The sequence below is a fragment of the Erythranthe guttata genome, chromosome 6 (genome assembly GCF_056151865.1).
Source record: "Erythranthe guttata isolate IM_541 chromosome 6, IM_541, whole genome shotgun sequence".
Lineage (NCBI taxonomy): Eukaryota > Viridiplantae > Streptophyta > Magnoliopsida > Lamiales > Phrymaceae > Erythranthe > Erythranthe guttata.
In genome coordinates, this window is record NC_142538.1 from 6725498 (window position 1) to 6865248 (window position 139751).

At 34.4% G+C, this 139751-nt stretch overlaps 17 protein-coding genes, 4 long non-coding RNA genes and 6 other non-coding genes across 34 annotated transcripts; 8 read left to right on the top strand and 19 right to left on the bottom strand.

Annotated features, from left to right (window-relative positions):
* Window positions 1-3933: 3933 nt before the first annotated feature.
* On the bottom strand, window positions 3934-4351 carry LOC148770000 (uncharacterized). The gene is made up of 2 exons (XR_016031529.1): window positions 4237-4351; window positions 3934-4141 (listed from the first exon to the last, which is right to left on the bottom strand). It is a non-coding gene; the product is annotated as an uncharacterized LOC148770000 (long non-coding RNA).
* A 2318-nt stretch (window positions 4352-6669) lies between these two features.
* Window positions 6670-8788, bottom strand: LOC148770001 (uncharacterized). Of its 2 annotated transcripts, XR_016031531.1 has the most exons (3): window positions 8087-8781; window positions 7835-7985; window positions 6670-6922 (listed from the first exon to the last, which is right to left on the bottom strand). It is a non-coding gene; the product is annotated as an uncharacterized LOC148770001 (long non-coding RNA). The 2 variants fall into 2 exon arrangements; XR_016031530.1 differs by having other exon boundaries at window positions 7835-8788.
* A 1022-nt stretch (window positions 8789-9810) lies between these two features.
* LOC105960321 (cytosolic sulfotransferase 13) lies at window positions 9811-10922 on the bottom strand. The gene has a single exon (XM_012984486.2). The coding sequence runs from the start codon at window positions 10920-10922 to the stop codon at window positions 9933-9935; it is 990 nt and encodes a 329-aa protein (XP_012839940.2). The 3' UTR covers window positions 9811-9932.
* On the bottom strand, window positions 9871-13132 carry LOC105960322 (cytosolic sulfotransferase 5). Its single transcript, XM_012984487.2, has one exon. It carries the CDS (start codon window positions 12968-12970, stop codon window positions 11966-11968), a length of 1005 nt encoding a protein of 334 aa, XP_012839941.2. The 5' UTR covers window positions 12971-13132; the 3' UTR covers window positions 9871-11965.
* Window positions 13133-16495: 3363 nt separating this feature from the next.
* Window positions 16496-27065, bottom strand: EMF2 (VEFS-Box of polycomb protein). 4 transcript variants are annotated; one of them, XR_016031777.1, is made up of 22 exons: window positions 26819-26958; window positions 26340-26456; window positions 25560-25728; window positions 25274-25329; window positions 24531-24645; window positions 24282-24441; window positions 24156-24197; window positions 23549-23688; window positions 22836-22895; window positions 22577-22698; window positions 21823-21887; window positions 20901-20953; window positions 20692-20745; window positions 20554-20613; window positions 20132-20178; window positions 19922-20043; window positions 19015-19195; window positions 18665-18713; window positions 17522-17751; window positions 17221-17471; window positions 16922-17011; window positions 16496-16799 (listed from the first exon to the last, which is right to left on the bottom strand). XR_016031777.1 is itself a non-coding variant. In XM_012984505.2 (22 exons), the coding sequence occupies exons 2-22, from the start codon at window positions 26372-26374 to the stop codon at window positions 16685-16687; spliced, it is 1899 nt and encodes a 632-aa protein (XP_012839959.2). In that variant the 5' UTR covers window positions 26375-26456; window positions 26819-27065; the 3' UTR covers window positions 16496-16684. The 4 variants fall into 4 exon arrangements, 3 of the variants coding, with proteins under 3 accessions (XP_012839959.2, XP_088675864.1, XP_088675866.1); XM_012984505.2 differs by having other exon boundaries at window positions 17221-17300; window positions 17668-17751; window positions 26819-27065; XM_088819738.1 differs by having other exon boundaries at window positions 17221-17300; window positions 17668-17751; window positions 26661-26901.
* Window positions 27066-30500: 3435 nt separating this feature from the next.
* On the bottom strand, window positions 30501-33885 carry LOC105960352 (ras-related protein RABD2a). Its single transcript, XM_012984507.2, has 8 exons — window positions 33611-33885; window positions 32721-32793; window positions 32054-32101; window positions 31920-31967; window positions 31457-31528; window positions 31214-31369; window positions 31005-31108; window positions 30501-30906 (listed from the first exon to the last, which is right to left on the bottom strand). The coding sequence occupies exons 1-8, from the start codon at window positions 33622-33624 to the stop codon at window positions 30810-30812; spliced, it is 612 nt and encodes a 203-aa protein (XP_012839961.1). The 5' UTR covers window positions 33625-33885; the 3' UTR covers window positions 30501-30809.
* A 12989-nt stretch (window positions 33886-46874) lies between these two features.
* On the bottom strand, window positions 46875-49674 carry KUOX1 (KAR-UP oxidoreductase 1). Its single transcript, XM_012984488.2, has 3 exons — window positions 49432-49674; window positions 48533-48783; window positions 46875-47628 (listed from the first exon to the last, which is right to left on the bottom strand). Exons 1-3 carry the CDS (start codon window positions 49672-49674, stop codon window positions 47052-47054), a joined length of 1071 nt encoding a protein of 356 aa, XP_012839942.2. The 3' UTR covers window positions 46875-47051.
* Window positions 49675-50720: 1046 nt separating this feature from the next.
* Window positions 50721-52356, top strand: LOC148770002 (uncharacterized). 2 transcript variants are annotated; one of them, XR_016031779.1, is made up of 4 exons: window positions 50721-51204; window positions 51719-51851; window positions 51983-52127; window positions 52192-52356. It is a non-coding gene; the product is annotated as an uncharacterized LOC148770002 (long non-coding RNA). The 2 variants fall into 2 exon arrangements; XR_016031778.1 differs by having other exon boundaries at window positions 50746-51204; window positions 51983-52356.
* Window positions 52357-53060: 704 nt separating this feature from the next.
* Window positions 53061-56144, top strand: LOC105963322 (uncharacterized). The gene is made up of 4 exons (XM_088818874.1): window positions 53061-53221; window positions 53688-55388; window positions 55564-55967; window positions 56073-56144. Exons 1-4 carry the CDS (start codon window positions 53155-53157, stop codon window positions 56142-56144), a joined length of 2244 nt encoding a protein of 747 aa, XP_088675000.1. The 5' UTR covers window positions 53061-53154.
* A 3554-nt stretch (window positions 56145-59698) lies between these two features.
* Window positions 59699-61740, top strand: LOC105960353 (peptide methionine sulfoxide reductase A3). The gene is made up of 2 exons (XM_012984508.2): window positions 59699-60301; window positions 61283-61740. The coding sequence occupies exons 1-2, from the start codon at window positions 59774-59776 to the stop codon at window positions 61532-61534; spliced, it is 780 nt and encodes a 259-aa protein (XP_012839962.2). The 5' UTR covers window positions 59699-59773; the 3' UTR covers window positions 61535-61740.
* A 1208-nt stretch (window positions 61741-62948) lies between these two features.
* Window positions 62949-63034, bottom strand: LOC148770003 (small nucleolar RNA snoR31/Z110/Z27). The gene has a single exon (XR_016031963.1). It is a non-coding gene; the product is annotated as a small nucleolar RNA snoR31/Z110/Z27 (small nucleolar RNA).
* A 49-nt stretch (window positions 63035-63083) lies between these two features.
* On the bottom strand, window positions 63084-63165 carry LOC148770004 (small nucleolar RNA snoR31). The gene has a single exon (XR_016031965.1). It is a non-coding gene; the product is annotated as a small nucleolar RNA snoR31 (small nucleolar RNA).
* Window positions 63166-63228: 63 nt separating this feature from the next.
* On the bottom strand, window positions 63229-63325 carry LOC148770005 (small nucleolar RNA R30/Z108). The gene has a single exon (XR_016031964.1). It is a non-coding gene; the product is annotated as a small nucleolar RNA R30/Z108 (small nucleolar RNA).
* Window positions 63326-63433: 108 nt separating this feature from the next.
* LOC148770006 (small nucleolar RNA Z107/R87) lies at window positions 63434-63549 on the bottom strand. Its single transcript, XR_016031967.1, has one exon. It is a non-coding gene; the product is annotated as a small nucleolar RNA Z107/R87 (small nucleolar RNA).
* A 2844-nt stretch (window positions 63550-66393) lies between these two features.
* On the top strand, window positions 66394-69203 carry LOC105960355 (protein ORANGE, chloroplastic). Its single transcript, XM_012984510.2, has 8 exons — window positions 66394-66781; window positions 66924-67038; window positions 67207-67323; window positions 67427-67513; window positions 67828-67904; window positions 68209-68336; window positions 68539-68675; window positions 68918-69203. The coding sequence occupies exons 1-8, from the start codon at window positions 66573-66575 to the stop codon at window positions 68993-68995; spliced, it is 948 nt and encodes a 315-aa protein (XP_012839964.2). The 5' UTR covers window positions 66394-66572; the 3' UTR covers window positions 68996-69203.
* Window positions 69147-77876, bottom strand: SRS2 (P-loop containing nucleoside triphosphate hydrolases superfamily protein). Its single transcript, XM_012984509.2, has 29 exons — window positions 77530-77876; window positions 76624-77383; window positions 76505-76546; window positions 76221-76384; window positions 75775-75970; window positions 75276-75332; window positions 75083-75188; window positions 74859-74992; window positions 74668-74742; window positions 74434-74559; window positions 74225-74356; window positions 74044-74127; window positions 73779-73892; window positions 73576-73676; window positions 73341-73407; window positions 72987-73037; window positions 72462-72539; window positions 72153-72359; window positions 72000-72038; window positions 71829-71900; window positions 71661-71747; window positions 71492-71548; window positions 70921-71117; window positions 70725-70818; window positions 70419-70469; window positions 70249-70311; window positions 70058-70117; window positions 69606-69668; window positions 69147-69410 (listed from the first exon to the last, which is right to left on the bottom strand). The coding sequence occupies exons 1-29, from the start codon at window positions 77649-77651 to the stop codon at window positions 69321-69323; spliced, it is 3489 nt and encodes a 1162-aa protein (XP_012839963.2). The 5' UTR covers window positions 77652-77876; the 3' UTR covers window positions 69147-69320.
* A 1038-nt stretch (window positions 77877-78914) lies between these two features.
* LOC148770007 (U5 spliceosomal RNA) lies at window positions 78915-79032 on the top strand. The gene has a single exon (XR_016031937.1). It is a non-coding gene; the product is annotated as a U5 spliceosomal RNA (small nuclear RNA).
* Window positions 79033-82791: 3759 nt separating this feature from the next.
* On the bottom strand, window positions 82792-87023 carry LOC105964566 (uncharacterized). The gene has a single exon (XM_088819741.1). It carries the CDS (start codon window positions 86397-86399, stop codon window positions 83883-83885), a length of 2517 nt encoding a protein of 838 aa, XP_088675867.1. The 5' UTR covers window positions 86400-87023; the 3' UTR covers window positions 82792-83882.
* On the bottom strand, window positions 83127-83690 carry LOC148770008 (uncharacterized). The gene has a single exon (XM_088818875.1). The coding sequence runs from the start codon at window positions 83688-83690 to the stop codon at window positions 83127-83129; it is 564 nt and encodes a 187-aa protein (XP_088675001.1).
* Window positions 87024-88606: 1583 nt separating the features above from the next.
* On the top strand, window positions 88607-88724 carry LOC148770009 (U5 spliceosomal RNA). The gene has a single exon (XR_016031939.1). It is a non-coding gene; the product is annotated as a U5 spliceosomal RNA (small nuclear RNA).
* A 296-nt stretch (window positions 88725-89020) lies between these two features.
* LOC105960356 (glutamate dehydrogenase A) lies at window positions 89021-92096 on the bottom strand. 2 transcript variants are annotated; one of them, XM_012984511.2, is made up of 10 exons: window positions 92039-92096; window positions 91663-91780; window positions 91363-91476; window positions 90834-91055; window positions 90615-90689; window positions 90408-90524; window positions 90033-90283; window positions 89719-89794; window positions 89522-89608; window positions 89021-89402 (listed from the first exon to the last, which is right to left on the bottom strand). In XM_012984511.2, exons 2-10 carry the CDS (start codon window positions 91768-91770, stop codon window positions 89217-89219), a joined length of 1236 nt encoding a protein of 411 aa, XP_012839965.2. In that variant the 5' UTR covers window positions 91771-91780; window positions 92039-92096; the 3' UTR covers window positions 89021-89216. The 2 variants fall into 2 exon arrangements, with proteins under 2 accessions (XP_012839965.2, XP_088675868.1); XM_088819742.1 differs by lacking the exon at window positions 92039-92096 and adding an exon at window positions 91905-91989 and having other exon boundaries at window positions 91663-91814.
* Window positions 92097-92484: 388 nt separating this feature from the next.
* MED31 (SOH1 family protein) lies at window positions 92485-94894 on the bottom strand. 2 transcript variants are annotated; one of them, XR_001173016.2, is made up of 7 exons: window positions 94722-94893; window positions 94511-94614; window positions 94039-94135; window positions 93842-93920; window positions 93470-93747; window positions 93258-93322; window positions 92485-92776 (listed from the first exon to the last, which is right to left on the bottom strand). XR_001173016.2 is itself a non-coding variant. In XM_088819744.1 (5 exons), exons 1-5 carry the CDS (start codon window positions 94772-94774, stop codon window positions 93466-93468), a joined length of 615 nt encoding a protein of 204 aa, XP_088675870.1. In that variant the 5' UTR covers window positions 94775-94894. The 2 variants fall into 2 exon arrangements, 1 of the variants encoding a protein (XP_088675870.1); XM_088819744.1 differs by lacking the exons at window positions 92485-92776; window positions 93258-93322 and having other exon boundaries at window positions 93466-93747; window positions 94722-94894.
* A 6866-nt stretch (window positions 94895-101760) lies between these two features.
* On the top strand, window positions 101761-103566 carry LOC148770010 (uncharacterized). The gene is made up of 4 exons (XR_016031780.1): window positions 101761-102136; window positions 102675-102763; window positions 103179-103216; window positions 103346-103566. It is a non-coding gene; the product is annotated as an uncharacterized LOC148770010 (long non-coding RNA).
* Window positions 103567-109884: 6318 nt separating this feature from the next.
* On the bottom strand, window positions 109885-113279 carry LOC105960359 (polyadenylate-binding protein 1). Its single transcript, XM_012984513.2, has 6 exons — window positions 112826-113279; window positions 112568-112670; window positions 111242-111315; window positions 110848-111039; window positions 110650-110759; window positions 109885-110215 (listed from the first exon to the last, which is right to left on the bottom strand). The coding sequence occupies exons 1-6, from the start codon at window positions 112979-112981 to the stop codon at window positions 110170-110172; spliced, it is 681 nt and encodes a 226-aa protein (XP_012839967.2). The 5' UTR covers window positions 112982-113279; the 3' UTR covers window positions 109885-110169.
* Window positions 113280-119746: 6467 nt separating this feature from the next.
* LOC105960360 (uncharacterized) lies at window positions 119747-123467 on the bottom strand. The gene is made up of 3 exons (XM_012984515.2): window positions 123225-123467; window positions 121816-123072; window positions 119747-120164 (listed from the first exon to the last, which is right to left on the bottom strand). Exons 2-3 carry the CDS (start codon window positions 123003-123005, stop codon window positions 120050-120052), a joined length of 1305 nt encoding a protein of 434 aa, XP_012839969.2. The 5' UTR covers window positions 123006-123072; window positions 123225-123467; the 3' UTR covers window positions 119747-120049.
* A 3049-nt stretch (window positions 123468-126516) lies between these two features.
* Window positions 126517-127128, top strand: LOC105960326 (uncharacterized). The gene has a single exon (XM_012984489.2). The coding sequence runs from the start codon at window positions 126532-126534 to the stop codon at window positions 127099-127101; it is 570 nt and encodes a 189-aa protein (XP_012839943.2). The 5' UTR covers window positions 126517-126531; the 3' UTR covers window positions 127102-127128.
* A 4840-nt stretch (window positions 127129-131968) lies between these two features.
* Window positions 131969-132919, bottom strand: LOC105960264 (putative BOI-related E3 ubiquitin-protein ligase 3). The gene is made up of 2 exons (XM_012984430.2): window positions 132537-132919; window positions 131969-132448 (listed from the first exon to the last, which is right to left on the bottom strand). Exons 1-2 carry the CDS (start codon window positions 132903-132905, stop codon window positions 131975-131977), a joined length of 843 nt encoding a protein of 280 aa, XP_012839884.2. The 5' UTR covers window positions 132906-132919; the 3' UTR covers window positions 131969-131974.
* Between the last annotated feature and the right edge of the window lie 6832 nt (window positions 132920-139751).

A 139751-nucleotide genomic window follows, 5' to 3' on the forward strand; every position in this document is an offset into this window, starting at 1 on the left:
AAGTGAATAGTGTAACCCAGGATTTATTCACTAAATGTGTCTAGGTACAAAGTCGAAATATATTTTAGAACAAATTAAAGTGAGAAACAAACATAATTACGTTTTTCAACGTACCTCAGATGTAAACTGCAACTATAATGATTTATCTTAAGATGTACTAGTCAAATTAGCACTTAGTCTTTTCTCCCTTAATTAGTTATTCTTCGTGTGAACGGTCAAAGTTTTATTCTTTATGTTTTACAACAAATCTTATATTGACCGTTCACAGAGAAAAATAAATTAAACCATATCCACTTTCAAGTCAGCAAAACCACACTAACTGAAGTGCTATAACTGAAAATGAGATTAGACTATTACTTAATGTGCTCATTTATGTTCCTTTTCTTTATACCTTATTTAAACAATAGATGTCAAAATCTAATTTGTTGCAACTTTATCGTTTTAAAGAAAACGTCTCCTTAGAGTCGTTAAGGAACCTTCTAGTACGTAGCCCCTAATTAAACCTTATGCCCAAAAAAAAAAACATTTAAAATAGATGCACCTAATGATCTTAAATTTTATAATTAGAACGATGATATACACTAGGTTCTTCTATTGTTCTATCCAAAATAAAAAATTAAGATCTATGCACCATAACAAATAATAATAATAAAAATATTTGTGCAACTAAGCACAAAAGCGTTATAGGCAGATAATGTGTAAGCAGGTAAATAAATTAAATAGAGAACGTAAATAAAATCAATATGCGCACATTATAATCCAAAGTTTGACTTTGAAAACTTTAAATGATCATGGAATACATCTCAAGATGCCTAGCACAACATTAATATCAAGCCGAGGGGACAATAATATTAACTGTAAGTGGCACTCTTGTTGTAGTAATCAAACATTGATAGTAAATCCTGTCAAATAATAAGTCCATCGAGGGATGCAACTATCATTCACATGGAGCCCAACAACCATCACATATTTATTACCACATATGCATATGTGGTTCCGCCAAATATCAACATACCGAGGGGTATAGTTAAATATTCGCATGAATTCACATACACACAATCATCTTGACAATCTCAATAAGCTAACCTACGCAGAGAGGTCACGAGGGTGGCTTCATGCTTCAATTAGTTATTTTAAGTGTCAGACAAACTTAATAACAAGTCATTAGATGTACCCAAAAAAATATTCAAAAATTTAAAGTCGTTGTTGAACGCTAAGGCTCTAAAGATATCACCTGAGCGCTAACAGGTTGTATCCAACTATAAGGTTGCCTCACTATATTGTTTTCGAATCAAACTCAGTAATATGGTTATTCATAAAAAATGAGTACGAATTGAAAACATCGAATCCATCTTTATTTTGAATTTGAGCTAAAGATAATGTGGGGCTCACAATTCAATCTTATTTAGATAGTGGCCAAAATAAATTTTAACCAATAAATCTAACTTTATATGGATTTGGACTATATCAGTAACTCAATTTAGACTTAAAACAAGGGTTTTGAGTCAAATGTCGAATGAGTCAAACCTTATTTGGTTAATTAATAACCGTATTCATAATTTGATTTGTTAATGTTTAAATTATACTTGGTCAGAAACGTATTGAATTAAAAAATTAATTCATATCCTTATTTCGACCCATTAATTAAAACATTTAAGCCTAATAAGGCATGAACTTTAAAAATCTGAAAATTCCCCAAATTAGCATTGGAAAACCGAATTTGAAATTCAAAATGAATTTCACTTTATTGACCAAACAAAACCTTAAATGAATATAAAAGAATTCACATATTAGTTCGGTCCCTCAAAATAATTGAAATGTTTCAAACGGCCCCAAAACCTTAAATCAACATTTTATTCCTTAAAAATTGCCTTTGTCCCAAAACCAGAAAATCTTTCAACTTAGAGGACTGAATTGAAATTTTGAAAGAAAAGCATTTGAGTGAAAAGGGGCCTAAGATTCAGAAATACTTAATTTAAGATATATAATATATTTTTGAAAAATATATGACTGTTTTGGGAGAAACTTTAAAAGTGGGGACTGAAATGCACTTTTTGGAAGCTTTGGTCCCAAAAATCAGGTTTTCATTTATTATAAATTGACCCCAGCCCAAAATCAGGAATTACCCAAACATGGGGTCAATTTGTAATTTCAGAAAACTTGATTGGAGTAAGTTGCAATTTGCTAGAACTTTATCAACCTAATTTTGCCTCTCTAGCAAATCAACCGCCGTCATACCTCAGCTAACTCCACCGCCACCACCAATACCACATCATCCACATACCACCGCCGGAAACACGCATCCCACAAATATCAACGCCGTCGGAATCCACCGTCGGCGCTCCGGCTTCCCTTTCGGCGAATCACGCCACTCAACAACAGTAATAATATGAGCGCACGCAATCCGCCCATATCACCTAATGGACGCCGGAAAAGAAGTGAGGGGGTGGTGGTTGGTGGTCGACGACGGCCGAAATTGATGGTACTGAAAAAACGGTGCAGCGGGCTTGACTTGATGGCCGCCGCCCCTTATTTCAGATTTGGAATTCTCAGATTTTATTCCTTTAACCTTAATTCTTATTCTTAATGAATGAATCCTTAAAACTTTAATCCAAAACTGAAATATTATTACGGAATTAGGACAACTGAATAATTCCATAATAATATTCAATTCAATACAAGATTCATGCTTTAGACTTAGTTATTCATCCGAAGGGTTTGAAGTTTGAACCGAAGAACCTAATTGAATTTTAGGTTGAATTGATCTTACATCGAACAATAAAATTAATTCAAAACAAAATCAATCAGATTATAGCCACTAATTTCACGATACTTAAATTTAATTCCTAATTGCAGATTTTCAATTAATCATACTTAACCGAAGAGAATTAAATAAAATATAAATTTCCGATGATCCAAAACACGGTGGCTCTGATACCACTTGTTAGAAATTTTCTCGTATATGCATACGAATTCCCAAGAACCAACATGCTTGAATCAACGAGAATTAAACATAAACATAAACACGGAAGCGTACCTTACATCATGAAATCGAATCTTCGAATCTTCACTGGATTTGGGACAGGTCTTCCAAAGAATCCACAGTTCCTTAATTATCTCTCTAACGATGGATTTTAGAAGAGACGGAATAATTGCGTTTCTTTGGGGACCACGACCCTTTATATAACTGTAAAGTCCAGTTATATTATAATTGTGATTCAGCCCCATCAATAAATCACAATTAAGCCCTAATTGTCTCTACACATTAGGCCCATAATTATAGTCTAATACCCATAAGTCCAACCCAATAATCTTTATTAGATCACAATTTATTTGGACTTTCTTTTAGATAGCCACACACATTTACGTTACATATGTGAACCCACATAATTATTGAAATAATTCCAACATATCTTTCTCATTCAATTTATGGACCATGATTCCTACAAAAAATCTAAATAAAATTGGACTTATCCCTGAATAATTGGCTCCGTGTTTAAATATTATATTAATTTCCATCCCACTTGTAAACCAAAATTTTAAAATAATTATCATATTTGAAGTACTTGGCGCAGAATGAAGCCATGTCAAGTAGGCAGTGTATGTTCATGCAAGTGTGACGAGTATGATATATTCCCTCTCTTCCACTACTTTTCAGGTCGACGTCGTTGTACATGATTTGTCCAGTTACATATTTTGTATAATATTCGGGGGGTTTTTTGCAAAAACCACCCCTGTGTAATCTCGAATTGCTGAAAACGACCTCATGTTAAAATAATTAGCAAATACCCCCCTATAAAAATTAGTCAAAGGCAATAAGGCCCTTAAGAGTTCACCGTGCACTTCACTCGCCATGGATGAGAGTGGGGGTTCGTTTTTTGACACAAAATACCAAAATGCAACCATTTTAATTTTATAAGTACCAAAATGAAGTTTTTAAAATTTTCAATTGAGTCCTTTATATTTTCAATTAAGCCATCTTCTTCAACCTCAACAGTAAACCTCCAATTTTTTCACCATGATTTTTTTCCAGCAAAAACCATCAACCAAATCCATATCTGAACATGAAGTTCATTTCTATTCGAAATCCAAGAGAACAAACAGGAAGAAAAACGGCGCCTCCAAATTTTTCGGCACATCCCTGCCCAAACAAAAAAATATACAAAAACCCTTCAAAGAACTTTCTTCCAATTTCCATAGCATTTTCTTTTAATTTGTGAAAATTATAATTCGTACCTTCAGGAAGAAGAAGAAGAATGTCAAACTCGAAGAATCATTTGCCGACTCTCCGATTCCACCACGCCGCCGCCACTGCCTTTCAATGCCACCACCGCTATTTTTTTAGTATTCAGAAGCAGCTGCAGAAAGATTAATTAAATCGTATACACACTTTTTTCTTCGGATTAGAAAAAAAATAAAAAATACAATCCCCACCCACCACAATCCCCACCCACCATTGTCAGCAACCATGCTTTTCCTTTTCCTAGCAATGAAGATGAGAGAAGGTGGTTTGCTCCGTTTTGTGTGATAATATTTTTTTCATTTCTTTTTTTTTTAAAATGAAAATTACTAAAAAAACATATTAGGGGTAGTTTAGTCATTTCATATAAGTCAACCATCAATTTTGAAGTAAGGGGCAGTGTGTTTCGTAAAACACAACATAGGGGGGTCCTTGCTAATATTTTTAACACGAGGACTTTTTCGGCAATTCGAAATTTCACAGGGGTTATGTGCAATTAGCTCAATATTCGGGATATTATACAAGATTTTTAGGCAATATTTGGAAGCGTTTTGGATCTTATTTTGATTTCATATTGAGGAAATATGTTTTGAGGGAATAATTTGAGAATGAAAGTAATGTTTGTTTGTATTTCGAAAGGAGATAAAATACACTGTAGCAGTCAAATCATGTTTAAAGGTGTTAGAAAAAGGTATTTTTTAAGAAAAAAATTGAAAGATGAAGTGATGTTTATTTGTTTTCTAGTGAAGATATTTTTTTACTGTAGCAGTCAAATCATTTTACTGTAGCAGTCACATCATGTCTGAAGGAGAGAGAAACTTTTGAATCTGTTTTGAGAAAATAATTTGAAAAGTGTAATAAATCCCATTTTGTTTTTGGGAAACAATGAAAACAAAATAGAAATGGTTCCAAACATTGCCTTATTCTACACAATATCTGACTTTTGTTGGTTTAACTCATTCATTTTAAAAAAATTGTATAAAATAAAAAGGGTAAATTCATTTTTCCCCTTTGTACTTTGGCTCAATACCACTTTACCACATTCTACTCTTGATTGCATCGATTTGCCTCCCTTGTACTTGAAAAATTGTCTCAATGTGGCCCTCGCCGTTAATTTTCAAACTTTTGACATTAACACCGTTTGATCTCAATCTGAAAATTACAAAAGAGAGCCGCCCCCTCCCAGTATAAATAATTATAAAAAAAATAAAAAAAAAAAAATTGTAGTTGCCGTAGTGGACTATGTTTTCTCGTTGTCTTCAATTTTTATTATTTTACTTTTTGTTTTTCTAATTTTTTTAATTTTTTTTTATAATAATTAAATTGGGAGAGGTAGCGTTTTTGTAATTTCAGAATTTAGATCAAACGGTGTTAAGGTTAAATGTCTGACAACTAGCAGCGAGGGCCACATTGAGACAAATTTTCAAGTACATGGGGCAAATCAATGCAATCGAAAGTAGAAGGGAGCAAAGTGATACCAATTATTGACATGACAAAGTTGTAAAATGATTGAATACCAACTCCACCCCACGTAGACTTCATTTGTCGGAAAGGAACATCGTATCATAATTAGAAACTACAAATTTAAATTATAAATCAATTACAAATAACTATGGAGAGAGATATGTGAGATAAAGAGATAGAGAGGAGAGGGGAAGAAAAAAACGTGACAAAAAGACGGTGGGAAAGAGAGAAAGAGTAGGCTTTAGAGAGAGAAACTTGAGAGGAATTAAGGAGATCGAAAAGAGCATGTGTGTGATTTGTTCTATTTTTATGTATATATATAATATTATTTTATTTTATTTGTATTAATTTTATTGGTCAAGTGACATATAAGATTTTTATTTATATCATATTATATTTGCGCCTGTAGAAATTTAAAATAAGAGATGTCAGCTAATTTATTCATCCATTTGTTTTATGTAGTAGAGACTAATATACATATTATATATATATGTCACTAGCTAGATATTTATAGCAAGAGCTCATTGGATGAAGTCCGGGATACACATCGTAACGAGGTAAAAAATTTCATCATTTTGTTCGAAAAATCTAGACAGAAAGGGCAAAAGCCCAACCCGGGCGCCCGAAGTTGTTTTATACGCCCAAGTTGGGCGTGTAAACCATCAATCCACGCCCAAATCAGGTGGCAAAACAGCTACTGGTGCCCGGCTTGGGCGTCCGCCCCCCCTCCCCTGTTTTTTTTTTGCTTTTTATTTTTTTATTAATTATTTTACGTTTTTTTCAGGGAAACCAACACAATGCGAGGTAGACGTCAAGCGTGAGATATTCTAAATAGTGTTTGATTTAGTTTAGTTTATCGGATTTAATGTATATAGTATTTTATTATGTCAAATTTAGTACTTTCGTATGTCAAACTTAATATTTTATTATGTCCAACTTAGTACTTTATTATGTCGAACTTAATATTTTATTATGTCGAACTTAGTATTTTTATTGGATTGACAAATCCAAATAAAAAAAAAGACCAACAATCATGAATCAAGAAAACAGAATAAAAAAGAAAACCAACAATCCAACATCAACAAGTGCTCGTGGTTGTATAAAAACCATCGTCCGTTCGCCACGCCGTGTAGAACTAGTAACCTTTCGATTATGTCTGGAATGAATCATAGGCCCCTTCCCTTTTCCATCTTCAATTTTTTAATCCAATTAGACATCCTACAAATATAAGAGATATTTAAATAAGTAAAATTTAAATTAAAAAAAAAAAAAAAAAAAACAACAACAACACTGCTGAACGCCCAGATCGGGCGTTCACCAGCATTTTGCACGCCCAAACCCGACATGAAAAATGCCGGTGAACGCCCGGTTTGGGCGTTAACCGAGCGCAGTTTTGACCAAAAACAACCCTATAATTCGTTTTTAGGGTTGTTTAACATGCAATTACAACCGAAATTTCCTACCCAATGCAATTAAAACGTTTAGGAGTTGAAAATACCTCAAAATTTCGATGAATTTGGCTTGATTTGGCTTCAATACGAATTTTTTGATTTTTTTTTTTTTTTTATTTTTTTTTTAGAGGGAGAAAACTTTTTGGGGTATGAGTTGCAAATAGCAATTTTCAGACCCCAAAAAGCGTTTCACTAAAATGAAGGGGAGATTAGTTGGAAGGCTCTACAAAACGCGCTCTTGATGGCTCGTTTATTAATTGCGACTTCTCCACAATATTATTGAGCGGTTTAGTGATTTGTAATTGGAGTAATTATTTGTGTAAGATATATCTAATATTTGAAATCATGTAAAGATCATAAAGGCATTCTAAGATCAAGGAAAAAAAATTAAATCAAAGTTAAAACAAATTTTCTAGCCTTCACTCAATGATAACATGTCTAAATCATGCAAACTTTCCTCTCATTTCAAGGACAATCTATTTATACTTGCGCCGAGACGCAAACTTTAATTTTTTATCTTCAAATTCAATATTCAATTATTTTAGTTTTAATATGAAAAGTAATAAGATTCAAGATTTCATCTATGATTTTATATTATTTGAAGCCGAAAATTTTAGAGGTTTTTATTTAATATTTAAATGTAGAGAGACTACGGGTGTGAGAAGAGATTAGGAATTACCTTCAAACAGCTGATCTACAACCGGTATCTCAGGCACCACGTCAAACGTCCTTAGATCAAATTCAAAGGATTTGGAAGGAGGTCAACCCTAGCCCTCGTATGCCTAAAGTTGTAACTTCGTCTAGAATTAGAAGCCATTACGAAAAATAGCCTAAAAAACAATCCAGGGAGAGTCAAAATCATTGGCTACAGATTAAAAAACGGAAGATGAATGAAGATTAAACTGAACTGAAAGAAGAAAAAAAAAAATACCTTCGATTGAAGTGGATTTCAGTGAGTACAAAGAATAAGAGTGAGACAGCTATACACTATTTACAGTACAAGGATAGGCATAAGGTATTAGTACAAAGAGTTAAATGGCAAAGAAGATGTAGTACAAATATTAATTGCTCCAATACCATAAATAGGCAAAAAATAGAACCAATCAAGACCAAAAAAAAGTACTGCAGCTAGCAGCAAGAAAACAGAGGTTAAGAGTCGTGATCAGGGCTAAAGCTTTTTTTTATTTTAATATTTAAATGTAGAGAGATTACGGGTGTGAGAAGAGATTGGGGATAACATACAAACATCTGATCTACAATCGGTATCTCAGGCTTCACGTAAACCTTCCTTTCAAAGGATTTTGGAAGGCGGTCAGCCCTAGCTCTCGTATGCCTCAAGTTTTAACTTCGTCTTGAACTGAAAGCCATTATGAAAAAATAGCCTAAAAAACAATCCAGAGAGAGAGTCAGAATTATTGGCTTCAGATTATGCAACGGAAGATGAATGAAAATTAAACTGAATTGAAAGAAGAAAAAAAATTCCTTAGATTGAAGTGGGTTTCAGTGAGCACAAAATAAGAGTTAGATGGTTGCACGCTGTAAGAACCATTGAAGAAGAGAGAGGAGAGATGAGAGAGAGTAATATAGCTTTTCCCCATACACCCCTTAGACAATTTACTACTGTACAAGGATAGGCATAAGATATTAATATGAAAGAGTTAAATGACAAAGAAAATGTAATACAAATATTAATTGCTCCAATACCATAAATAGGCAAAAGATAGAACCAAACAAGACAAAAAAAAAAAAAAAAAAAACCATACAACAGTTCTGCAGCAAGAATACTGAGGTTAAGAGGCGTGATCAGCGCTAAAGCTTTTTTTTTTCCTTTCTTTATCATCAAAATGTATCGTCAAGAAATATATTCCCCATTGCTATAAGAACATGCGGATATTGCATTTTTGCTAAAAGTTTTTGTGCGCTTTCTCGCTCTGGATCTGACGTTAGGCCTGAAGTCTCTCTAACGGAATTACTTAATTAGAAAAACTAACAGTAACATCGACGCGGTAATTTGCACAATTTAGTTATATTAATAAACAATAGAGTAATTATATTAATAAGCAACAAGTTAAAATAAGTTGACGAAAAAACTAAAACAAAAATAAATGCATCCACAACACATACACAAATTATACATTCAACTTAGAAAACTAATTTACAGAGCTTAGTTACATTAACGAGCAAAAGTTTAAAAATTACTCGATATATATGACCCAATGTATCATCTCAATAACATAGCACAATGACGGATACGAAAAATATTCTTAACATAAATCGGGCCGCGAAATAAGTAAAAAAAATATATATGGATTTGCATGCATGTTGAGCACAAATGAATAGTCAACGTCTCCTAATTAATAACTTAAAAATGATTTTCATAGATCGTGGTATCTTTAATTCTATATAGAGTATGTATATGGAAAATTAATTAGAAGCTACACTTGGTTCATTTACATTAGGAGGATTTGAACCATAGATCTACACATAATTACATACATTATGTGTATATGTGCTTAGTGGGTAGTTATTTAATCAAATCTACAGTTTAAATCCACTCAGATGTAAATAACCAAGTATAGCATCTAACATTCCGTATATTCGTATATTTAGACTTCTCAAAGTCAATCATGGATCGTAATGTAACCTCGAATGCTGTTAATTAATTTCAAACTGGTGATCGTATATTTCAAACTACTTACATTTAATGCAGTTGAATCAAGTAAAAAACACCTATTAATTAAAAGCATGCATGAGAAACACACACACACACACAAAAACTAAAGAAAGAGGCCAAAGGGCTCAAGCTTGATACGGCTTGTTTGGTCGATCATCTCTTCCATCTCAGCCGTCAAATAGTTTTTCCAACCACCGACCTCGCCCTTCCTAAAAAACGAACTATTCGGCACATTAAGCAAAACGGAACCATTCTTGTTTACCTCCAAATTCTTCAGTCTCTCCAAACAACACCTACTCAAAACCTCCTCAACTAATGCTCCTTCATCACCGTCTCCAAACGGCCTCCCCAAGAACTCGGCAATCTTCGAAACATGACTCTTCGGCTCGGTCTTCAATTCCTCGTACTTCACAAATAGTATCTTATCGGGCCTTTTCTTGCTCTCGACCCAGTACTCCCTCACATGGTCGAAGAACGAACCGTATTGATGGACCCCCGAGCAGAAGCAGTCGACCGCTTTCTCCATTGGAAACGGATCTTCCTCTTGTTGTAAGATGGAGTTAAAAAAATGCCACATCGAGATTACGGTGTCCTTAGGGTTACGGGCGATGTACACGATCTTGCACGGCCCGTTCTTGACGGAGTCGGGGAGGACGGAGTACGGGAGGTGGGTGTGGAGGAGGCGTGGATCCGATGAATCGTAGGGGTCGAATTGGAGGGGCTTGGTTGAATACATGGTGCTTTCGATTGTGGGTACGAGGTAATGTGGGTTCTCCGAGGTTAAAATGTCGGAGGTTGTGGTGGTTTGGCGGCGGTTGCGATTTTGGGTGATGATGGAGAGGGAGAGGGATTTGAGCCAAGTGGTCCCCGTTTTCATGGTGGATGCAAGGAGAACGTCGTCGTCTCGGGCGTGGAAGGTTGACCGGAAGGTCATGGCGGGACCTACGAGGCTCGGCTCGAACCAGAAGCCTTCCCATTGGCAGATGTCCATGGTTTCCCAAAAACGCGATCTTGGTAGCTCGTTTATTAATAGCGACTTCTCCACAATATTATTGAGGGGTTTTGTGATTTGGGAAGAAGATAAATCTGGCATGGTGCAAGATGTACAATTAGAGAGATATTATTGAGAATAAATATTTGAGATCGAGACTTTGGGAATCAATGAGGTATTTTATAGTCTCCATTATGAATATGGGATATGTACTATGTGTTAACATGCCTTCACATTATTATTGTAATGAAACCCTGAATTAAAAGTCAACCGTCGCTCATTGTGGAAATTAATAGTATGGTATATATTTTAATTATCCAAATAAAAATAAATAAAAATAGTATTTTATGTTGAGTCAGTTTGTGCATGAACAGTTATGCTAGCTATGGTCAAACATGCATTATTCTTCGCTTCGATAAGTGAGACGATACACCTGGTTATTGGTGGATTTGAATTCTTTGATTTAATTAAATAACTGTCCATTAAGAACACATACATAAATGTATATATCATTATTTGTAAATCCATAATTCAAATCGACCCGGTATATAAATAACCAGGTATAACATCGAATTTTTCTTTCTGACTCCATATATAAATTGTTGACTTAATTCTCAACTTTTTAATTTCTATATATGTTTAGTATACGTTGAATGGCATAATTTGTGGTTCTTTTAATAAATTATTTTGTTGATCCAATAATATGTAAGAAACATGCATTTCTATCCTTACCCACTGTAACGTACGGATTGTCCTTTAATTTAACCACATGCATGCATGTTACGTTCTGCAACAAAACAATAAATACCCAACTCCCCCGGACCCCCACTACACTTTACAAAATACCACAAATTTATACCTAGCTATATATTTATTCCGCCAACCCAATTCTTATTATTTAGCCAATCAAATTATAAATTAATGCTACAAATGTCCTAAAACAATTTCTTTTAATTTCCTATTTTCTAACTTTTTTCAAAAAGAAAGTCTTATTTTGTTTTTTTTTTTTTGGACATTGTACAGTACAGTCCACCCAAATTTTATTATTTAGCACACCAAAAACTCAAATTAATGCAAAAAGTGTCATAATTATTTTTTCATCGAACCCATAAATTTAAGTCCACCCTGTAATAGCAACGAATTAGCTAAAGAAAGAGGCCGAAAGGCTCGAGCTTGAGGCGGCTAGTTTCGTCGATTCTTCGTTCCATCTCGGCCGTCAAATAGTTCTTCGAATCACCAACTTCACCTTTTCGAAAATAAGAACTATTAGGACAAGGGAAAACAACCGAACCAGTCTTGTTCACCTCCAAATTCTTTAGCCTCTCCAAACTGCACCTCCTCAAAACCTCGTTGACTCCAACTTCGTCCTCTTCTCCGAACGGCCTCCCCAAGAACTCCGCGATCTCCGAAACATATCTCTTCGGCTCAAACTTCAGATCCTCGTACTTCACAAACAGTATTTTCTCGGGCCTTTTCATGCTCTCGGCCCAGTACTCCGCCACGTGGTCGAAGAACGAGCCGTAGATGTGGACGCCCGAGCAGAAGCAGTCCACGGCATCCTCCAACGGAAACGGGCCGCCGCCGCCGCCGTCGGTCAGCGTCTCGAACTGCGAGTTTAAGAAGTGCCACATCGAGATCAGCGTGTCCTTTGGGTTTCGGGCGATGTACACGATTTTGCAGCCCTCCGATTCCTTGACGGAGTCCGGGAGGACTGCGTACGGCAGGTGGGTGTGGAGGAGGCGTGGGGCGGCGGCGGACGCCGCCGCCTCATAGATGGCGGCCCGCGGCGGCGCAGCCTCCTCGGTTGAGTAAACCGAGATTTCCACGGTGGGTACGTGGAAATGGGGGCTCCCTTTGGTTAGGATGTCGTCTTCTTCGTCTTCGTCTAGGGTTTGGAGGTTTCGGGTCATGATGCAGAGAGAAAGAGATTTGAGCCACGTGGTGCCGGTTTTGATGGGTGACGCAAGCAGAACGTCGTCGTTTCGGGCATGGAAGCTTGATCTGAAGGTTATGGCGGATTTCAATAGGCCGGGCTCGAACCAGTAGCCCTCCCACTGACGCAATTCAACTATGTTCCAGAAACGCGCTTTTGGTAGTGAGTTTAAAAGCGCATTCTCCTCGTCATCTTTGGAGGTTGAGGAAGATTGCATTGTTTGATATATGGTGAAATATAGTGGGAAGGTACATACATATATGATATAGAGTTTATTATGTTGTATTTATACTAGTTTTTTCAAGATTTGGATTGTTTAATTTGGTAAAATCATTTTAAATGATTCAATATATATAAATCATTTTATTAAATTTGCTAAAAAAAAGACTTCTAATATATATATATATAATTTTTTTTTTATATTCGGTACATATATTTTCAAAATAAATATTATTATCAACTATTAATTTGCATTTGATCATTATCATGTAAATAATTTGGAAAGCAATAAAAATATTTGGAAGAATTTGTTATTCTAACATGTTTTGAACTTTTCAAAATTTGTAAAATATCTCATAAGGTGTCTATCAAGTGTCATCGAGTGTCGGAATTAAAACGTGTCCGCAGTACAGGTACATTAACAAGTTATAGTTTTCGTGCCACATAAATTAACACATATAGTCAAGATATTTGTTATTCTTAGTTTGTAATATTCCATCTCGATAATATCTAAAGTTGACACACAAAAATAAGAAAAATTCGATGCTATACGTAGTATCTATTTATGTATGCTTACCATAGGTTGGGTGGATCTATGCTTAATATATAGGGTGGGATTCTTGCCTAATTTATTATTCCACTCTAATTTTAAAAGGTTTAAATACAGTTTACACCTCTAATGTATATCATCTGTAACACTTATAGAGTATTATTTGTAACACTTATTCCTCTTAAGCTCAATTTAATTTGTATTTTAAATTCTAATACCTTAAATTTTCTTTTTTATTTAAAATAATAACTAAAAGAATAATTAAACTATGCAACTAAAAATATCTTTTGAAAATGCAATATTAAAATTTTAAAATATTATCTTGTAGTGTTGGGTGCGTATTTAATAAATAACATCTAATTGTTATTGAACCAATTAATCGAATATATTCATATCGATTTTTTTTTTTTAAATCAATACATAAATAATAGTAATATTAAGTATTTAAATTTATTTTATTTCATTAATTTCTTAAAATATATTTTCACTCATTATTACTATATCCTTTTTCTTTTATTTTTTTCCAATAATTTAATTTTAGTTGCTTTTCAATTTTTATGATCCAATAATTATTAGATTGTTATGTTTATTATGTAAAAAAATTAAAATATAAAATATTTGATATTGAAGGGTAAGTATTACCAATGATATTTTAAGGGGGTAAGTTACATACGTTATATACTTATATTTCATGGGTGTAAGATGTATTTAGCCCATTTTAAAACTTATACAATTTAGAATTTATAGGGTAAACATGCAGGATTCAATTCCCCCTCCACAACTTTCTCTTGTATATTTTTTATTTTTAAATTATATGTATCTTATATTAATTATTTTAAATTTTTAGTTCAATTTTCGAATTTTTGTGCCTGTCTAATTAATTTAATTTTCGATTCTCTTTTTCCTATTTTTTTTCATATTGTTTGACAACGCTATCTCTTCGTATCCTTTCTTACTTCAAATTTTCAGATTATAATTATATTGCTGAGACTTAGAGGAAAGCTAGGACACCTTTTCCCTCCCATTTTAAAAGATATTGCATGTTTTACTTTCAATGTGATTTACATTTAAAATATTCTAATTTTGAAACCTTAATATATGATTTTAATTTTATTTTATTTTGCATTAATTTTATTCCAATACCATGCATCAAACTACTAGTTTTTCTTAAATGTGAGGGGGTTGTAGTATAATTAGACCTAACTCATAGGGGGTTGATGTTATTTCTAAAAACAAAAAAGAAAAAAAAAACATAAGTTATTCTATGTAATTACAAAATATATCATAAAGTTATATTGTATATTTCGGAAAACAACCAAAACATTCGGAAATTGGATTTCCGGTGATTCTATATACAATTCCGGTTATTCCAAATAAGTTTGAAACAATCGGGAATCGAAACTTCGAAAATCGGAGCGAAAAATACGGCTCCATACGGTTCCAAATTTGGATGTTTTTGGATCGAAATTGTCGAAAATTCTAGTGCGATTTCCACCCCTATAAACACTTGTTACCATAAGCCAAAAAGAGATTTAGTGAGATATTTTTTTTCATTACAAATGATTAGCAAAATAATATAACCTGAAGCTATTATTTATGTGACCAGTGTTGTTAGAACCGAACCGAACCGAACCGAACCAGCCGGTCGGACCGATTCGACCGTGACCCGAAGCTGAAGCGATCCGGTCTGACCTCTAAAATCGGGGTCAAATGACCAAAATCAGGTTCGATCGGATAAAATCTGCGAACCGTCGAGTCAGCCAAGAAATCCGGTTTTCGGCCAAAATGTCTCAACCACCACTTAGTTGGTTATTTGTGGTTAGATTAGAGCCAATTTCACGAAGATAGTAGTGGGTGACCGAATCTAGTCATGAGTGGTTGTCGTATATGGTCATGGGTGATTGAATAGAGGTGGTCGATTGCCGAAGAATAAAGAATGAGAAAATATAAAGTATAAGCCAAAGAAATACAGTAACAAGTGGGATGAGATAGAAAAAATTGAAAATGATAAGTGAGAGATTAAAAGTATAGAGAAAATAGTATTTTTAAAACATTAAAATTAATAAAATAATATATTAAAAAAAATAAAAAACTCGGTCGAACCAGTTCGATTCTGTAAAACCATGACATGATCGTCCGTGTTCATATCCAATCCGGTTCTGACGACATTGCAAGTGACCGCCTCTCGTCCATTCAAAAACCATCTCTTTATCATGTTTTTTGAGCATATATAATCATTTAAAAAAATAAGAATTTCAGAAACAAAGTTAACGAATATAAAATTTATGGTAAATTTCACTTTCTCCCTAGTACTTTGGTACGGTATCACTTTACTCCCTTCTACCCTCGATTGCATCGATTTGCCCCCTGTAGTCTGCACTTGAAAAATTGTCTCAATGTGGCCCTCGCTGTTAGTTGTCAGATATTTGATCTTAACACCGTTTAGTCTAAGCTCTAAAATTACAAAACGTTCACCCTTCGCAGTTTCAAAAAAAAAAAAAAAAAAAAACCGAAAAAAAAAATTAATAAACAACTCAAGACAACGAGAAATCATGGTCCACGATGGCTACCGCAATTTATTTTTTATTTATTTTTAATTTTTTTAATAATTATTTAAATTGGGAGGGGTGGCTTTTTTATAATTTTCAGACTTTGATTAAACAGTGTTGAGGTTAAAGATCTGATAACTACAAATCGATGCAATCGAGAGTAGAAGGGTGTAAAATAATATCGAGTCAAAGTTAAAAGGGGAAAAGTTGAATTTACCCTAAATTTTGATTTGACAGGAATATTCCAACTTTGAAAGTGGTACATTATTGGTATTTGTAATATAATTGAAAAATAACAATATTTTGGATATTAAATGTTTTGTTTTATGTTATCTTAATCAACATGTGCAAATATTTAATTATTTTTGTTTTCATTTTATGAATAAATTCCAAAAATTAAGTTTTGAAGTGTACCCAAACTACAGTGTTTGAATTTCAATACCTATTATAATCAACCATTTTTACATGTTCGAAAGCACTATCCAATAACAAAGTAAAATTACATAAATTAATAAAAGGATATAAAGATAAAATAAACAGTTAATTTAAGAATTTGCATGACTTCTCAAGCCTAAATATAAAACACCAAAGGTCCACAATCGCCACGTCGTTTTCATGGATCCGCGTCTTGGTTTTGGAATTGCTCGAGAATTATATTACAATTGTTCATGGTGCGAGCATCAAGAAGGCCGTGATTCCAGAGTTTAATCATCAATAATCTCCAACACCTAACAATAACGTCATAATTAATATACAATCAAAAACGAAACCTTAGTGCACGATAAAAGGAAACCAAACCAATTTGATAGAGAATTTGTAATAATATAGTAAAGATTTGGTGTGCGCTTACCAAAGTAATGCTGGTGTTCGAATAAGATCATGTCCGTGCAAGTTCGAGAAAGCCTCACAAGCCCAAGGAATATGCCCATCTGCTAGTACCCTGCAATAATTACAAAAATAACACCTTAACGAAAATAATAATAAATATACAAACGAAAAATAAAAACTCGGAAGAGTTCACTCATCACTTGATTAATGTGTTTCTAGAGCCAAACATGTGTCAGTATCTGACAAACCTCGCGAGAAGATCATCGAGAAATATTAGCATAAAATTCGAAATAGATGAAAAAAACCCAAAATTTTGCTGACCTTTGTTTACGAACAAAAGAATTCCAGAGATGCATCAACTGCTTCTCGTCTTTCGTGACATCCACAAAGTCATCAAGCATCTGCTCAACATCAGTTCAATACATTATTGGCAAATGCAACACGACGAAATATCGCTTGCCATATTTTTTAGGTAAGCATATATACTCAACTATGAAAACGTTTTTAGGTTGAAAAAAACTATATGTTAGCATCTCAGTAAGTCCAGATAGTAAATTGAAAAAATATGCAATCTCAGTAAGCAACAAGTTGAGTCGCTTTTGCTTCTTAAACATAAATATGCAATCTTTCAGTATTGCCTATTCCACATAATATAACAAAACCCTCGAATGAAAGCAAATAAACAAGTAGAAGCAGGTCATATGCACATCGTAGAGATAAGCAAGAAATTGAAAGCAATAATAGCATTAAAAGAAGAGACAGGCGCACCCTTCGATCTTCAAGATCTGCAACGTCATCATCGACTTCATCCTCACTGTCACGGTCTGAAAGGACTTGCTCCATGGCCATGGGCTGTATTGATTACAAAATATTTACATTTTAGATATCATATCGTTATGTCAAATCGTACGCAAGAAATTAAACGTAACATATAACTTCTCATGCGTTCAACAAATTTTGTTCAACAAAGCGAAAGATGGTGCAGTCAAAACTCAGCAAAAGGCAGGTATAACAATATAATGATACATCAAGAATGAGAATAGAAGTTTTAAAGCATATGCCGTTTCAACAACATCCATTCGCAATGTGGATCAAAAATAAATTTAAAATGTGAATTTGCATCAGAGACATTGGACACTTTAAAATGCCAAAATATATTTTATCTCCTTTATCTGTTGGATAACAAGCTTTTGACTGCATTGAGATATTAGGGTTTAGGGGAAAGATTACATAACGAGGGGTCGTCTTTGTTGCACGGACACTTCAACTTCTTAATGTTCATGTGACCTATTTTTTGTGATATGCCGTTTCGTCATTCGCGTCAGTGCAAATAGGGGATCGTGATTGTTTAACTATTGAATAAAGGTGTAGTACCATGGAAGTTACTCGGCAACCCAACCGATATGATTTTTAGGACATAAATAGCAAAGGAAGTTTTTTAGACCAACACCTTTTTTCTTTTCTAACCCAACCACTTATTCGATCACTAAGGCTTAGCCTAAGAGGTATTGGAGCTCTTCCACAATGGGGTTTGGTGAGAGGTCGGAGATTCAAATCCCTTTGGGTGCGTGTATTGTAAGGCCACATTATTAAATAAATTAAAATAAATAAAACCCAACCACTTATTCGTCACCCAGACTATATTAGAGTCGATTTAACAGAGATCAATGTCACAAACCAAATTGAACTGCACAAGTACGAACACGTTGGTCATGCATAACAGTTTACCTACTATAAGTAAAATAAATGATCGTTAAATACTCACTTGAGCTCTATGTGAGTGAAAGAACTGCCGCTTCTGCAAGAGGGCGCGACTGAAAGGAAAAAAAAAAAGGAAATTTCATTATTAGTTAGTGACAATCATTAGATCATTACCTTGCTTAACGACTGACACATGATTTCTTTGGAGCTGGCTCAAACTCAAATCCAAATTGGGTAACAGATAAACATAAGAGAAAATTAACTACGACCTCTAGTATCTTCGATATATGTCACTCAACAATAAGAATATCATCTAATTCTCAAAAAGTCGGCAGATCATGATCACCTTGCAATTAAATTAGCCAATTTACAGGATTCCAAATTCACGTAAATAAACACTGAGCAGAAACTTACTTTCTAGGGTCAGAACGCTCTATCGATAACTTCCTCGTCTTTGCAAACTGTAGTAAGGCTGGAGGTGTGAGGTTGCTTCCAGGCAATGACTGAATACATTCTGGGTCTGCTGCATATGAATGAGCTGTGGCCGACGAAACCCTGGGACTGGAGGCGTCACGTTCCCCACTCTCTCCTATACCTACGGAAAATCAGATATACTTCAAATCTATATATAACTATACATGCCTATCCATCTGCACACATGCGCACACACACACACACACACGTACACACACACACACACGTACACACACACGCACACACACACACACACACACACACACATATATATATATATATATATATATATATATATATATATATATATATATATATATATATATATATATATATATATATATATATATATATAGGTTGTAGGTTGTATTCATGTTTTCTAGGGTAATTGGTGTTTGACTACAACTGAGAAAAAAGCAGGTCGTAAACTCTTGACTGTCTCATGTACACCAGTTTTCACTTCATCTTGCAGGCTAGAGAAGGAACCCAAATGTCTAACAGATATAACCTAATGAATTAATAGATTTTTAGCGCGGAAAATAGTGATAGTAACTTTAGGTTTCAGACATTTTCTTTGATGAATGATGTTGCTCACAGAGCTGAACAGACGGTCTAAGTGTGCAAATCGGGATGTAGCATTCCCAACTAAGGAAGTCAGGAGTAACAGTAAGTGGTAGACAGCAGTTTGAAAGCAAAGCAAAAGACAAGCTTTATCTATGACTGAACTCCAAGGAAAGTTCCCAATGCTATGTTGAAGTTCAATTTGTCACTAGATGAATTAATACACAGGAAAGAGACCTTGTTAGCAAATAGTAGTCATAATCAATAGATCATATGTATAAATTACCATCAGTCTTTTCTCGAAGCTCAACAATTGATCCCGGCATTTCCGTGTCCATGACGAGGGGATGGACATGCTTTGAACTCTGAACTACGCTCCTAAGTTTTCTGCGACGTGATCCCCTAGAACTGCGTTGCACCCAGATGATTTCAATGCATTTAACATAAAAAGCACAAACAAGTAATTGTCGAAACATTTACTATATCCAAGGCGTACCAAAGGAAAAAAGTTTGCTGCTTAGGATCAACACCATCTGCAACAATCTGCACAAAATCATATTGGAAAGGTCAATCCAGTCCCCTAGCACAATGAAGAAACATTGTGTAACTACACTCGTAACTATGTTTACAGCATTGCTATCTACTTCTCGTACACGAAGCTGTCAGTCTAAATAGATCACTTTTTTCGCCTATTGTACTAAAAAAAATCTCCGTGTGAATTTCTCAAGACAATGTAGCCTTTAGTTGGAAATCATTGCACTTTTCATCAATGAAACATCGGATTCTCATCAACGTAGTTAAAAGTTATTTTCAAAAACTAAGATATAGTAGCCAATTTATTTTCATCCATTACATATCCTAAACATGGAAAAACAACAATCGAAACAGAACATGTGCAAAATAAACAGGCATTCTGACCTCAGACCTCCATGTATCCATCTTGACAGATACATTCACAGCTTGAAATTCCTCTGTTACCTAGACAGTGTCATGAGCAATAAGAAAAATTACTCAAACACAAAAGACTAGATTTTTTAAACAATCAAGTTTACCAACCCAAAATTCAAAGTTGAAGAGGTCGTGTGAGGAGGGCAAATGATATCTCAGACCCTGTTAGAGTTTGAAAAAAAAAAATTTAAAAGGACAAATAATAATAATAATAATAATAATAATAACAAATAACAATAATAAATTAAAAAAAAAAAATTGCATGGTCAGCATACATTTTTAGCAACAGGATATAAGAATGTTAAATTGGACAATACCTTAAAGCTTGCACATTTGACCAAACAGAAAGGGCATGCAAAGTCCTCCGTCACTGTGTATAGAGATGTTAAGTCAAGCTTCATATAAAACTTTGCAGCAAGATGTAAGGATAAAAGCTATCTCACACGAAGACTAAAAACTGGAATAAGAAAGTTGAACAAAAAACGAAAAAGATACACGTGGGGACAAAGTTAAGTCAACTTTAACTAGTGAAATACCTAGGAAATTGGTATAATTGATGGACTACCAAGTATCAACCAAAACAATCACAAGAATGAACTATCATAATGACAGGATTATAATGATGCAAAAGAACTAAGACGTCCCATCACGACCCATGACACAGTGCATCCACCTACCAAGACATATACTTGCACTGTTCACTCACTGCAAATTTTCTGGCACCTTTCTGGACATTTTACAGTCGCATAACTTAGACTATGGTCGTAATTAGTCATAGATATTTCACAAAACATTCGAGAATGAGTAGTTAATAAATTCTAAGGAGTCCTAGAACAACGTGGATTAATGAGTAGTCAACCTTTACCTTCAACAATTTTCTAGGCAGTTGAACCTTTAAAGCATAAAAGAATGAGCATTTATAACACATTTCTATATTTGTGGCATTCTTATGCCTCCGTCGAGAGAGGTTCTACTATAGAGAGAAATCAAGAAAGTAATGGCTCCATTCAGTTGTTTAAGATCCCACCCTAATCAAGATATCATGCACCTAACTATACTTGCAGCACACAACTTTTGATAATTGACAACTGAGATATTATGACCTCAACTTCCATCTAACCACTCCGAATCTCGACTGTGTCGCATACAATTAGAAATGCAAACAACATTTGAAGGTGAAAGAACAAGCTACCAGTCACAGACATAAATCATTTATCACAAAATTGGTAACCAACTTACCTTCAGTTCTCTGCAACTTGTTATTATAGTATTTGTAGTTGAAAACAACATTCCCAGTCCTCAACCTAGACAGCACCAACCAAGAAAAACAGTGAACTCCTGAACTGCTATGCAAGTGCACGATTTCTTAACAAATGAATTAAAGGTACGGAAGGGTGTAATTCCTTCCAAAGGGATGGGGAAAACAAAGATAGAAAAAGACAAGGAACAATTCTACTCCTGCCACACACAAAATCCATATATCTTTACAATCAGTCAAATGTTATGGTCCCTACTTTCTAAATATTAAATCTCCATTATAAGTCCTAAAGCAGCAAATTTCACATACTTGATAATATAATCTCATTGGACTATACCAAACACGGTTTTACTCAAGCTACGGCATTTTAATTAGGACAGATAAAACAATCTCATTCAGCTAAAGGTTGATAGTTAAGAAATATGAACTCACGGCATAATAAGATTAATTCTTCTAGTCAGAATAAAGAGATGAAAAAAGGAAAGAAAATAGAATGTGTAATAGCCCTTTTTGTTATTGCAGACACTAAAAACATTGAGCATGTGTTTCAATAAAGCATCCTCGTAGGAAGTGGATTCCCCATGAGCATCTTACAAATGATTTGACTAAGACTGATTTTGACATATTTTGATCCTTAAGATTGGTAACTCCATCAGTATATTTTTTTGCCTGAGAATGTAGTTTACGAATGTCATGCACATCAATATGCATGAGAGAGGTTGTGAGAGAGTTCACCTAATAATCTGAGGTAAAGTAGATGAAGGGACGTCGTTGTATGAGAAAAAATCATAAGGAGACCTCTCCTTGGCCCCAGCTTCTTCGGCTACAATGCTTACTTGCAGTTGTTGAGAAATAGCCTTCGGCAAAGAAGATAGCAAATAAACAACGAAGAAAAGCAATTCAATTGAAGAAAAAAACTTATCTAAGAATCAAATAGAAGTTAGATTTTTTTCTTTTCTTTTATCTCTTTTTTCTCAAAAAGGATGGGGTGTACCGTAACTCCTGCATGAGGGCTATGAAACGAAAAACATTTGTCTTCTCCGAAACAGCTCGTCTGCAAAAGAGAACTGATTTTAGAAAAAGGGGGGGGGGGGGGGGGGGGGGAAGGCAATACAAGATGATTCCAACGTCTGAAAAAGAATCTCAAACTGAATCAGAAGGCAACATATGAAACATTTCGGAGGGACAGACTGGAGAAATAAACTGATTATATATTAGCTTACTTTTAATATTGATAGGAGAACAGTTTTTCTTTGGGGCTCAGCGAGATCCCGCTGTTGTTAAGGACGAAGAGTTTATGAAACGAGTAAAATATTGTTTTAAGGGTTAAGCAGGATCCTTGGACTGTTTCTTTTTTATTATTCTCTCTTAGAATGAGGATAGTTATTGGTCCCTCAATTCCCCTCTGGAATCCGGATGACTCGATCCCATGACCAACTAGGTCATAGGAGCAAGGTGCTACCAACAAGCTACCTTGTCTTGTCACAGGATCCTGGGACTTTAAGGAGGAAATCGTGCTTGAAAAATATGGAAGTGAGTTTGGGAAATAGTAGCTGGATAAAAAACATGTTCAACAACAGACAGTAGGTCCAACATGTTCAGGATTCATTCTTCCATCAGAACAAGAAGTGTCCGTGTTTAGAATGTGAAGTAACATACTGAACAATGGCTGAACAATGGTATTCACAAATTATTTTGATTGAATACCTTCATGAAGCAGGAATGCAAGTCGACAGTCGACAGCATCTCAGCTCTCCCCCCACTACTCAATGTCAACGACTTCTCCCAAGATAATTGAAGTAATTCCATTGGGATTTTACCCAGTAAGCATTGGCCTCCAGCATTAGCTATGACAATAAAGTAATTATATTAGCAAGAAGCTGTAGATGTTCACAAGAAGCGAATGCAACAGAGGAAAAAAGAAAGCATATGCAAGGCAGAGCCTAGAACCCTATTAAATTGAAAATATTTCTATATATAAAAATAAGTACCATGGGTCACTTATTTACTGTTATTTTTTGTCTATCCCTGACTGACAGATTGCTACTCATACTAAGCGATATTTCAAGCACAAATTCCAAAAATATTGTGATTTCTGTCTTCTTGTTTGTTAGAAACAAAAGATTTGTACTACACACTCACCAAACCACCCACCTACTTAAAATTGAAACTATGTTACAGAAGAGTGAGTAGCCAACTGAACTTTACCTCAGTAAAGCAGGGAACTCCAAATATCAGTTTCTAAGATAGAATTATGCATATTCCTCTCTTAGCATTAAGCAGCAAATTTTAGTTGCAAAGAAAGGTCACGTACCTGGGAATGATGACCCTTCCACATGCTCCTTAAACAATTCAGCTGCAAATGGTGGAAAGCATGAAAATTTTTGCCAAAAGAAGTACCCGTTTGTGCAGGAACTAAGTAGAAACGGAGATAACCTACCACAACTGATAAACAAAATAGAAAGTGAACCAGATTTGACTTCTGCTGATAGTTTGTTGATCTCGGGGAGAATAAAATTCGCTTGATCTTGGTTCATTCTATCATCTCCAGTACATTTAGTCAATATACATTCTCGACTGTAATTATAAACTGCTGAATCCTGCATCAAGATATAGAATCAGAGGGAAAAGAACAAATGAAAGGATAACAGTGAAATATCCAATGAAGTGAAACGAGCTCATACACTACCTCTACAACCGCAGGACTATAAACTGGTCTTGCTAAAATTATACACAAAGGAAATAGATTTTGAATTCTAGATTCATCATTTACAATTGACGGTAGCGAGATTATCATTTGAATCCTGGGAATAAGAAAACACAGAAAAGTGCATCAGTCATGTCAAATCAGTGAGAAATATGCATCCCAAATCCAAATATCAAGCACGAACAAAGGGGGAGGGTAAGAGGAGAAAAATATTAAGGAAGTAAATCGAAGGAAGCTGGATTGCAGCTTCCAGCAAACATATCACAATTAATCCATTATGATGCATGAACTTCCTTTATTCTATAGATTTAGGCCCCTGGGAGCTATGAACAAAAAAAATGGTTGTTCTATCTATAATATCTATTTACGACCAGATCATTAGAAAATCAAATTATGCTATTTGAGTAAAAAGAAGACCAAAGATTGATGAAAATCATAAGATCGGAGCCAAAGAAAACCAGGAATGATTTTGTTATCCTTAAAAAATAAAAGGCATCAATAGTTTAAAAAAAAGTTTGGGTAGAGACATGGATAAATAAGAACTAAAGAAAACCAATAACCACAATATCTTAAGAAAAAGGTGACAGCTTTTTATGGGATTACATACAGAAAAAAAATAGTGCTTACTGCTTCAAAAGGTATCAGAATTCCTAATATCTGAGAGGCTGCAGACAGATCAGCAATTTGTTTGAATAATAAGACCAAGATACCTCAAAGAATTGTACCTTTTTTTGTGTTTTGCTTGTATTTTATATCGCAGACATCTTTGAAGGAACGATGGCTGCAAAAGAACCTGCCTTTAGTTAGAATGAACAAAAAATTCATCATGAAGAAAGCAATGAAATATACAGTTCCCAAGATTGTTGATAACCAGATTACAATTGACTTGGCCTTTCCAGAAATAGTATCGGACGATTCGACTATATATTAAAATTTTCAACTCTCAAGTACATAAATATATCAAAGAATGGTTAGGGAGGGTGAAAAGATAGAAAAAGGGAAGGAATTCACATTTCTGACAGCACGGCGCTGAAGAATATTGTACAATTCAACTGGCTTGCAGTAAATTGAAAGGCTCGCCTCAGCTGCAATCTGCTCTTCTGCAGACAAATGTGCACGGGGATCTTGGCGACACATGTGATCTGCACCTCTAGGGTAACTGCAATTGCAAACACAATTCCTGTTCCAAGAATCACAATGATGATCTCAGTTTATCTCTAACAATCACATTTCAGGTGCAGTCATCTTATTCGAAACCTAAGATACCAAAATCATAAGAGTATCGACCTCGACTCTGTCTGCCATTTGATAAATTACACACCGAGACGAAAAACGAAATACCAAATTTCAAATTTTCATGTCTTGAATTCGATATTCCTTAACATTCTCATGCGCCTTATATTTGTCGTATAGAGCATGGACACAATGAATAACAATAGTGGCACTGCTACGTTCGAAGACAAAATTATATTGTGCAATTGACTAAACAGTACCGCAATCACGCAATCCCTAATTCTCCAATATAATGTCCAATTTGTATTTTTTAACAAACGCATCAACACGAATCATCATGAATTATTTGCATTTTAGACTAAGCGACTAATGGAAACACCAAACCTTTAAGTTCAATCTAATGGTGTAGGGCATGCTATAATTTCCATAATCGCTTATACTGTATTATATCTAACCATTATCGTGAATAAGATCAATTGAAACCGAAGAATGAATAAACGCATTTATAACCTCGACAAAGTGTATATAATGTGCATAGGCCGTAAAATCGAGACTCACGCAGTTTCACGAGCCACGAGAGGAATGCCTGGCATCCTTGCTAGACGGAATTGATGAAGTTATACATAGCTCTCTAAGATTTCCTTCCAAATTGCCAAATAAATTAAAGCTCCAAACCTGAAATCAGGACCTTTGATTTTCAGATGATAGATAGATACAGTTCGAAATTGACAATAACAACAGATTGAATTGAAAATTATAACCCTAGATGTGTGAATTAAACGTTGCGATCTAAATTCGCAGCTGGAATAAATGAAGAATCGTCAAAACATAAGCACAAAAATACAAAATTTAGAGAGACCGATTATCAAAAGCCCTAACTTGGTATTCCTTCGACAACCTTCAACGGAAAACAAAACGAAAAAAGAAAAAGTTTTTTATGATTCGATATACTTATGCATTCCGTATAGGTATTATATACATTGAAAATTTTTGAGCCTGTAGAGAGAGAGAGGGGCGGGGGCGGGGGTCGAGTTTACCGAGTTGACTCGTTTTAGCTGAGAAAACAGTGTGTGCCTGATGATGGTGGGCGTTTGTCCGACGTTTGTGTTGCAGTTTTAATTGTCCGGGGCAAAAAAGTGATAAATAATTGTATTTATTTTATTATCAGTTCTTGATTATTTTTCCGAATATTAATGCCATACTTTTTCTAATATTTTTCTTTTTTTGGAGATGGATCGGAAAACATATATAATATATTTCCTGAATTAATTTCTATTGTGGTGTATTGAAAATTGAAATTTGAATTTCTATATTGATCAAGTTTTTCTTGGAAAATTAAATTATTTAATTAATTATTTGTGAGTGATCTTTTGTCTTTCATTAATATATAGGATAATTTGCTAAACACCTCTCAACATTGTTTATTTATTTTTTACTAAATTCAAGTCATTTATAAGGGAAAGTATGGATAACTCTCTCAACATTAATATGTTTTTTTTTTCAGATTAGAATAGAAGGATTTTTTCAATTTGCTAAAAGTCATTTGTTCCTTAGTTGCGTCTTCATTCCGTCTAACTAACTGCATTCCGTTGGATTCGTCCAACCTCGCTGCACTCTGTCAAATCTGCCATTCCGCCATTGTCATCGTCGAAGTTCTACCACACGAGCGCACACACATAAACACACACACACACACATACTGTTTTGGTTACACTATTTCTCTTTTATTGTAGGGGAATATGCAATACACCCCTCAAATGGAAAATATTTTGAACTAAACCCAATTGACTTGGAAAGACTTTTCCCTACACCCAAATTTCATTCTTAATTAGTGAGACCCCCCTAGACTAGTGTGAGAAGACAAACCTACCATCAACTACTACAACCCTAATTATTTGCTCACCTACCACTTTCATCTTCTTCTCCACCTCTCCACCTAAGGGTGAAAAGTCGGATGGATCGGATCGGAATTAGCCTTTTCGGAAAATTTCCAAAAAGTTTCGGAAGTACAAAATCAATTCCAATTCCAATTCCAAAATTTTCGGAATCTAAAAATTCATTCCAATTCCAAAAGGCCCGGAAATTTCGGAATTTCGGAAAAAAATCGGAAATCACATCAACTTTAAAATTTCAAAACTTAGCCGAAATTTTCTACAATGTTCATAATTTTTCGAGAATAAGAGCATCAACGTCGATAAAAGTAAAACTAATAACTACTAAATTTCAGTTCAAAAAAGTAAATAAAAATGAACACAACATAATATCCAATAAAACTTCTAACAACAGTTCGTTATGTCAAAATCCTAAAACAAAACTTATAGGTGTATTTTTCGGAAAATAAGTATTATATAATATATACTATTTATGGGTGTATTTTTCGAAAAAAAAATCGGATTTTTTCGGAATTAATTTCGGAATCAAATCGGATCGGAAATCGGAAATTCCAAATTTATTTTATATAATTTCAATTCCAATCCAAAAAAATCGGAAAATTTCGGAAATCGGATTTTCGGAAATCGGATTTTCGGAAGTCGGAATGAAAAAAGTTATTCCAAAATCGGAACTTTTCGGATCGGAACCGGCGGAAATTGGAAAATCCGTTCCAACTTGCACCCCTATCTCCACCTAAAACCTCAAAATACTCCTAAAATTTCAAGCTTCATTCACCGTCGTTGCCACCGCCGCTCATCGTCCACCGCCACCGCCGCTCATCGTCCGCCGCCACCACCGCTCATCGTCGGCGCTGCCGCTCATCGTCGACGCCGCCGCTTCCTCCTTCGTCTCCACATAAATAATATCTTTATCCCGTGGTCGTTCACTCTCGATTTCTCTCTTTACACCACCATCGTCTACACATTGATTTACATTTCACGACCATCGTGGTCGCTTGGGCCGCCGCCGCCTCCTTTGTTTCCACGTAAGGCTCCTTCTCTCTCTTTCGTTATCTTTCTCGATTTCTCAGTTTTTTTTTTTTTTTTTTCGAGATCTGCCCACTACCACCACCGTTCCTCCCTCTCTCACTCTATCTTTCGTTCACCACCACCGCCATCACCGTTGTCGTCGACTCTCCCTCCCTCTCTTTCGTTAATTTTCTACATTTATTTATGTATTTTTCGATTTTTCTCTCCCTCTCTCTCTCTCTATCTCTCTCTCTCTATTTTTTTTTTGTTTTTTCCTACAGATCTGGAAATACCGTTTCAAATATGTACAGTAGCAGTAACATGACTATAGTCATATTTATGTATTTAGTTAGATGAATTGAAGCGTACTCCCCCTCCATCTTTTTCGTTAATTTTCTCCCTTTATTTATGTACTTTCGATTTCTCTCTGTTTTTTTTTTCCTCTAGATCTGAAAATACAATTTCAGATCTATACAGTAGCAACAACATGACTATAGTCATATTCGAATACGACTATAGTCATATTTATGTATTTAGTTAGATGAATTGAAACCTACTCCCCCTCCATCTTTTTCGTTAATTTTCGCCCTTTATTTATGTACTTTCGATTTCTCTCTCTCTCTCTCTCTCTCTTTTTTTTCCTCCAGATCTGAAAATACAATTTCAGATCTGTACAGTAGCAGCAACATGACTATAGTCATATTCGAATATGACTATAGTCGTATTTATGTATTTTTTTTCGAATATGACTATAGTCATATTTGAATATGACTATTGTTGAATATGATTGTAGTCATATTCGAATATCTTCTATCTTCTCGTTTCAAGTTGACTTGAAATAACATGATTCAAATTGTGATTTTTTGTGATTTTTTGTGTGGATGTTGATTGTATTGTTTCCCTAAACAATAGGGAATCTTAGTTGGTTTATATAATTTGGTAAACATGACTGTACAACATTATATAATCGGAATTTTGAAGTTAAAAATGGAAAAAAGTGCAATATAAAGAAAGAATATGACTACAATTGATAGAGTCACATATAGTCATATTCAACTATAGTCATATTCGGCGTTGTAAACTGTCCAAAAAAAATTCAATTTTTTGTTTAAAAAAATATTAAAAAAAATTAAAAAATAAAAAATAAATAAAAAATGACTAAAAAAAATCCGAAAAATAATAAAAAATAAAAAATAAAAAAAATCATTTTTTTTAATTTGGTAGCAATTTTTAGGAATTTGGAAACATATTTTTAGGAATTAAACTATTATTATGGAAAGAGAGAAAAAAAGGAATAATTGGGAGAAATTATGCTAATTGATATAAGGGTAAAATTGGGAATACAATTTCTAGGGGTTTATCACAAAGAAAGATTTAAGGGGTGGACATATCACCATTTATTAACTATATGAGGGGTTTATTGCTAATGACCCATTTATTGTAAGTTTGTAACCTTATAATCATGGGAACAAAAAAGGAAAAAATATGAAAAATGGTATGGTGATGGCAGATGGTAATTGTCAAACTCCATAGTAAAATTACATGAAATACATATTTTTTGCTAAACATTTGCTCATTAATGTAACCAAGTTCTGTAAATAAGTTTTCTAAGTTGGTTGTGAAAGTCGTGTTAACTACTATTAGTTTTAATAAACAATTCCGTTAGAGCGACTTCATTCATATCTAGCATCAGATCCATAGCGAGGTAAGACACAAGAACTTCTAAAAACTATAGAGAATTTTCAAAAATGCCCCTTGCTGATAATTGAAATATAGCATATGACGCCCAAAAAATGATAGCATATGACACCAAAAGGACTAACGTAACATGATTATCCAATTCCAATGATTAAAATAAAATAAAAAAACGCAATACAACATAATTGTTCCAACGTGAGCCACATCTTTTCTAGCATGTGGACAGAAAAACTAAGGAAAATAAAAAGGCAAAACAAGAAAACAAATATGCTATTAGAATAAGCAGAGAGTCCTTTTTGTTCATTTGTACAGGACATTTAGGAATAAACATATACTTGAAAGAATGGAACTAATATAAAAGAGAAGCCTTCTTCATCATGTCGTCGTAATAAGTTTTCCCCCCGATTTGTAACTTCGCGAGAATAAAAATCTACGAAGAGCAGCAGCCGCTCTTCTGGGCAACTGGCTGCCCGCGGATCTGCACAGTAGGTGGCCTCACATTTCCCGATGAAGGCTGACTTGCCATCCTGCAATTTTTTGAAAAAAATTAGATTTTGAAAAAAATAAATAAATGGTTTCAAACTATGTAAAGGGAAAATAGAAAGCAAAGGGGATGGTTTCAAACCTATTCTTGATATCAGAAGCCATAGCCATGAAAGCCTGTTCAACATTAATGGCATTTTTGGCACTCGTCTCCAGGAACGGAATGCCAATTTCATCCGCAAATGCCTTTTTTTACGGCAGCAAATAGCGTATTTTAAGCGAAAACATTCACTAAAACGATAATATTAAGTCATTAACATCCATGTGAAAAAATAATAAAGTTTGTTATACCTTTGCTGTATCATACGACACAGCTCTGTTATCAGCAAGGTCGGACTTGTTTCCTACCAGAAGCTTGTTTACGTTCTCACTAGCATATCGATCAATTTCATTCAACCATTGCTTCACATTGTTAAAGCTCTCTTGGTCAGTTACATCATACACAATCTGGCAGGCATTACGAGTAAGTCAATGATATATTTGGATCAGCCAACAGATTGTGTATTGAAAGATAAATCAACGAAAGAAATTTACTATAATGCCATGTGCCCCGCGGTAGTAGCTACTAGTTATGGTTCTGAATCGTTCTTGTCCAGCAGTGTCCCACTGCAAACAAATAATATTAGTATAAGACGTACGAGTCAATTAACGGACCCCATAAGACTCGATCACATGGGAGGAGACTTTGCTAGAGCCGAAATGCACTTAATCACCCATATCATTCATAAAGTACAGATGAATAAGAGACATTATAATATTCAACACTTTATTTTTTCTCAAAATACCACATCCAGCTGATTTATCAATTGATAAAAGAAAGGATGAGCAGGTTTTAAATTATTAATTAAAAACTAACCATGCAACGGACCAAGTACCAAGAACTCTAATCGTGAGAAGTAACATAAATATCTCATAAGTTGATGATTATCACAAGTCCACTTGATTTTGAAATTTATTACTGGAAAAATATAGTAAAATCAAAACAAAGAAAACTTACAATCTGAAGTTTAATAGTCTTTCCATCTTGCTCCACTGTTCGAATTTTCTGTATATAAAAGAAATGTACAGAACTCATAACTCTGATCATGATTATGTCGGGTAAAACTTATAATATAATAACCAAAGTCTTACGAAGTCAACTCCAATTGTGCTGATGTAACTGTCAAGGTACGAATCATCCTGTATGAGAAAGGAAAATAAAAAAAAGGTCCATCACATCATTGCCACTATATTTCACCGAGAAACTTCAAGACTCGGGGATAAAATCATGCTCCACCACACATGCAAAAGCTTCTCATAGTTAACTTTTAAGTTTAATTGATCTTAGTAACTCTATTTTTAACAGTTCAGAAAACATTATCAATGATATATTAGTCAAACCAACATCACTCTCTGTTATTATTCTCATTGGGATACTTATTCAACTGTTGACAACTAAAATTACTATAATGCCAAAAAAAATGCAGTTGGCCAAAAATGGTTATGATCCAAGCACAATAGTCCAATAATATTCAATGGGACGGTCTTTAAACAGTTTTACTATTGCTTCAATGATATGATATTCTCGATTTTGATATACGCCTAACTTTTGGCATATTGTGTACAAATTGGCTACTACCAGTTCAGCCTTGTTTTATATGCACACAGTAGGATGCATTTTTTCTTTATTTTTGTGCGTGTGCGTAGGCAAAGATAGGAGGGAGGGGATTACCAACCATCTAAGCAAGAATAACTAAATGCCAATATGCAATGCAAAATTTAGTCCAACAACCACATTAAGAAAAATCAGTAGACTTACAGCAAATCTCAGGAGAAGGCATGACTTGCCAACACCTGAATCTCCAATTAAAAGAAGTTTGAACAAGTAGTCACTGAAAAACACGACATCAAACATAATGTAAGTAACAATAATATTATTCAAGGTACGAAAAAATGCATCATGATATAAATTTCAGCCACTGCTAAATACAAATCTTGTGATTTTCCTCTGCCACTCAGATATATACTATATAAAACTATAGTTGAAAGTAATAGAAACTTTAGTTGTTAGTTTCTTAGGTGATTATCCGGTGAACATATTTGTTAGTCCATCAAAGTGAAAGAAAGGGTTTCTTCTAGCAGAAAGTCGTAAAGAATTAGATTCCGTAAAATATTACAAGAGCAAAAGCAGCAGAAAACACATTGTATTTCATTAGCTACGCAGTAATTAAAGGAATACCAAATTTAATCACCTGCAAATCCGACCTAAAGCAAATTCTCTATAGCTGCACCGTTTACGCAGAGCATAATTCTTCGATTTACCCAAGATTATGAATAAGCACGTAGGAACAAATAGGAATCAAATTCAAATTGACGACTCAATATTATATAACGATGCCCAATAAGGAGTTAACTAGAATCCGATATCACGAAATCAACCTAGAAGCAGTTTGAATTCAGATCTCAAAATTGAAAATTTTATAACTTTAGAATAAAAATGGAGCAGCAAATTCATGGATCTAAATTCGAATAACATTGCATCATGGGTAAAAAATAAATTTAAAATTCACACCACTGGCGTGGATCTATCAAATCCGAAACTAAACGAAATGAAAAAAATATATTAAATTCCAATTGGAAAAAAAAAAAAAACATTAATTTTCAGTACGGATTTGATTTATCAGAATTGTAAAGGTACGAGAGAGTTACTATTCGGGTGTCATGATCGGATGCGATGGTTGGGAGGTGTGAGAGGCGGAATAATCCCCTTCCGGCAGACGGAGATCGTTCTCGGCGCGTAGACGACGGCGGCGGCGGAGGAGTTGACCGGGATTAACGTGGAGGGCGTTTAATTGAGAAGAAGAAAAGCTTTCCTAAAAAGAATGAATGCCGACAGCAGATGAGTGGTGAAGGGATCTACGAAACTGCCCTTGTAGTTTAAATAACTTTTTTTTTAGCCCAAAAGAAAAAAAGAAGAAAATATTGTTTTTTAATGCACTTTATTTGTAGTATTATTAGGGGTGCAAGTTGGAATGGATTTTTCAATTTCCGCAGGTTCCGATCCGAAAAGTTTCGATTTTGGAACAACTTTTTTCATTCTGACTTCCGAAATTCCGATTTCCGAAATTTTCCGATTTTTTTGGATTGGAATTGGAATTATATAAAATAAATTTGGAATTTCCGATTTCCGATCCGATTTAATTCAGAAATTAATTCCGAAAAATTCCGATTTTTTCCCGAAAAATACACCTATAAATAGTTTATATTATATAATACTTATATTCCGAAAAATACACCTATAAGTTTTGTTTTAGGATTTTGACATAATGAATTGTTGTTAGAAGTTTTATTGAATATTATGTTGTGTTTATTTTTATTTATTTTTTTGAACTTAAATTTAGTAGTTATTAGTTTTACTTTTATCGACGTGGATGCTCTTATTTTCGAAAAATTATGAACATTTTAGAAAATTTCGGCTACGTTTTGAAATTTTAAAGCTTATGTGATTTCCGATTTTTTTTTTCCAAAATTCCGAAATTTTCGGGCCTTTTGGAATGGGAATGAATTTTTAGATTCCGAAATTTTTGGAATTGGAATTGATTTTGTACTTCCGATTTTTTTTGGAAATTTTCCGAAAAGGCTAATTCCGATCCGATCCGTCCGACTTTCACCCCTAAGTATTATGTTAAAAATAGGGAAATTTTCATTTCACCCCCAATAAAATTTCAATGTTCGCACTTTACCCCCTAATATTTTAAAAAAGTGAATGCCCCCTCAAAATGTCATACTCGCACATGGCCCCAATACCAAAATTTGGATGGATTATTCATCGGAATTGAGTATATTTGTTGCACATTGCCACTTTAAATGTTATTTTTATTGCACGTTGCCCTTAAAAACATTATTTTTTTACACATTGCCCCTTTAAAATGTTATTTTTGTTGCACAATGCCTTCCAAAAATTGACTTATGGGACAAGGTGCAATAAATATAATACTTCGAAGGGGGAATATCCATTTTTTTATTTTTAGGGGGAAAGTGCAAAAAATAGAAATTTATAGGGGACAAAATGCATTTTTGTCCTAAAACAATTTATTGATTGTTAAGTTTTTTTTTTTTTTTCTTTTTTATAAGATGGTTAAGTTTTTAATTGCTTGAGAATGATATTCTTATTGTGCTATTTTTGTGTTTTATTTACATGGAGACAAGACCAGACATGACTAATTGATTATATATAAGAGCATTAACATGGATGGACTCAGGTTCTTGGGAGCAAGAATATGGGTGAGAATATATATTTTTTTTATAAACTAAATTGTATAAAATTAGAAGTTTAGAGGGTGAAAGTGCATTAACTAATACATAAATAACAAATAAAAAAATTGTTAAAAAAAAATTGGTAGGGGGGGCGGGAGGACACCCTAAACATACTCATAAGTATAGTCATTATATGAGAATATGAGAGTGTAGGTTTACCCAATACACTTACATTAGTTGGCTGCAGATTATTTCATTACCGAAGACTACACGTGACTATAATCAAAAGTATGGTAATTGCATTTCGCCCTCTCTACTATTTTCAAACTCTTCCCTCACCAATTAGAAATATGTCGGTAGTGTTTGGATTCGCTTTGAGAGATATTTTCATTTCATTTTGGAGAAATATAACGTTTGTTTATATTTTGAGACAAAACAAAATACATTGTACCAGTCAAATCATGTTTAAACGTGTTAGAAAATGGTATTTCAGAAGAAAATTTTGAGGAATAAAAGTGATTTTTTTGCTTTTCAGTGAAGACATTTTTTACTGGGGTAAAGTGCATAAACCCCCATGTGTTATGGAAAACATGCACCAAACTCCCATGTGTTAAGTTTATTGCTTAGAATCCCCTGTGTTTTATTTTACCTTGCATGAAATCCCCCATTCCGTTAACAATTGTTAACCGTCTAAGGAGTTCCGTGCAAGTTTTTCATAACACAAGGGGGTTTGGTGCATATTTTCTTCAATATATGGAGAATTTATGCAAAAATATTTTATTTATATAAAATTTGATTTTTTTTTAAATTAAGTCAAACACATATATTCAATTGCAATATAAAAAATTAAAGACTAATGGTAATGATGAAAATCCTAACAATTCTTTTTTTGTTTTTTGTAATTTTGCCGTTTCCAATACAATTTTTTATATTTTAGAACATTGTTTTTATCATTTGGATTTCCAAAATTTGATTCAATTTCTTTAAAAAACCAATTGCATCAAAGTTGAAACAAAAAAAAACTGGAAATTTCCAATTTGAATTAAAAAAAGTATTTTATCAATGTATTTTAAAAAAATCAAAATTATATACTTAAAATCAATATTTTTATATATTCGTATAATTTATCTTGGATGTATTATATGCCAAAGAATATAAATAATATGAAAATTCGAACATGGTTTTGATATAAATAATTACATTAATAATTTTGAAAATTCGACTTTCAAAAATTGAATAAATGTATTTGACTTAATTTCAAAAAAAAACAATTCAACATTTAAATAAATAAATAAATTTTACATAAATTCCACTTGTATTGTAAATAACATATGCACCAAACCCCCTTGTGTTATGAAAAACTTGCATGAAATCCCCTAAATAGTCAACGGTGATAATTGTTAACGGAATGGAGATTTCATGCAAGATAAAATAAAACACAGGGGATTCTATGCAATAAAATTAATACAGGGGGTTTGGTGCAGGTTTTCTATAACACGAGGGGTTTTATGCAGTTTACCCATTTTTACTGTAGCAATCAAATCTTTTTACTGTAGCAGTCAAATTATATATGTAGGAGATAAACTTTTGAAATTGTTATCGGAACTTTTTTGGAAAATCTTAACAAACATAAATACATTTACGGGAAAGCATAAAAAATGAGATGAAAACCGAACGAGACATTGTCATCGTGTTCTTGAGCTATAGACCTCGCCAAGTATTTAAATTCATCTTTACCACTAAATGAATTGTTTCAACCGAACAAATGTAGTATAATCGAATTCTTCAAATATCTCGAGATAGTCTTCATTAATAACAAGGTATAAAAAATGTTTTATATGTTAAAATAAGTTGATTACGTCTGGTTCATGCGCACATATAACCATTTCCGGTGCATGTATTTACTTTGAAATTCAAATTTTGATTTGAGTTATGCTCTGAAATAAATGTAGTATTTTGGCAAAAAAAAAAAAAAAATTGTCGCTTGAAAGTTGGACATAAATGAAATGAGACTATGAGAGCATAAAATGGAAGAGTGTCAATATATCTTCAAATATTTTATATTAAAGCGCTTGAATTTATCAAACGTCCTCCTGCATTTAGCAAGTCCAATTTTAAAATTATGTTACAAGTCCCATTATCAAATTATTCACAATTTTATCAAACTCTAAGAATTATTATTGATATATTTATATTTTTATATTTATTAAAAACAATTATTCACAATTTTTTTTTTACTCAAAAAAAAAAAACAATTAAAATAACCTATCTCACTTATAAACTTCTAATACAATTAAAAAGGAGCTCAGAAAAAAAATGAGATTCAACTCATGTTTATCATATATATATATATATATATATATATATATATATATATATATATATATATATATATATATATGTATGTATATGAAAATAACCTTAAAAAGAAAACTGTTGCATTTTGGTAAAGGCTTGATGTTTCCATAAAAGTATATCCAAGCATAAAAATTGCAGTAATAATTAATAATTAAATGAAAAAAAATTATGCAAGTAATACAGTAATTTAGAGAGTGAATTGTGTGGAACAAAATTAGATCCAAAAATAATGTTTAAAGACCATAAACACGATAAGTGTACATGTGCATGAGTGGATCGGGAATGATTTGAATTTGAGGAAGATCTAATAGAAAGAAAATTCAATATTTATATATATTCATCAGAAAAATTCTGTATAAAACAACATGGTATAAAAATAAAATTCAAATCCATCCGCCTAAATAAAACACGGAAGAGTGTAGTTTACCCGGCGGGGTAGAGAAAAACCAAAGAACGAAAACGCAAAAGAGGAGGACAAAAGGTATGATATGGACGGCGCCCTCTGCAAATCTAGCGCCGCCCTTTTCCTTCTTCGCGGCATCGGAGAAAGGATCGTACAACGGCAGTTCATCGGCATCCAATGAGGACAGTTTTGATGACGAGGCAGACGAATTATTATGATAGCTCAAATGGTGGCCTTCCCGCACCCGATTGCTGCTCGCAGATCGATGCATTTCTTTTTTTCTTTTTTTTTAATTTGCAATCTTGAAAACACTCTTAGAGTTATTCCTTATGAGTAGTCTATGTGATGAACACTTGTGTTTTATATTTGTTTGACAGAATTTGTGGATATTCATTAAATTTCTATAAATAGAAATTTGGAATAATCCATATATATATATATGAATTATGATGATGGTATTCACTTGTTTATAGCATCTAAGATCTAATTCATTTTCGTTTGTTTAATTTGTTTCCTTTGTTCAATAACTCAGGCCATTAGATTTTGAATTAGATAGTGATTACTGATTAGTGTTAAGAAAAAGAATGCTGCATCAAAAATTACATGTGAAAATGTGACACAATTAAATACCAATCATATAAATAATTCGAATTGATTTTTTTATTTTATTTTATAGTTATTGTGTATTAAGGGCATGTTCGGTTACCTATATTCGATTAGACTGAATTACATGAGATTGAATTAACTCTCTACTGACTAATTAATTATTTAGTTAGCAGCGTGTTCGGTTTCTTAGATTAGATTTTCTATTAAATTTGTTAAAATTAGTTAATATATACGAATTGTCTATAAAACCACTTAGTTTACAATAATAAAATATGATTTTAAGGATAAAATTGTATTTTTCCTTTTTAGTCACCCCTATAAAATTAATCTCATGGGGAGGGGTACTACTAATTTAGTGAAATAATAACATTTAATAGCGGACGTTGATTTTAGTATATGTTTGAAAAATACTTATTTGGCGGTCTTTGTAATTTTTTTTAGAAGTAGATTAGTAGTTGTCGGTGATTGTGCGTAAACATTGTGATTTTGTTTATTTCTAAAAGTTAGTGTGTTTGTAAAATGTCAATAAAAGTAGAAACCCGTCAATTTTAGAAGCTGTTGCGTTTGGAAATATATTTTAATTTTCAATTTGTTTTTGTAAAATATTTTAAATTTCCTAATGAAGTATATTTAGATAAAACAAAAATGTGTGCAAATATAAAATGTAACTTTCCATCATTTATAAAAGTGCTTTTCGGTACTAATAAAAAAATGTATTCATGAATAAATTTATAAATAAAGGTTAAAAAACTCATTTTATGTTGTGCAAAAAAATTAACAAACAAACAAAACTAATAAACATGCAAAAAAGAAAAACATTAAAAAAAATACACATATTTGACCATGCATAAAAATAGGGATAATTACAGTTTTGGTCCCTCAAGTTTGCACGTTTTTTACTTTTGGTCCTCCATTGACCGCCGTCAACAAAATACGCACTAATGTTTTCACATTTTAACACATTTAGTCCATCCGTCTGTTTGACCGTTAAGTAGTAACGGTCAACGGTTGAATTTGGGGTTTTTCTTTGAGAAAATTGCAATAAGACCCCTGTATTCTTTCAAAATATTTTAAAAACCTCTAAAATTTTATACAACCATAATTTAACCCCTATTTCATCAATTAACCAATTTTAACCAATGACCCCGATTTTTCAAAATTTGGTAATCCGACGTTGACTTTCTTTTTAACTCAGTTGACTCTTTTGTCGATTGATCTTTTTTTCCCGCTGTTGACCGATGTTGAATGTCTCCTTAACAGCGTTGACATTTTTTTTCTTGATTTTTATGTTACTTTTATTTAAATTGTTGAGTAATGGAAAAATATAATTAAATAAAAATCAAAGCAGATAATCGGCGAGAAAATAATATCATAAAAAAATCAAAATAAAGAAAAAAAGAAAAAGTCAACGCATCTCAATGACGGAAAAATTTTAAGATAAAAAGAAAAAGAAAAAAAATATAATAATTAACGGCCGGTGTTAGCCCCAAAAACCGTTGTACTAGAGTCGTTATCTCATTTCAAATTACTCCGCACATGCCTAATTTGACATTTTTTTTTTCTTGATTTTTATTTTATTTTTATTTAAATTGTTGAGGAATGGAAAAATATAATTAAAAAAAAAAATCAAAGCAGATAATCGGCGAAAAAATAATATCATAAAAAAATCAAAATAAAGAAAAAAGGAAAAAGTCAACGCATCTCAATGGCGGAAACAAATTAAGACAAAAGACAACGATTAAAAAAAAAAGATAAAATTAACGGCCGGTGTTAGCCCCAAAAACCATTGTACTAGAGTGGTTATCTCATATCAAATTACTCCGCACATGCCTAATTCATCTTCTTCATATTTTCTTAGGAATAAATTCGGGATGCACTCGTGGTTCCATGAAGAAAAAATTGAGGGGAAGAAATTATGGATTTTAAATTTTTTTTAAATTATATTTAAGCCCTAGAATTTTAGACAAAATATTTGTTAAAAGTTTGTAATTTTAATATTATGATACTAGATATTAATATAGTAGTATTATTATTGTGTTATACAATATTTGTGTTGATCGGAAAAAAAATCAAAGGAAAAAGTTCGTAAAAAATCAAGAAAAAAAAAAAAGTCAACATTGTTAACCGAGAATAGAATGTTGGTGAACGGCGTCAAAATTAATATTAAATAAAAAGGTCAATGCAAAAAGAAAAAGTAAAAAATAAAATCAACGGCGTTCAACGGTCAGCGGTAATGGTAGTAAAAATCGGGGTCGTTTGTCAAAATCGATTAAATGATGAAATTGGGGTTAAATTAGAGTTGAATAAAATTTTAGGGGGTTTTAGAATATGCAGGGGTCTGAGTGCAATTTTTATCTGTGAAAAACCCCAAATTCAGCCCTAATTCAATAGTTGACCGTTACTACTTAACGGTCAAACAGACGGAGGGACTAAATGTGTTAAAATGTGACAACATTAGTGTGTATTTTGTTGACGGCGGTAAATGTGGGACCAAAAGTGAAAAACGTGCAAACTTGGGGGATCAAAACTGTAATTATCCCCATTAAAATACTCGTGCAAAAGTTCACATGCAAAAATAATAATGAAAACACGAACAGTAATATTAGGTTACATGATTACTCATCAACAAACACGCATAATTCACTCGCGCAAAAAAACATGCACAAAAATGAACTTTTATCGAAACACACACATAATCGAAACAAATTTTATCGAACAACTTTGAGGCGCGGACTATCGCTTTCTTTAAGAAGATATTTGTCCCCACTCAATTGAGTTTGCTATATAGGTTGCTGGCAATTCCTCTCCAAGATACAACAAAGCTGGATAAATAATCAATTAGGAATAATGATTATTTATAATTCTCTCTATATGAAAACTACAAACTGATAGATAAAAGTTAGTACATATCTCAAAGAAATGTGATTTATTTATAGTTATTGCAGGGATGTGAATAGAGGGTTGTACACTTTCACTACAGTTGATTCTATTCAAATGGTTGCAATTGTTTTTAGTTGTTTCTAGTTGAATAGTTGCATCACGTCATAAAACGTGTTTATATTATCAAACTATCCAACAATCCCCCACTAGTTTAATAATATTAACTCACATATATCAGTTCTATAAATTTATGCATATATATCTCAAGGTATCTATCGATTTTAACCTTAAGTTAGTGTTTTAATATCTCAAAGTTTTAACTAAATATTTGGTGGCCTTAGCTTAAACCAATACCTCTATGTTACAACTGGAAAAATTACACACATAAACTTATTTATTTCCAAAATGAGAAACCTAAAATTCACCACCATTATGGCCATGTGCATCATCCTCGTTTCATAAACATTTATAAGAATAAACAGAAAATCTTATTTAGAAGCGACACCACTTCAATGTTTATATATGTGAAGTTTATTTAAGTATCATTTGCTACTATAATATATATCCTTTCAATATTAACTTCATTAAGAGTGTAAACTCAACCTCCTAATCGTAGCAAATAACACTGTTGTTTGGGTTAATTAATCAATGTTATTCAGTCACATAACAGCAACTTGTTATTACCCATTAAACCTTAAACTATTGATGTACTAATGAAGGTTGGGTGTCCATTACTGATGACTATTAAAAAATGGTTTTAGTCCCATTCCTATTGTTGTTGTCTTTATCATGTCTCTATTTAGACCTTTAGTCACATGATCAGCCAAGTTTTTACTTGACCTCACATAAACAATAAATTACTCCATCGAGAATTAATTCTCGAACATACTCATGTCTCAAACTTATATGTCTTGACTTTCCATTATAACCATGTTATAGGCTCTAGACATTGTCGCTTCACTATCGCAATACAAAGAAATGGCTGTCATTGGTTGTGGCCACAACTCTATATCTAACAACATGTTTCTTAACCATTCGGCTTCTTTGCTTGCGGCACCTAGTGCTTTAAATTCTGCTTCCATAGTAGAATGTGAAATGCACGTTTGTTTCTTTGAAGGCCAAGAAACGGCTTCCCCTCCTAGAGTAAAAATCTATCCAGATGTTGATTTGTTATTACTTACATTTGTAATCCAACTAGCAACGGTATAACCTTCCAATACTGATGGAAAACCACTGTAAAAATATCCCCAAGTCTTTGGTCCTTTTAAGATACCCCAATATCCTTCCAATAGCTTTCCAATGCTCAATGCTTGGATTATTAGTATATCTTGACATCATACATACTATAAATGCTATATCCGGCCTAGTGGAATGCATTGCATACATTAAGTTTCCTATTACACCAGCATATTCAATTTGCGCAATAGCTCTTCCGAAATTTTCAGCAAGTTTTGAACTAGGGTCGTATGGGTATTTGCTTCTTTAATACGAAGATGAGTATATGTAATAAGCATATTATCTAATGTGATTGACACAAAGCATAGCCATCACTGTATTTCTTACTTTAATTCCTAAGATTGTATCTACTTCATGCAGATCTTTCATCTTAAAATTTGCAGTAAGATATTTTTTGGTTTCTAATATCCCAATCATATTAGTACCAAAAATTAGTAAATCATCAACATAAAGACAAACCATTACACCATAATCCTTAGTGAATTTAGAATAAATACACTTGTCAGCACTATTATGTTTGAATCCACTAAAAAGAATTGTGGAATCAAAATTTTCATGCCATTGTTTTGGTGATTGTTTCAAACCATAAAGAGATTTTACTAATTTGCAAACCTTATTTTCATTTCCTTGTAAAATAAACCCTTCTGGTTGTTTCATATATACCTCTTCATCTAGGTCTCCATTTAGGAATGCAGTTTGTACATCCATCTGATGTATATGAAGGTGATAGATTGACGCAAGTGCCATTAAAACTCGTATTCAAGCTATTCTTGCCACGGGTGCATAAGTATCAAAATAATTGATGCCTTCTTTTTGTCTAAATCCTTGAGCTACTAATCGAGCTTTAAAAGATTGAATTATACCATTCGTATTATATTTTCTTCTAAATACCCATTCACACCCAATAGGTTTAGATCCTAATGGTAAGTCAACAAGAATCCAAGTTTTATTGGATAATATTGAATCCATTCCATCATTGATAGTTTCTTTCCAGAATGCAGAATCCCTCGATGACACAACTTCTGAATATGTTTTTGGATCTTCTTCTATATTTAATAATATAAGTATTTTCCTATAAACAGAGTTTCCATCACCTTCTATGAGTAAAACAAGAGCTTGAGAAGAGATAAAGTCAGGACCTATATTATTTTCTTTCCTTATTCTTTGACTTTTTCTAGTTGGAATGTCTGTATTGTTCCTCTTATTGCTAAGAGAACTACTGGAATGTATGTCAGAAGAAATAGGCCTTATATTTTCATTTGTTGAATCACTACAAAATTTTGTTTCAAGAAATTCAACATCTCGTGATTCAACTATGACTTTGGACTCCGAATCTAGAAGTCTATAGGCTTTAGAATTTTCTGCATATCCAACAAAAATACTTCTCATACCTCTAGGTCCCAATTTCATTATTTTTGGATCAGGGACTCTATAAAAGGCTAAACACCACCACACTTTGAAATACTTTAGATTTAGTATTCTGCCATTCCACATTTCATAAGGTGACACGTGAATTTTCTTTGACGTAATTCTATTATGAATATGACATGGTGTAAGCATAGCCTCTCCCCATAAATTGAGAGGAACTTTAGCATTCAAAATCATCGAATTTGTCATATCCACCAACGTCCTATTTTTCCTTTTAGCCAATCCATTTTGCTATGGAGTATAAGGTGCAGTTTGTTGATGAATTATTCCATGTTCTTCAGAGAACCTCGAAAATTCGGTGGGAAAATATTATCGTCCCCTATTAGTTCTCAATACTTTGATTTCCTTTTCCTTTTGATTTTCAATTTCTGTTTTGTATCTTTTAAACATATCAAAAGCCTCATCTTTTGTTCTCATTAAATATACATAAATATCTGGAGTAATCATCTATAAATGTTATAAAATATATTTTTTACCTCTAGTGAGCACTCCATTTAATTCACATATATCAAAATGTACAATATTTAATAATTCAGAATTTCTTTTAGCACTAGGAAAAGGTTTTCTAGTCATCTTTGCTTGAATGCAAATTTCACATTTAAATTTTTTATTATGAGCATAATCTATAAAACCATGTTTAGACATATATTTCAAATAACTAAAATTTAAATGCCCTAAACGTTCATGCCATAAATTATGCGAATCAACAATATAAGCAGAAGGAGAAATTTTATTAATGCTGAGTTTAAACATTCCGTTACAAGCATAGCATTTTCCAACAAAGACTCCACATTTAGACAATATCAAACTATTAGACTCTAGTACAACTTTTATGCCATTTTTGCATAAGAGATTTGCAGATACGAGATTTTTTCTAACCTCTGGAACATAGAAAACATTCATAAGAGTTAGTTTCTTTCCAGAAGTGAAATGAAGTGCAATTGTTCATTTTCCCAGAACTTTGGCTGAGTTGCTGTTTCCCATCAAAAATTGTCCTTCATTTGTCAAACTCTTGAAATGGCTTTTATCATTGCATACGTGAATTGTAGCGCCGGAATCGAACCACCAGTCAGTAGAAAGAGAGACATCAGTCATATTAATCTCGGTTATTATTCCAATCTGCATTTCTGATATCATGGCCACTAATACCATTTGCTTGTCTTCCACAATATTTGCAGCATTAGACCCATTCGCACCATTAAAACCACCACGAGCATTTTGATTTTTCAAAAACCTACAATCATGAATGTAATGGCCATTCTTACCACAATGGAAACAAGCTTTAGTTTTCTTGTCAAAATTGGAACCTTTAAAGCCAGATTTCTTGAAGTTTTTCCCTTTATTAATCTTTAGACTACTATGAGTCTGTTTGTTATTGTTGACGTGATCTATCACATGTACATTGGAATTGATTTGAAAACCATCACGAACACGATTTTCTTCTTCAATTCCTAAATGTTTACCAAGCTTTTCCAAGAAAATCTCTTCTGTCATATGCAAAAGTTTCTTTCTGTAATCATTCCAACTCGGAGGTAATTTAGCAATAATAGCTCCAACTTGAAACGGTTCAGGAATTTTCATGTTCAAATCACTCAACATATTATAACTAGAACATGCAAGTCGTGAATTTGATCTAGAACAAAAAGTGTATCAACCGTTTTAAATTCAAAGTATTTCATAATAGTGAACTTATCTGTGCCGATCTTTTCAATCTTGTACTTGAATTCAAGTGTTGTCCAAATCTCCCTTGGTGACTTGATTGGAGTATACAGATCGTACAACCTATCCGAGTATTAGTTGTTCCGTATCTTTTTCCGATGGTTCTGGAAATGGCTGCAAAGTTGGATCCAAAACGTAGAAAATCTTCAAGGTGGTAAGATAAAAGGTCATCTTGTCCCGCCAACACGTGAAATTTATTCCATTGAAACGATCCAACTTCACAAAGTCTTGATTCATCATAGCGAAAGTTGCCGTCGAACTTGATCCTGCATCCATTGCTAATATATTCTTAAATTTGTTAGAAACTTTGAATAGAAACATATTTTATCGAACAGCTTTGAGGCGCGGGATATCGCTTTCTTTGAGAAGATATTTGCCCCCACTCAATTGAGTTTGCTATATAGGCTGCTGGCAATTCCTCTCCAGGATACAACAAAGCTGAATAAATAATCAATTAGCAATAATGATTATTTATAATTCTCTCTATGTGAAAAATATAAACTGACAGATAAAAGTTAGTACATATCTCAAATAAATGTGATTTATTTATAGTTATTATTGCAGGGATGTGAATAGAGGGTTGTGCACTTTTACTAACAGTTGATTCTATTCAAGTGGTTGCAATTGTTTTTAGTTGTTTCTAGTTGAATAGTTGCATCACTTTATAAAACGTGTTTATATTATCAAACTATCCAACAAAAAATACACGTACAAACCATGTACAAATGTACTCGCGCAAAAGTGCATACACAAAAACCGGTAATGAAAACACGAACTACTAAACTAGGACATGATTATGCATCAACAAACATGCACACAAAAAACATTAGCACAAAAAAATATGCTAAAAAGTACACGTGCAAAAACACTCGCAACAAAAAACATTAACAAAAATACACGTAGATAGCCATGCATAAAAGTACTCAGCTCGCGCAAAAGTACATGCGCAAAAATACTATTAAAAAATACAAACTACAAAACTAAGACATAATTACAAATCAACAAACATGCAGAAAAACACCCGAAAAAAAAAACATTCACAATTTAACCAATTTCATAAGAAAGAGAGCTTAAAGGGCTTTAAAATGAACTAAAAATAATAATTCCAATCTCATTCAAATTCGAACATACATACCCAAGACAAACAATAATTAAGTCCACTATTTTTCATACAATCTTCAGATCAACACAAAGACAAATTGGAAGAACCTTAAAAGAAAAACATAGCCATAATTAACCAAAAAAATAAAATAAAAAAACACATCACTTAGGAATCTTGATTGTATCCATGAAGTTATTCCCTTGTCCAATATCATTCTTGGAAATAAAATCAAGAAAATCCCTAAAACAGCTCTCTTTGTAACAAACCAGATTCTCTTCATCAACCATCTCCTTAGCACTCTCCATTTTCACATCCATTCCCAAAGTATGAAGCCCGGCAACCGAAATCCTCGTCTTCTCGCTATTAAGCGTCACTCGATGAACCACGCTTTTGTACCTCCCATTACTCAACACCTCCAATTGATCCCCAATGTGGACCTGGATCGCCCCGTGGATCGCGGGTACGGATCTCCACGAATCATCGGCCGGGTCGAGGATTTGTAGGCCCGGCGATTCCTGGAGGATCGTTGTCAGGCAGCCGTAGTCGGAGTGCGGAGGCAGGCCCAGCGCGTGCTGCGGCTGCGGGCACGGTGGGTAGCAGTTGACGGCCATCACTTGCATTCCTTGGTCTAGTTTGGTGCTCAAGTATTTCGGGCCTAGCCCGAGGGATTCGGTTATCAGGCCCGTTATCGTCTGGGCTAGCTTTTGTGATGCTTCCACGTAATCTCCCATTTTTTGTCTAGAAAAATTCGACATATATAGGATCAAATAATATTTATAATTCATAAAATTAAACAATATACATTTAATTTGAAATCATACTCTTAAAACTTACATGTATCGGTGCAAGTAGTTCGATACACGAGATGATCGACACACCAAATAATAATAAATAATAAAAAAAAATCCAAAGCTATGTTTGGCCCTATTTAATTTGCAACATTTCCATTCCTTTATTTAAAGGGAAATATTTTTGGAGAACATTTTAGAAAGAAATTAAATGTTTGTTTGCAATTTGATAAACGAATCAAATCATGTTTAAAGTGTTGGAAGAAATATATTTTGAAAGAATTATATATTTTGAAAGAATAATTTAAAAAGTAAAGTGATATTTCTTTGTACTGTAATGAAGACATTTGTTACGGTAGAGAAAGATGAAATTTGAAAATAAATAAAAGAAATCTACCACAATTGAAGTATATATAAAAATAGTAACCGTGTCGTGTGTATTTTATAAAACAAAATTGTCTAAATATTTTATGATGATATATATATATATATAATTGAAGATTTCATGACGTGAACAACACATGCATAACAATTCAATGCAGCGGTCAATATATCTGAACCTGCATACATACAAAGTTTGATTACGTCATGTCTTAAGATTAATATTTCGAACAAATAATTAAGGATGACGTGAGGGATGACGACTACTCTCTATCGTCGGCGTCAAGCTGCTAATTAACTGGGCTGTACGTCGGCCGGAGTATTTAATTAATAATTTTATAATATTTGAATAATTGGGAAATTAACCCTAAAATACAACATCCTAGATATGCTGACAAAGACAGATAATATACACATTCATGCAAATGCAATAAATTATATATAATAGTGAGAAATATATAATAAATAATCACCTGTAATCAGGTGGATTATGAGGCCACAATCCAACCCAATCCTGGAGAGGGTGAGCATAGTGCTTAAGAAAAACCCTCCAAAATTGAACCTTATAAGCTTCTCCATCCTTTAAACTTGTACCATATCTCACCGGATTGTGGACATCGTTCGACATGTATTCCGCCTTATCTTTCGTCGGCATATTGAAGAAATCGGATGCTGCACTAATTGCTCCATCAACTATTTCCTCCGGGATCCCGTGATTTATAACCTGTCCCACATATATATTTTTTCTTTTTTTAAAACCATGCTAATTAATTATCATATTATAATAATATAATCAAGATTTGAAATTGAATAATTATAACTAGTAATTAAATTATTCATGTGTGAAATTGTTACGATATGTTATTTAATATAATATTTATTATGTTATTTAAGTATTGTTTTAGTTAATAGTTTATTATTATATATATTAATTAATTAGATAGTATATTTTAGTTTATATATAACGTGTGTTTAGGGTTAGGGTAGATATTAAGTATTTTATTAGTATAGCTAATTATGTCTCCTAGTTAGATTAGGATTCTAGGGTTTTATTATCTTTAAATAGTCGTTTTGTGCTATGGTTTTATTATGCAGAGAGAAATATCAAAGAATAGATCTTACATTTCGTAGGACATATTTATGATACTCAAGAGATCATATCGGAAATATATCATGTAACAGACCAAATATATATATACCCCCTAGTGTCGTGCATATCATGTGCATGCAGTGGAGGAGAAAGCATATATATATATATATATATAGTGTCACACCCGGTTAAATACTTTTATTAACTACGTATACGTACGTGTTTATTAATTTCAATTAAAATAAATCTATCTATTTACTACTTCTAATTGAAATAACTTACTTGGAAGAAACCACTATGGCGACAAGCCTTGGCGATTTCGTCTACTAGGATCGATCGTCTGGATGGATCGTTCATGCCTGACAAGTCGATTAGCGGAACATTCGCGACATTTATTGGGTGCGCACTAGGCATGTCTGAAGTTTGTACTTGGTAGCATTTTGGTACGTAAGTAAACCCTAGTTCTTGTGCGGTTTCGCCCATCGGAAACGAGCTAGAACTCTCGTCGGCGTTCTTCTTCTCCATACTTGGAAAAAAAATAGTATTTAGAGGAAAATATGTGCAAAAAAATTAAAGGAAAGAAACAACAAGTTGGATGTAATAAAAATAAATAATAATAGATGAATTAAAACCAATGCCAAAAGAGGTATATTTATAGATGGTGTGAAATATTACATGCATGCATGCATGATGTATATTATGCTCTGTATCAGGACTATATAGTAATTTTAAATAATTTTTTTTATGTTGGGAAAAGGTATTGGTTCACCTCTTTATGAGTTGTGGACTATTTTTGGATTTTCATGAAGTAAGCGGACTTAATTTAAGGAGAGAGCGCTTTTGTCTTTTCACAATTTAAAAAAAAAAAAAAAATAATTAGAACAATAAAAAAGGAACTCGATATTATTTGCAAATTTTGTCCCTTTTTTTCGATCAAGATGGAGGTCGATCGAAACTTCATTTCTTATATCGAACAAAAATTATACGTATGTTCAAATTTAGTTCATTGTGGTGGTATTGAATTGAGCTCAAACGAGCATTTGACTATCCATTTCAAATCCAATATTATTCGAATAATATTTAGTTGAATTTTCAAGACATTAACTATAATAATGACTTCATTTTTGGTGACATAACTTCAAATAAATGCTTTCAAGTTGTTGAGAGAAAAGGGGAAAATTTTAGAACCAACGATTGTTGTTCGGTCTAGATACCGTGCAACGACATTTATTTACACACGACAAATACAGCCTTTACATTATTCGGCAGACTTTTCGTCCCGAAACATAACAAACCGCGTGATGAATTACGGTGTAAATTAAATGAAGCACAGAATAACTAAATTAGAAATGGAAGGGGCTAAAATTAACATATGAAAAATGTATAATTAGACTTGAAAAGATTTCATCCCAAATTTAATCCTGTACATATGATACTAAGTGCCTGCCTATTGAGAAAAATTCCGATCTTATTCAGGCTAAAAATCATTTTGCACCCCAAAATATAACAATGGGATAATTAGCAATACCCCCCTCATCTAGGTAAATGAGTTAAGAAAACCCCCCCTCCCAAAAATAATTAGAGAAAACCCCCTTACCTAATATTCTACCCAAATATTATTTAATAATTCCCAAACCACCCTTATTACCCTAACCCATTGCCTGCCGTTCTCTCTTCTTCTTTTGTTCGTTCCTCTTCTCGTCTTCTCACTTTTCTCCTCTCTTGGCAATTACCTCCGCCATGGATTATCGGTTAGAGGAAGATGCCTTTGTATTCGTCACCCAACTGGCCATGGAGGTGGTGTTCTTCGGATCTGGCTACAAGCGGCGGCCGAAATCTTCAGATCTGAAATCTCCGGCGATCTGGTGGACGAAATCTGAGGAGGAGGAGGGGAAATCGTCTGTGGCGGAGTGCATATCGGTATGTTTTCGGGAACTTTGAGCTCCGTTTCTTCCGCCGCCGTGGAGAGGACCTCTACACATTTCTTTTCCGCTAATGGTTTTCACCCTGCTCTCCTCAATCATTCACGGAACTTCTTCTCTCCACCGTCCTCAGGTCTCTCTTTCTCTCTTTCCCAAATCGTGAAAATATCCCGATTTTCTTTCTAGGTTTTTGGCTTCTGACTTGTGTGAAATTTAGGTCGAATATTGAATTTTGAAAGTTAATTAGCAGTTGTAAGCATTTCTATTGAAAACTAAGATTTTCAATTTGTGGTTGAAATGATTCTATGCTGCTGAGTTCATATGTGAATCGAGAAGGTTCCTTTACTTTGATATTCACGAAAAGAATCAAAGACTATAGTTATTTAGTTTTCATGCCTTAGTGATTTTGTAACTTTGGGCTTACAGATTCGTCAAGTGTGCAAGTTCCAAGGTCTACTTGCTATAAAGATGCCTCTTTTTTACATTTTCTGCATCATTAACTTTTTTTTTTTACATGGCTGCTATGTTAAGTTTTTTTAGCATGATTCTCAATGCTTATAATATTTCATTTACACCGCCGCATCGACCACCACCGTCCCTTCGTCGTTCAGAATTGTCTCACCGTTTCTTCTTCTGCACACACACAGAAGCCCAAAATTAAATTATGGCAAAAATGTTGCTGGAACTCCCGCTGCTAACCAACTCTCTCCGGCTGCCTTTCGATGCCGATCAAGCCTATCTCAACCGGAAATCCTTCCTCCAAACCCTCAATTCCCGTAGGTATGTATCCATCAGTATTTGTGGATGCTGCTTAGATTCGAATAATCCATCGTATTTTTTTAGATATTTTTACAGTTTGAAAAATGATCTTGTTTTGTGTTAAATATGTATATATACTCTGTACTAATTAGAATATGGAAGTGGGGTGGTGATGGTGTGGTGTGGCGACGACATGGTGACGATGAAGAGCAGATCTAGGGTTTTTTGGTCGATTGTGGCGGAAGACGGCGCAGAAAAAGAAATTCGCGCAGGCAGGGCCCTTAATCGACTATGTGTGTTTAATCGACTATGTTCAATAGTCGATTAAGGCTTAATCGACTATGTTCAATAGTCGATTAAGGCTTAATCGACTATGTTCAGTAGTCGATTAAGGTTAACCGACTCCAGTTGTTATTTTTTTTTTTTTGTTTTCTGATTTTTTGTTTATTGATTCCAATGTATAAATCAATTACAATGTTTGTATATATTTTTTTTAAATATAGTTGATTTTGCATTTTTTTTGTAATTGTGATTTGTTATTTTTAATAGCTAAAATTTTAATCGACTATGCATTATAAACCTGATAGAGAAAAAAATTAAAAAAACCCAAAAACATTTAAAAACAAAATTAGAAAAAAAAATTAAAAAATTAAAGATTTTCCTTAATCGACTATGAAGCATAGTCGATTTAAGACTAATCGACTATGCGTCATAGTCGATTAAAAAATCGGAAAAAAAAAGAAAAAAAAAAATCGCGGAGCGCTGAGGTGGCGGGGCGGGGGTAAAGCTGGAAATACATAATGGCTGCAAATGGGTGTGGACTTTTCTCAAATGGACTAAAATATTTTGGGCCTCCCTCAATTAAAAAAAGTAGTGAGGGGGTTTTCTCAAAGAGCCCCTATAACAATAGCAACAATATGCACCCTCACAAATAAAAAAAGACAAGGTGCACCCTCAAATTAAGATTAATTTAACAAATTGCATCCTATAGGTAAAAAATTAACATTTCACATTTTTTACGACAAAATCCAGATTAGCAAGGAAGGGTATATCAGCCATTTCAGATTTAATTTCACTCACGTGCCAGACACGTGAATTTGAAATGGGTAAGAGTGTCATTGACTTCAACCCTATTTTACAATTCTATTTTCTTCTGTTAGTATTTTTGTACCCAAGCGGCCAAGCCACCACACTGCGGAAGATCATTCCTTCATATTAAGGTAAACAAATTTCATCCAACTCATTTTTTTCTACTAATTGTTTCTGAAATGATATTGAACCAGAACTATTATAACATATTTTCTGTTGTAGTATTCTAACAACAATGACAGAACAATTGCAAAATGGAGATGATCCGAGCGAACCGATGTGTGCCCAATCCCCAAACTACGGTGAGATGATAGTGCCATTTATATATCTAATGCAAACCTTTCCACAGACGCTAAATGTATATGACTATATGTAATAGTTATTATTTTGATTTATTTATCATTGGGTGGTGGATTATATTGCAGTAAGTTAGAGAAATACTTGTATTATTCACACATAAGTTACAGAGGGTAAAAGTTGTATTATCAATTATCAATGAAATAGTTGGGTATTGACCAAATCATATGATTTTTAAGTAGATTTATTTCTTATTTTCGCATTGGTCTCTGTTCCAAGCATTTGTTTATTTTGTCTACATCTTCTCATGCATACATAATAAGCATATTAAAGATATTGTAGTGGGAATTTAATGGAGCACGCATACAGTCTGAGTATATATATGAATTATTAATAATTGTAATGCAATGAAAATAGTGACTATTTTTATTTCGGGGTACTAAAAGTGAATCCTAATTTTTTTATTGACAGAAAAATCACACGTGCTTCATGCTGGGGAAGATAATATAGGTTATGATGCTGATATGGATTGTTTTATCAACGAGAGTCAAGATGATGCAGATGATACAATCAATATAGATTATGAGAATGACATGCACTACAAGGCTAGTGAATTTGATTTCTCAGGAATTATTGAGGTTGAAAATAAAACAAATTCAGAAATTAGTGTTGATGAGCAAACTGATGAGGATATCCAGGCAGATCCACTTTATTCGGATGGTTTTTATGACAGTGAATTTGAAGATGATGATGAATTATATGATGACAACATTGATAAAGAGGTTGAATGGAGTGGCATTAGAGAATCTGATATTGTTAGTGGAAGAGGCAATATTGGGGGAGGAAATATAGTTGAGCATACTAGACTAAACATAAACACATTATCAGTACCCCCGAGATCATGTGGCAGCAGAACACAATTTCCAGTGTATCATGGCGATGCAGAACATTCTGATTTTGAGTTTAGTGTGGGTTTATGCTTTAAATCTGCAGCTGAGTTTAGAGAGGCGATTAGAACTTATTCTACTAAACAAGCAAGGCCTTTGGTTTTTAGGAAGAACTGCAGTAACAAAGTTCAAGTAACTTGTGAATGCGGTTGGAAAATTTTTGCTTCTCATGTTTCTAAAGTAGATAAAACATTTCAAGTGAAGACAATTAATGGTGAACATACTTGCGTCAGGGCTTTATTCGCTAAGCATTGTAGCTCCAAGTATCTCGCTAACAAGTACGTAAGTCATTTGAGAAGTAATCCCGAGTGGCCTGTCAACTCAATGCTAGAAATAATGCAGATGGAATGCAAAACTAATCTGACAATTTCGAAGATGCACAGAACAAAAAAACAGGCATTGAAATTGAATGAGGGAACAGAGGCCCAACAATATGCCAAACTGTGGGATTACATTGAAGAAATGAAGACAAAAAATCCCGACACCACCATCAAGGTTAAATGTAAAAGTGCGATGGATTCTGAAACCGCAACTTTTAAAGCATTATACATTTGTTGGGGTGCTCTCAAGAAGGGTTTTTTAGCGGGATGCAGACCGATCATTGGCTTGGATGGGACTCACTTGAAAACTGCCAAAGGAGGTGTTTTGTTAACTGCAATTGGTGTTGATGGCAATAATTGCATGTACCCCTTTGCATATGCTATGGTTATCAAGGAAAATACCAAAACATGGGAATGGTTTGTAAGTTTACTTATTGATGACTTGGGAATTAAAAATAGTTTTGGGTATACGATAATTTCTGACAAGCAGAAGGGTCTGATTAAGGCGATTGAGAATTTATTACCCAATTCTGAACATAGATTCTGTTTGAGACACATGTACAACAACTTTAAGATGAAGCACAAAGGATTAGCTTTGAAAGACTTGTTGTGGAGGGCTGCTACATCGACTAGAGTGGCGGACTTTAACAGAGTGATGGAGGAATTTAAAAAAGTTGATTCTGCCGCATTTGATTGGTTGAAAGGGAAATCTCCTATGAATTGGTCTAGATCCCACTTTAGTACTTGGCCTAAGTGTGACATGCTATTGAACAACTTGTGCGAAAGTTTCAACAGGGTGATTATGAAAGCTAGGGATAAGCCAATAATTACAATGTGTGAGATAATCAGATTACTGTTGATGAAGAGAATTCATGTGCAAAGGGATAAAGTTTTGAAGTCTAAAGGTGAAATATGTCCTAATGTGCAAAAAATTTTAGAAAAAAAATAAGAAAAAAGCCCATGAATATATCTTAAGTTGGAACGGAAGCCATAAGTTTGAAGTTAAAAGTTGGCTTGGTGATCAATTTATTGTTGATGTAAAAAATAAAACCTGTAGTTGTAGAAGGTGGGATCTTACAGGTATTCCCTGTGTTCATGGCATTGCTTGTATATTCCACAATAGAGCTAAGGTGGAAGATTATGTAGATAAATGGTATACCAAAGATACATTTTTTAAGGCATATGAGCATGTGATGGAACCTGTAAGAGGTAGGGAGGAGTGGCCACATTCAAATTTAAAACCATTGGTACCATGGATTTTAGAGACCAAAAAGCTTGGAAGGCCATGCAAATATGCAAGGAAGAAAGAACTGGATGAGTTAATAATCCAGCAAGAGATTGGGAAAAAAATGAGAAAAGGAGGATCTAAGTACATGTGCTCGAAATGCGGAAGAGTAGGACACAATAAAAGAGCATGCAAGGAGCCACCACGATCTAGTTTACCAATTAATCACTGCAATCAAAGATCAAGAACTAAACTCCCTGTAAGTTACTATATTTTTTGTGTTTATTTATTTTTTATAATTAAGTTATGTCAAAATTTACATGCCTCTTGTATCTCTCAATATGATGAAATTTATAACCTGCAGGTTAAGAAGAAAGTTGCTACATCTAATCAGCCTCTTGATTCAAACATTAATGTTGGTGTAAATGTTTATTAATACTACAATAATTATGGTGGTGCTATACTGACACAATCAACAATTAATACACTTTTTTTTGTGTGGATCTTTTGTAGGGGTCTACCATTAATGTTGCATCTTCTATTAGGATACACGAATAGGAGGATGGTAGTTTTGCGGCTCAGTCAAGTACGGGAAATTCTACTGCAATGAAGACCAATAGCTGATATAATTTGTGAAAATTGTTTCGATACATTGATTTTAGGGTGTTGCATGTCTTGTTCTTTTTTATGAAAACTAGTAATTTGTTTTCATGGATGCCAAACTCTTATTCTGATGAGAATGGATACTTCACAATTTTTAGTTTGATAGATAATTTTCTTGCTCTAGAAGTCTCTGTTTAAGTTTTTTCTTTTTTAGCTCTCTCCTTTGGATAGCATGATACAGCAAAAATAAGGTTTACTCTGTGCAATGCAGAAACTAATTTCTCATTAAACGAGAACCAACAACTATCAATCGACAAATAATAGAAGTGCCCTAAAGCTCTCCAATACTTTAGTGGTTTTTTTATTAAAATTGGCATTTCTTAACTCCATAGACAGCTTGTATACAATCTCAATTCTATTTGAATTCATCCATTTTGCTATTAATTTTACAGTAAATGAAATTGATGGGAAAAACTGGTACGAATACATTCCTCAATATATATATAATATATTATGTATATGGTATAACCCATAATCCCTGCAATTTTTTTGTATTTGTCAAACCTATGGTCACTTGGGTAGAAGAAGAAAATAGAATTGTAAAATAGGTTTTCAGTCAATGACAGTCTTACCCCTTTCAAATTCATGTGTCTAGCACGTGAGTGAAAATAAATTTGAAATGGCTAATATACCCTTACTTACTAATTAGGATTTTGTCATAAAATATATGAAAACGTTAATTTTTAAGGGTGCACATTGTCTTTTTTCATTTGTGAGGGTGCATATTGCTACCATTGTTATATTTTAGGGTGCAAAATGATTTTTAGCCTCTTATTCATAATTATTCGGTGTGCAATGATTATAATAGCTCAACGGATACCCAACATAACTCAATAAAATGAAATTGAATCCTCTTACTTTACAAGTAGATATATTTTTTTTAGGGAAAAAAAAGACTTTTTATTAGGCAAAAATCGCCAAATTTGGAGGAAGGGTGAATCCTTCAATACAAGAGTTGTCATACGATTTCTCAATGGCATAAGCTAATCTATTACCAATGCGCTTAATAAAAGCAAATGAGATGAAGTGAAAAGTACGAGAAATATCAAAACAATCATCAAGAAGAGCACCAAACGAGGCAGAAGTGGATTCTCCTCTTGTTAGTTATCCAACCAGCCTTCTGCAATAACTTTCGATAATAATTGAATTCCATCCGATTTCTTTAGCACATGCTCACGTCTTCGAAAGGATGTTGCTGCCAAATCGATCTCGCTCCTCGGCACTCTGTAATGACATGAATGAAAGATTCGATCAGTTAATGTGTAGTCGGGAGAATGTTCAGAATCGAGCATCACAAAAAAATTCTAATCTTGGGAGGAATATTCAAATTCCAAAATTTTCGACAGATCGGAGACTCAACACCACTAGAGGCTTGCCCCTGGCTAGTGGCTAGTGTCATGCTTGCTCAGAGTTTGACGAAACGACTTTATAACAAGAATTAACAGTGAATTTACCATGCGGAGTATAATGCCAGACCATAAGATCTGCTGCTCGAAAGCTTCCGATGGGGACAGAGAAGATTTGATCCCTATCAATCGGCCAAAAAACGTGGTTGATGATGATTGCATTCCAAGTGCCGGAAGCCGGGTCGATGAGATCCGCAACCGAGTTAGGAAACGCATTATGAATCGGTCGCCTCGTAATGACTCGAAACCATCCATCTTCAGTGATCCAAGGGTTCCCCAAATCGAAGTTGTTGTTCCATTTCCAATCCTAATTCTGATCCCTGCATTTAACCATTGTCGTGCCGCCAAGATACCCCTCCACGTTGCCGAAGGTCGAGCCCTGTAGGGTATCAAACTGCCAAGTTCCATAAAACCTAATTTAGTATAAGTTCCCCTTGAGCAGTATTGGTTACTGCTAAGGAGAATATATACACTCAAGTACAACAGAAAGATAGAAATAAAGGTGAATAAAATTGAAAGATAAATAGATTAAGAATATCAGCTCAATCTTCCAATTTTTCACACCAGAGATTCACACTTTCCACTATACACCACCAGAGTACCTGAAGAAGAACATATCTTCTTTCTCTCTCAACACACAAACCCTAGTTTCACCCACAATACCACAAAGGAAAGAACAGATCAAGCACTCAAGCTTACCGGGTCCAAATTATTATTTAAATCATTATTTGGAGAAAATCGAATTTTAGTCTTGGCTGAATACTTAATCAACGCATAATAAAAACCGGGTCCAAATTTAGACCGGATGGTCTGTTTTAATAGGAAAACCGGATGCCATTGGATGATTGACACGTGGATAGTTTAAATAAAAATATAATTATGATTCTAATCCAGCATAACCCATAACTCCTCTAACCCTAATTATAATTAGCGTGATTTATTAAGAGTTAAAACTTAAGAGTGCCACATGTCAAAAAATTAGTGGAATCCGATTTATATTAAATATCGGCTGATCCGCTCAGAATTTAATCTCATAAAAATATCGAGAATAATATATCATAGGATAAATTACACCTACACATCTGAGTTGCGCTAAAATAACTTTAAGGTCCCTGTGGAATTGGTAATTACGGCCACACCCCTGGAACTATTACCATAGCCGAGATTTCATGTCTTGGGAACTAATATGCACTATATTTTTTTCGAGCACCGTTCATGCTACTATAGATGAAAATTTTGTAAACCTTATATATAATAATAAGAATTGAAGAAATATTAGTAGAGTCATGTCACCACCCTAGCTCTATGTTGTCTCCACCACTGCCTGAAAAATAGTCCGTCAGAACTTAGAACACTAACGAAATAACTTATCTAGTGCATTATTCCGTTAAGGGTTTCTAACAATGTTTCACGGGGTGATTGTAATTACCGATACTATAGGAACCTTAAATTTATTTTAGCATACCTCAGAGGTGCAGATGTAATTTACTCTGTATTATATATCTAATAAAGGGTAAATTACAACTACCTCCCTGAGGTATGGTCAAATTACAAAAATCCCCTTCCTGTTTGGGTATTTACAACCACCCCTCAACTATAAAATTTAGTGGAATCTTCTAGATTATATGGAATATTATTACTTTTGTACCCGTTTTATCCCATTCGAACTCCACATTTTGAAGTAAGATGATCGTAATATGTGTTTTTTGGCTTGTATGTGAAGTAAGATGCATCACAAATTAGAGCACATTCCACGAAATCCAGATGATTATGTTGAATTTGACACCATAATGGTGGAGGTGTAATAAAAAAATCATAATGGAGGGGTAGATGTAATTATCCAAACAAGAGGGGTTTTTTCGTAAATTGACCATATCTCAGGGGGTTGGTTGTAATTTACCCATCTAATAAATTATCCGCATCTTTGATCTTTCAAACACGACACCCCCACAAAAAGAGAAAAGAGAGAAGAGAAAAACGTGTCTCTCTGAGAGAAATGATGCTCAAAATCACCACAGCCACAACTTCCACCACCACCACCATTTCCTCCTCCTCCTCCCCACGCCTCCTCTCATCTCTCCCCAAATTATCCTTCCTTAAACCCTTCAATCCCCACCGTGCTCCTCCCATCAGACGCCCTACCATCTCCACCTCCTCTAAAATGAGTTGGCTCAACAAGTTCGGCCTCGCCGCCCGCTCCCCCACCGACTCCTCCTCCTCTTCCGCCGCCGTTTGCCAGGGCCCCGACGACGATTCACCTGCTCCGGGTCAGCAGTTCGCTCAAATCGGGGCGGGTTGTTTCTGGGGCGTCGAATTGGCGTTTCAGCGCGTCCCCGGTGTCACCAAGACGGAGGTCGGGTACACCCAAGGCTATCTGGATAACCCGACTTACGAGGATGTGTGCTCCGGTACCACCGGCCATTCGGAAGTGGTTCGGGTTCAGTATGACCCGAATGAGTGCAGATTCGAAACCCTGCTCGACGTTTTCTGGTCCCGCCATGACCCGACCACTCCCAATCGCTCGGTGATTTTTTTTTAATCCTTCTCTTTAATTTTGGGTTTTATGTGATTAGGGTTTGGTGATTGACTGTTAGGGTTTGATTTCTTTTTATATATTTTTGAAATGGCTGGTTACAGTACTATAGAAATTGGATTCAAAATATTCGTATTCAATCGCATAAAACTGTTCGATTGATTGCGCAAAATTGGTAGTGAATAAGAAACTAAGAAACGTCGAGGTTGTAATCTGAATTACAGTCTCTTTGGGCTTATTTGATGGGGGTTTTTTAATCGAGTTTGCTGTGAACTTAATTTGGTGTGCCTGGAAATTATCTCAAATGTGGGGTTTTTTAAATCGAGATGCGATGACTGCAGCTGTTCGAAATTCAGCTGTTGAAATTGGAGTTAGCTGCTATTTGAAATGTTCTTGTGAATCCTAGGTGATTGTCAAATGTTTCTTTGCTGCATATTGTTTCATTGTATGTGTCATCGCTTCAAAACTCTAAATTACAGTGTGAGGTTTTCATTCACCTTAGAATTAGTCTTTCGGTTGTTACCATTTTTGTCTTGAATACTTTTTCACTATCAAAACCTACTCGACAGATGGCTTATTTGGTTCCCGTTTGAGAGCTTAGCTTTCTTGTCGGTCCTCTATTTGGTTCCCGTTTGATCGTAAATTTTGTATCCAACTGCATATGCCTTGTAACATATCGTTCGCTCTCACTCTAAATCATATATAGGTCGAGAAGAGCCACTATTTTGCTTTATGTCGGTCGGTTTCGTGCAATTATTTTTTTTTTGTCGGAAAAACAAGAACCGTTTCAATTGCTATGTAGATAAACAATATAGTTCTAAATTCAATTTACAATCGTGCTAGGCAATGGCGTGAGTCAAACCTCTGATAAACAATAATCGTAATACTTGTTTTTTCTTAGTCCGATCATATCATAATTTGCGTGTGATGGAGAATTATAATGAAGTCGGTTTTTGGTCTTGTCCTGTACAGGGGAATGATGTAGGAACTCAGTACAGATCTGGGATATACTTCTACACACCCGAGCAAGAAAAAGCGGCATTGGAGTCGAAGGAAAGGCAACAAAAGCTAATGAGCAGGAAAATCGTTACTGAAATACTTCCGGCCAAGAAATATTACAGAGCGGAAGAATATCACCAGCAATATCTTTCGAAGGGCGGTCGACTCGGATCCAAGCAATCTGCCGAGAAAGGCTGCAACGATCCAATTAGGTGCTACGGCTAAAATTTCCAAAGGTAATAATAAGTAATAAGGGGATGGATGGATATATATGTGGTTTCTGAATAAATTATCCTTGGCACTTTTTTTTGTACCTTGTTGTTGCGGTGAGAAGTGTTGTATATCTTGCGAATGTTGTTTCTGGGCATGTAATATGTGTTTGAACTTATTTAACTAAAGCTCTGGTTTTTAATAAAAGTTCAGACAATAAATTTGTACCCTTGTTTTAGCTGTTCAAAGATTTTTAGAAAGTGTCTTGTGGAGGAGTACAAAGGTGCTGATACTGATAAAAACAAATGTGAAAAGATTATGAAGAAGCTTGAATTATCTTGCAATTTTTGCCATTTGCGGTGGGGTTTTTGTTTATTATTTGCAATTTTAATTATTATTAATTACATTTAAGGTATATTGTAATTTTAACACAAATAGAATTTCTTAAACCAAAGTTAATATTCAATTTCATTACTTTATTATAAACTCAAATTCTTTTGTTTTTAAAACACTCATTTTACAGAGTTCTAAAATAGTCTATTTGAATAGTCAACAATGTAGATATTAAAAATAAGGCTTAATTTCATTTTGCCTCAAAACACATAAATGATTCACAATGCACCATGAATTGAATAATAAAGACAATTTCATTTTTCGTTGGTTTTTTTTTAGGATGCAAAATCAAATAGAAAAATTGTTATTATCTTGAATCTCTAACCTAATTTGGAAGCTCTTATCACTAAATTATTCGATTGTTGGATCTTTTATTGTAAATGGTTGAAAATATTTAGAAGAAAATATAATTTTCAGATAACTTTATAACATAATAGATAAATGACTTTTTTCATAAAATATTGTATTTTGATAAAAAAAATATAATTTTTAAATACGTTTGTTTATGAAGTGTATTTTTATTTTTGCACTTTATATTTTCAAAAGAATTAATGAATAAAAAAAATATTTGAATTTTGGCATCTTAAAAAATATCACTAAAAATATTAAATTACATTATTTAATTTTAAAAAATTATTTGAAGTGCATTATACATGATAGTGGAAAATGCTATTAATTTATTTCGAGGCAGCAAGGATACAAAATGGTATAATTGAAATAATTCTAATATAGAAACCATGATTATGTATTTTTAAAGTCGAATAAATCATCAAAAAAGAAAAGTAACATTGAACATTTCTATTATATATAATCAAATCTGAGATATATTTTCAATAACAAAGTGTAGAATGTTGAAAACCAGAGTACAAATATTTCAAATTCAAAGTGTAGAAACTAGGCAATAAACTTTTAACATTAAAAACTTATATTTAAAACAAAATAAAAAACATAATAATCCTAATAAATTTGTTGAAAGAAATTATTTTTTAAATTACCAATCACAAATTAAAAAGAGGAAATTAAATAAGAGAATTAGGTCATCATCAGAATAAGATTCATTTTCATTCGCAACAGCGTCCAAAGGTGTCCTAAGATTAATTAAAATATTCATCACTTGATAACCAATTCCCCAAAATTAAAATAAAAAAAAATGACAGTTGAAAGTGAAGAACATGATTCAGCAGCAGATAGTATCATCACTATAGTTCAGTCCAAGTGTTGAATATTTTTAATATTTGCTTCATCCTCATCAATTCAATACCAAAATTAGAAAAAATAAATAAAATAAAATGAATTGGTAGATGGAAAATATATAGACTCAGTGGTGGCAATATTGTAATTGGTTCGATTCTGCCGCAGATCGTCCTCAGAATATTTCAGAAGAGGGAGCTTGTTATCCTCATCGCTATATATTTTCCCCATTCTCAATTCAAAAATATAAAATCAGAATTTTCAAAATATATATATATATATATATATATATATGTATATATGTATATACAAAAGAGAGAGAGAGAGAGTAAAGGCTCAGTTCAGCGGGTTTATCGACACGCAAGTAAACATCTCATCTCTAGAGAGAGAGAGAAACCTGCAATCCGGTCTGTTGAGCTTGAATTTTTTGAGTCGTCACTGCCATTTACTCTCTCTCTCTATCCATAAATCAATCAATCAATAAATTAATAAAAATTGAAATCAATACATTGAAAAAAGTACTTGAGAAGAAACTTCAGATCAGATGTAGGAATAGAAGATGTATATTTGTGAAGAAGAAGGGTGCTGCTGCTTGTGGTGAAATACATGTGTTAGTGTGCGGTATATAAAGGGTGGATTAGGGTTTACACATCCGAGAATGGAGGGGTTTCGTTTTTGCTTAATGGGCTGGGCTTATTCCACCAAGCGTCACAAACTCTGACTGCTGTTGACTGTGCAATTTTGCCTTCAATAAGGACTCACAAATCACAATTAATGGTTTTTATTATTATTATTATTATTATTATTATTTTCTTTTTTTAGAATAATGGTTTATCTTATTTATATATATATATATATATATATATATATATATATATATGTATTTATTGGATGGTAAATACAATAGTGATCTTTATGTTTTTCTCTTTAATTAATTTGAGTGTACGACCTAGAGCTTCAGCGAACTTTGCGAGTTCGTATCCTAGACCTATGTTTGGGTTGGGAAATTCGGTTCTCCATCAATAGTTAAGGCCCATTAACGAAAAAACGTCAACACAAACATCCTTAATTAAAATTCTCCTAATAGCACATGAGAAAAAGAAAAAAAAATGTTTATTGCCCTATATCGACTTTACAACATAAACAAAACAAAATTCCAATTATAAGTATATGATATCATCTACACAGCAATGCACGTTTTATTTTGCAAGTTAAATATAGCTCTGTAGCTTATGCTCTGCAACAGTTTTCCGACTTGAGCATTGAAAGACAATCATTTGGCATATTCACGTATCACCTAGTGTTTGTTATTTACTTGGTAAGTTAACGAGCGGAAATTCACTCATTGAACCACATCTGACACATGACATCATGACTCGTGGCATGCTCTACTTTCCTAAGCTGACATTCTCTACTCTTTTGAGTTCAATGACTCTTGGAATTGTCTAATCGGTATTGATCAACATCAATATTAATTAAGACTCCGACTAAAGAGAAAAATAGATCAAACTCAGCTAACATCAACTGAAGTTTGAATAAGTTTTTTTAGGACTGTACACCATATATATATATATGTGTGGGTATATATAGTCGATAAAAAATAACAATACATATATACAATGCATACAACATTATTTTTATAATTATAGTCTCGAAAACAAAAATCAGATGAATTATTTTCGGAAATAATTTTTTGTGGGAATTTTCCAAGATTCGAAACTTTTTGAAAAGAAAATCAAAAATTAGAATTTCATAAATCAAGAGGATTTTTTTTTTTATAAAATCAACACTATTCTGGTCGAATGCAATTAAGAAATTTCATTCTAATTTCCACGCATCTCAAACCACTCAAATTTAAGTACTAAGTAAGACCTAACATATCACCATATTATATGCAAGTACAATAATTTATGAATTTCAAGTCACTATACGATAGACTAATTTAATGTATTAATTAATCACATGGTAACAATCTTGAACAATTTTTCTCTCCAATTTAATAAATCCCGATTTCTATTTTTTTTTCATTATTCTCTTGAATGAAAGTGGAATTAGTTTTCGAGTTTGTTGCATTTAATACCCTATATTATGTTAAATTGGTAAAAGAATGCTCGTGATATTAAAATTTGCAAGACCCACCCCGCATCATATTTTTCATCACACAATCCCAAAGTGGTGAGTTTTTACGGTGCTTTGCCAAAATAAAAGTGTGCCAAAATAAAAGTGTATAAATAGTGGTCTTTTTGCTAACACATGGGTGCTTAATACAATAAATTCGTAGTTTTTCGCTACAAACTCTTATTTTCCCTCTTTCTTTGTAATTAGTTCTAGTGACGATCCAATCCATTCAATTTCTGTCGCATTTGTAGGTTCTTAGAGGAAAAGAAAGACATTGTATCTATTGGTTGAACTAGAAATAAATTTATCCAATATGTCAATTTCAAGGGGAGCAAAATACTATATATATATCTCGAATAATATTATCCATTCTTGATTCTTATGAAGCATTTCACATCTGAAATAACAATTATCAATTATTATTATGGGGCACAACAAATGTTGTCTTCATCAAACAATCCTCTATACATAAATGCAGGACCACTACATATATACTTCACACAAAGGGATGAAATTCATTGTCACTAGTAAACTACGGAGTACAAAGAACGTTATGAAAATAGGGTCCAATGACAATGCCACCTTTATTATTTATTTATTTATTTGTAACTATTGCAATTCAATATATATATATAATATATATATATATATATATATTAGACTAGGCTTGTCAATTTTGAAAGAACGAAAAGTGACATGGCAAAATTGTTTTGGATAAAAGAACCTGATTACTTTTACAGCGGTTGTACAATTGCACAGGTTTCCAAAGTCAAATTAATTAACAAAAAGACGGGAATAAATAAATTAGTTGTATAATTTTGAAATGAGGCAATTAATTATATAACAAAAATTGGAATTAGTTAGATTTCTTTATTTATTATTATATAATCAAATATATAAAGTATAATAGTAAAAAAATTATAATTATCATGTATTAAAAATTATGTTGAGGAATCAGTAGTGATGATAAAAATGATGTTTTAAAGCGATGCATTAAAATATAAATAACTGTCGTTTTAGTGCGTCAGAAAATATAGTGTGCCGAAACATTATTCAATATTTATAGCTTGAAAAAAAGTGTCACATTTTAAAAAAGATGATGGAGTTGCTCTCGGAAAAAAAATCAATTGAAAATAATAAAAAATAAAGTATGTATGCATATTTATTGAATTTATTCGATCAAAGAATATTTTGGCGGAATAATAAAAATTTAGTTGGAAAGAGAAGTGAACTTAATAACGAATCAAATTTTCCCACCAGATCCTTTCCTTTTTATATATTACAACGGCAAATAGAAAATGCTCCCCCTTTGAAACTCGCCGCTCACAGAACCCTCAACTCCGCCGTGAAGATGCTCTGTTCTGGCCGGATTCTAACCCTTTCTCACGCGCCGACGCCGTTCTATTCATCCCACTCCAGATTATATCTTCATGTAAAACTGAAAACAAACCTCAAAAAATGGCGATCCACGGCGTCAGACGCCGAAGCCGACCCCTCCTTTTCCGCTTCCGCCGATTCCGATTCCGATTCCGATTCTCCGGCCAAAATAAATTCCTCCACGTAACATATATATCTTCTCATTTATGATGTGTAGCATCTGTTTTTTTCCGAATTGATTCTGTAATTTATTTATTTATTTTTGGGTGGGCGAATTGTTTTAATTTCTGGGGTGACTGAGGTGATTCTGAACTTACGGATGCAGGTTTTGTATAATCGAAGGGCCGGAAACGGTCCAGGACTTTGCTACAATGGAATTACAGGAAATTCAGGATAATATTCGGAGTCGACGAAAAAAAATCTTTTTGCACATGGAGGAGGTTACTGTTTTCCCTTTCGTTTTCTTCTCCGTAAAAACCTAAAATAGCTTAAAATAATCATAGTTTTAAATTGTTTTTCTTTTTTTTTTATAAATTAAATTGAATTTTAATATTTTGATGTAGTTTGTGAACTGTACGGTTATTTTTCCTATCATGAAGTTTTTGTAGGTTCGTCGGCTTAGAGTACAGCAAAGAATAAAAAACACGGAGCTTGGGATTGTAAAGGAAGAGGAAGAAAACGAGCTTCCGAATTTCCCTTCGTTCATCCCATTTTTGCCTCCTCTGGTAAAACCTCTTTTTTAGGTGCTTGAAATGCGATCAATTGTTTGATTTATTTATTTCAATCTACAAACATTGAGTGTCGTCTCATAAATAAGTTTCCGTGCAGAATTCTACGAACCTCAAACAATACTATGCTTCGTGTTTTTCACTTATTGCCGGGATAATGCTATTTGGCGGACTTCTAGCACCTACCGTAAGTTCATCTGCACTTCCTAATGCCAATCCCCGTTGTATTTCATACTTGAAATAAATTACAAAAACTTTGATACGAATCGATTATATAGTTTGATTGTATGCTCTCTACCATCCCATTAGTAGGAAAAATATACAAACCTAAGAAAATTAAATATGAAAAATAGAAAGAAAACGTACATGATCGATAATGTACTGGTAATTAATTCTGTTTAAGAGGAAACGAGAATTAGAAGAATGAATTATTTTTGTCACAGTTCTTGTGAAGTCAACGATGATTCTTATCTCTGTATTGCCGTTTTGTTCTTTCACCAGCTGGAGCTGAAACTTGGAATCGGGGGTACATCATATGCTGATTTTATTCGCAATATGCATCTCCCGATGCAATTGAGGTATGCTTCTAGACTGTTCGCGTTACTGCATTTTTGCTTCTGGTGCATTCAGATTACGTAACGAGTTTATTCGTGGTTGGGAAACTATCACTGTACCTTTTACTGCTCAACTCGATATCATGTAGAATAGTAGAACAATACACACATGTTGTTTAAAAAAATTAGAGGATTATGAGTGTCAACTCCATCAGCTTGTCTATGCAAGTAGTTAAGAGTTCGAGAATGTACAGTAGTATTATACGATAAAATCGAGTAGTTGTCAGAGTGTTCTGGCTGAGAGAGTATGTTTTATTAATTTTTATAGTGAAGTTGATCCCATTGTGGCATCGTTCTCGGGAGGAGCGGTTGGAGTAATATCCGCCTTGATGGTGGTCGAGATGAACAATGTGAAGCAGCAGGAGCACAAGCGATGCAAGTACTGTCTTGGTACAGGTAAATTAGTACATGATGTGCTTCTCGTTACATTTAATTCTTTTAACCATGACGTAATGGCAGGAAATATTGAATTCCCTATAAAACCGTTTTCTGTATTTACAATATTAAAATGAAAAAGTTGGAACATTTTGCCATGCAAGATGGGATTGCATGTTGATACTTTAAACCGATTTTTATTTAATTTAATTTTTTATTACAGGATATCTTGCTTGTGCTCGCTGTTCAAACAGTGGATCACTTGTTCTTATCGAACCAGTCTCGACATTAGATGGCGGGGATCGGCCCCTCTCACTGCCTAAAACACAAAGGTGTTCTAACTGTTCAGGCTCCGGAAAGGTATATGCTCGATCTCACCATATTGTGGTTTACATTCATTTATCTTCACCTAGTAGTTGTTGCACGTATGACGTAACGCGTCTTGTGCCCAAGATCCTATTCTTTGCTTGGAGGCGTAATCAAATTCGGGCCGAATTTATTTATCTTGGTGTGGACTTTCTAGTTTTGTTTGTTTTTTGCATTTCTTTTTCTGATTTTCTTTTCAATAGCTGCCTAATAATCGTTTATTCGATGTTTTGCAGGTGATGTGCCCCACGTGCCTTTGCACAGGAATGGCTATGGCAAGTGAGCACGACCCACGCATCGACCCGTTTGACTGATCGTTACTGCTTCAAGATATGAAAACCGAAACCATAGTTTTTAGTTATACCCTTACGGTTAGAATGTAGCATGTTATGTGAGGGCAAGTATTGGCATCAACATCCAGATTTAGTCTTAGTGATATATAAATAATGCTGTTAGCATATAGTAAGGACATAATTTGAGTTTATTAATTATTGCAAATTTAAAGAATTCGATTTAATTTCACTAAGGATGAAGAACAGATTACTGTACTGACTACTGAAATACAGATTATGAGAATAAAACAAAGCCTTTATCTTTTATATAAATAAATATGACAGTAAGTAAGTCAAGTTGTGGAGGTCACAATGATTTATATTCCTCGATCAAACGAGAAGCATGGAGGCGGGAAGTAGGTACTATCGTGCATCCAAGGCTCTGTAAATATGAAATCTGTCATTTGCCCAAAAAAAAAAAGTCAGGTTTTTAACAGGTTTACGAAGAATACGGAAAGTGACTAATTGAAATATTTCATCAAATGATTACAATTGCATCAGAAAAGAAACCTCAAATATGAACTGTGGAGGTCAGCATATCTAGGCAACAAAAGACATTGTCAAACGATAAACAACAGGGAGGATAATTTACCTGTTTAGAAGTTGCTTCAGACGAACCCATCGAGTTCTCGATTCTTAATTTCTGAAAATGTTCCTGAACAATTGCAAATTGCAAATGGCTTTATAAACTAAAATTAAAAGGACCACGTGCGTGAGTCTATATTTGAACGAAAAGCAGCAAATACAGCGAAATAAAACAACGTAGTAACGCATGGTTCAGACAAAAAATATTGATCTAATTCAGTATGGATTATGTATGTATCAATATGGTACAAACTCATGGAGCTTAAATGTTTGATTTGGATGGTAATTTGAATGTCAAACAAAAGATGGAGACGAAACAGAAAATTTGACCGTTTATTTTCAACTGTGCTTTCACTTATTAACCCTCGCCCCACCCAAAAAAAGAAAAGGACAAAAGAACTCGTTTTGCTGTGCAAGAGGAATTTTAAGGCACTCTAAATTGAATTCGAAAGTACATACCTGTTTCTCTCTCAATAGATAAGCACGCTTTTCAGCAGGAATTTGCAGCCAGTTCAGAACCTTCATTGCAAAAACCAAGAAATCAATTTACTTAAACAAGAATATGCAACTCAGTCTGGTTCTCTTCCATTATGTGAAAAATTATTACTTCCATATTCAACATGCAGTATATTTAGAAAACATAAACTTACTGATACGGCAAAGTGATGAGCCTCATCAGATGTTAAGCAAGATTTCAGCTCTCGTAAAACATTCTGAGAAATGAAAAATGAAAATGAATCATGTCCCCCACAAATATTTTGTGATAGCAACACTTTGACTGGGAAAGAGGAAAAGATTTGAGTGTGGATAATAGTACAACCTTGTGTGTGCTTTTCTTGGCCCGCAGTCGTTCATCAATGACAAAAGAAACCTGCATCAAACTGAATAATTGAGCACCATATTTAACATAAATTACTTGTCTCGTTTTCCATCAAAACCAGTAAGTTTGTCGATATTACAAGAGACCAATGTGAGCTTTCGACCATAGTGACGGAAACAAGAAGAAGAAATCTTCGTCCTTTCTTCCTCAAGTTACAAGACGATCCAAATTAAAGGATGCAAGAGAATTTTCATGGATGGAAATTTGATTAACCAAATGAGGGACTGAAAGGTATTTATCATGTACCTTAGTTAGTAATCTCTTGGGGTCATGAAATGCAGGCTTCTTGGCCCATTGATGGAAGAGATGGGAAACTATAGCTCGATCCTCGGCATTGAACCTGTAAAATTGAATTAAAAATCCGGGAGGATTTAAAATTTAAATACACTAACTACTACTGGCAATATTAGTTCATCAGAGGTATGTGTTCGAAAAAAAAAACCTTTTCAAGAAGTAGTTGCTACTGTAGTTTTCAAGTTCACTAGACTCTTTGAATGCTTCGCTTAATAAATTGTCATCTGCATCGTGCTGTATTGTATCGTTTTCAGGAGATTCTGTTGCGAGACTAACAGAAACCGGTGGAGCTTCTTGCTTAGTTTGCGGGAAAGTCTTATTTGAACTCACTGAAACCAGCTCTTCCTGCAGAAAAAAATGGATAAGTAACGGTTATTGGACAATAAGCAAACTAATACGGCAATTTGTTTCTTGAAGTTAATGACAATTTCAATGGAAGGTCAACTCGAAACATCAACAGTTCATGAAGAGGTTGAGCATCAATTATCAAATGGTCAATCGCAATCTTAAGGTTATAAGTATGCACCAATTCATTGGTAGAAATAACAAATAGTTCATGACGACTAAGGTTTTATTACTGAAATTTTCGTAGTTGGTTTGATTGAAAAATAATATGATAAGTTGTGAGATAAATAAAAAAAGAAATGTATTCTTCACACATACCCAGCATAATTTTTACAATCAGAACAAATGATTTGATAATTGAAAGAAGTGTTCACCTGGGTCTCCATTAGGCTGCGTGGAATTTCTCTAAGAAACCGTGATGATTGAAGAACCTGAGAAGAAGTGCGTGGATGCTTAAATAAAAACCATAAATAGATACTAAAGAACTCAAAAGCAGATTTTTTTTAAGAATTAAAGAACTCAAAAGCAGTTTGTTGACTTTACCTGCCAATTAGAATCCATAAGCACATATAGCATAAAAAGTTTTTTACGCGCACGAGTCATCGCCACATACAACAAGCGCCTCTCTTCCTGACAGTGGTAAAGCAGGTCAGATTATACAGGATATGCTTTCAATTCATGTAGGAAGTTTTCATTCAAACATAAGCTTACCTCAACCGAGGTGCCATTTTCGTTCAGAGCGCCATTGTATTCATGCAACAAGGGAATCTCATTTTCATTTACCTGAGTAACGAAAAATTATAATTCATAATGCATGCAGCAGAATGAACATTTAATAGCCAAAGCTGAAAAATAAAGAAAAGCCAATATTCCAATTAGTACCTTCACAATGAAAACTGTGTCCCACTCCAAACCTTTTGACTGCAACACGTAAATAAGAGAAACAAAAGAGTTCGTGTTGGTAGAAAAGTTGATATTTGCAGTAGCACCAAACACAACTAAACCTGGAGTTTATGGCATTGATTGTGGTCGAACCTGATGGATAGTAGTAAGGGTAACGGAATCTTCATTCTCATGCTTTCTTAATTGAAAATTTTCTTTTTCCCGTCCAGAAATATAGTCAAGAAAATCCTTAAGTGTAGTCATGCAACCGTTCTTCTGTGCTACACTATCATTGGATTCTGCAACATTGTGTATGGTAGTCAAAAATAGGGACAAATCATCTAATAGATACTGCAGCACCTGCATAGTAAGGCAGTTTACGGTTTGTTATATGTATGTATGTACTCATAGTACCAAACGCATCATTGACAATGGATACAGAATAAAGAGATCCTTCCTTACAGATCGAATATCATTATCTTCATTCAGCAGCTTGCCTCCATCAACATCAAGAACTGCTCGTTGTTCAAGAAGATATTTCTACAGAAGCAAAGATCGGGAAGCACAACTTAAATTGTGGTAATTCAAGTACATAAAACTTCATTTGTGCCAGTTGTAATAAATAAATTTGAAAAGGTTACTACTGCAGAGCATTGCTCGTGAAGGATACAATTGCAATACAATTAAGAAACAAGAAAGTGAGGGAAAAAAGATTTAAACCACCGAGAAGATCATCAAGAACAAAAAATCCCTCCTAATATTTAAGATGTATTCAAGATAAAACTGAGGTTGGAAATAAAATATTCAAATACGATTTTGAAGACGAAAGAAATGCTGAAATGTGAATCGACAAAATTTAAGGTATCCAGCATTGTTCAATACCGATAGAGCGAAAATGTTTAACAACAAATAGCAAAAGGCAGCTATACATGATATAATTACATACATATATCTCTTTTGAATGGATGCGTTAAAGCAAAACCTAACCTGAGGTATCATGTTCGCCACAGAGGTGATAACAGCTGAAATTGATTGCTCCTGCAAGCACGAAATATGGTGGGATAACAATTTTATGAAGATATATGGGAAGCAGAGTATCGGAATAATGTTACAGAGTGCGTGCATATTATTTCCAGAAAATTGTATTGCATAGCATAGGCAAGGATCCATGAAAACGTAAAACAAGTCTCATTTTTTTAAAATGTTAACTGAAATTAACATCATAATCAATAAATAATCTGTGGCACTGATCGAAAATATTTCACAATAATGAACAAATTAAATTGGTGATCTTGCAAAAACTATTCACGCGCGCCACTCAAATTCATCAAGTTGACTTACCCTACAGACAAGTTTTGATATCATGTCTAGAGTGAGCAACACCTTTCTTCCTTGTGTCAGTTGAGTCCTATAATGAATTGTATAATCAAAATTAAGTACATCTTATAAGAGATTGGCAAGCTTCATAAGTCAATTTCAAACTGATAGATAACACCAAAACACATTAAAAAAAAAAAAAAAAGGGCTGTATGGATCACATATGAATCAAAATTATATAACAAATTATATAACCAACCTTTTAAATGTTCCAGATATTTTGGCACTAAATATATCAGATGCTGCGGAAATAAAACTGCATCTCCTCACAGTCGAAACCTTGTCAATGTGTTCAATTACCTGAAGAAGGGATGAACAAGTAATGAGACTGCAGTTTACTAGTCATTTAAAAGTTGTCACCTAAAAGTGAAACCTAAATAGATGGTAAAAGACTAGGGATACCTTCTTCTTTTCATCTTTATCAAAAGGAAGTAAAGCCTTGAATACTCGACGAAACGGGCCATCATCACAACCAGGCAATGTAGTACTCAGCAAGGAAATAATGGCTCGGACAACCTGTTAATGAACAAGACTTGCTCAATCAAAAAGATAAATGGGACTTCATGAAAAGACGTAGGGAAAAGGGTTACATTCCCCTTTCAAAGGTGTTATAAAAAGAAATCAATAGACAGTAATTTTCGCAAACAAAAACTGAAATGCCTGCTACCTTTTTGCGATAGAAAGCCACACCGTGAATGTTAAATGGAATTTTTCTATTGCGGAATGCGTTTTGGAATATTTTCCCTGTAACCTGATCCCAGGAGAATAGACAACATAAAGTAAGAGTGCACACAAAGTTTAACTTGTGCCAGTAATTAAATGAAAAGCATAACAAGAATTAACTTAACCTGCCTCCGGTAAAGAACAGCAATATTGCCATATGAGCACTTAGCAGACGAACCATCTGATGCAATTTCCAAAATTTTATCAACCACAAAAGCACACTGTGCATCTTCATTGCAACATTCCTTGATGGTTATCTGATAAATACGATAAAAAAAAATCTTATTAGTCATTACAGAAAGGGAAAAATCATATCTGTTAGAGAGATGTTTACCTTGGATCCAGAGGAATTATCGGTCAGAGCATCCTTTGTGTGGCATCGCTTTAAATTATTTCGTATAAGAGACGATGCAGCTTCGACGATACAGCGGGTGGACCGGTAATTTTGATTTAGTCTGACCTGAATAAATTATGAAAGCAGATATTATTAAAACACCCCCATATGAAAAAAATTGTAGCATTTTACAGATGGGCTGGATATTAAGAAACAAAAAGATATCAGCCGAACCTCTTTGTACATTGGAAAGTCTTTTCTAAACGAATCAAATCCACAAGCATTAGCACCATTGAAACTAAAAATTGACTGCAGGTTGATATGTTGGATTAATTATAAGAGACTCATGAAAGAAACATAGAGAGGTAAATACAGATGAAAGATCTCCAAAATTCCAGAATGAAGGGTATAAGGATGAAATCCACCTGATCTTCATCACCAACAATAGTTATGCGTTTATGGGAAGCAAGAGTCTGCAGTAAGCCATACTGCATGGCACTTGTGTCCTGAAACTCATCAACCACAATTGCTCTCCATGATTCTTGGCACTCAACAAACACTTCAGTAGAAAAATATGAATTAAACAAAAAAAAACTGTCAACAAATAATATTTTAAATTCGATTATTTTAAAGGTCGGATGGTAGGAACCTTCTGGAAAATCGGTTAGTAGCTTCACGGAACAGCTGATAAAGTCATGGTAGTCCAAAGCATTACAGGATTTTAGTATTTCGTTGTAGTTCTGAAGAATAATTGCCTGAAGTAGAAAAAAAAAGACAGAATGCTGAGATAAACAAAAAAGCTCAGAAAGAATTAATAGACATAAAACACTTTGAAAGCTTACTCCAGTCTCGTCACCGATTTTATGAAAATCTGCAGGTGATCTTCCCGCCGCTTTTGCCTGAATTACACCAAATTATGCACAAAATGTGACAAAACGATATCTGGTAATCTACTTGAAAAGGGCAACTCAATTTTATACCAGTATTTGACCATCGGCCTGTCCATGACCAACCTTTAACACATTACCATAAACCAACACAAGACACGTGAATGTAATAAATCCAAAAACTTATACCTCTAGCCCAAACAAAACATTATTTCACATTATTAACCTCAATCACGAGCTAGTTCAAATTCTTGAACACACTACTAATTGTATTCTAAGATTCTAGATAGGGGATTATTCACTCCTCAATTGTACTTTCATTGATACAGACAAATCTTGTTTAGCAATACAAAAAAATGATTTATTGGCACACTTCCAGATTAACAAACTTTAAAAGACCCACTAAAATTTTATTCAGTATATTAAATGGCATATGAAGGTAAATATATATTACCTTAGTTACGAACTTAAGCCATTTCTTGGCATTGTCTTTAAAATGTTTGGGAGAATTGACATCCGACAGCTCAGTGAGCTTGCAAAGCTCGGGATTGGCCCTTCTTTTTCCATCCTCCAACAGGCGGACAGACTCTATAATAGCTTTCCTCTGTTGCCCGTGCCCATATATTAAAAAATCAGGAGTGCGGTCTAACCTATTATTACATGAGTTAACATGTTGATATTTTGGTGGATATGGTCTTTATGAAAAACTTGAGCTAAAGTTATATGGCTCAGATATAAGAGACGAGTGGAAATACTAGAAAAGTAAAATCAAAACTCAAGTATGTCTTGTTTTAAGAGTAAATAGGATGCAAGAGTGAACTAATTCCTTCAGCCAAAAGCAAATTTCTCGAAAATAATGTAGAACAAATATTATCTTTGATGAATTGGACATATACATACTTCTCAGCATGCAAGCGACAAAGTTGCAACGAAAACGAGTGGAATGTGCTGATAGTGAGTTCTTTTGCAGCTGCCTTTCCAGCAACTTTCCCTATCCTCTCTCGCATTTCAGCTGCAGCAGCTGTAGTGAATGTCATTGCCAGAATATTGGATGGACTGATTCCCTGGAATTATTCAAGGACAAACATACAAGAAAACAGACCCAAGGGAGGAAGGCCAAGCAGACAGGTTAAGCTTCATTCAGTAAACATGATTAAAGCAAACATTCGATTACACAATCATACCTCACATAGAAGCATTAATACACGTCCAACCATGGTAGACGTCTGATACAAGAACCAGATAAATTGTCAACACAGAAATATAAGCAAGATGCAATTTAAGTTACTGGAGAAAAACGGACCTTTCCGCTTCCTGGTCCAGCAACAATCACCAAAGGAATTGAAATGTCACTACAAGCTGCTTCCTGTTGCTTATCGTTCAGGGACTTAATATACTTTGCATATTCCGCAGGCATATTATTTGTTAGTTTATTCTCCGAGTTAACCAACTCGTTGACTCCACATGCTCTTTCATTAGCAGAATGTAAAACTTCTTCCGATTTTATAGATTCGCCACTAACATCAATATTTGTGATGGTGATGATATTCTCCTTGCAACTTTGACCAACAATCTCACTTTCCGTTCTGTTATCGTCCCTTCTAAAGTTTCCGGACATTTTTTCTCCACATAAAGCATCGATTTGTTCTAATATTGACTCATCAAAATCATTGCTCAAAGCATCAGACATCAAAACAGAACCATTCAAATCAGGAAAGAGTAATGGTTCCATCGATTTCTTATTTAAACCTGACTCAGTTTTATCCGTGATCGATCCATCTTTCGAAGAAAGGCCTACTTCTTCCACACCAAGACCTTCACAATTCAATTCATTACTACGAGTGTCTCCTAAATACCGGGTGTTGCTGAATTCACCTTGCTTAACAGGAGTTATAAGTATTTCACTCTTCACCCCATTCTTTACATCATCACAATTCCTTCCGGACAACTTCTGATCTTTCGAGTTTACTATGGATGGTGTGTTTGTACAAATCTGGGAAAGGGGCAGCCTCTTAATCCCATCAGCGCGATTCAGACTATCGATTTCATTCTCATTCCCAGACCTGAACCAACCAAAATTATGATCTCATAAACCAAGTTCGAATAATTATGCACAAAGAAAAAGGATAAACAGAGGAAAATTAATTCGATTCAACACGAGGGAAAAAAAAAAAAAAAAGTAATAATGGAGGAAGTGCTAGAGTCGGACCTTGGCCGTTTGCGGGCGAGGAGTGCCTTGGCGGCTCTGAAACTTTGGGAAATTCGAGCCTTCTGCTCGGCCGATAGTTCACCTCCGGCGGGTGTAACCACCGCATTTTCCTTGTTGCTCATCTCCTCTGTATCTTCTTCATACAGAGAGAAACTGAGAAATGCTCGTGTTTGTTAAGAAAATTGGGAAATCAATGGAACCCTAGGAATCAGTTTAAATTTTTCCCTCCCATGTACGGGATAGTAGGATACAGTCTAATGGCGCAATTATTTATTCTTTTTGGCCTTTTGTGATATTTAAATCTTGGGTGAAAAAAATTGTTTTCCAAACACCATTTTTCTACTAAACATCATCATCTTGTGTGTAAGGGTATAAATGAGCCGGACGGCTCGACAAAAGCTCAAACTCGAACTTGAATTTTCCGAATTCGAGCTTTTTGACGAGTTGAACCCGAGCTCATTTTTGTTTGTTCATGAGCTCGCGAGCCGGCTCGCGATCTTTTTATTTTTTATTTTTTTATTTTTGTTTTAAATATGATTAATATAAAATATATAATAATTCATTTAAATAATTAAAAAAATATATTACATGTTATTTTTTTATTTTAATTTATAATAATAATATTAATATAAACAAAATGACTCATGTTCGAGCTCGACAAGCCCAACTCGCGCGAGCTTGAACTCAGAAAAAAATATTCGAAGAGCTCGAGCTCAAACTCACCAAAACAGAAGCTCGACTCGAGCTCGGCTCGTTTACACCCCTAGTCTAGTGTGGTTTACATTTCTCGTATGATTTACAAGTCATCATACGAGAGTGCAAGTTTACCCAGCGCACATATATAGTTGGTTATGGGTTCCTTCATTACAAAAGAAAAAAACTTACTAAATAGAATTTTTTAACTCTAATGAAGTTATAACCAAATGACGGTTTTATTTTGACAATTCATCTCTTTAAATGTAAATATACTTGCTGAAAATTGAGTTATAAAAAATGTAACAATCATTACAAGTAAAATCACCCATAAACTTCCAACTGATAATTAATTTGACAACCACAGTTAGAGTAGATGAATTATAAATCAATATTAAAATACTATCTCAATTATCAAATGAGTATTTAATAACTCAATTTTTATATCTACCATCGAAATTGCTCTAACCCAATTTTCACTATGATCAACAAAAAAGATATTTATTTCTTGTTTGTTTATTTATAATATATAAATCTATGTTTACAAATTTGGCACACAACACATCCAGCAGGAATTCAATTTGAAGTGCAAAATTGCATATAGGAGCCCGGCGTTATATCCCACATCGGAAAACCAGTGCAACGAGACCGAGAAGCCTCCTACATAAAGAAATCCTAACATAGTGGTTGAAATCTGCGCGTGAGCACATAGCGAACTATTCTTTCGTCTTTTACTAAAGAATATCGTGTGCTCGCTGCATTTAAGCAGCATACACCAATTTTTGGAGGGTTCCTCCATTTGTGGGGGTTCCCATCAACAATTAAGTTGAATATTTTATTTGTTAAATTATATATTTGCCCCCTCGATTATTTTAGTTGAATGAGAGTACCTTTCACTTGAATTGGGAAAGTTCATTTAAAATTATGCTTTGAAACTATTAATTATTTAATTATATGTTGGTTATTCATTAATCATTGTTATGTTCTAAGTTAAGTATATATTACTTATGGGTACATTGTATTTCACTATTCTTGTTATAAATATGCCCTAATTCCTTTTTTTTTTAAAACAAATTACCCCTAAAAATGCATCATATCAGTGTTCTTCTCGGTCACCATCGGAGGGTCCAATACTCTTGACCGTCTAATTTGGCACTACTCACCGAAAGGAAACTTCACCGTAAATCTTGCTACAAACTCAATTTGGCGATTTTAAATGCTAGAAACAGAAATGCGAATCGAGAAGGCCAGGTTTCAAACATGCATGAGTCCTCTCTTGAGTCCACGATTTGGCATAGTAAATTACCTCCGAAAGTGTGAGTATTTCTATGGCGCGCGAAACAAAATATAATTCCGACAGCTGCTGAACTTTTCCGGCGTAAGATAGGGACGTCCCCTTCTTGCTTGAGATGTGGATCGATCGAGACTTTCATGCATGCGATTATAGAATGCGAATATATTAAGAATGTATGGCAGAGCTATCCATTTCAGACTTTGTGTCGGATCCCTCTCAGAATTTTGAGTGCTGGCTAAATCATATGAAAAACACTCTACAAGAAGAGCAACTACTGTTGGGTCTCATTGTCTGTTGGAAGCTTTGGGATGTGCGTAATTAGACTTTGCATGGCGAAGAAACGACGGCCAAGGAAAACATAATGGAAGCACTTACAAAGCATGATCACAATCATGTATCATTTGATGCTTTGATAGAAGAAACTTTGAGTCTGGCTAATGTTTTTCGTCATGTTTCGTTGCAATTCATTAAACGTGCTGGAAATAGTCTAGCTCATACTTTAACTAAGTTGTATGATAACTCCTGCTTGGAAGGGACTGATCTTCCCCCAAAGTTGGCACAGTTTGCCTAATAATATGGTTATTTCATTTAAAAAAAAATGAAATAAACTCTATTACTTTGCACTTAGGGAGATGAAAAAAGATGAATTTCATAAATTAGTCTAACTGTGTATGATAATATTGATCAAGCATATCTAGTCTCTCCTTCAACAATTTATTTTTACACAATAGAAGTCGTTACTTGTAGAAAATGTGAATACCTAGTTGAGGTCGAATGGTGGGACTGTGGAATCACCGAATTAGGATCGATTGAAATCAGCATGCTTGGAAAATTCGACTTTCTTTTATGCTAGTGTAAAAACTAGTTCATTTGTAGTTGTTTTGGATTTATTTTTTAATCGGAATTAAAAACTCACTTCAAAATTAGATTTTCTTTAATTGAAAGTTGCAAAATTTGAAACCGTTGTTTCTTTATGTTTGATGCAAAATATAAATAGACTATATGTTTGATGTTGTAAATGTAAATTTCATAAGATTTTTTTTTTTAATTTTTGGAAATTGAAATCGGATTGAAAATCATAATCTAATATATAATTTCAATTTGAATCCAATGTTTCAAGAAGAAAAAATCATTTTGAATCGGACAAAAATTAGGCTAGAGAGGTTCTCACTAAGATAAGAAAACAAGCTCAAAAAACAACCCTAAGTAGAGCCTTGAATGTAGGAATTTATCACCAAGTTGTAAGGATTTCTAAGAGATCTCTAAAAATCTCTATATTTACTTACCTTCTAGAATGTAATTTGAATATAAAATGTTCGTTAGAACCACTCTCAACCGTAGTATTATATTAATCATGCCATCAATTAGAAACGTGAAATATTATATATAGGAATAAAATTTTATTTGTAAATCAATGAAGCAAACTTGTAGACACAATAGAGTCCATAGGCTCCTTATATCAAACAAAAAAAATGTGTTAAAAGGATCCTTGTTTTAAATATGCTAAAGGCATCCGGAATATCAAAACCGATCCTAAAAATGGTGGTTTTTTAACTATTTTCGTTTAGTTCAAGTCTATCTTATATTGATGATTAGGAAGATAAAATCTTCATTATGGTGGTTTTTTAATTATTTTGGTTTAGTTCAAGTCTATCTTATATTGATGATTAGGAAGATAAAATCTTGATTAATTAGTACATAGCAAAATGTGTATATAACAATAAACCATCACGCATAGAATTAAGATAGAACCAATAAAATATGCAACACGTCTAATGAGAAAAAAAATTATATAATCATCGTACTTATCTTGGATTCGTTGAATGGGCTATCAACGAACCTGTAAGGGTGGGTAGTTTTCTTTTCTTTTTTTCTTTCTTTTCTTTCTTTGTGATACATAACTTAATCCAATTACTAAGTGTATTATAATATCCTTTATACATTTATGAAGGAATTGTCATAGATTATATATATAAAAAATATAATTTCTTTAAATTAATAAATAATATTTTACATTGAGCTAATTTCAGATTAAAGTTATTCCATTCAACTAACACCAAGTTAAATCAAGTTTTAATAGAAAAAAGAGACACAAAGAAAAATAAAGAAAATAACATAGTAATAATAATTATTTAAGCCCAAATTAAATAAATGCACTCATGTGACTCCACCTACTAGACCACACTCATTAGTTAAATTATGGTTAATTAGTTGGCATTTTAAAAGTTGGTTACAACGTAATGAGAGCATAATAATACAATTTAATTTAAATATATACATGTGTCTTGTAGCTACTGAAATCTACGGGTGTGCACGGTTCGGTTCAACTTGATTTTAAGCTAAAATCGATTGTGAATCAACTATTTCGGTTTTCTAAAGATAAAACCAAATGTGTCGGATTTATAACTGATATGTCTATTGGGGTAATCCAATGGACATACGATTTATTTTTTTACTGGGCCATGAGCCCAGTTTAGAAATTATTACTACGAAGGTCCAATTACCTTCAAATAAAGTTTGAGCCCGATAAATTGATTTTGATTCAATCAAGAAAGTATAAATAGAACTTAAATCATTTAATCAAGGTACGTTTTATATATTCAAGCAATCCAACTATCACAATTATCTCGACTACTTTCACGATCCAAGTATCTGACTTAAGCATCGGAGGGGATTCCGCCGGATCAACCCCCGACTTAGTTCACGTTTACTTTTTATGCAGGAATCTCAAGGTCATCCAGCACGTAATCAGTGAACGATTCATTTCTTCGACTAATTTACTGTAGGTGGTTAATAAGCATCATCATAATGGCATTGTCTGTGGGAATCACCACTAGATCACGTAGCAGAGAGGATGTCGTTGGGACATCTGCACAGGGGGAGCATGACACAGCTACCAATCATCCGCCTCGTGAAGGTTCTGGCTTGCCGCTCCGCCCTCTTCCCCAAATTCAAGCTCCACCACAAAACCCTATAAAAGAGCCCCACCGGGAATTCAAGGGGAACAACATATTCTTGCTTGCCGGATAATTTAGATAACCAAAGAGGCCCTCTAACACATGATCGAGAAGGCTTCAGCTCGTGCTGCCACTGAAGTAGTGGCACGATACATCGCTGCAATGGGAGCTACTTGTCACGGACTTGTTCCCTTAACAAAGAACCGTGCGGCCTTAGCTCCTTCTCGCCCCTCGCGATAGCTAAGTCAGCCTCTCCCGAATTGTGTTGCGAATACTTAAGTGATGGAAACGAAGAAAGAAAGTAAGAAGACAAGAGAGTTGGTAGGAGAGTACTTTATTGCTAGAGTATTGTTGGATTTGTTGAATGATTACAAATGAGGACCCTACCTCTATTTATACAAGACCACCTCCTCAATGGACGGTGGAGATCGATATGATCTAATGGTTGGGAGTGAAACAATCCCTTAAATGTCTCTACCTACCACCACCTACCTCTACCTACCAAAAATGGCTCTACCTACCACTATACAATTGGGCCAACTTGGGCCTAACCCTACTTGGGCTACATCTTGGACTCTTTATAACCTCCCCAACCCAAGGGAAATCGGCAAGGGGTTGGGTCAAAACTCGCGGGCCGTGACATCCTCCCCCGCCTAATCCGGCGACGTCCTCGTTGCCTCGAACAAGTGGAGATGATCTTGAAATTGCCACAAGTCTTCCTTCGTCTCCCACGTTGCCTCATACTCGGGTAATCCCTTCCATTTGATGAGGTATTGAATACTCGGTGGAACTCCCCTTCGTCGCTTCAATTGTCGGCCGAGCACTTCCTCGATCTCCTTATCGTATGACTTAGTCATGATGGGTGGTGCTCGGTGCGACTCTCCTCGTCTCGGGTCTTCCTTGTCTTCGTGATAGGGCTTCAACATGCTCACATGGAAGACCGGATGGATTTTCAAAGAACTTGGAAGTTCTAGGCGATATGAAACTTTACCGACCTTGGCGATCACCGGGAATGGTCCTTCGTATCTTTGCACAAGTCCCTTGTGCATGCTCCGCAATGCCTTGAATTGTTGGGGTAATAGTTTCACCATCACTTGGGCCCCAACGTCGAACTCCCGTGGTCGCCGTTTGTCGTCCGCCCATTTCTTCATTCGTCGCCTAGCCTTCTCAAGGCATGCTCGGGCTAAATCGGCTTGTTCCTCCCACGACTTAGCCATCTTCAATGCTCCGGGACTCCGTCCGTCGGTTGCCGTAGCCAAAGCATGTGGCGTAAGTGGCTGTTGCCCCGTTGCAAGCTCGAATGGACTCCTCCCCGTGGCTTCACTCCGTTGCAAGTTGTAGGAAAATTGAGCCACGTCGAGGAGCTTCGCCCAATCTTTTTGATTGGCTCCCACGAAGTGCCGTAAGTATCACTCGAGTAGGGCGTTCACTCTCTCCGTTTGCCCGTCGGTTTGGGGGTGAAAACTCGTCGAGAAGCAAAGCTCGGACCCCAAAAGCTTGAAAAGCTCCGTCCACAATCGCCCCGTGAAGCGTGGGTCTCGGTCGCTTATGATGTTCCTCGGTAGTCCCCAATACTTGACGACGTTCTTGAAAAAGAACCGGGCTGCCTCCTCCGCGGTGCAATCCCTCGGGCAAGCTATGAACGTCCCATATTTTGAAAAACGATCTATCACCACCATGATAGATCCGGCCCCCTCGGACTTCGGCAATGCACTAATGAAATCCAATGAGATCGACTCCCATGGTCGCTCGGGGATTGGGAGTGGCTCAAGTAACCCTGCCGGTTGTTTATTCTCCACATTGTCTTGTTGGCACACAAGACAAGTCTTCACGTATACATCGACACTGTCCCGCATGTGAGGCCAAAAGTAGGCCGTCTCGAGCAACGCCATTGTCCTCCTTTGGCCCGGATGCCCCGCCCACTTGGTGTCGTGGCATTCCCTTATGAGGTCCTTCCTCAAGCTGCCCCACTTCGGAACGAAGAGTCGCTGCCCCTTCGTGTAGAGTAGGTCGTCCTCTACCCAAAATTGCCTCGTCTTGCCCTCCTTGACGAGTCGGATTAGCTCCTTGGCCATGGGATCATGTTCGAGCCCTTCTCGGATCATGTCGGCCAAGTTCCCCCTTGTCGAGCTAATGGCTGCGAGTAATGCGTCGGCCACAACATTCACCTTTCTCGGTTTGTACTCCTTTAAAGCGGCTAAGAATGTTGGCTCGCCCCGTCGAACTCCCTTGGCAACTTGCGTGGCCGACAGTTGCCTTGGTTGCGTGTTTTCTTCCTTAGTGGTGCCGTTGATGGCCGGCACCATGCAAGGTGTCCCCTTCTCTAAGATACATACGGAATTAAAACAAGGCATCGGGATAGCCATTACCTTGCGGAAGAAGTCCATGCCTAGCACCACCTTGAAGTCATCCATCGGTGCTACCGAAAAATCCACTTGGCCCTTCCAAGTGCCTAAGTGTAGCTCCGCGTCTCGTGCTACACCGTTGAGCGGTTGTGCCTTAGCGTTAACGGCCTTGAGCCAACCGTCTCGTCTGGTCCACCGTAGGCCAACCCTCTTGGCCTCGTCCTCGGTGATAAAGTTGTGGGTTGCTCCCGTGTCCACCATCACCTTTGCTGGGGTATCGTTGATGCGGGCCTCCACGTACATCAGCCCCTTGCTTGATGTTCCCGGCATCGGATTACCCTTTAAGGCGTTAAGAAGTTGGAGCGATCCCATGTTGCCTAGCTCCTCGTTTGTGTCTTGCTCGGCCTCTTGTTGTAAAAGTGCCGACAATGACCCCATCTTGGGACATTGGCTCATCGCGTGCGGCCCCTTGCACACGAAGCATCCTCCCTTAGGCACAAACGATTTCTTCTTCTCTTCAAGTTGTTGTCGTGAGGATGGCTTGTCTCCTCCCCTCGAGGTTGACGCTCGCCGTGGGTCTCGGTTATCTCGATGGTCCTGACCATGATTGTCCCGTCTCTCTCCTCCGCTTTTAATCGGGCTCCACTTCTTTTTTCGCAACGGCTCTCTCGGTTGATACTCGGTTAAAGACTCGGCGGCGGCAATAGCTTCATCGACGGATTTGATGTCTCGTCGGTGGAGTTCTTGCTTGGCCCAGCCTTGTAACCCATCGGTGAAGTGGAAAAGAAGGTCCTCCTCGGAGAGGTTGGGAATTTGAAGGGTGAGGGTGGTGAACTCCGTCACGTACTCGCGGATTGAACTTCGTTGCTTGAGTTCCCTCAACTTCCTTCGAGCCTCATAGACGACGTTCTCCGGGTAGAAGTGTCGCTTGAGTTCCCTCTTGAACTCTTCCCAAGTATCGATTCGGCAAATGCCTTTCTCGATATCGGCGTGCTTTCTACGCCACCATAACATTGCCGTATCGGAAAGGTAAAGGGAAGAAGTTCTTACCTTAGTCGTCTCGTCGACTAGACCGATACCCTCGAAATATTGCTCCATCATCCATAGGAAGTTCTCGACTTCCTTGGCGTCCCTTACGCCGTTGAATCCCGTTGGCTTCGGGCAGTCCACCCTTGGACTCGAAGTAGCACCAACGCTACCGTTAGCGGCGGCCTTTTTGCACAAGGCCAAGTCGTCGCGCATCCCCTCGATGCTTTCTTGGAGGGATTGGATGATGGCCTCAAATCGATCCAACCGTTCCTCCCGCAACGTCTCATTGTCCCTAAACAAATCGAGTTGCTCGGCGACGTGATTCTCCAACACTTCCGCATCGTGCTCGAGCTTCTCGAATCGTTCGCTAAGCTCCGCTATGGCGACGTTATTCTCGAGCCTCTCGAGTCTTTCGCCATGATCCGTTAGCACGGCCTCATTCACGGTACCCTCCCCACGAGCCTTACTGTGGTCCCTCTTCTTCTTGTTGTTTACGTGGGCCTCCCTGCCACGTCCCTCGGTCACGTACGAGATATCTTCAACGTTCGCCATCGTTGAGAATTCGATCAACACAAAGCCCTTAGCCGGGCTCTGATACCACTTGTCACGGACTTGTTCCCTTAACAAAGAACCGTGCGGCCTTAGCTCCTTCTCGCCCCTCGCGATAGCTAAGTCAGCCTCTCCCGAATTGTGTTGCGAATACTTAAGTGATGGAAACGAAGAAAGAAAGTAAGAAGACAAGAGAGTTGGTAGGAGAGTACTTTATTGCTAGAGTATTGTTGGATTTGTTGAATGATTACAAATGAGGACCCTACCTCTATTTATACAAGACCACCTCCTCAATGGACGGTGGAGATCGATATGATCTAATGGTTGGGAGTGAAACAATCCCTTAAATGTCTCTACCTACCACCACCTACCTCTACCTACCAAAAATGGCTCTACCTACCACTATACAATTGGGCCAACTTGGGCCTAACCCTACTTGGGCTACATCTTGGACTCTTTATAACCTCCCCAACCCAAGGGAAATCGGCAAGGGGTTGGGTCAAAACTCGCGGGCCGTGACATAATGCTCTTCCTGCAGCTCCATCTGGAGTATAACCATGAGCTAACATTCCTCCTGTAGCTCCACCCGTAGCACAACCACCCCCATCACCACATGATAATGAAATCCACCCAGTTTGGTCGTCGGCATTCGGCATTCACTTCAGACCCTAGGTCTCTAATGCAGGCCCGAACCAACCAACATCGTCAACGCGCACCTTCAAGAGGCAATGCCTCTCATCAGCAAGCTCCTCCACCTGATGCTGGAGAGAAAGAAATTAACAGTAGGATATCTCACCCGAATCCCCTTCCCCGAATAGCTAACCCTGTCGGTGGAGGAGTACCAGCTCTAGTGAGGCGCAGTCCATTCACTGTTGACATAATCAATGAGGTACTACCTCAAGCAATAAAGGTCTCGGGCTTGCTTCAGTTTGACGGAACAACTGATCCACATGAACATATTGAGAAGTTTCACGCCATGACAAATCTATATGGCCCGACAGATGCGGCTATATGCAAGATGTTTCGCACGACACTCTAAAAAATAGTCATGACCTGATTCAACTCATTGCCCACTGAATCAATTGAAACCTTGTCTCGATTATCTGAACATTTCGCCAACCAATTCACCATGAACAAACAATATGCTAAAACTCCAACAAACTTGTTCAGTGTTGTACGAAGAGACAATGAGTCCCTTTGCAGCTACATCAAACGATTTGTGGAAGTCGTTCATAAAGTTCCCAGTGTGGGAGAAGAGATGCTCTCAGGTATCATACATCATAATTTAAAAACAGATAGATTCAAGAAATTTATCGAAGAAAGGCCTCCAACCAGCTTGGAGGAACTCTTAAATCGCACTAAGAAATTCGTGCCCATAGAGGAAACATCCACACTTGCTCCTCCTAAGAGAAAGAGAGAGGATGATCGCCCCGACCCTCGACGTCGAGATCACCGACGTCCACCGCCACATCGCATGGTCAATCCTCATCTTCCCACTCTCGTTACACTCCACTCAATACCCGCCTTACCGAAATCCTCCATGTAATAGAACATAAGGGTTTGGCGAAGCCTCCACGCCCTATACATCCCAACGTAAACGACAAATGTCAGATCGATTTTGCCATTTCCACAAAGACAAAGGACACACCACTGAAGATAGTGAACAAATCAAGCTTGCAATCGAAAGGTTGATCAAATAGGGATACTTGAGCGAGTATATCGACAGGTCCCAAAATAAAAGACGTGAGGATCCCCCACGTCGATACAACAATCAAGATCAACATCAGCGTCGAAATGAGGGACCTCCTCGACACGATCGAGATGACGATGACAATCAACCCATTCGAGCCCAAACCTTATTTGAAGGTGATTGGGTTTTCGTAGTAATAACTTCTAAACTGGGTCTGTGGCCCAATAAATAAATAAATCGTAGGTCCATTGGACTGACCGAATAGGCATATCAATAACGGTTCGGTTAAATTCTGTTTTTGATTTTTCGGTTTGTATTCTTCTTTTTTTTTTCTCGGTTTCGCAAAAACAAACTCTTCAAAACTAATAAGAAGTAAAAGATCAGGTAACGAGTGCTTAGAAAGTGTAGAATTGCATACGGGGACCATCGATACGTTCCCACATCGGAAAACCAATGCAATGAGAGTGGAAAGCCTCCAGAACATAACTAGACATTAACACATTTTTTTGACAAAACAAACAGCTGTGCAGTGAGTACAAATCGAACTATTCTTTCGCCTTTTACTAAAGTACGGAGTGGTCGCTGCAAGTAAACAGCATACTCTAATTTTTGAAGGGTTCTTTCCATTTGTGGAAGCCCCCAACAACAACTAAGTTGAATATTTTTATCTATTAGCTATCAATTAGAAAATTAGGCTAATCATAAGATTAATCTTCATGTCAATCTTGAATATATATTTCATGGAATATATTCTCATTTTCTTCAAGCAACTTTCATTCATATTTGTGAGTGTAGCAAGTATTATAATTTTTTTTAATCTTTTTGCAAATTTATCCCCTCATAATGACTAATGTCACCAAATAAAGAGTTAATATATTGTTTTTCAATTTCTTTTTTTATAATGAAGGAACCCGTATCCGGAAAAAAAAAAAGATTGAATTCATCAAGACTATTCAACCACTAATTTTTTATTACCTTCATCGCGCAAGCTTAAACTCAAACTCGGTTTTTTAAAGTTAACACGAAGAAATAGTTGATTTTCAATAAACTAAAATTCAAAACACCGTAAAAAAACAGCGAGGACGATTCACTTGCTTCTCAAAGAGTACAAAACGGACCGTAAAAATAATTTAGGCTTCCCAACCCCTAAGCGAAGTGGCACGAGCAACGCGATTAACTCCCAAAGTAAAAGCACCCATTCGAAGGTTGCAGTTATGAGATTTACACATACTCTTGATATTATGGAATGCTTTCGTCATGTATCTCTTAAGCTCATGATTCACCTTCTCTTCTTCCCACATAAATCCTTGAATATTCTGCAACATGCAAAACAATACTTGTTACGTAAAGAAACCGACATATATTCGACGGAAAAAAAATATGAAGATCTGATTACGTGGCATGAGTGTTAAGTAAGGATATGATTGAATGTTACCTGAACCCACTCAAAGTAACTAACTGTCACTCCTCCCGCGTTTGCATAAATATCAGGCAGAATTACGACTCCTTTTTTGAACAAAATCTGCAAAATTGTTCAACACTATGTCGTGAAAAAAATAAATTACATCGTAATAGTCGAAACTGATTAAAGAAAAGAGTTACCAAAAAAAAAACTGAACAAAAGTCGGGTACCTCATCAGCATCGGGATCGGTAGGATGATTTGCAGCTTCTATGATGAACTTAGCTCTCACACTTTCAGCATTTTCTCTTCAATCAAGAAAACAACAACAAAAAGTTCGGTAGAGTTAAGTAAGCGATTTAGTAAACTTAATCATTTATATAAAGAATCGGGATTCAGTATACGCATCAAACTATTCACAATCCGAGCTTCAACTTCTAGTACAACACAAGAGTAATAATCGATGGTTTTAAATCAAACATTAAAAAGAATTAGCAAAAAAAAAAAAAAAAGTTAATATTTCTGTCCAAAATAAAAATATCGAACCTGTTCAAAACTCCACCGAGAGCACATGGTATAAGAACATCACATTCGTGAGTAAGCAACTCATCTGAGGTCATCGAATCTGCACCGATAAAATCGGCTAATTTTCCGGTGGCATCTTTATGCTGAAGCAAAGCCGGTATATCGATTCCGTTTGGATTCTTCACAGCTCCAGTTATATCACTCACTGCAACGATTTTGCCGCCTCTTTCGTGTATGATCTTTGCAGCCCACGATCCAACGTTTCCAAACCCCTATGTTAAATAATATCGTAAATACGTAAAACACAGTTATTTTATTTCCCAAAAAAAAAAACACGAAAAAGGGACAAAATTGTACAACAAAATTGGAAAAAAAAAAAAATAAATAAATAAATACCTGAATGGCGAATGTTAAGCCCTTTATCGACTTTCCATGTTCAGCAAGTACTGCTTCGGTAGCATATACGACACCTCGCCCCGTTGCAGCCTCCCTACCAAGCGAACCACCGAGATCCTACCGTACCCGAAAAAATATTTTACGAAAATATTCCCATTTTAATTTGTCTAATATTGTTGAATTTACTTCAATGTTTTTTGAACTTACAATTGGCTTTCCTGTAACTACCGCAGGAGAATAACCGTGAAACTTTGAGTACTCATCCAAAATCCAAGCCATTGTCTGCACAAAGACCAATAAAAATCGGGATTTTTTACGTTCTTGCTCCGAAAAAATAGTCAACTAAAGTGAGATTATGTTTCAAAAAAACAAGTAATAAATAGTTTTTTTTTTTGTTTTAATAGTAATATTATTATATCGTCACACCTGAGCATTAGTACCCATATCCGGGGCAGGAACATCGGTGTTGACACCGATAAGATCGTGAATCTTTTGAGTGAAAACACGTGTAAGTCTTTCCAACTCACTCGTGCTTAATTCTTTCGGCGTACAACCTATCCCGCCCTTAGCACCGCCGTACGGAATGTCTGCGACGGCTGTCTTCCACGTCATCAGTTGAGCAAGAGCATTCACTTCGTCCGGGTCAACCTATCTCAAACAAATCGAGTAATTTCTGATTAATCGCAGTATTTCGCAGCTAACCATCGAAAAACACTTATACAAATCAATTACGATTTCTGCATGAGTATTTCAACTCTATAACATAGGATTACATTCATATAACATATAATTCAAGATTAGTAAGACCACACAAAACAAGACCAACACCTAGTCAACAGATCATAAACAGGAATACATATGTGGAGAGAGAGAGAGAGAGAGAGAGAGAGAGAGAGAGAGAGAGAGAGAGAGAGAGAGAGAGAGAGAGAGAGAGAGAGAGAGAGAGAGATGAGACCTCAGGATGGTATCTGATGCCTCCTTTCATGGGGCCACGAGAATTGTCATGTTGAACTCTAAATCCAACGTAGGAAACCAGTGTACCATCATCTTTTGGTATGGTGCACTCCACCTGATCACACCTCAATTGGGTTATTAAACTATCAGGAAAAATCTCCACGGGGATTCCCCACTAATCAGAAAAAATTAAAAAGCTTCGATTTTTATTTTTTATCTAGAAATCCAATTTCAATAAAACCTCAACAAAAAAAGAAAAAAAGCAGATAAAATCATGGAAGCAGACACACAAAAATCAGACCTTGATTTCTCTGAAGGGGATCAAAAGGCTTTTCTCAATTTTGGAGTCGAGTCCCAGAATACGAGCAGCTTGTCGGAAATTGCGGTTCGTCGCTGCTAGAGCATTCATCTTCCCCAATCTATTTCGATTCCGGGAAAAAAAAAAAGTTTAATCTTCAAAATCACGAACCAATTTCTTTTTTTGTTTTGTTTTTTTTATAGAGAGAGAGTTAAGAATGTTAAAAGTCCCAATGCAAGTATAACATTGTCACTGGATCATGAGAATCTGAGGGTGCTATACGGTAAGCTGTGTGTATACATGTGTGTATGTATATATAGATATATATCCGTGAGTTGTGGGGGTGGGGGTGGGGGTGGGGGTGGGGGTGGGTACGTACATGAAGATCACGAGGGCATGGGAGGATGGGGCTTGCTGTTCTGTGTGCGCAGTCCAAACTCCCATATTTTCAGGGAAAAGAGTTGAGCCACGTGGCAAATATTCGTACAATTCAATAAAAAAAAAAATCTTTTATGAAAATTTGGTTTTTTAATCATTTGCAAACATATGAAAAACGTAAATATTTGTTATTAAAAAGCTTTTGAATTCATTAGATTATTTTAAATATAATCTTCAGAAGAACTATAATGGATGAATGGAAGTTCAAAATTTATAATGAATTTAATAAATATTTAAATTTCTTATTTGATTGGATTTTATTCGGGTTGAGCCATAGCAAGTTCAAACTCGTCTCATAAACTTTCCGGATTTTATAATATGGCTCAAACTCAGCGTAGCTGACAGTTAGTTAGGTTCGGCTCAAGATCTCCGACTCGCTAAAATTGAAAAATTTTCAATAGTCAACAATTAATTTATTCTTCAATTTCAAATGTACCTGGACTTTTTTTCTCCAGATACGACGACGAATAATGGCAACATCAGCATAAATTTCGACGACGTTTTCAATTAGATAACTGAATAACAATAATAACATATCCGAAACAGAACTAGGTAGGAAGCAAATAAAGTTCAATTTCTGTTGTGGTTCTTGTTGTAAGAAAATATAATCACCACTTTTATCATAAGCTGAAACAGAGGATCGATCAAACAACCACAGCCACTCGAACATGCCTACGACCTGCATAATAACTCGATCCATCAGACTTTATTTAGGTCGGCCAAGAAAATTTATTGAAATAACCAAGCACCAAATAATAGCCAATTATTTAATTACTCACGAACATATCTTCTAAACTAAACGAGAAAACCAAGTAGACGACACTCGACAGTGATAAAACGGGAATATAATCCGTGCCAATCAAAGAAACGACACACCTTAAAATATGCCTAATAATCATGTTATTTATAAAGCAGACATGTAAACACGTTAAACATAAACATCAACAATTCCAACTTACACAACACTTCTCTACAATTTTATGCTGTTCTTATTGACTTACAAACAATTGAGAGTAACATACATGTGTTCAAAGTTTTGAAGTAAAGATCAAGAAAAGTCAAAAGAAGTCAAATAGTATTTTATTCGGGATATAGTTTTCGCAAATACCATTGCATCAAACTTGCACATACATCAAAAAAACCTAGGAACTAAGCTTCACCTCGACTAGTTTTATAACCGCTAAAACGTTGTGTTCCAGGACAATGTTGTAATCACCCATCTTTCCTGCTCAAAGTCATTAATGATCTTCATTAGCCCGAAAGCCCAATTTCATGTCATTTAATATATATATATATATATATATATATATATATATATATATATATATATATATATATATATATATATATATGAAGGTCGAAAATAGGTTACTTTCGCTTTCTTCTATCAATCCCGCTATTTCTTAGGTCATTCTTCACAAAGTTAGATCCAGGTCCAGTACCAAACTGCATCTGCGAAGGAGCTTGTGGAGCGGCTGTAGAAGGAATAGGAGGCGGAGCACTGGCGGCAGCTGCTGTAACGGTGGTGGATGGCAAAGCTGGAACGGAAGGTGCACTAGAAGGTTCCGGAAGTGTCTTCGGTAGTATGTGCTTCAGTCGGTTGTTTCTATAGTTCTTCCAAAAGTAAAATTGCTGCCTATGTGCCAATTCCTATAAGCTCAAAAATACCAAATAATACCGATTAAATCCTAAACGAGATTAATTGCATCAACAATTTCGAAATTTGCGAATCACAAAATAAAACCTTGTTCGCGGGATGTGCCATTGCGCTTCGGTAGTTCGGATTTTGGAGAAGTTCGAGAAAGTAGAGGCAATGAGGATACCTGACAAGAATACCAGAAACAATATTGAAAATTCATAGGCGAAACTTTTTATACGATAAAGAAAACGAGAGAAACAAAACCTAGGCAGTAAATTCGATTCGGAAAACATTAAGCGCACATTATAAACTTTAAGTACTCGGGCCTTTGCCAGTACTGAAGATACTTCAGGTACTCGATAAATGCTTCATCTTCAAAATACCGATTTTGAGCCAAGTCTGCACCAATTTAAGGGCACAAATCAACTTATACAGAATCCAATCAGCAAAACACATAAAAACAAAAGTAGCAAGAAACTAGGGGTGGAAATCGGAATGGAATCTCCAAATTCCGCCAATTCCGATCCGAAAAAATCCGAATTTGAAACGTTATAAACTAATGTAATTTCCAAAATTCCGCCGATTCCGAAATCGGAATGAATTTTTGCATTCTGATTTTTTTGTAATGAAAATTGAAACCCATGTTTTACTTCCAAAAAAAAATTGATTTTTTTTCCCAAAATATTTCCGATCCATTCCGTCCGACTTCCACCCCTACAAGAACCTAATAATTACTAGTCCACTAGTACATTAGCAAAAAAAAAAAAAACTTACAGTGAATGTAAGTAGGATTAGCAAGGCACTGAATAAATTCCAGCTCAAGCAAGAAGCGCTGGCGGCCATCATCCGGATCTTTGTATTTATGTTCGGACTTTGGACTGCAAACATAACAATTTTTCATGAAATGAATTTGACAAATTTTCGTGAAATATCACGAGAAATGCGGAAATAGAAGAGAAGCATTCGTTTGGGGTTTAGGGCTTACGAGGACGACGGAGTATCTAATAGTTCCATCGGAGAATCTTCATCGGAAGTCATGGATTCCGTGTGGTGAGGATGATCACATGGGTGATTTAGGGCTTTTTGCAATTGCACTGAAATTTTGGGGGAAAATCGTGGTTGGAGTTTTGGGTAATTTTATTTGCTTATGAAATTAGGTTAATCCATTTTTTTCGAAAAAGAAAGAAAAAAAAAAAAAAAAAAAAAAAAAAAAAGGGAGTATCGACCCGTACTCTAAGAGGGGCGGGCCCCGGAAAAGGAAGAAAAACCGATCGGGTCATGCACGAGTTTCGACTTCAATTAACCCTTGAGCCCGGCCCAATTTAATAGCTTCTTCTCTCAAGATAAATACAAGGGTAAATAATAACCACCCCTGAGGTAATGTCAAATTACGAAAAATATTCTCATGTTTGGGTACAACCTTCCTCTCAACTATGAATATTCTTGCATGTCCATCATTATGGTATCAAATTAAACACAATCTTCTAGATTCCGTGGAATCTGCTCTAATTTGTACTCGTTTTGTATAAAAATGCAGTTTATGACTGACCACAATCTGATATATACAAACTAAAAAACACATCTTATGATCATCTTGCTTCAAAATGTGGAGCTTGAATGTGATAAATGGGTACTAACTTGAGAATATTTCATATAATCTAGCACATTCCACTAAATTTGGCATCGCAATGATGGACTTGTAAAAAGATTCATAATTGAGGGGTGGTTGTAATTATCCAAACATGAGAAGGGTTTTCGTAATTTGACCTTATCTCGGGATGATCGTAATTTACCATAAATATGATAATCCAACTATACATTGTTAATTATATGGGAAAATTAGAGAAAACCCCCCATCTAGGAAAATGAGTTAAGGAAACACCCCTCCCAAAAATAATTAGAGAAAATTCCCTTAGGTAATATTCCACGCAAGTGATATTTTCATAATTCCAATACTACCCTTAATTGTCTACTATACTCTTTCAAAACCCTAATCTTATTTTCTCTTCTCTCCCATCTCTTCTTCTCCCGTCTCTTCTCTTTTTTTTTTCTTTCTCTCTATTGTACTTTTCTTTCTCAATTCTTTAGATTATTCTCTCTTGATCGCAAGATGAAGAACCAACCACCAACATCACCACCAGAACAACGATGCCAATTACGTTGAAGCCATCGTCGTCGTTGCCGTCTCCGTCGCCATGGCCGTCGGGGTCGTCGTCGTTGCAGATCTTAACAAAAGCCATAAAGACGATGATGATTTTGATAGCGATTCTGAGTTCGAATGCCACGATTGCTACATCGGCGGCGAAAAGAGGTAAAATTGTCGATTTATCGCCGTAATCGGATTTTGATGGGTGGTGGTTCTGCTTTGGTTGGTGGTGCGAGTTGTGATTTATTTATTATTTTGTAATAAAAAAACCGTCATAATATCAAAGTAAGGTGGTGATGGTGTGTTGTGGCGGTGGTGTGGTGACGATGTGGAGGCAAATTTAGGGTTTTTTGGTGAATTGGGCGGATGACGGCGCGTGTAGAGAATTTCGCGCATGCTGAAACCTTAATCGAGTATGTACATGTTCATAGTCGATTAAGCTAATCGACTATGCTCTGGTAGTCGATTAAGGTTCATCGACTCCAATTTTTTTATTTTTTTTGAATTTTTTGTTTATTGATTCCAATTGTATAAATCATTTATAATGTTTGTATAATTTTGCATTTTTTCGCAATTATGATTTGTTTTTTGTAGTAACAAATTCTTAATGGACTATGCTTCACATCATAGTCGATTAATATGATTTCTTGACTCCAATTTTTTATTTTTTTTGGGATTTTTTGTTTATTGATTTCAATTGTATAAATCAATTATAATGTTTGTATATTGTTTCTTTTTGTAAAATATAGTTGAGTTTGCATTTTTGTAGTTGTGATTTGTTATTTGTAGTAGTCGGTTCCTTAATCGAGTATAGTTCATCATAGTCGATTTAATATGCTTCATAGTCGATTAATATACCTGATAGAGAAAAAAAGTTAAAAAAACGAAAAAAAAATAAAAAAATAAAAATAAAATAGTAATAAAATAATAAAATAATAATAAATAATATATATATATATATATATATATATATATATATATATATATATATATATATATATATATATATATATATATATATATATATATATATATATATATATATATATATATATAAGGAAAGACACGCTGGTGGGTCATGGACGGGAATGGACGGATAGTGTGTATGGTGGAAAGACCTAATTGGGAAAACGGTTGACTAAAATTAAGAGTGGGTTTTTCTCAAATAGTACAAAATGGTTTTGATCTTTACATATTAAAAGAAATATTGAGGGGTTATATCAAAGAGCCTCTAATTATATATGTATACTAGTAATTTCACCCGTGCGATGCACGGGATTAGAACAAAATTAATGCAAAATAATATTTCGTTTATATCATAAATTTAAGGTGTCAAAATTAGAATAGTTTATATTATTAATTGCAGAAAGACCATAAAAAAATGGAAATAAAGAACTTTTCTAGTCAAAATTTCATGATACATCATAATAAGCAAAAAAAATATTCCATAATTATATTGTCGATTATTTTCCCAGCAAGCAACGAACAATTCAATGCATCTAATAAAATTAACACAATAACAATCACTTGGTTGTACACTTGTAGTCCCTATCACTACCAATATAATTTTTAGGGGTTGAATTTTTGTAGAACCTACACCTAGTGAATTACACCATGTAGTTTTCAACCGTAGATCTACATATAATAACACACACGTCCATATGTATGTGCGCTTAGTGGATAGTTATTTATGTAGATGTACGGTTTAAAACTATATGGTGTATTTAACCGGGTGTAGAATCTCATAAACCTAGTCAACATTCAAAATAATTAATAACAAAATGTTGTACAGTTTCAAATGCTACTGGATTGGAGTATGGGAGTTGACTTAAGTTAGCTTTATAGACTTAACATATGACCATTTAAATGAAATGCTTAACTGTAAACACAAAACTAACTTTAGATTTGTGATGCACGAAATTTTTGTATTTTTAGAGATTATTTAAAAAGAAACACATAAAAATAAAAATATATGGAAAAAAAATATTTAATATAATTAATGAAAAATGTACACGATTCGAGATTTTCAAAGTTTCTTTAAATATTTTGTATATGACTTAGTGCAGTGATATTATTATTATGTCAACCAGGCCAGAAAACTTAAGAATACAAAAAAAAAATGAATTAAAAATATTCTTATTCATAAAACTGAAATGTAATTTTTGTAAACATATTAGATGTCCAGAATAAAAGATACATAAATATATTGAAAACATATTACCATTTGACTGAGATGCTTGGTTATACGCCACAACTTTGGAGTAATACATTGAGTGTATAACCCTAACACTTGCTAGTTGTGGGAACCTTACAAACTGCTGTCAGCTAGCTAGCATTCTTTAATCTTCATCAATCTTTTATAAAAAAACACAAACGCATGAAAAAAATATTTAGTATAGGTAGACATTAATGATGCAAATGACGAAATTAAATTAATTTTTACGTTTAGTTGTTAAGAAATTACAAATGAAACGATACACATCTTTTCTTTGAAGGAAACTCTCAATACATAAATAAAAGAATTTTCAGAAGAACATTGTTCATAAAGGATACAAATATTGGTTAAATTTCATGCGAATAAACATAACTAACTGGAAAAGTTTTGATTCCCTAAAATCTCTATCCCCCAAATTTTGATTTGCAAGCACTTAAATAGTTTAATCCACCAACAAATAATAATAGTGAAACAAATAAATCCTTAATGGAAAAAATACCGACAATTTCACATTAAAATATAAATTCCAAGAGGGTATAAAATTAGATTTGGAGAGAGTTTAACAAACAATAAACTAAGAAAACAATACGTACCTTGTGGTCGATATTTTTCTTTACGTATGTAGGAATGTTATTGTACAGGTTTTTGTCTTTCAAAATGCTCTACTAAGAAGAAGAAAGAATGAAGAACATGATAATAGAATAAAAACAAAAAATAAACATTGAATAGAAGTGCAAAGGAGTGGTAATCGACAATAAAATGACATATTTTATATTTCAATAAACGGACATTTAGTAGTCGGACAGTTGGATAAAATGGAAAATAAATAAATTTTTTTATAGAATTACAGGTTTTGCCTTTAAAGTTTGATAAATTATTATCTACCATTGAAGTGGTTCTAGCTATCTATAAACTAAGGGCAAAGCTTAAGGGGGGAAATTAGAATATTATGTAGAATTTGGATTGTTGCCAGAAATCGCCCGTTGAACACGCCCGTTGAACAAATAATTGCTAAACGAACTGCAGACAATAATCAAAGTTGGAAGCATAATATTGCAACAGATAAAACAATATGAAGAACCAATAGTAGCTTCCTCGGCCTACCTAATTTTCACTGATTAAGCATAACAATATAAATTAAAAGGATTTCATTTAAAATTATCACATAATTCATCAACGAATCCAATACAACGAATTTAAGTAACAGTGTCCGTCGTAAAAAAGTAGAAGAAATTGAAGATTTTATCTCTGAACTTACTTTCAATATGACAAAAAGTGAGTAGGTTCATCGGTCTCCTTGATTACACCTTGGAAGATTTATCCTTATTTCCCATAATTCCTGCATTCAATCAAACCTATAAAATTATATGATAAATTCCCTCAAAATCATAGGAAGTAAATGGCCGAAAAAAATAAAATAAAATAAAATATAGGAAAATGTATATATGGAAAATGTACAACTCTAAAGACATTGACGTGCGTAAGATAACAATTATATATATATATATATATATATATATATATATATGGAAAGAAAAAAAATCTGCAATTACACGAATTCAAATTATTGAATTACAAATTTCCTGAATCCAAATTACTCCGACTAATGGTGATGATATTTACGGCTGTAGAACAATCCCCTGCCCCTAGGGTTTTTGGAATGGAGAAAAAAAAAATAAAAAAAATTGAACACATTAAATGATACATAGAACTTCAGATATATAACATTAACAAACTCATCATATCCCGTTTCTTTTGCGATTAATCAACAAATCACACAAATCGGATAATGTGAACAAACTCATCATATCCCGTTTCTTTTGCGATTAATCAACAAATCACACAAATCGGATAATGTGATTACAAAAAATACCAAATCACGAATGGATCTTATCGGATCAAATTAAATACGGAAAATTTGAGATTGAAGACATTTCCAAAAAAAAAAAGGAGGATGAGGTAGAATACGTAATGATAAAAGGAGGGGATTGATTTAAAAATTTGATCTTGATTCTTAATTTACTAAATAAAATAAAATAAAATAATAAAAGTAATTACGAAAGTAATTGATAATTGTAAAATTCAAATAAGCGGAAAAAATTGCCCTAGGGTTTACCAATGCAACCTTCCTTTTATTAATAAAATTCCTTTTATTAATAAGATTAATAAAATGAAAATAATAAAATAATAAAAGATACGTAGATTTGGTGTGGGAGAAAAAAGTCTAGATAATTCCTTGAAAAAAACGTAATTAGTTTAGAATTAAAATATCATTAAAATTAGTTTAAATGAACATTGAAATAAAAAAATAATAAAATAAATAAATGGTATAAAAGAATTCATCACACAATAATATATCATTAAAAGAGACGTAATTAGTTTAAATGAAAATTGAAATAATAAAATAATAAAAGTAAGAAATAAATAATAAAAGTAAAAAATAATTAAATGACAAATGTAGCCAGAAAATCAGGATAATTCCTTGAAAAACGTAATTAGTTTAGAATTAAAATATCATTAAAATTAGTTTAAATGAAAATTGAAATAAAAAAAAAATTAAATAAATAAATGGTATAAAAGAATTCATCACACAATAATATATCATTAAAAGATACGTAATTAGTTTAAATGAAAATTGAAATAATAAATAATAAAAGTAAAAAATAATTAAATGACAAATGTAGCCATAAAATGAGCGGGAAAAAAACCCCTAGGGTTTCACCAGAATAACCTTCCTTTTATTAATAAGATATATTCCATGTTATGATCTATTAACTCGTGATGAATAGGAATTTATAATTAGTTCATAAGTTGATGAACCAAAGTCAAGTTATGTGGTTTTATAATAGCAACGAAATAAAAGAGATTTAAACATACACTTACGTATAATAATTTGTAAACATTACAAGAAACGTAAATTGCACTAAACTAACCGTGTGTGAATAACTACAGTAAGGTTTGCTTATAGTTTACACTACAAGAAAAATTAGTTTCAGTGACCATATTCTCAGCGACCATAACTAAATGGTCACTGAATGTTCACATTTAGTGACCAAAAGTAATTTTGTAGCAAAAGTGGGAAGGGTTAAATCGTGTTGCGACTAGCGAACGTTTGGTAGCTATAAGTGGTCACTAATAGTTAGACATCTTGTAGCAACTAAAGTTAAAGTTTGTAGCGACAATTTTTATGGTCACTATAACTTAATGTCAATAGTGACCAATTTAACATTAATTTTTTTTACGGTTGGTACAAGTCTTTAATTTAATTATTAACAACCATTTAACTGGGTTGCTAGCAACCACTTGAATTTGGTTACTATGAAACTACTTACGGAAATCAAATCGATTTGGTCACTAGTTTAGTTTTAAACAAATCGAGAAACGAAAAGAAAATAAAAGAAAGATGGGGGGCGAAAATGCAAATAATGAAAAAAATACAGCCATATCTTTCTTTCGTTTCTTCATCGCTCTCTCTCTCTCTCCGCTCTCTTTCTCTCTCGCCTACTCTCTCCTTCCCCCTCTCGGTTCTTGGCTGAAATTCCAGAAATTAATTGGAGAAAATTCGATTTCAAGAAGGGGTTTGAAGAAGTGAGGTATATGAAACAAATTTGAGGTTAGAATTGCAAATCCCCAATTCAATTATCGACAAAATTAGGGTCGTTGGAAATCTTGGGAAGTCAGCTTTCCAGTGGTGGTGGCCTCCAACGGTGGTTACATAAGATGGTCGCCGGAATCGGGCGAAGAAGACGACTAGCTGTCCAGAAATCGAATTCCAGCCTTTGGCTCTTCAAAGAATTAATTGAACGGAGGCCTTAGAGGGTGAATCTCGACGACCAGGACCCACGGTTAGAAACCTTGAGAAGTCAGCCTTCCATAGGTGCTTGTTCTCGGTGGTATTCATCGGCGGTGGTCTCACCGGAACTTTAGGGAAAGAAAACCTGCTGCCGCACCTGTTTTCGGAGCAGAATTTGGAGGGTTTGGAGTGCGAATTTGGGAATCATTCCTTGACGAAACTCGTAGAGGACCTCGAAAACTATTGGTAAGTGTAAAATTGTATCGAGTTAGAGTATGTTTGGAAGCTGATTAGAGGTCCGAATTAAGTGACTGTAAATCTGTAAAAACAGGGCAGCTTTGAATATTCTTCTTACGAGGCCGATTTTGCTATGTTGAGCTAATAATTTGGGCTGTGTGTCTTCTGAGAACTTGTAGTTTACATTGTAAGGTTCAATTTGGTGCATTATTTGGACAATTTGGATAACTCTACAAATTGTTATGATTTTTGAAATAAACAGTGCCAGCAAATGCATTTGTTTAAACAAAACCTAGCAGTTTCATGCAATTATCTTCCGGGGCTGTTACTGCTGTGTTAGGTCGATAATTTGGGGTTGGTTTCTAAAGTGAACTTGTAGATAACTGATATATAGTTTAGGCTATTCGGATAAGTATGGTGATCGTAGTGATTGTTAGAATTAGCCCGACAAAAAATTCTTAATAAATGTTTCAAGAAATTGACTAAGTGATATAGTGGAATAATACGGTTATATTAGAATCTTGTTTAGTGATGAATATTTTTATAGGTATCGACCGTACTAAACCTCTCACTCAAGGCTTGAGCATGGCTTGAGCGTAAGGATATTTATTTATAGCACCTTGCACTGGACTTCAGGTGAGGATCCCTATCCCTTGCCTATTATTTCTGGGAAACAGGATATATGCCGAGCAATCGTATCGTTCGGTTTATTATTGTTATTACTCGTCGTTTAAATTCAATATATATTTATTGTCGCCTATCTTGTGAACTAATTTGATTTCCAAGAATTGTTGATTCTTGAGCTATTGCAATCTTCGATCGATTCGAAATCCTTTTTCCTGGAACTTAATAAGTTCTCATCTTGATTCGGGAATTATTCCAATAATTTATTTTCTCGATTCCTTGACTACTCAATTGAGTTCATTTATCGACCTTGAATAATTCAACTAGTTTCAATCTGATTCTCTATCAATTTTAAGTCGTTTCACATGTATACTAGTTGGAACCACTTCTATTATGATTCATTAATTCATTTGATTTGTTTCTACAGGGGTTCAATGAATGTAAATCGTTCAATGACTGGACGAGGTAAGTAGCTACTTATGCAAGAGCCTAGATACATTATTGAATTATGAGTGCTTCTAAGTGACAAATGATTGAAATTGATTCTATCATATGATTTCTTATTTTCTAATTGAATTTTTTTCCCTTTCTCAGGTTGGACTTTTTGATGAAGTGAAAGAACGTTATCGTGGAAGTCATATTTGTTGTCGCTTAACAATTTATGAAGTGGAATTTATTATGAAATAATTATAGTAATCTTTCTTATTATTTGGAATGATTCATTTATTATTGTATTTTTGTATGATAGATTGAAATTATAATATTCACATTTGATTGATAATATGTAAATTTGCAATCTTTAGTTTTATTTTAAATTTTTTTACAGCCACTGTTGCAAATAAAAATTAATGTTTTATGCAATCAATTAATTATTGATCTGAATTGGTCAGTAAATTTAATAATTGTCGAAACCATGTAAAAACTATTGCAACCAATAATATGGTCACTATATGTATATATTTTAGCAACTAACACATATATTATTTATCAACCAACATATACTGTCACTATATGTATATTATGTAGCAACCAAAAAATGTGGTGGCCAAATATATATATCCTATAGCAACAATAAAATATGGTCACTATACGTATATATCATTTAGCGACCAAAATTATATGGCCACTATATATGTTGCTATAGCAACCATGTTAATATTATTGCCACCATAAAATTTACATTAGCGAGTCAAAAACTGGTCCTTAATAATTATATTTTTAGTGACCATTATTAGTTCGCCGCTAAATCTTATCTTTTAGCGTCCAATTAATTTTCTTGTCACTGAGTACTTTTAGTAACTACCCTGTTGTGACCACCGGTGACCAAGCTTAATTTGGTCGCTAGAAGTTTTAGCTACCATTTTCTAACTTTTAGCGACCATACAAAATCGTTACTAAAACCAATATTTCTTGTAGTGTTAGGAGGAGCAAAATGAAAACTGCAGCGTATTAGTAACTTCGGCTTTCTCCACATCCCAAACTCTATCTATGGTAAATTTGTCCTATGAAATATTAGAGGATTTTAAGCATGAACAATAATGACGAATTAGGATTTATAATTAGTTCATAAGTTGATGAATCAAAGTCAAGTTACGTGGTCTTATAATAGCAACGAAATAAAAGAGATTTAAACCTTTAATCCATCACCAAACTTCTTCGTAGGATATATTCCAATACCATTGTGGCTAATTTTTTTTTTTTTTTTTTTTTTTTTTTTTTTTTTTTTTTATTTTTTAGTAAATTCAATTCCATTACAAAGGGAAGTAGGGGATGGGGGGGGGGGGGACTCGAACATAGACCGTTATCCTATTGGTAAAGGCTAGGTACTAATGAGAGTTGGTATCGTGACTAATTTTTAGTAATAAGATATAACATTTCGATACTTAACAATTACGAGAAAATAATAGCAGCATTTTGCATCTTTAAAATGTGGTAAATTGTGAAGTATACATCCCAATTAACTGTTTTTTTTAATCGATAGGCGTATATAGAGGCGGAGTCAGAATTTACAGTAAGGGCGGGCTAAAGATTATACAGAGTTTTCCGGGGTAGTGCCTCAAATTCTTTTAGTAGCTATACAGAGAAGAATTGCACAAAATCAATAAATATTTTTATATTTGATGATGCTAATTACTTAGATCACCTAGGGTTGTGTAGAAAACGAGTTGGGAGAGCAAAGCGGATCAGTAGCTTGACAACTTGATGATCCTGAGGTCCCTGCGAAATGAGCACACGTGAACTAAGCCGGGGGTTGATCCGGCGGAAACCCCTCCGACGCTCAAGTCAGATGTACGGATCGTAGAAATAGTAGAGAGAATAAAACTCTAGATTATTGGTGAATAAAAAAACATACCTTAACAAATGAGTAAAACATCTATTTATATGTCGTTGAGTGGGTTGAGCTTACTTTGTTGGGCCCAAGCCTTATTTTGAAGGTGCTTGAGCTTTCGTATAGTGGGCCTAATTATTAGGCGAATTAGGGGGCCCATTGGGTCGGCCCAATTAGGTATATCATTAAGCCCCCCAACTCTCGAGTCGAGATGGGAGACTTGTCGAGAGGGTTCCGGATCGTGTCGAGAGTTTAAAATGACGTGAATTACCGGGTCGGAATTGTAATTAATTGGCTTTTGAGCTTCGTCTTCTTTTTTTATGTTTTGTATTTATTTGGCAACAAGATATCTATTTAATGGTGTTAAATAATATACCAGGGCCAAATAAACAGAAACCTTTTGCGGTGAGGAGAATAAATTCCAATCCTTGTGAAGAATAAATATGGGTGAGTATCTGTAACTTTTTGATCTTCTTCTGTGCTCTTTTTTTTTTTTTTTTTATTCTATTGCGGTAGAGTAGAAAAGTTTTTGTTTCTTGATTATTTCTTCGGGGGAAAATATTTATTATGTCGAACCCGGGTAAGTCGACATCTTTGCGAATTAAACTTCGAGATCCGGTTGAAGGGGGCGAGAAAGCTTTTGGTACGGTGGGTATGGAACGCGAGAAGCCTGTAGTATCGGGTGTGGAAATCGGATCTGCGATAGATGGTTTAGGGATTTTTGGGGAGATGGGTATAGTAAGTGGCTCGGATGCAGGCGTCGGCTCGAGCCGCGCCACTAGCCGGCCTAAACCGTGTGAGGGCGCGCGCTTCGAGGGTGGATTGAAGCCGAGCCGAGCCGTGGAGGTGGAGGCTCGCACGGCTGCCGAGGAGAGGAGATAGAGTGCTTCCAGCTCACGTGGCCCAATGGGAGGAAGCCACGTGCGCGCATCCGGTACGGGTTCCGAGCCACGCGCGCGCGCGTGGGACGTGGCAAAAGAGAGACGCGCGCGTGGCCGCGCAGACGCCGAAGCTGGGCGCGCTTCCCGAGCGACGCGCGCGCGCGCGCGTCCGTTTCGCAGTTCGAGGGCAACGCGCGCGAGTGGGCCAGTGGGGAGGGGGCACGTGTCCCTGTGATGGCTGATGACGCGCGCGCGCGTGAATCAGCCCCTATTGGGATGAAGTGGAGGGGTTTGTTTCTAATAGACGTCGTTATAGGCGTCAAGTCGTGGATTTTGGGAGCGATAGTGATGAATCGAATCAATCGCATTGGTCGAGTGATCCCGAGGGGCCGAGTAGTGGAATTGATCCGATTGTTGAAGTAGAAGAGGGCGATGATATTCCGCCGGGTGATGTTGAGATTGATACGATGAGGCAAAAGAAAATTAAACCAATTAATTTGCACTTAATTGATTTTGATAGTGTATTGACGGAAGAGCATTTGCAGTCTATTCGTCGACGAGTTGGAGCGCCAAGAAATATCGAGTTGTTGTTGCCTCAGAAGGGCGACCGTTTATATTCGCCACCCGTTGGGTTCCATACGGTTTTCTTGGCGTACGTGACGTGTACATCTCAAATTACTCCGCATCCGACCTTGTTGAAGATTTGTGAGGAATTTAAGATAGGGTATAGTCAGTTAACCCCGACTGCGGTTCTTATGTTCGAGGCGTTTCACCATAGAGTGTCTCGAGTAGGTTTGCCTGTTAGTGTGAGTTTGTTCAAGACGTTATTTACGTTACATCGGCCCAATAAGCTGCCTTTCTTTTGTGTTCATCCTCGCGTTCCCTACCAATTTTTGAAGAGTGTGAAGTTATCCTTGGGGGAATGGAAGTCGCGTTTCTTTTATGTGAGGGCTCCCTCTTTCGACGTCCCTCTAGTTTGGAAACCTCCGTGCGAGAGTTTCAAGATTACCGCGAATATGGCGAAGAGGATTGAAGAGTCTAGGTTATGTGAGGTGGAATTTGACCCGAGGTGTTTGATCCCGACTGGTCAGCACCGTATATCCTTTTGTTGCACTGACTTGGGGTTGTTTTTTTTGATGTTCTTTGGTTGTATTTATCTCATGTCTCTTATGTGGTTATTTTCTTTTCTAGATGGGTGTATCACCTTTGCGTCACTTCGAACTAAGGCGAATGGGACGTCGAAGAAGGCATCGAAGAAGGTTCCCTCTACGTTGGGAGTTTCTTTGGGTGGTTTGCCTCGAGAGACGGTCCATGTAGAGACTCCTCGAGTTATTGAAGACGACCGTAGCTGTCAGGGGCGGCCCTGGCCCAGGGCGAGCAGGGCCCAAGCCCAGGGCCCACTTTTCAGTGGGGCCCAAAAAATATTATATTTATTTGTTATTATTTCATAATTATTTTTCTTTTCTCTTCTTCCAACCCCTATTCTTTTCATCTCTTAACTTTTTAACCCCCACTTTCCACATTAATTTTTTTGACCCAATTCATTTTGTCATTTATCTCTCTCTATTTTTTTTCACCCAATCTCTTTTGTCCTCTTACCCTTTCTCTCTCATTTACATTGTTTTACTCTAATTTTATTTTTCTTGCACTCCTATATATTTCTCTATTGTTAGTTTCTACAATTTAAACATAGTTATTTTTTTCCATGTTATTGATGTTCTTATTTCTCAAAATTAAATTATTGTTAAATTAAAAAACTTTTTTCTAATAGCCATTTTTATTTAATACATTCATATCTTACACACACACACACACACACACACACATATATATATATATATATATATATATATATATATATATATATATATATATATATATATATATATATATATATATATATATATATATATATATATATATATATATATATATATATATATATATATTAAAAAAAAATCGGAATTTAGGGCCTTGATTTTATGTCTTGCCCAGGGCCTCCAATCACCTAGGACCGGCCCTGGTAGCTGTGCTGGTGAAGTGGAGGGGCGTACACCTACGAGAGATCGTGGCAAGGGAAAGAGGGTAGATACTGAGTAAGTGGCTGTGCCAAAGCGTCCACGGGTAGACCCAGAGGAGACTTATGCTTTCCATGGTGGGGCAGGGAAACAGTTGTTTACTTTTGGCGTGAATCGTGAAGGGAAAGAATCGTATTGGGATGTGTCGGACCATGACTTGCCGATGTTGAGTATCGAGGGATTTGTTCGGGAGTACGACCGTGCTCGGATGTCTGGTAAGGGCCCTTCGTACATGTTGGAGTTGGCTGGTGGGGACATATGTCGGGTGAGTACTTGTCTTTTTAAAACAAGATTTATATTTATTTCCTCTCTTTCTTGTGTAAAATATATATATATATATATATATATATATATATATATATTTTTTTTTTTTTTTTTTTATTTAGTAGCGACTTGGAGATATCTCATGGAGCAAGATGGGAACGTGGAGGCTAGGAAAGAAGAGGAGCGGGCTTATCTTTTTATTATCATTTTGTTTGTCGATGTATACAATCGAAATTTATAAATTGTTAGACTTTTTTTTATATATAAATAAACTTAAATTAACATAAAGCAAAGCTACAAGCGTCAAAAGGAGATAGATAACCTCCCCCGTAAAGAGTAAAAATAAGAAATTTGTTAGAAAGACAATTCCTTTCCAATTTACATTCGATGAATCGAAGCTCAAATACAAAGATGAGCCGCAAAATTTGCATTTCCAAAAGTGAGTACGATATGGTGCATTTAATTATAACTCTTATAATTAAAAAATATATTTTTATCGCACATCTATCATATAAGACCCGAATTACAAAACAATGTTTCCAAGAGATTTTGGGAATATATTCATTTCATTTTGAGAAAACATGTTTTGGGAAAGAATTTGATAACTAAACTAATGTTTGTTTATAGTTTAGAACGAAAACTGCAACGCTATAATGTAACTTCGGCTTTCTCCTCATCCCAAACTCGATCTACTGTAAATTTGTCCTATGAAATACTAGAGGACTTTAAGCATGAACAATAAATGACGATATCCCTATCCCTATCCCTATCCCAAACTCGATCATGAATAAATTTGTCCCATGAAATTTTAGAGGGCTTTAAGCAAATAGGTAAAATAGAAATGTCCCTATGCGAAAGAAAATTAGGCTTGCATGTGTATTGACAAGTGACAACTGCCCCTAAAAATTAAGAAATTAACGACTACATACAAGTGAAATTAACCATTGCATACTATTTGCATAATAATAATTTGAAAATTAATATCTAAACCATTGCATAATAAAAATTTAAAAACTAAGTATTTTATTTAGGTGGTGTTTGCAAACGTTTTTTCAAAGTGATTTTTTGGGTTCAAAATCATTTTTTTTTAACCATTAAAAAATTCAGAATTACTTTGGAAAAACGTTGCAAGCACCACCTTACTCAATGAGGCCATAAGTTGTAAGCTGATTGAAGGCCGAACCTAGACCGAAATTCGACAAAAATGGTGCTACAGTAGAAAATGTCTACACTAAAAAACAAACAAACATCACCTTATTTTTCAAATTCTTCTTCTAAAATACAATTTTCTGACACATTTAAAGATGATTTAACTGCTGCTACGATATATTTTGTCTCATCTAAAATTTTTATTTTATTCTCTCAAAACACATTTGCCTAAGATAAAATAAAAAATAACTCCCAAAACAATTCCAAACATTGCCTAAGCAACCACATAAAAAAAAAAAAACTCTACAGAAAAATGGTGCAACATTTTGCCAATTAAAACTAAATCATACTACGCCATGCATGATGTGCAACAAAATGATGTAATGATGCTGCAGCAATTAATTGTAAGAAAATGGAACATGAGATAATGACTATAATAAAATCCTCTGGCTATTTTCTATATGAAGTTGCAGTTTCATGCAAGCTAATAGCACAACATTGTTTTAGCTAATACAAGAAGTTCCAATTATCAAACACTAAATTTTTTCTGCCTATTGGCATGCATGCATTCACAGTATATGGTGTCTTTTTTTTTTGGTTTTTTAAAGTAACAGATGTAGTTCTATGGGAAAGACCGAAAAGATTTATATATGTAAAGCTAAATCGCGACCTTTTCCCCACCATCTAACTGCATGCCAACAACTAGGGAAGCTTCGATCAGTACGGCATATAGCGCATAGGACGCCTAAACCTCGGAAAACTCCTGCACATGGAAAAAAACATGACGTCATAATTCAGTTATTACATCAGCTTACAAATCGAAACACACCAATTGGGTACAAAGATTGAAGTCGAATTATGTATCAGACTGACAACACGTATGGAGTTACAATTAGTTTCATGTCCACTCAAATTCAAACAGCAAGTAAATAACAAAATTTATTTCTGTTCGACACAAAATACACACACAAACAAATAAATGGCGGAAGGAGACGAGGAAAATGTGATATTGGTTAAAGATGGTTTTTAAAGATGGAGGAAATTTCAAACTACTATTCCAGCAGGACATGTGAAACAATCCTCAATTTATAGGAGACAACCACCACAACAGATTATTAAACATTTGAAGGATAATTTCGATTAAATGACATTATCCCAAATGAACGGAAAAAGAAAAAGAAGTTGTAATATGCTTACCCATAACCATAAGGAACATACATCGGTGGTCCAGGCATGAAAGGCCTCCTTGATGGACGTCTCCCGCGAAATTGCTTCATTCCAGGTACATTAGTTCGCTTAGCAGAAACCTGATCAACGACAAATATATAACCCTTGTTAGGACAAAGTAAATATCCATTAACTTATTATTTTCAGACAAAGACAAAGATTAGGAACCTTAAGTTGACGGCCATGCAACTCAGTTTCATTTAGCAGCAGAGCATTTTGAACAGCCTCAACTTCCACAAACTCTACATAAGCAAAACCTTTGGGCTGACCAAACTTATCGGTCAGAATAGTAACCCTGTTCACAGTCCCACAAGACTGAAAATGCTGCTGCACCTCCTCAGGTGTGCATGCATAGTCGACCTGTAATTGGAGAGAGAAACATCAGCTTATGGCTTAATGATAAATGTATACCGGACACACAATTTCTTATTCTGACAAGAAATCATGTCATTTTATGTTTCAACCACTTATTATATCTTCTTTTACTTTATATCAACTATCAAAGCATAAATGTAACGAAAAAGAATCCGTTCGGAATGAAGAAAAAGGACAAAAAACTCACGTTGCCAACATAAATGGAACGAGAATCCACCTCCTCCTTCTCAGCCTGGGTAACAGAGGCACCAGTTGCATCTTCTGACAAGCCAAAAGAAGAAGAAAGATTTTGTTAATCAATAGTTTAATGACATACTAGTTAATGATTAAGAACCGGTGTCAGAGTATAAAAGAGTGAGACTGAATGAACTACTAAGAATAATGAATGAGCTCCAAGATATTCCCACAAATAAAAAAAAAAGCATTAATATATAGCCTCCAAAAAATGTACATGCATTTGTCACATCGTAATTCAGGATTTTACGACGAACAAAAAGCATTCGAAAGCAATAATATATAGCCTCCAAAACAGGTACATGCATTTATCACTTTGCAATTCAATACTACAGTTTTTTATTGCTTCCCAAAAAATAAAATCTAAACCAACACTTTGCATGAAAATCGAGCTATTTCTTCAAGTATTTGTGTTTTGTGCAATTGAAATGCCTCGAGTTCACATTCAGACTCAGGTTTTATATCTAATAACTGTACTGTGAATGTCTGAATAAAGAAAAATCTGATGGACACGATAGATGTCAATAATTGAGATATATGTCAATAATTGAGATATACGGTTTATGACTCTTTATTGAAAATATACAAAAATAAGTATGTAGTTATATATACACACAAAACATGTATCTATTTTATCTTCGGCATAACAATAATGTACTTAATCGAAAATCTTATTACTCCGTGTTTAGGTTATATTTACTCCATATTCCATAATAGAAGCAATAATGTCAAAGATTCGACAAAAGTGATCCTGACAAATGTCGTCTACTACGACATATCAGGATTCCGACAGCAAAGCTAAACAAGTCTCCACGTGTTGTGGCAACTACAGAAACACGAGACATTTGTTTGACGCTCAATGAATTCCGGTTTTCGCATTAATAAAGTATCTCACACTTACGATAAAAACAAAAAACCACTTTCAATTTATACAACACTTAAAAAGCGGGATTCAACGGATCCGACAAATCTTAAACATATTAAATATCACAACATCTCCATTTGTCAAAAAATCACATTTATCGACACAGTTCATGCAATTAAGTTCCTTCTAGGCTCAATCCAATTCACAGTTTCTATATCGGTGACCAAGTTGAAAGTTTTACCCCTTTTTTATAATTAAATGAACACATTCAACACACCATTTCTGCCAATCAAGAACTCATCTAAAACAAATACAGATCAAAAATTGAAACCATGCATAAAATCAAATCTTTAAACAAATAAACCAAGATAACCATCAATACAAATGCATGTGCTCAGAGTAATCGAAGACAACCTTCAGCATTGCCTAGCTGTTTCTCGACTTTCGCCTGCATTTGTCGAAGCTCCCCTGCCTCTTCCTCAATCTCCTGCAGCCTCTTCTTCATACCCTCCAGCTCCTACAAAATTAAAACCCTAGAAAAATCAGACACATACTCCTATAGGTTATATCTCAATTTTTATTGCATCGGCGCGTGTAAATCAATACAAATGGCGTATATATGCACACATATCAAATAAATCTCAACGGCCACACACACAAACAATTACACACCTTAGCTTTGGAATCGTCGCCTCCGGCGGCGGCGGCGGCGGTAGCGGCGGCTTCGGCAGATAAGTCAAAATCAGATTCCATGTAGGACTCCTCAGACTGAGGCAGCTCACCGCCGTAAACATCGTCGTCTTGTTCGTGCTGTCCTTGGTACTCCATATCTCAGTCGCTCTCCGATGTATATGTATATGTGTATATCTGTGTGTGTATGTAAATTCTCTCTCTCTACAGCTGATGCGTATATTTATACATGTATGTATATGCAAGGGTTTGTGAATTCGATGTGGTTTGGTACAGGATTTGGGGGGGTTTTTGGCAAAAAAAAATTAATTCGCTGTGTGCTTTTTTGGGGGGGCTGGTTTTTTTTGCTGTGTGAAAGCGGATTCGAAATATGTGTGTGGGGAGAAAGGGGTGAGAAGCGGAGAGAGGTACAAATGAATGAAACCGCCGCTTTTATACTTTGGATTAACCCCTAATCCCTTTTTTTTCTTGGGTTGTACCTTTCCCAGGGTTTCCGTCTCTCGCTCGATTTACGCTTTCTAGAGGTGTACTTTCATGTAGGGGGGTTTGAAATTGGCATGTAATTTTCCAATTTCTCAATTTTGATTTGATTTTTTTTTTTAATTTTCGAATAATTTTTTCGTTCTAAATTTTAATTTTTATCATTTTTTCAATCGGAATTTGAATTTACTAGGGACGGAAATTGGAATGAAATTTATGAATGCCGCCGGTTCCGTCCGGTCAGAAAATATCAACATGTGGAACCACCTTTTGAATTCCGATTTCCAATATTCCAAATTTCAATTTTTTCGATTTTTTTTTACCTAAATTTACATTTTATATTAAACAACCGAAAAATAGAAAAAGTTTCTAAAAAATCATGTTATATGTGAATTTGGAACAATAAACTATAAAATAATGCGATTTCTGAAACTTTCGAAATTCTGCCAATTCTGATTTTGGAAAGTCAACGTAATTATATTACTGTTTTTTACGGTAAAATTACTGTAAACACAATAATATTAATGTCAATTACATCAATATTATTATTATTTTTTTTGTTTTGTTTGATTTGTTGACCGATTAACGTAATAATATTACTGTCTACAATTATAATATTACTGTAAACACAATAATATTATTGTGGTTGCAGTGATATGTAGACTCATTTATGGATAAGTATGGATGATGTGCTCATTTGTAATTGACTCTTAAATATATCTATAATATACTTATTATCGCAAATTTTTTTTTTTTAAATTACTTATGTATTATATTTCAATTGTTATAATTCGAACCAAAATTTAGATGGAAGTATTTCGGAACGAATAACAACACACAAACATGTATGAATTTTGCAGATCATAGTTGGAAGGATGTTTCTCTCTAAAAAAATAAAAAAAATAAAAAGGAAAAAAAAAAAGGAAGGCACGTTTACTAGTGTAGTATCTTTTAATTTTATAACCGGAGAACATTATTACACCATAAATGTTGTAATATAGGAACTCTTTCTTCGGGTAATAAGTTTGCAAAAACACATTAATTAATTTTTGAACTTATTAGCGAAAAAATTACAGTTTGTATCTCTCAAGTTTGTGCCGATTTCACATTTAGTCTCACATGTTCATAAAAAAACACATTTGATCCCCCCATGTTTCAATAATTTAACATTTTTGGTCATTTTCGTTAATATACTGTTAGCAGGGGCGGTACTACATAGGGGCGGGGGGACAATTGACCCCCCAAGAAAAAGATTTTTTTTTTTTTTTTGCTGTTTTGGCATAATATTTTTTGAATATTACTTTTGGCCCCCCAAAGGTTTTGTAAATATGTATCTTAACCCTTAATTTTTTTGTTTATTCTCCACAATTTTATATAAATTATAGATATATATTATATTTAATATAAAAATATAAAATAAAATGGTTAAAACTTGTACTATTTTAAATTAAATTTATGAATATTTACTTATCGATCTTTGATTTTTTATATCAATGTCTCTAAAAAATAATACGAGACGTGCCATGAATCCCATTAAGTGGTGCAATATATTATTAGAATAATTTAGATTTTTTTGTCATACTTGAAATATGATAAAATTATATATATATATATATATATTATTTTAATAAAAAATTCGCTGTATAAGCCTATTTTTTTAATGTTTTGTGAACCTAAAATTTTTTTTGGGGCGCTGCCCCGAACCCCGAAATTTTAGTTAGCTCACCTACTTTCTAATCCTGGCTCCGCCCTTCACTGTTAGTCTGTCTGTTAATCAGTAAAAAACACACGCTTGATACCGTTAGTGCTAACGACAATAACTAAAAGTATTGAACTTTTAAAACATGATGGACCAAACGTGATTTTTGTAAATATAGATAACCAAATGTAAAATCAGTACAAAAGTGAGGTACCGAAATTGTATTTTTCCCACATATTAACTTATGTCTTAAACATGTATCTCTTAAAAATGAATATGCAAAAGTTCAAATGACCACGTTGTGAAAATGAAGATATATGATTTCACACATTGTATGGGAATAAATGATCACATAATTATGAAAATAAAATAGGGTAAATAGCATTTAACCCCCCTGTGGTTTCACCATTTGGCACTTCACCCCCCTCTGATATCGATTTTGGCACTTAACCCCCATGTGGTTGTCAGATTGTAGCGGCCGTCTAATAAACTAACAGAAAATGTTAAATATCTAAAAGGCCCTTACATAATTCATTTTTAATGATAAATGTAAATTAAATATAATTTAATTATAAATAGTCCAAATTCAGAGGACTAAACTACAATTTCCATAACTTCTTAAATTCCTAATTTTCTTCTTCTTTTCCTTCACCTTCAAATTCGCCCCAACTATTCCAATCCCTTAAAAAAATCCGTCCGAGACGACAAAGGAAATCATCGGAACAACAAATGCGTCTCAAAATCCATTATTATGGTGGTGGTCGGCGCGGCGGCGGATTGATATTATGGTCATGACCCACGACGACAACGGTGGCGAAGACGATGACGACGGCGGCGCCGGCGGCGGACTGAATATAGAACTGGAAATCTGCTTTGGCTCCAAAGATCGTAGCTTTGAAATCGAAGTAAGGAAAATAAAAAACGGATGTTCAGAACGGCAACAATTTGGAGAAATTGAATGAATTGACCGATGATTGAAGAACTCGTTCTTATTTCTATTTCTCCCTGTTCTCCTGGGTGTTTTATTATTCACGCCTCATTTTATTTTTCTTTAAGATTTTGTAATTTATTATATATATTTTTTTGAGTAAATTCAAGTCCATTAATATAAAATATGTAATTTAAAAAATAATTAATATTTTAAATTATGTAATACAGAATTAAAAAAAATAATTAGAAATTTATATTTTTGTTTTTTTAATTAAAATAAAAATGAGAGATTGATCTAGGGTTTTTATTGAAGGCAAAAGGGCAAGATGGTCATTATCAAAAATTCAGCCTGAGAAACATTCAACCACTTCAATTTTGGGCGAGTGAGATACACTCACGGTTAACTTTAACGGATTATTTGACGGCCGCTACAAACTGACAACCACATGGGGATTAAATGCCTAAATCGATATCAGAGGGGGGTCAAGTGCCAAACGGTGAAACCACAGGGGGGTTAAATGCAATTTACCCAATAAAATAATATCATGTTTTGTATGCACAATGCATGCAGCACACATACTGCTATGGCTTTCCAACGAGGCCAAACAAATATGCAAGCAAATAATATGAAAAAGTTATAATATAAGGGTAAAGATATGCTCATAACAAAACATAATTCATGCTATTCATACCAAGGTTTACAATTAGTTTTTATTTATGTTTTTTCTTTTGTGTAACAAAATAAATTAACAAGAATAAAATGTATTAAAACAATAGCATCGACATTGTCTGAGACTATAACTTTGCCATATAATAAATACACCTTTGTTTAGTAAACTTCATCCAATAATCCATTGGCGGTTATGTACTTTTATACGAGATTGTCATAAAATAAAGGGATGTGATAAATGTCGTTCGAGCTTTAATAATACCGTTTCGACTTCAAACGTGATTTTGATCATTTTTTAATTCCAGATTTTGCAAAACCCGAAAATTAGAATTTGTAGTATAATGAGTTAGTTTTCTAATCCAACTTGAACACCAAAATTGGATTTCGGACGAGAAAGATATACATGAATTAATGGATACTGCCCACAACTTTGATGTATTGATGTGTCTAAAATTCAAAATGTGACTCATTCATGCATAACTTTGTCACACGACATCCAATCTAGCGTATTTAAGTTGCATTAGAAAGCTAACCCAATTGACTACAATTTTCGTGTTTCGAATTTTGTCAAAATCAAAATAGAAATATATCAAAATCAGATTTGAAGTCAAAACGACTCAGTACAGACACAAAGACCACAACTATTTTATAAAGCTGAAATGTTAAATGTCGTTTCAATTTTACTAATGTCGTGTGACAAAGTTATGCATGAAGGAGTCACATTTTGAATTTAGATATCTCAATACATCAAAGTTGTGGACAATATCCATTGATTCATGTATATCTTTCTCCTCCGACATCCAATTTTGGTGATTCAATTTGTATTAGAAAACTAACTCATAATACTACAAATTCTATTTTTTGGATTTTGCAAAATTTGGAAGTCGTAACGGTATTATTATCAACACACTTATCTTAAATTATGCAAAAAAAAAAAAAAAAAATCATTTTACTCACAGTTACAACATAATTTAAAAATAACTCTTAAAGAATTACTAATACTTTAAAACAAAATTAAGTTTTAATAGAGACGAATAATTTGGACATGTATAAACGTAATAAATTGAAGCTACAATGACAATGGATTTAATACCATAAAAGAGGCACAATAACCATTACCATTTTAATATTTCACATACCATAATCATATCAAACTTATTTAAAATTTTAAATGAAGCATCGTAATCATTTCCACCAATATTCAGATATTCACATGCAACAAGTTACCGGCTATTTCTATGTTACACCCGGTGAAGACTATATCGGATGATCTTTTACTGTTGATATACACACACCAATGTGGGTGTGTGTGTGTTTGTGTGTATATGAATAATAAAGATCTACCCAATGTATTTCACCCGATGTAGCATAAAATAGACCCAAGTTACCATTTAAATTGCAAAAGAAAAATGAGTTTTAAATAATTGAATAACTCAATTAAATTTTACTATATCGAATCATGTAAAAATATTACAACAAAAAATCATGTAAAAATTGATCTTTTACTTTGGCCGAACTCCAAATGTGGTCTTGAATTATATCGGGTTTAGGATTAATGTCTTTGTTTTTTAACAATGTAAGGAATACGATATAAGAATAATAATTTAATATTAACATATGTAAGGAAATACAAACAAGCATTTGAAATAACATAAGAATTTAAAGGTGGAAATTGAAGAAATAGGGAGAACGGTTAGAGCATCTCCAATGGAGAGGGGGGTTTTCCCCCTCCCCTCCCCCTCTCCTCCCCCTCCCCCTCCCTCTCCCTCTACCTACGTCGTTTCCAACCGTTCGGTCTTTTATTACTTTTTTTCCAATCTCCACTCTCACCACTATTATAATAATAATAATAATAATAATAATAATAATAATAATAATAATAATAATAATATTAATAATAAATAAATATTAATAACTAATAATTAATTATAATTATTACTAATAATAATTAATAATAAAAATAATTATAATAAATAATAATAACATTAATAATAATAATATAATAATAATTTTAATTATAATAATACAATATTCAAATAAAAGTAAAGAAGTAATCTTCCACTAATTCAATAATTAAAAAAACAACATGAATAATAACCATTAATACAATAAAATAAAAGAAAAGAAATGAAAAAAAATATTAAAAGTCTTTATTTACAAAGTGTTGATTTTATTGAAATTATGTGGTATTAAATTATGTAACTAAATAAATGAAATAAAATAAAATAATAATATAATATAAAAATAAATACAAAAGGAAAATAAACTAAAAAATAAAAAATAAATAAATTTGATACGTAAAAGAGAGAAAAAAAAAGGAAAAGAACAAAAAAAAAAAAGTGGCAAGTAAATCTCACGTCCCCTTCCAGCACGTGAGTTGGAAGGGGGCAGCTCAAGGCAAAGCTCCCTCCCCCTTCTCCCTACCCACACCCAATCCACACCCACGTCCTCATTACCCACCTCCATTGGAGGTGGTTTTGTCTCCCCACCCCTACCCACCCCATCTCCATTGGAGATGGTCTTAGGGGATAAATAAAGTGAGTTAGAAAATAAAAATATAAGTGGATGATAGTGTTGCCAAATCAATTATTGGAGAGTGCGCAATGTTTTGAAAATCAATTCGCACATTGACTCGAAGTAGTTACTGCACCGTGATTTTGACCGGTTCAACTAAGATTCAATCGAGTTATTTTTATTTTTTAATTATTTATAGTATACCCAAAATAGCTTATTCATCACTAATTCTCATCAAGCCAGTTTTTGTATTTAGCCTTACCAATAGAGTGAAGGCCTAGGATTCAAGTCCTTCTCCCCTACTTTTGGTTGTAATGGATCGGAATTTATTCAAAAAAACATTAAGAAAATAGCTTACTCATCACCAATAAAAAGTAATAGATGTCGTTCAAGTCCACTCCTCGACATAAAATTTCGAGTCCTAAAAAAATAGGTGTAAAGCTAATTTAAATACGGCAAAATTATAGTTTTCACCCCTCAAGTTTACACCGATTCCATATTTGATCCCCATGTTCACAAAAAACATTTGATCCTTCATGTTCTAATAATTTAACATTTTTGATCTTTTCCGTTAATTTACAGGTGACCAAATGTGAAATCGGAGTCAAACTTGAGGGCCAAAACCTGTATTTTTCCCAAATAAAATACAGTAAACATCTGAATGTGTCAGGTCTGCTGTAAAAGCACCTCATTAATAAGTTCGCGGGGGGGGCGGGGGGGGGGGGGGGGGGGGGGGGGGGTGTTTTCAACAGTGGCAATACAAAATAATCCTCAAACAAGATCCTAAGGGAATCTTGGATCAGCTATAATCTACATAAGCACGACCAAACCGCAAATAGACGAACAAGATTCTTCAACACCAAAGCTTCGATTTTGCAATTTGCTGGAGAGACCTTGTACCTGAGAAAAAAATTCAACGTTGCTCCCAGTCCTTCAATTTCTTGCTACCTTTAGGCTTTTCTATAGGGGCATTCATTCCAGCCATTTTCTGATTGTATTTTGCCCGAAGAGGATCGTTGTAGGTCCACCTGCATTTTCATAAATAGTAATTAAACTCAGGGTTTGATGCACAAGAACAAAAACGATAGAATCAACATTTAAAACCTGACCATAAATAATCTGCATAATATGTTCTACATTTACCAATCAAATGGTATGGTTTTACTACTACCAGAAATGTAATTTGTTGATGTAGTTCTGAGAAAAATCAGAGTAATATAACGAAAAGAGAAACGATTCATGAATGCAAAACATGCTCTGGCACATTTCGACTGCACAATATTACATGGGATACTAGGTTGACTACTACTTCCAAGTTCCAACAAGTAAAAATCAAACAAACATTTCCTATAGCAAGTTAGTTGCATTTGCAGAATTATCACGCGACATTTCCTCCATTTCAGAACGTACGATGTTAAAAAACCAGTGTAATTAAATTAAAGTGAAATTTAGGTACAGTTATATTACTAAGTGCTGTATTAATATTTTATAAGACATGTTTCAAATAACTGAGGGTTGTTTTACTACTTATACCCAAACCAAAACAAGGGAAACACAGTTAGACGACTAATGGCAATTTGACAAGATTTTGTAACATTGTGCCTTTGTAAGGAGTCTAATCATCGACGAATAAAGACGGTCTCCAAGAACTAGCCTGCTTTAGCCCTTAACAATAAGTGCAATATTACTTGAGCAAACAAAAAACTTAGGAATTTTACTTCATGGCAGGGACCGAATTGAAGATATAAAAAAAAAAAGGAGAAAACTGGAAAGCAACGAAAAGTGGTAGCACCAAAGAGGAGAGAGTTTGTTTCTCTAGCTTACAGCAACATGAACATTTACAGGGTCAGCTAAACCAAAAGAATCAATAACATGACCTATAGACCAAAAGTAAACAATACTATACGTGATAGTGAACTTAACACCACGTCATGGTCGTAGTTAAGATGCAAATCCCAAAATTATACGTGATAGTGAACGTATTGATAAAAAAAAATATGCATCTTAGATGAAATGTGAACCACACATTATTATCAAGACTATTAAACAATCAAACGAGAACATAAGATTCTTGTTCGAAAGCATTCAGCAATCGTGATTGATTCTAATGTTGAATCATGGAACACAAAAACAAACTGACAATCAAACTACAGCACAAAACATTTCATTTAACGTTCAATATAGTACATTTAGTCCAATATGTTATGGCTTTTTTGATACATGACATGTTACTCTATATGACTGAGGGGTACGTAAACGAGTTATAAATGAGTCCCTTCAGGATATATTTCTACATTCACAAGAATTATTCCCATGTTCGATTCTTGATGTTTAAGAGTTTCTAGAGTATACCAGTCATTCAAATCAGTACAAATGAAAGATCACAAGTAATAAATCTATTGGATGGATAAAAGGATATTAGCAGGCCGTTTTCCCAAACAAGTGAATTTGTGTGCAAGGAAATGCACTAATCTAAGTGTACACAAAATTCCAGACCATTCCATCATTTGATAATCAAAGAACAACCATACTATGAATTACGATACACTAAATGTCAATACAATTCTCAACAGCATGATGCATAAATATTGTTTAAAAGTACAGAATACTTTGAACGAAGCAGATTCAAAAACTTGAAAAACAGATGGCATATGCTTAATCAGGGAATAAAGTACTTACGGGTTATTCCAATCGGTCGTGTCCTCATTGACAAGATGTGTCCATTTCGTCCTCCCACTTCGCCCAAAGTGCTTAACCTGCATGACTTTCGGCAATATAGTCTTATCCATCTTATCCTCTCCAGTCGGAGCAGAAAAGTCACGAGTGTAGATATTCGCCGCCCCAGCAGTTCCGGTTTGGTCGTCAGGATTCGACTGAAAGAAAGCACCTTTATGAAAGTACTTCTGCATGAACCTCCACTTCTGCTTCGGCTGCCCGGAAGGCCTCGGATTCTTCCTATCCCACTCTCTCCTCTCTTCCTCGGTCATATTCCTCACTCTCTCAATCTCCTCTTTCTCCTTCACCATCGCATCTCTGTCCTCTCTATCTCTCTTGATTCTCGCAATCTCTCTAGACTTCCACGCCTCATACTCCTCCGCTTCATTTATATCATCGTCCGTGTCCACGTCAGCAATATCTGCTGCCAAGTCCACATTCCTCTGAATTTCTTGAGCCTCTTTAATTTTCTCGATCACAATCTCTCTCGTCTCTTTCTTCCTCTCCTCCACTCTCCTCTTCACCGCTTCCTCGAGTGCTCTCTCTTCAGCCTCAATCCTCTCCCGCTCCGCTATCGTATCCCTCTCGGACTTCGGAACGAAAACCGGCTTCACCATCGCAATGCCCCCAGTATTCTCCTCCTCGGAATCAGTCTCGTACTCGGACTCCTCCTCCTCCTCCTCTTCATCCTCTTCTTCCTCCTCCTCCGGCAAAAGGGCCGCCTCCTCTTGCTGCCGCTGCAGCAGCTTCTCCCTAATCCTCCTCCTCCTCTCCTCCAAGGCATCCTCATCCTCCTCCTCCAAATCAAACCCCTCTTGCCGCCTGCTCTCCTCCTCCGCTGTAGAAATAATCTCCGCCTGCCTAATTCTTCTGTGATCTTCGCGCACTTCGTTGCGGTTATCAATTTTGCTTTCGGCCAAACGGCGCAGCCTTGGATCATCCCTCCGAACGACATCGGAACCCTGGTGGACCGGAAACGCTTTGTCGAGGGCGGCCGCCCTCGACATTTTAATGTCCCCTTCTTCTTCGTTGTCGTCCGCCCATTCGGGTGCTTTACCGGGCCAGTACCTTTTCACCTTCGTTTGCCCGATTTTACCCCTGAGCTTGTCTCTGATTGTTATCACCGTATCGCTTACACCCGCCGTCACAGACATGGCTGCTGCTACAGGCAATACACAGCCCTAAATCGAACAAAAACCCCCTAATCGATTGACTAAATACCTGGAGAAGAAGGATGGATAAGCACACAGATAGTAAAGCAACACAAAACCCTAGAATTTTTTTGGGGAAGATGAAGCCTTAATAAAAGGAAAATTGCGTATAGTAGATATCAATATAGGCAGAGAAATGGTTGGAATGAAAGAAATACGAACCTGTGCGGCGAAAGATATCGGAGCGGTGCTCAGGCGGTGAATTCTCCGACGGCCGACGTTCCGACTCAGCAAATTGGTTCTCGTGTGCTTTGTGCTAACTCGAGTCACAAAAGCGGACTATATTATTTTCTTCAATTGTTAATAAATAAATAGTGTTTCTTAAATAATTCTTTTTGCAATCCTAATTGGGTGAAAATATATTAAATTATTAGTTCATTATTTAATATTTTAATAAATTAATAAAATTTTGCTAGTCTTAACTATATTACTTTATGAAGATTTAACTGTATATTATTATATTATTTCGAACCTTGTCTAGTTTATTAAGGGTGAATAGCAATTAACTCCCGTGTGTGGTTATAAACTTTTCGCACATGATCCATTTGTACTTTATAATTGTTGTAATATCTTTTTAATTGAGATTTTAATTTATTGATTTGTGTTTATAAGGTTAATTAAATAATTTGTATAATGTGTTGTTACTGAGTTCGTACAAATTCCTAATATCGTAGTTAGTGGTATTAGATCGTACTAAGTAATTAATGGATGAGATTAAAAGTTAAATAATTTGTGCTTACAAGATCACACATTTTATTGTGTCGAGAAGTACAACGTAACTCTCTCGGACCCCAAACAACCTCAATTTTTGGTCGCACCCACTATAATTTTGGTAACATATTGGGAGTTCGAATCTTTTTTAGCACATATATCCGTAAGGCCACATTATACGACCATTCTCTTAAGAAAAAGTAAGGAGTAAACTGCAAAAACTACCCCTGTGTAATCTCAAAATAGCAAAAACCCCCCTGTCATAAATAAACTAGCAAAAACCTCCCCTGTGAAATTATTTAAATAGCAAAAACCCCCCTATGGAACTATTTGAGGGTTGACTTGATATAAAAAGACACAAATACCCCTGGAGTCTTGCAATTAATAAATTCTTATATTTTATAAATATTTTAATTATTTTATTTAAAAAATAATCAATTTAGTTGTTTACTATTTTTTTTAATTTCTAAACAAACAAATTAAAAAGAATAAATATACATATAATATGTATATATATAAATACATTTTGAGGGACAATTTTGTCATTTCAAGTCTAAAAAATTAGCTAGGGGGGATTCTGCCTTTGACTAAATTTCACAGGGGGGTTTTTGCTAGTTTATTTATCACAGGGGGGTTTTCGCTATTTCGAGATAACACAGGGGTAGTATTTGCAGTTTACTCAAAAAGTAAGTACACAACTATTTAATTAACCGTTTGATCCGGATTAAGATTTAGTCCTACTCAGGAAGCCTATTGAAGAAGGCCAGCCTAGGGTCTACTAGAGTGCAAGGCCCATAAAGGGAGACGAAGGGGGAGGCCCCCCTCTCGAGACATCGGTGCCACCGCAAGAAGGGAAGGTGCCAGGTTTGCCCAAGCATACTTGTGGTGCTTGGGAGAAAATTAAGACAGTCTCGTAATAGATACCGAAGGTCGGAGCAAGTACTGAAAGGTGACTTTAATGGCAGTGACAACACCCACAACACATTAAGTGCCCTGACATCGGCATTTAATGCTTGAATGATCGGGTGCGGCTAAAAGACTGGGAAGCATGGATAAGGTCCCCTATCAAATTTACGGATATGAATCCTGGCTATCATGAGAAGGATAATCATGATCCAAGCTACCCAGAGAAAAACAAATAAAGGATGCCGGAAAGCAGTAGATGAGATCTCTTGATCGGGACTCGCGGAGTGCTAGGGAAGCGGACCGAAAAACACAATAAAATGAGGCACACACTGGCCAAAACTTGGAATTTTTTATATACATTCTCTACGGGATAATTACACTTTTGGTCCCTCATGTTTGGCCAGATTTCACTTTTGGTCCCTCTTGTTCTAAAGTGAACAAAGTTCACCTTCAAGTTTCAATTTTAAACACTTTTGGTCCCCGCCGTTACATATCCGTTACCAAGTAACGGAAAACACTATTTTGGGGTGAAAATCGAAATTTTAAAATCTTTTGGGGCTGAAAATAATTATATATTTAAAATAGACTACTTATAATTTTTCATAATAAAAAAAATCAACGAAACAAATTATTTTGTAATATAATTAATATTATTATAATTATACTACTTATAATTATTTTTTTAATAATAAAAAAATTAACTAAACAAATTATTTTAATCATACTTAATATTATTTTTAATTATACTACTTATGATAAAAAAGATTAATAACAAAAATATAAATTAACTAAACAAATTAGTTTTAATTATACTTAATATTATTATAATTGTACTACTTATAATTATTTTTTTAATAATATAAAATAAATTAACTAAACAAGTTATTTTTAATTATACTTAATAGTATTTTTAATTATACTACTTATAATAAAAAAATAATAATTAAAAAAAAGAAATTAGCTGAACAAGTCATATATAATTATACTTAATATTATTATTATTATACTACTTGTAATTGATTTTTTAATAATAAAAAAGAAATTAACTAAATAAATTATTGTGCATTATGCTTAATATTAATTTTCATTATACTACTTATGATTAATTTTTAATAATAAAAAAATAAATTAACTAAATAAATTTCATTATACTTAATATTATTAAAATTTTAATTATAAGTAGTATATTTAAAAATATTAATTATTTTTCAGCCCCAAAAAAATTTAAAAATTTAATTTTCGCCCCAAAATAGTATTTTCCGTTACTTGCTAACGGACATGTAATGGCGGGGACTAAAAGTGTTCAAAATTGAAACTTTGAGGTGAACTTTGTTCACTTTAAAACAAGGGGGATCAAAAGTGAAATCGGGCCAAACATGAGGGACCAAAAGTATAATTATCCCCATTCTCTACACATAATATAAAAAAAATCAATAACCTGATGCAACATCTAATTACCCAACTAATTGTGTCTTTATTTGCTTTATTTTATTTTATTTTTTATTTTTTTATAAATGATTCTTTACTCATATTTCATTCTTTATATTCATTTTCTAATTTTCTATTCTGTACACCCATGCATTATAGGCTGAAAATATATGAAATTTTGTTTATGTTAAAAATAAAAATTATAATTGAAAAAAAGAAATCAAGATACGTTACTTAATTAATAGCAGATGTGCAGTAATTAAGCCTCATTTAATTTCATACAAACGTTTCTGAGCAAAGGAAAACCCTGTAAATATCTGTGTGTATATATATATATATATATATATATATATATATATATATATATATATATATATACCACCCATGCCATTTTACAACTTGATCAAAAAGCAATCAAAAAACAATGGCGAAACCCAGTCTCCTCTTCGCTCTAGCAGCAACAATCCTCTCTCTAGCCACCGCCGCATTCTCAGCCAACGCCGCCGTCAAGCCCCACAAATTAACCCACAGCCTTCAGGCAGCGCCGCCTCCACGTGTCTTCGGATATCACCCACACCAAGCTCCGCCCCACTCTAAAAAGAACCACAGACTAATACACGCACATCCGCCGGCGGCGGCGCCGCCTACTATTAGCGGAGAAAGAGGTGCTCTGCCGCCGGAGCCTTACCAGGGCTTCTACGAATTCACCGACCGGTGCTTGGATAAGCTGACGGAAGAATGCGGGCTGGAGATTTTCCAGGGAATATTCTGGGAGGATGAGATGGCGGAAATCAGCCGCAAGTGCTGCCAGAAGCTGGTGGCGGTGGGGCGGAGCTGCCACGAAGGGTTACTTAAGGCGACGATGAAGCTGCCGGGGCTGCCGAAGAGAGAGAAGAGTGTGGTAAAGAGGAGAGATGCTCAACTCTGGTCGAACTGCGTTTCGATTATCGGTGTTCCTCATAAGTTTGGGGGATCTCCATCGCCCTCCCCATAACACATATGTTTTTCGTTTATTCAAGATATGATGTTTTATTGCACAAGTATCTATAAATTAATACAGTCAGAACCGACATAATTTTATTTATTTTGGCGAAATATTAAATTATCGAGCTGATGAGCAATTATTTCTTGTTCTTGTTATACTAATAAGAACATCTTATAATGAAATTGAAAGTGGAAATGGACCAAATTAAAGTATATATATTCAATTTTTTGATCATAGATGCATGGTTCAAGAATTTCAAGAAGCGTGGAGAGAACCTATTAAAATTTTGATGTTTTATTGCATAACTATCGATACAGGGTAACCTCTATAAACGAATATAGTCGCAACCGACAAAACTTTGTTAATTTAGTGAAATATTTTATCAAGCTAATAATCAATTAGCACGCTTTTTACCGAGTGAGGACCGTAAACAATTATTGTTAAAAATTTATCGTAAACAACTACACGAATCCCCAAGAACCAACATGCTTGAATCATATACAATTGAATTTAATGTTGATCTCCAAATTCTTGAAATTATTTCTTGTTATTATACCAATACATCATCTGGTTAGAACATCTTATAATAAAGTTACGGACCAAATTAAAGTATATATATTGAATTACTTGATCATAGATGTTCAAGAATTTTCAAGCGCCGACCAAAATTATATAGTTGCACTCCAGAAAAACGAAAACGAAAACGACAATGTCGATATTAACAACAATATATGCATATATGTAAACAGAAGTATTTCACCTTGTATTGAATGGTATTGTACGTACATACAAATTAAATACATATGCAAGAAGAATAATAATAAGTCTAATAATTTCTATTTCGAATTGATTAAAACAACAAATTAAGTACAGGGGTGAAAATCTTGATGTAGTATTAAACCATGAGCAAGACACCTGTTTTTAAATTGATTCTAATTCGCAGACTCTTTTTTGTCGTAATTACTTCTTGTTGTCGATCACCCTCTGCAATCTTGGCAATCTTGGCGCTCCGTGTTTCTTCCTTTTCAATATCAGCAAAGTTAGTAGCCTCTGTCTTTGCCTCCTCTTCCTCGTCGGAAAATTTGGTCGGAACCCTAGTAACAGGTTCTTTGTCGTCGGAAAATTTGGTCGGAACCCTAATAGTGGATTCTTTCACTTCAGATAATACGGGTGTGCTAATCTCTTTGTCTTCTTCTTCGTGCACCACTAGCTTTCGTTTCCTAGATTCCTGACATAGTAATGGATTCTTCTTCTTCTTCGCCGGTAGTATAATTTCCTCCTTTGAAATTAGGGTTTCTTTCTTTGAATCATTCTTGGAAGATAATAATGGCTTCTTTGAAACGGTGGCCTTCTCTTTCACGATCGATTTCTTGACGGGCCGTCGGAGAATATTATTTCTTGGTTTATCAATAACAGATGAGACAACTGGACAGCGGCGAACTTGAGGAATAATAATATTCTCACACGAGGTGGTGGTCATGTCTGAACTATCTGATGATAAGAAAGAATAATCACGTGCTTCTTTGAGCCACTCAACTTTTTCCCTTCCTTCGATTGTATCCAATTGCATCATCGTTCTCCACTTCTTCTTCGATCTTCTCTTGTTCATCAGTTCCGATTTTGGAATCTTTAACCATGATTTGATAGTTTCTTTGTTCGTAACAACTCTGTCGTGATCTTCATCGGAAAAGACACAAGGCTGCGGCGCTGCCTTGCCTTTGACGGTGGCCCGGGATTTGTCTTTCAGTTGTGGCCTAGCAGAATAACAGCGATTCATCTTCTTCTTCTTCTTAAGGAAACAAGAACACAGGGAAAGAAAAAAATATATTCGCAGAGATTATGAAATAAGGATGGAAGTATGAAAGAAAATCTGAAAGTAATTAGGTTTAATTATGGCATTAATTAGACATGGGTGTATGTATATATAGATAGATAAGGTGAAGTATATAAGGAAGATACTAGATGTATAAGGTATTACTTATGGAAGGAAAAGGAGTTCTAACCCTCTTACAATTAGAATCAAATTTAATTATTATTTGTATTCTCATGTCAAATAACAAAAACGCAATCTACCGTGTATCAACTTCATTAAACTATCTATTTATTTGGTTTTTTCAACTGTAAAATCAAAAATATATTTTCTTATTTTAAAAAACGTAAAAAAAGTATTTAACTAATTAATTCTTGAATTTAACCCTATGATTATCAATTCAATTTTTTTTTTTAAATTTTAGAACATTGTTTTAAAAAGTATTTTATCTATGTATTTTAGAAAAATAAAAATCATATACTTATAATATTAATATTGTTATATATTTGTTTATCTTGCATGTATGTATTATATGTCAAAGACTATACATATTACATAATATGAAATTTTGAATTTAGTTTTGATACAAATAATTATATTAATAATTTTGAAAATTCGACTTGCAAAGAATGAATAAATGTAGTTGACTTAATTTCAAAAAAAAAAAAATTCAATTTCAAATAAATAAATAAATTTTACATAAATTCTACTTGGGTAAATAACATGCACCAAACCCTTGTGTTATGGAATTGTTAACGGAATGGCGGAATGGAGATTTCATGCAAAATAAAATAAAAACAGGGCCTTGTGTTATGGAATTGTTAACGGAATGACGGATTGGGGATTTCATGCAAAATAAAATAAAAACAGGGAATTCTACGCAATAAAATTAACACATGGGAGTTTGGTACATGTTTTAATTCCATAACAGAGGGGAGTTTTGTGAAGTTTACCCTAGAGGTTAGTTTGTAAATAATGAAAAAAAAATTATCAATCTATAAATAATTTTTAATCTGTTATAACTTTAAAGGATTTAAAAAAAAAGAAAAAAAAAAAGAATAAATGTATATTAAAATTTTAATCTTTATGTAACTTCATGTCCTTGCTTCTGCTTAAAAAAATGCAATTTCATATAACTCGTGTGGCAGGCGCATGGGTTTATATTCTTTCATATTAATTCCTCGATGTTAGTATTCAGAGACATAACTGAAATATTTTGTATAATATTGTCAGTAGCACAGGAGGTGGTCATGTCTGAATCTGACCATAAGAAAGAATAATCGCGCGCTTTTTTGAGCCACTCAACTTTTTCCCTTCCTTTGATCGTATCCAACTGCATCATCGTTCTCGACTTCTTCTTCGATCTTCTCTTGTTCACTTCCGATTTCGGTATCTTTAACCATGATTTTCTAGTTTCTTTCTTTGTGTCTTTGTCGGGAAAGACAACCTCTGTTGATCTATATTCGTTAGCAGGCGGCTGTGGTGCCGCCTTCTCTTTGACGGTGGTCCTGAATTCGTCTTTCAGGTGTGGCCTCGCAGAATAACGACGATTCATCTTCATCTTCTCAAGAAAACAACAACACAATACAAACAAATAAAAAAAATATATATATATATTCGCCGAGAAAATTTGTAAGTATATTTAAGTTTAATTTTATGACTTTAAGAATGGGTATATATATAAGGTATATGTATAGATATATATATGGAAGAATTAGGGCTCCTTAAGATAACTTCCTGGAAGAAATAGGAGTCCAAATCCTAGTACAATTCATTATCTATTTATTGAATATAACATTTTTTTTTACAATAGTAAGTAAAGTACGATATATAATTATCTTCCAGAAGGCAGATATATATGACGTGGCTACTATTTGATATATAATTATAATATGGTGTATAATTCGGTCTAGTTTAGGGGTATTCATTCGGTAAAATCGTATCGGAATTTCGGTACTTACAAAAGTTTGTACCTTTACCAAACCGAACTATTCTGTTCGTTGCGATTTTTTAACGAATTAATTTGGTTTTTTCGGTTAGGTATCGCGGTAAAACCGAAAATATATTTTCTTATTTTAAAAAACGTAAACAAAAATTAAACTAATTAATTCTTGAATTTTAATCGGCCCTGAAAACAAAAACTAACAATTGAGGTAAGTTTGTAAATAATGAAAAAATATTATCAATATATAAATAATTTTTAATTTGTAAAACTTATAATAAAGGAAAAAAATAAATGTATATTAAATTATTAATCTTTATGTAATTTGATGTTTTTAACATGCTTGCTGATTTGAAGATAGGATTTATCAGAACTTACACTCAATTGCATGTTAGTCTAAATAAGCCTTATTGCTCGGAGCTCGTATATTTTACCTCGACTAAAAGTGCAAATCATGTGCAAACTATGAGCAAATCGATCGCGTGCAAACGATGAGCAATTCGCGTGCATATATTACGTGATTACGTGTGCAAATTCATACTTATTTTTCTAAAAAATATTGTGACAAAGAAGCAAGCATTTTCGAGAATGAACAACAACTCGGAATAAAAAAAAAAAGAAGAAGAAGATTATATTGTTACATATTAATTTGTCGATGATATTAATTTGTCGATGCTATGTATCTAGAGACATAACTGAAATAATTTATACAATTACCTGGCATGCTAAATATTGTGCAGTTTTGAAGTACTAAAAATGTTGGAATATAAGTACATATATATTGAGATTTTAATTACATACTTCATTTTTTTTTTAATTCCGATATGAGTTACTTTAACTATAAAGATATTATATTTTACCCTAAAGATTACATTTATATTTTATTTTTCTTAAGACATGCCACTTTTATTAAGTTATTAACAACAATATCATCAATATACAAGTTCGAAGTGTTGAACATACCCTTAGAATATAATATATATATAAGAAAAATGAAACAAAAGATATAAATTATTCAAGAATATAACATATAACAAAAATATTACATAATGATAATGAAACATTTAAATTTGATGTCTTATTTTTAATATTGGAATATATATATATTCCGTAAATAAAAAAAAAAAAAATTAAGTCTTAGGGAGGCGGACTTCAATGCTAGTAGTCTTAAGTTTGCGGCACGAGGGGCACGACCGGGTGGCCGTGTCGCACACCGTGCACACGCTGATGTGGCGGCACGGCCACACCATCACCGTCGCCGGGCGGCGCCGGCAAGTCTTGCAGTCGAGCGTCACCGGCGCCACCCGGGACGGGTCCACACAGGACGACTGGGCGTCCTCCTCCGCCGTCTCCGCATAGCGACGCGCCGCGATGACGTCGCGCAAGCACGACCTCAATGACCGGATTTCCTCCTTCAGGGCCCACACGGTTTCGCGAAGCTGATCCGACTCCGCCTGGTAGTGCTCCGCCGTCTTCTCCAGATCCGCCACCTGTTTCACCTTGGCGTCCAGTTCGAGTTCTTTCACCTTCAGTTTCTTCACCGCCGCCCCCTCCTCCGCCGCACCGCCCCTTGTTCCGGCCAACGCGTATCTCAGATTCTCACGCTGCATAAAAAAAATGATAAAAAAAAATAAAAAAATAATAATAAAAAATGAAATAAAATAAAATATATACACATGAATTAATTATTACGTGGGATGTGATAAGGCGGTCGATTTCTAGTGCATGGTTTTCGACATCTGCGGAGAAGTCAGTGTGCGTGTGGTGATCTTCGTCTTGGGTGGCGGCGGCGGCTAAAAGTGCGGTGAAGGAATTGTAGGGAGCGGCGGTGCCGTTGAGTATTTGCTGCAGTTGCGACGAATACTGCTCGGAGGCACCGTTGATCGGAGAAGCAAATTGGTAGCCGGAGGCGGGAGAAGTAAATTGGTAGCCGGAGGCACCGTTAAATGGGGAAGCAAAGTGGTGGCCGTTGATCGGAGAAGCAAAGTTGTTGCCGGCACCGCCACCGCCGAGAAGATCAGTGAAGAGGTTGAGTGGTTGTTGTTCTGCAACTTCCTTCATCTTGCCCTTCCCCTTGCCGGATTTCTTCCGACCACCTGACACATCATTCAAAAAAAAAAAAAAAAAAAAAAAATAAAACAATTATATATCAAACGGCGCCGGAAAAAGTAAGAGTAAATAGGAGGCCAAGGCCAAGGTCGCCGGAGAAGAGATATATCCTACCTCCATTATTGTTCATCGTTGCACAATTATTATATATCAAACGGCGCCGTTTCTACAAGACCAAGTGAAAATTATAAATCAACAATAATAATTCAACAATAATAATAATAATTAAAAAAAAGAATGATATATTGAACTAAGTAGGTGTCTGTGTGTGTATTAACCTGTATTGAAGAAGAGAGAATTAAGGAGATCTAGGTGGCGGGTGCAGGGTGGCGGAATGTGGTGGGGAAGGGCGGAAGACTTATAATAAAGAGAGTGAAAGGGTGGCAACTTTTTGGAGAAGAGAAACACCTTCGAATTCAATTCATACCCAACAGACGCAACTTACATCAAATTATGCATCACTTCCAATTTAACGTACTAATATTTTTTCTTTAGCGTTTAAGGATTCTAATTATTTAAAGTATTTTTTTGTTTTTTAGTTTTTTAGTTTATTTAGTTTATTGCATTTAGTCCCCTTAATATTATGTTAAACTACTAAACAACCCCATATACTATGTTAAACTACTAAACAACTCCCCCGTTTTATTAATATTAGCAAAAGCACCTTTGTTGTGCATTTTTTTCGCACACATAGGCCATAGCCACATATATTGGTAGTTTGCAAATAAAAACAAGAGGGAAACTTATAGTTTTTACCCCTCAAGTTTGCACCAATTTCACGTTTGCTCCCTTATGTCCATAACAAAATCATTTGGTCCCTAATGTTTCAAAAATTCAACGCTTTTAATTATTTCCGTCTATTTTGAGTTAGTACTAACATAATCAAGTGTTTGCTTATCACTTCCGTAACTGACGGAAATGACCAAAAGTGTTAAATTTTTAAACACGAGGGACCAAATATATTTCATTACGAACACGGGAGACCAAATGTGAAATCCGTACAAACTTAAGGGAGAAAACTGTAATTTTCCAAAAAATAAGAAGATGAGTTTTTTAACAATTAATGTCTACATAAGAAAGTTTTTTTTTCTTTTGTTATCAAAAAAAGAAGAATGATTTTCTTACAACTGTAAACATACATAAGAATGTTAAATACAATAAACCATATTTCTTTTTCTATTGTTATTTGTTTTTCTTTTGTATTCTCCTTTTTCAGAAAACTTATTTTTCATTTCAGTACCTACATATGTGTTTTTTTTATTTAGACCTCGTTTGGTTCGTAACATAAATTATTATTAAAAAATATTATTACTGATAATCCCCGAATAAATCATGTTTTAAGATAATGACAAAAAATTCCCTTTGATTTGTAAAAAATATGCTTATCCCCCTTAAACACACTTCAATTATGAAAATCATCTTCCTATTGTTGAATGATCATTTCTACAAAAAGTTTAAGCTATTAGTGTTTTATTTACTATTAATAACTCCTATATGCTCCTTTAAGTGCAATAAATTATATTTAAAATCTTGCACTTGAAATATTTGAAATGGGTAGCGGTGGGATCTGAACTCGAAACCTATAATTTGGCTCGCCTATGATACTATGTTGATTAAGTACTTCTAACAAAAGTGTAAGTTATTACTGAACTATATCATTTAATATTATTAATATGTCAAATATTTATTCATTTTTTATTATAAAATTAGACAAACATGCAAATATAATTTGTTTTCTCTTATAAAAAAGAGTAAATGTAAAAAGATTTATCTTGTCATTTACTCGTTCTGGTTTTACGAGACTCAAATTTTATTTTCAATTTTTTTAAACATCTAATTTTATTTTAGGGCTAAATACACTTTGCACCCCTGAAGTATAGCTCATGTAACACTTACCCCCTTAAAGTATCATTTGTAACACTTACCCCCCTCAACATCAATTATTTTATATTATAAAATTTTAAAATAATAAGCATAACAATCTAATAATTAACGGTTCATAGAAAATTGAAAAGTAACTAAAATTAATTGTTGAAAAAAAAATTAAAAAGTAATATATATTGAGTACTAATGAATGAAAATATATTTAAAAAAATTAATGAACTAAAATAAATTTAAATACTTAATATTTATATTAATTATGTATTGATTTCTTAAAGTTAATCGATAGAGTATTTTTGATTAGTTGGTCCAACAACAATTAGATGTTATTTATTGAATACGTATCCAATGCAAGATAATATTTTTCAATTTTTAAATATTGTATTTTTCAACAGATATTTTTAGTTGTATAATTTCATTATTCTTTTAGTTATTCCTTTCAATAAAATATTTTTTTAAGCTATTAACATTTAAAATACAAATTAAATTGTGCTTGAGGGGGGTAAGTGTTACAAATGATACTTTAAGGGGGTAAGTGTTACAGAGGGTATACTTTAGGGGTGCAAACTGTATTTAACCCTTTATTTTAAAAATAAGGGGTTAACTTAAATATTAAAAATTAGGTCACATGCAATCTTCTAATTAAAAAGAATGAGCTCGATATTTTTTGTACATTTATTGAAAAGATATCGGATTATTTTACCATTAAACCATATTAAATAATTAAGTTTTAAGAATCCCTGTCAAATATAAAACCTTAAAATAAGGGGTAAATTTGAATTATTTCAAAGAATATTTTCTAAAATCACACATATTCCGTTATACTGAATACTGAGAGTCTAAGGGGGAAATTGTAGGCGGACACAAACTCTAGGGAGGCAATAGTAGTTTTTTTAAACAAGAAGCGCTTTTTTGTAATTAGATTAATTATACTCAGCAAACAAAGTTCAGTTCATCACAACATATGATATAAACAATTGGATTTTGATTTGTTAGTACTTGACATGAGAAAACAAACAATGAAATTCGATTCCAGTTGTACGAGGATAATTAGGACTAGTCCTTTTCCTTCCGTAAGTACAACTTAACGAGTCCTGCTTCTTCCATACATATACACCCTATATATATCTACACATCCATTAGTACAAAGTCATAAAACCTAAATATACCTACAAATTTTCTCTACGAGTATATTTATTTTTTATTTTTTATTGTGTTGTTTTCTTGAGAAAGAGAAGAAGATGAACCGTTGTTATTCTGCGAGGCCACACCTGAAAGACGAATTCAGGGTCACCGTCAAAGGGAAGGCGGCGGCGCCGCCGCCTTCTGACGAATATAGATCAACAGAGGTTGTCTTTTCCGACAAAGACACGAAGAAAGAAACTATCAAATCATGGTTAAAGATTCCGAAATCGGAAGTGAACAAGAGAAGATCAAAGAAGAAGTCGAGAACGATGATGCAATTGGATACAATCGAAGGAAGGGAAAAAGTTGAGTGGCTCAAAAAAGCGCGTGATTATTCTTTCTTATGGTCAGATTCAGACATGACCAACTCCTGTACTACTGACAATATGATACAAAATATTTCAGTTATGTCTCCAGATACATAACATCGACGAATTAATATGAAATAATATAAACCCATGCCCTTGCTACACGAGTTATATGAAATTGCATTTTTTTTGTAGCAGAAGCAAGGACATCAAGTTACATAAAGATTAGTAATTTAATATACAATTTTTTTTCTTTTCATTTTAATTAAATCCTTTAAAGTTATAACAGATTAAAAAATACGTATAGATTGATAACTTTTCTTTTTCATTATTTACAAACTAACCTCTAGCGTAAACTGCATAAAACCCCCTGTTTTTAGCACCAAACCCCTATGTGTTAATTTTATTGCGTAGAATCCATAACACAAGGGGAATCTATGTAAAATTTATTTATTTATTTAAAATTGAATTATTTTTTTGAAATTAAGTCAAATATATTTATTCAATCTTTGAAAGTTGAATTTTCAAAATTATTAATATAATTATTTGTATCAAAATTAAATTCAAATTTTCATATTATTTATATTTTTTGACATATAATACATCCAAGATAAATTATACAAATATATAACAATATTGATATTGTAAGTATATAATTTTGATTTTTTTATTCTCATGTCAAATAACTTGAAGATCAGATATAGATCTCTTAGTGAACTCCCATCTTCAATTAAGCGGTTCATATTAATGGATATATTAGGTTATCGTAATTTTCGTAAATGTTGCCATAAACCATCAAGTTGTTCTTCCGATTTTTTATTGTCATTGTAGGGGTATTTTTTTTTCTTGTGTAGGCCCACAAGATTTTAACGAGGCCCCAATTAATTTGTTCAAATAATGGAATAATAAAATCTTTTTTGGCTAAAAAAATAAAAATAAAAATAAAATTCATAGATAAAATACTTTTTTTTATTCAAAATCTGAAATTTCCAATTTTTTTTTTTTTTTTTTTTATTTAGTTGCAATTGTTTTTTGTAAAATAAATGGAATAAAATTTTGGAAATCCAAATGAGAAAACAATGTTCTATTATAATCACTTATTATTTTTATGGCCGATTATTGAAATTTGAGTGTCAAATTCAAGAATTAATATGTTTAAATATTTTTTTTTACGTTTTTTTAAAATAAGAAAATATATTTTCGATTTTACAGGTGAAAAAACCAAATAAATAGATAGTTTAATGAAGTTGATATACGGTAGATTTCGTTTTGTTATTTGACATAAGAAAAAATTGATTCCAATTGTAAGAGGGTTAGAACTCCTTTTCCTTCCATAAGTAATAGCTTATAAATCTAGTATCTTCCATATATACTTCACCTTATCTATATATACATACACCCATGTTTAATACATGCCATAATAAAACCTAATTACTTTCAGATTTTCTTTCAAACTTCCATCCTTAGTTTCCTTAAGAAGAAGAAGAAGAAGATGAATCGCTGTTATTCTGCGAGGCCACACCAGAAAGACGAATTCCGGACCACCGTCAAAGGAAAGGCAGCGCCGCAGCCTTGTGTCTTTGCCGATGAAGATCGCGACAACATAGTTGTTACGAAGAAAGAAACTATCAAATCATGGTTAAAGATTCCAAAATCGGAACTGATGAACAAGAGAAGATCGAAGAAGAAGTGGAGAACGATGATGCAATTGGATACGATCGAAGGAAGGGAAAAAGCGGAGTGGCTCAAAGAAGCGCGTGATTATTCTTTTTTATCGTCAGATAATTCAGACATGACCACCACCTCGTGTGAGAATATTATTATTCCTCAAGTTCGCTGCCGTCCAGTTGTCTCATCTGTTATTAATAAACCAAGAAACAATATTCTCCGACAGCCCATCAAGAAATCGATCGTGAAGGAGAAGGCCCCCGTTTCGAAGAAGCCATTATTATCTTCCAAGAATGATTCAAAGAAAGAAACCCTAATTCCAAAGGAGGAAATTATACTACCGTCAAAGAAGAAGAAGAATCCATTGCTATATCAGGAATCTAGGAAACGAAAGCTAGTGGTGCATGAAGAAGAAGACGAAGAGATTAGCACCGTATTTTCCAACAAGAAAGAACCCGTTATTAGGGTTCCGACCAAATTTTCTGATGAGAAAGAACCCGTTATTAGGATTCCGACCAAATTGTCCGACGAGAAAGAACCCACTATTAGGGTTCCGAATAAATTTTCCGACGAGAAAGAGGAGGCAAAGACAGAGGCTACTAACTTTGCTGATATTGAAAAGGAAGAAACACGGAGCGCCAAGATCGCCAAGATTACAGACGATGATCGACAACAAGAAGTAATTACGACGAAGAAAGAGGAGGCGAAGATGGAGACTACTTGTGCCAAGATCGCCAAGATTGCAGAGGATGATCGAAAAGAAGAAGTAATTACGACGACGAAGAAGAGTCTGAGAATTAGAATCAATATAAAAACAGGTGTCATGATCATGGTTTGATACTCGATCAAGATTCCAGCAATGGTTTTTAGAACTTCCATCTCTAGCTAGGGCTCATCTGATTTAATTTACGAAACTTAATTGTATTATTATATTCTTAAACCATATAACATGAGTTTTTAAATTCTTTAATTTGTTGGGTATATATATGATGAGTAATTAATATCTATTCTTGAATCATCGACCATACTACAATGAATCCAAAATTTTGTCTAGTGAATAACAAATTGGTTGTTCAATTAGGTCTTACAGAATTTTTGTTTCCAAAATATATTTAATAGACTAATTTATACTTGATTACAATTATATTTTACAATATCTTTTTTTTTTTTTTTTTCTATTGATTCCAATTATATAAATCAATTATAATGTTCTTATATTTTTTGTTTTTTTTGTAAAATATAGTTGATTTTGCATTTTTTTGCAGTTTTGATTTGTCATTTTTAGTAGCAGACTTTTGATCGACTATGCTTCATCATAGTTGATTAATATACTGATATAGAAAAAAAAATTAAAAAACCAAAAAATAAATAAAAATAAAAGAATTTCCTTAATTGACTATGAAGCATAGTCGATTAAGGCTAATTGACTATGCTCCGTAGTCGATTAAGAAAACTGATACAGAAAAGAAGGAAGAAAAACTGAAAAACGAAAAAAAAAATTGTTGAGCGGACCTAGTGATGATGTGATGGGCGGGGGCAAAGCTGGAAAACATAATAGCTCAAAATGGGTGTGGGTTTTTCTCAAATAATGGAGAGAAATATTTTGGACCTCTCTCCATTAGAAAAAGTAATGAGGGGTTTCCTAAAAGAGCCCCTGTAGCAACAAATTATTATCTGCGATTTAAACAAACAAGATAAACTTGCACAAAGATATTTTTATTGAATTAAAATAAAAGATTGCGGGTTACAAACTCTA

What these genes read in the sequence shown, in the direction of transcription:
- LOC105960321 (XM_012984486.2), bottom strand. Translation starts at nt 10,922, where the DNA reads ATGCCAGATTTATCTTCTTCCCAAATCACAAAACCCCTCAATAATATT.
- LOC105960322 (XM_012984487.2), bottom strand. Translation starts at nt 12,970, where the DNA reads ATGCAATCTTCCTCAACCTCCAAAGATGACGAGGAGAATGCGCTTTTA.
- EMF2 (XM_012984505.2), bottom strand. Translation starts at nt 26,374, where the DNA reads ATGCCAGGCATTCCTCTCGTGGCTCGTGAAACTGC. An exon ending in TTCACTCACATAGAGCTCAA is followed by an intron (nt 17,752 to 18,664) that starts GTGAGTATTTAA and finishes TAATCAATACAG; the next exon opens with CCCATGGCCATGGAGCAAGT. An exon ending in CAGATCTTGAAGATCGAAGG is followed by an intron (nt 17,301 to 17,667) that starts GTGCGCCTGTCT and finishes GATGTTGAGCAG; the next exon opens with ATGCTTGATGACTTTGTGGA.
- LOC105960352 (XM_012984507.2), bottom strand. An exon ending in AGACTATTAAACTTCAGATT is followed by an intron (nt 31,529 to 31,919) that starts GTAAGTTTTCTT and finishes ATTTGTTTGCAG; the next exon opens with TGGGACACTGCTGGACAAGA. An exon ending in GCGGGGCACATGGCATTATA is followed by an intron (nt 31,370 to 31,456) that starts GTAAATTTCTTT and finishes AATGCCTGCCAG; the next exon opens with ATTGTGTATGATGTAACTGA.
- KUOX1 (XM_012984488.2), bottom strand. Translation starts at nt 49,674, where the DNA reads ATGGAGAAGAAGAACGCCGACGAGAGTTCTAGCTCGTTTCCGATGGGC. An exon ending in GCCATAGTGGTTTCTTCCAA is followed by an intron (nt 48,784 to 49,431) that starts GTAAGTTATTTC and finishes TATGTGGGACAG; the next exon opens with GTTATAAATCACGGGATCCC. An exon ending in CATAATCCACCTGATTACAG is followed by an intron (nt 47,629 to 48,532) that starts GTGATTATTTAT and finishes GAATTTTTCTAG; the next exon opens with ACAAAAAATGGGAGATTACG.
- LOC105963322 (XM_088818874.1), top strand. Translation starts at nt 53,155, where the DNA reads ATGACAGAACAATTGCAAAATGGAGATGATCCGAGCGAACCGATGTGT. An exon ending in TGCCCAATCCCCAAACTACG is followed by an intron (nt 53,222 to 53,687) that starts GTGAGATGATAG and finishes TTTTATTGACAG; the next exon opens with AAAAATCACACGTGCTTCAT. An exon ending in TAAAGTTTTGAAGTCTAAAG is followed by an intron (nt 55,389 to 55,563) that starts GTGAAATATGTC and finishes GGGATCTTACAG; the next exon opens with GTATTCCCTGTGTTCATGGC.
- LOC105960353 (XM_012984508.2), top strand. Translation starts at nt 59,774, where the DNA reads ATGATGCTCAAAATCACCACAGCCACAACTTCCACCACCACCACCATT. An exon ending in CGACCACTCCCAATCGCTCG is followed by an intron (nt 60,302 to 61,282) that starts GTGATTTTTTTT and finishes TGTCCTGTACAG; the next exon opens with GGGAATGATGTAGGAACTCA.
- LOC105960355 (XM_012984510.2), top strand. Translation starts at nt 66,573, where the DNA reads ATGCTCTGTTCTGGCCGGATTCTAACCCTTTCTCACGCGCCGACGCCG. An exon ending in GCGGACTTCTAGCACCTACC is followed by an intron (nt 67,514 to 67,827) that starts GTAAGTTCATCT and finishes TTCTTTCACCAG; the next exon opens with CTGGAGCTGAAACTTGGAAT. An exon ending in CAAGTACTGTCTTGGTACAG is followed by an intron (nt 68,337 to 68,538) that starts GTAAATTAGTAC and finishes TTTTTATTACAG; the next exon opens with GATATCTTGCTTGTGCTCGC.
- SRS2 (XM_012984509.2), bottom strand. Translation starts at nt 77,651, where the DNA reads ATGAGCAACAAGGAAAATGCGGTGGTTACACCCGCCGGAGGTGAACTA. An exon ending in TGTCGCTTGCATGCTGAGAA is followed by an intron (nt 75,971 to 76,220) that starts GTATGTATATGT and finishes ATGTAATAATAG; the next exon opens with GTTAGACCGCACTCCTGATT. An exon ending in ATCTATTGAGAGAGAAACAG is followed by an intron (nt 69,669 to 70,057) that starts GTATGTACTTTC and finishes GCAATTGTTCAG; the next exon opens with GAACATTTTCAGAAATTAAG.
- LOC148770008 (XM_088818875.1), bottom strand. Translation starts at nt 83,690, where the DNA reads ATGGCTAAGTCGTGGGAGGAACAAGCCGATTTAGCCCGAGCATGCCTT.
- LOC105964566 (XM_088819741.1), bottom strand. Translation starts at nt 86,399, where the DNA reads ATGGCGAACGTTGAAGATATCTCGTACGTGACCGAGGGACGTGGCAGG.
- LOC105960356 (XM_012984511.2), bottom strand. Translation starts at nt 91,770, where the DNA reads ATGAATGCTCTAGCAGCGACGAACCGCAATTTCCGACAAGCTGCTCGT. An exon ending in GCTTAACATTCGCCATTCAG is followed by an intron (nt 90,284 to 90,407) that starts GTATTTATTTAT and finishes TATTTAACATAG; the next exon opens with GGGTTTGGAAACGTTGGATC. An exon ending in CTCGGTGGAGTTTTGAACAG is followed by an intron (nt 89,795 to 90,032) that starts GTTCGATATTTT and finishes TCTTGATTGAAG; the next exon opens with AGAAAATGCTGAAAGTGTGA.
- MED31 (XM_088819744.1), bottom strand. Translation starts at nt 94,774, where the DNA reads ATGACTTCCGATGAAGATTCTCCGATGGAACTATTAGATACTCCGTCG. An exon ending in GAGTACTTAAAGTTTATAAT is followed by an intron (nt 93,921 to 94,038) that starts GTGCGCTTAATG and finishes TATTCTTGTCAG; the next exon opens with GTATCCTCATTGCCTCTACT. An exon ending in TGGCACATCCCGCGAACAAG is followed by an intron (nt 93,748 to 93,841) that starts GTTTTATTTTGT and finishes TTGAGCTTATAG; the next exon opens with GAATTGGCACATAGGCAGCA.
- LOC105960359 (XM_012984513.2), bottom strand. Translation starts at nt 112,981, where the DNA reads ATGGAGTACCAAGGACAGCACGAACAAGACGACGATGTTTACGGCGGT. An exon ending in GCGACGATTCCAAAGCTAAG is followed by an intron (nt 112,671 to 112,825) that starts GTGTGTAATTGT and finishes TTAATTTTGTAG; the next exon opens with GAGCTGGAGGGTATGAAGAA. An exon ending in GTTCCATTTATGTTGGCAAC is followed by an intron (nt 111,040 to 111,241) that starts GTGAGTTTTTTG and finishes CTCCAATTACAG; the next exon opens with GTCGACTATGCATGCACACC.
- LOC105960360 (XM_012984515.2), bottom strand. Translation starts at nt 123,005, where the DNA reads ATGTCTGTGACGGCGGGTGTAAGCGATACGGTGATAACAATCAGAGAC. An exon ending in ACGACCGATTGGAATAACCC is followed by an intron (nt 120,165 to 121,815) that starts GTAAGTACTTTA and finishes ATGAAAATGCAG; the next exon opens with GTGGACCTACAACGATCCTC.
- LOC105960326 (XM_012984489.2), top strand. Translation starts at nt 126,532, where the DNA reads ATGGCGAAACCCAGTCTCCTCTTCGCTCTAGCAGCAACAATCCTCTCT.
- LOC105960264 (XM_012984430.2), bottom strand. Translation starts at nt 132,905, where the DNA reads ATGAAGGAAGTTGCAGAACAACAACCACTCAACCTCTTCACTGATCTT. An exon ending in ACCGCCTTATCACATCCCAC is followed by an intron (nt 132,449 to 132,536) that starts GTAATAATTAAT and finishes TTTTTTATGCAG; the next exon opens with CGTGAGAATCTGAGATACGC.